This window comes from Tenrec ecaudatus, chromosome 15 (genome assembly GCF_050624435.1).
Source record: "Tenrec ecaudatus isolate mTenEca1 chromosome 15, mTenEca1.hap1, whole genome shotgun sequence".
NCBI lineage: Eukaryota > Metazoa > Chordata > Mammalia > Afrosoricida > Tenrecidae > Tenrec > Tenrec ecaudatus.
In genome coordinates, this window is record NC_134544.1 from 115,640,490 (window position 1) to 115,784,668 (window position 144,179).

Sequence of the window (144,179 nt, forward strand, 5' to 3'; positions counted from 1 at the left end):
TCAGACTCAAGATGTCCGAATCGGGACTTGAGGGAAGGAAGCTGAGGGGCAGGCTTCTTCCCCTCTACCTTCCCTAAAAGAGAATCAGCTTTTCTACAGATTCAGACCTTACAGTGGCGACTGTTTTGACATGCACATCCAGAAAGGCCCAGAAAAACACCATCCTTCCAGGGTGGTGTTCCCAAAGACTCCATGCAAGATGCTCTGCATTACATCTAACACGAAGGCAGTGTATATAACCTCTTCGGGCAGACATTTAAAACATGACCGCAAACAGTGTCGCCCTTTCACATTGACTTCCAGACTCAATTCCTTTGTCTCTGGTATGAGTCAGGGGAGTATGAGCCCACTTGTTTGGACTTGCCTTTCTCTCCATCGCTCATTGCTTCCCTCAGCTGCCTCAGCCACTGTCTGGTATCTTGCACAAAGGCGTAACTTGTCGCCCAGCTTTTCCCCCCCAGATGGCCACTCTAAATCCTGGCCTCCCACTCCTGTTGGCCTCTACCTTTCCCGAGTTGCACTGGTGACACCTGCGCACACTAAAACATCAACATACAAAAGTTTACCCAGCGTATCCTTGCTGCAGTGGGCGGGTGGTTGATAACACTTTTCTTCGACCCTACTCAGCATCCAACTGACCGGAAGAGATGTCCACCCTTGGGTGACTTAGAGCCTAGATTGATCAGGCAGAAGAACAACACCCTGAACTTGGGAGTCACCCACGACTGGTGCTCTCTGAGCGGACTAGGCAGGTCTGGCATCTCTGGGGACATGAGAACTGTCACCCATGGCTCCCGTCTTGGCAACGTGACACTGGCTCATTCTAAGTTCGCAGGTACTACAAATACGACCAGTCTGGCATTGGAGAAGCGTCTGTACACCAATAACTGCCCCCGAGTGGTCAAATGGGAAGTCTGGCTCCCTGACGTTAGTGCACTCAGTAGTGGACACACGGGACACTTCTCACCCCACAGGGAGAACTGCAAAGACCACATGGAGTACCACGGCCGGGACCCAGGAGGCCCCTCAGGCTGGAGAAGAAACCTCGGGCAGTAGTTAAGTACACAGCTCCACTCATGAGCCATTTTACACTCTCCTCTCCACCTTTACTCATTCAAAAGCTCTGAGAGGTCACCGTGTCTTCTAATATTAACACCTACAAGGACACAATTATAACCATTTTATTCATTTGTATATTGTGAAATTAAAAGTTTGAGTATTGATTGGTGTGCTGCTTTTGTTTTTACCTCCTGGGGGTTTTGAAAGGGACTGATGCAGAACTGCCTGTGATTGCTTGAGCTCACTATTCTTGGCAGTCCACTTTTCTACCTCAGAGCCTGTCTTTCGAGAGGCCACAGTTGGTTCCAGCAGCCTTGTTCTCTTCAGGAGTTCACTGCGTCTCATGTTCAGCTCACATCTTGTGACCTCATTCTATGCCTGCAAAAAGCAGAAGTCACATCTCAACTCGTCTGCAGTATGGCAAGTAGTGCACCGTTACCACCAATAACTGAAATGGAAAGAGATGCTCATCGAATCATTTTGCTTTTATTTCAGTGGCAATTACTCAGCCTAGAACCGGATTGCATTACATAATGTGATTCAGCAGTGAGGGTGCCTTATGGTATTGCCAATGGTAACGACAATTTCAACAGTGTGGAGAGCACAGAGATCCAACAGGGTGTTGGAGGGTGTTTGTTGGTTAAATACACAGGTTCCCAATCTTTTCAGGGGAAAACCAAACCAAACCAAAAACTCAGCAATGTAAAAAAATTAGCCTGTCAATGAAAAACTTTAGTACTTTCTATACTGGATGATAACGTATAATCCAAGACAAAGTATAGGTCTTTACTTTTGTAGCCCCCCTTGGATCCAGGGCTCACTTTGGGAAACACAGGTATTATTACAAGCAGCTCTTCTACAGCGTAAGAACTGGAATGTGCATCTTAAACTTTACAGGTTATCTAGACACCATAAGCCCGAATCCAGGTTTTTGGTCCCAAAATACAAATTATCATTATCACTGTTATAAAGGAAAAATAAGTCTTAATAGAGAATTTTAAGGCAATTTACAGAACTGAAGTTCTTGAAGGGCACATTATTATAGATTTTAATGTAATAGCAGAGAATACATACCTCAAAAATCAGTCTAAGTCACATCAGGCCACGCCCTCACATCTCTCCTTTCAGTTCTACCACCACTTTGACATAGATGCCTTCTGGGACCTCATTCTCTTTTAGCCATTGCCCCAACCCTGCCCACTTATTTAATCAGTGGTCTGTTTCCCTCGTGGGATTTGTTCTGAGCTAGAGTTCAAAAGGATCTCTTCTGGCTGCAAGCCCAGAAGCATAGGCAGGCTGAATAAGGAAAATTATGAATTATACACTTAGAAAAACAAATAAACAAACAAAAAAGAATTATATACTCAGATGGACCAAGGATTTTTCAGTCAGGTTTACAAATAGCAATCAATATTTACACACAGTGCTTTATTTAAAAGCACCTTCAGATTTTATCTAACTGCACTGCATATCAACTTGGTGGGAAGTAGGGCTCGTTTGACCAACGCTCATTTTAAAGATAACGAAATCAGGCTCGGGCATTTTCTTGCATCTTAGGGGCCTCAGAACCAAGCCCAAATCAGCAAGTCCACTTTGTCTTCAGATGATGGCCCGGTCATGGCTCTCACAGGCCCTAGGTCCACATCCCCTCCTAGGGGTCCCACAGCAGAGAATGGGGGTGCAGCACTCACTGGTCCTCTGCTGTGTGCAGAGCCAAACACATGCCCATGTGAGCACAGACTTAAAAAACAAAACCAAAAAACTACTAAATGATTTAAAGGACAAATATTTTATTTCATCCCCCCATTTTAGACTAATTCATTAATACAAGTCACAAATGCATTTATTTGCCAACATCTAGAAAACAATCAAAAGTGTATATATCTCTCCATGTAGATCTTATTAATAAAGTTTATTTGGACAAGTAAGAGAACCTGCGCCACAACAGCATGATTAAAGATTGTAGCACTCCCAAGAGTGGTCACGGACAGACACAGTGTGTGAAGGAAAAGCTGCACTTCAGAGCCAATCATGATCCAGTTTAAAACATCTGACATATATTATACGTGCTGATAAATTTCCTTTAGGTCATGACCAGCATGGGAAGAAGAACCAGGACAAAGATAGTCCCGTGTATGAATACAGCAATATGCTGTATTCAAGAGCTGAAACCAGGTTCCACTTTAGTGTTAGCATCAAGCCCTTAAGAGAAAAACCAAGAACAAAAACACCTCCTTTTCCCATTTACACGAGTAAAAAACCCTCCACGTGTAGGGCTGGGCTGGGCTGGGCAGCAGGCCACAGCCCCACCCACACAGGTCCTTGCCAAGGACAGCATTTAGAAGGAACCCTGCAGCGCTCTCTCACATCCTGGCTCCTCTGCTACGGGGCTGTTAGATGAAGCCAGGGAAAAGCCACGCCTTATCTCTGGGGAGCTCATCCCGACCATAATAAAAACGCTCTGCCAATTCAAGTTTCATTCAGTGAGGAAGACGGAAGGATTTAAGGCTTCGGTGATAATTAGAATCCTCTGAGAAATTATTTTCCTAAAGTCGAGATAATAGTGTTTGCCGTTCTTTCTCTTGACTCTTAAAAGCCCTGCTATCAGGTGTAGGCAACTTCCACCTGCAGTCACGTCTGGTAAGAGAGAAAGGTCTTTCCTCCTTTCCAAACAGCTGGCCCAGATCACACACGTCAGAAGCGTTTGCAGAAGTTCGGCTCTCTAGCAAGCAGGAGAGACACTGCGACTCCAGCTTCCTAGTACGTGGACGACGCTGTGCTCATGGCGTCTTCAGCAACTTTGGAGCCGGCAGGGAGGACACTTGCAAAGTACTTGACATCACTGTCACGGTCCATTTGAAGAGCCATGATGGTTTGCTCTACAGCTTCCTGGTGACAGCCGGCAGAGTTTAAGAAATAGTCTGCACACGAGAGGTTACAGATGACAAATAAAATGAGTTTAACATGTAATAGCTTTAACCAACACAAATACAAAAATTTCTGAGTTGTAAGACAAATTCTCTATAGGTAAAAACAAGCTATATGGATTAACATCAGTATTCCAAATTGATTTGAGTTAAATTCATTTAAAAAGCCCAAATATGAGTTAAAAGATCTCAATTATTTTTATGAGACATTAAATTCTATGATTTTCAAAGGGCAGTATTAAGCTATTAACTGTATGAAAGCATTTCACGTTTCTCGGGACTAACTGGTTGAGGAAAAGGAATAACACCTACCATACACATACACACAAAAGCAACATCTTCACCACTCATTCCACTGTAATTGCTATTAAATAAAATATACCTGATCCCCAAGGAAGAAAAGGAAACAACGTCCATTGATTCTTATTACTGAAGTCTACTACTTCAAAAAAGAGTAGCTGTAAAACACCTGGGGGTACTATTACATTACATAAACCACCTGAATTGTGAGCTCACAGACGGTAGCTAAGCAGACACTTTGGAGTATTTGATTTCTACTGGATAAACAAAAGGTGACCTGGAAGTGTAACTGATTAAATGCTTGACAACTAACCAAAAGGTTGGCAGTTCAAATCCACCAGCTGCCTCAAAGCACAGAGATGTGGCAGTCTGCTTCTGTAAAGACTAACAGCCTTGGAGACTGAATGGGGCGGTTATACTCTGTGCTGGGTTCCCGTGAGTTAGAACTGACCCAATGACAATGTCTATGACGAAAGAAGAAGAGGGGGGAAAGCAACACATTTCCCACCCGCAACAGCATGGGCCCGAACACATAGACCTCCTTCCAAAGGTCATGATTTTATTTGGTGATTTAAAAAAAACAAACCACTATTCATAAATACCTAAGTATGCATATATATTTATCTTAAAATATAGCCTTTGACCAGACTGAGCACACATTACTTCTACTCTGATATTTCTCTATGAATCTCCCCCTCCCCTCCACACACCTTTACTAAGAGTCACCTGCCTACCTTTTTCTAATAGATTTTGTCGCAATGTTTTTGCAAGCAATACTCTGACGTTTGGAACCCTGTCATTGGCCAAGGTGAGCAAATGTGGCATCAGATACATAGCAAACTGGTCCATGGGAAGACAATCATCTTCAATGACAGTCTAGTGGAGAGACACAGCAAAACAAAAACTGCTTTAGATTTCTTTGTAAACATGGCTTATAAAACTATAAAATACTAAAAAGAAGGTTTGAGTAACAATGTATGAGCTACAAATTATAGTTACTTGCTTTTTAAACCAGCCACTTGGTAACTCACACCACCACCGCCACCACCAACCACCGCCACCACCACCTCCGCCACCACCACCACCGCCGCGGCCGCCACACAGGTTTGAAACTGCGACCTGAAGGGCCGCCAGGGTTTTTAAAGTCATGGTCATAGACACTGAGCACCCTCTAGGGGGTGGCTACGGTTTGCTGCCAGCTTTACGAAGAGCTCGGCTGACTGAGAGGGGGAATAAGGGGGCAGATAGCTCAAGAGGAAGAACCAGACAGATACCCAACTTTGAGGGAACTCGTGATCCTATAAATAGCCAGATGCCAAAGTTCTGTTCCTTCAGGATAAGAAAGAAGGTGTGAGAGACAGGCAAGATGTGAAAGAAAAAACACAGTTCTAAGAGAAAAACTGGTCAAAGAAGGGTGAATCTAGTGCCCAACTCACCTGACATACAAAGACGAAGGCTTGCCGACCAGACCATTTGGGACATCGACCAAAATTTTCCACAAGTTCATTTATGAGGTCAATTCCAAATGTTGGGGGTGCTGACATGTATAGTTTCTTCACCATCTCACTAACCTACAAGTGTTAAAATGGTGAACTGAGAAATAGCCTCCATTCTATATTATAAAATAGTCTGCTGTTCTTCAGGTATAATACATACCAACTTATACGAAATCCAACGGACAGAAGACACTTTATCTGCACAGAGACTCAGAGCGATGGGTCTTAAGTAGTCATACACATCTCTTGGGCCGTATAGGTCTAGAAGTAAAATCAGCTGTCTAGAAAATGAATGATAAAAGCAAGAACAAAAAAGACAAAAAATTTGAAATAACCAGGTCTCTTATGCATAAAATTAATGCTATATGTCTTACTTTGGAGATGAGATTTAAATATTATACAAGTTCAAAGGCTATCTCTCCCCCTAATTCCATTTCTTCAAAAACTTTTTGAAGCCCCCTTAATATGTACAACTGGAACATGTAACACTTTTTCCTAATACCTGTGCTACAAGATTAGACATGAAAGAGGCTTTCGCTGTCCAGATTTTATGAATATGGTATACTTTTCTAACCAGCAGGAAGGATTAGACAAGTAAACCGATATACAAAGGAGCTTCAAAACCTCATGGAAAAATAAGAGATAACTTTTTGAAGCGCCTTTGTATGGCACTGTGAGAAATAAGCAACAAGGCTGGCCTATCATCAGCAACTAGAGAACAGTCAGGGAACAATAGCAGCGATGACAATTATTAGCTCAGGCATCTGGGGCATGGGATGAAATGTGAAGGCGGGAGGGGTGGGTCTCTGCTTCAGAGAGAGAAACCATTAGGCCATGCATGGGAAAGATTGTTAACCCCATAGTACTCAGACAAGACCAACTGAATATTGAGAAAACGTCCCAGCCCAGATCAAGTCCATAAAGTCCTCTTCAGACTCAAGAAATACATGCACTGCTGCCAAGTGAGGGAAGATCTCAGGCCAGTGGGTGGAAAGTATTGAAGATCCAGTGACAGTGGAAACATTTCAATGTTGGCAGGGGTCTCCACGTGGTTCCTTCAGCTCCAGGGCTCTAGCGTAGCTGCATGTGTCTTGTCAGCAGGAATGTCTCCCAGGGAGTGAGAGTGGGTCCCACCTCCAGCAAGCTATTTATCTCCTTATGCCTCCAAATGAGGTCATCAAGCTGCAACCTGATTGACAGGCTAGATTCCACCCCATTCACTCTTTAAGTCTCAACTTGACAACAGATTATGTAACTGCCACAGGGGCTTGTGAACTAGAGGATAAAATGCTTGCAGAGGGGCTGTGAGGTGCCTCCCACCTGCCTTTTGCTGATTTGTCTCTGGGCTTGACACCTGATTTTGCAAAATAGAAAAATAAAAGCCTCATCCTCACCAAAGTGAGTAGACTGGATTTCTTGAGGGTTTGTCAGTTAAAATCCCGTTGAGAACCCACTGGTAAGCTCACATGGGATAAGGCCATCTGCCCCAGTTCTTTCTCTCTCTCCCCTTCCGCCCCCATCTGAGTATGACCCAGATCAGGTTTACACCAATCTACCAGCTACCAAGAGGAACCAATATGGTGTCCGGGATTTCAATGATTCTCACAAATTAGGGGCTGTTCTGGGATATATTCTGCCTGTTTGCAGCAGCCGCTTTGGTGGAAAAGGAAAGAAGTCTCGCCTCAGTTTGGGCAGCCTGCTCCACGGGGCTGTTTGTCTCCCAGGGGGAGCCAGAAAAGCCCGAGGCCGTCAAAAGTTAGTAAGAGAGATGGCAACCAGGCAACTTTGTGCACGAGCCAGGGTGAGAAATGTGGACTGAAAGCACTATCCTAGTGATCGGGCATTTCTAGGCGTCAGTGGGTGTGACTGAAATGTATCTCGGATACAAATTGAGCGATAGTCATGATCTGATAGTACTGCCCTCCTGAGAGGGAAATGGACGGAGAGGGACAAAGCAAATCTCAGGGTGTGCAAGGAATCTCCAGCAGAGGAGGGATGAGTGCACAGGGAAGCTGGGCCACCAACTGGAACGAAGAGTCTTCACATCAAAGAACATGCTTGTCTCCTCAGAGCACTGGTATGATGTAAGTGGGCAGTATAGAAATTGGTTACTCACAATACGAGGGATGAAGGTACAAAAGGGCTAGCTTACAAACTTCATAGGTGGGGGAATATGTTCATAGGATTATAGTGTGGTGTTTACACAACTGCAATTGTTAAGCATAGAATATTTGTGTTTTGTTGCTTATAGAGTATTATGTTTAAATGAGGCTGGCACATGTTGAATTGTATGCATTTTAGTTTTATCCTGTTAGACACAAATATGATTTTACAATTGTCCTTGTTTTAAAAATTATATACGGCTAAAGAGTTGTGTGAAGGTGTCAAGTTCACAAGGGGTGGTCTGTGGTAGTTTTCATGTCAACTTGAAAACTAAGTGTAGGGGTGAAATCTAGCCTGTCAATCAGCTAACAGCCTGATGATGCCTCCTTGTGGGCCTGGACTTTTCCTGAGGATTCTGGTAACATCATCCCCCTTGGAGGCGGGACTCACTCACTCACTCTGCTTCACCTTCTTGTTGACAAGCCACATGGAGCCATGCTGAGAGCAGTCAAAGCCCTGGAGATGCATCCACCACCACTGGACCCACAAGACTTTCCAACCACCAGCCTGTGATCTTCTTTCATTTGGCCTTACTATATGTACTATGTGAGTCTGAAGAGAAATTTATAGACTAATATCAGACATATGGGCTCAGTGGACTTAGGGGCTTGATCTGGCCTAGGTTAGGATGTTTTCTCCATATCCAATTGCTCTTTGATATAAAGCTCCCTCTTACACATACGAGGGGGTATCCCCCCAAAAAACGGAAGTGCACCGGGTGGAGAGGAGCTGTAGTAGTATGCATTTTTCCTCGCAGACAAGCATCTAGCAACTCACTCTGAGTTAGTACACCCAGTGGAGTAGCCTGGGAAGGTTCTCCCTGGTCAGAGTGAACTTTTATGTATAAGCAGTTTCATTCAACCCTCGTTTTTTTGTAATGGCCAATTTAAGATGACGGTGTGCAGTTGTGAAATTTTATTTCCTGCTTGGGAAAAATGCCCCAGAAACTGATGCGATGTTGAACACAGCTTCCAAGTACAGTGCTATGTGAAAAACTCAAGTATACAAGTGGTTTTGTTTCAGAAAAGGTGAATTATTAGTTGATGACAAACCTCATTCTGGACATTTGTCAACTTCACGAAAGGAAGAAAATGTTGACTTGTAGTGCATCTGGAGTTTGTTCCACCAGGTCAGACTTTCATCAAGCTTTCTACTTAGAGCTTTTGAAAAGATTGCGTAATCGTATTCAATTTAAAAAACCTTGATTTGTGGGTGACTGGTTTTGCCACCACGACAATGCACTTGTTCATGCATCCATCTCAGTGATCCAGTTTTAGGCAAAATACAGCATGTCTCTCTTGCCCCATGCACCTTACTCACTTGACCTTGCTCTGTGCAACTTCTTTTTGTTTCCGTGAACAAAATGGAATATGAAAAGACAGTGATTTGAAGATGTAAAAAAGGTGAAGATAAAAACAAGGTAGGTGCTCTGTTGGCCACCCAAACAAATGAGTTTGAAAAATGTTTCTGAGAATAGAACTGTAGATTTGACAAATGTATTAACTGTAATAGAGAGTACTCAGAAGGCGATAAAGTTGTTTTGTAAAAAATAAAATACCTAACTTTGAGAAAAATTTGAGGGTTTGGGGGGTGCCCCCTCGTATGGGTGTCATTGGATTTGTTTCCCTAGTCTACACGGACTACCACACTGAGGTATGGGCTTAATAAAGAAATAGGAGAGAGCTGGAGAACACATTCTTGTGATCTGTAGAAAATAGTACCTTATCCTCACTGTGGGGAGAAAGGGCCTGTAGTCAGTTATGGAGGGTCTAGGGAGAGAGGGTCTCATAGAACTCTGTAGGTCCCCCTGTAATCCTCCAGTTCTCCCAGTTAAGAAAACTGATGGAATATATCGACTGGTCCAAGACCTGAAAGCCATAAATTAAATGGTCCATAACCATCATGCAGTAGCTCCCAACCCTTATACTCTCCTCAGGAAAATACCCCAAAGAGCCTAAGTAGCTGAAAGATGCGTTCTGGGCATTTCCCCCTGGATCCAGAGAGTAGAGAGCTCTTAATGTGCGAGTGGGAGAACCCTCAGACTCGATGCTTGCCCAGAGGGAAAAATGTATAATGCAAAAGCTCCACCCAACACAATTCCATTTGGGGTGGGTGTGGGTGGCACCATGTATAATCAGAGATGACACTGCTGCCAGACCAACTAGGTTCCCAAAAAAACCCAAACCAATTGCCATTGAGTCTATGCCGACTTATAACGACCCTACAGGACAGGGTAAAACTGCTCCTGTGAGTTTCTGACAGTCATTGCTCACAGGAGCAGAAACCCTCCTTTCTCCCGAGGAGCATCAGGTGTTTTCAAACCGCTGATTATACTGATTGCGGTCCAACAAATAACCTCTACACCACCAGGGATCCTTTAAAGTTTTAAAAATTATGTTAACTATTTTAAAATATTTTCCTGTAAGAGACAGATAAATAAGTGAACAATTTCAGCAGACTGAATTTCAGTAAAACCTCTTAAGAGTCTAATGAAAATGCTAACAAAGCTGAAAAACTTTGAGATTGAACACAGCAGAAGAAATTAGTAAACCTTAAAATTCTCCAAATCAAGTCAAATCATTACCATTCAATCAACTCCAACCCATAGCAACGCTCAAGACAGAAATGTCTCAGTTTCCAGGGCTGCCTTATGGAAGCTGACTGCCACGTCTTTCTCCCCTGCAGTGGTTGACAGGTTTGAACAATTACCAGTCAAGCACTTAACAGGTCAAGAGATCATGGCAAGTGCTGTAAAAACAATTATCAAATGATGGAACACACGTGAACTAGACTCCAAAAGGATAACAGTGAAAGAATCAGGTGATAGAAATGATTACAGGTTTTTAAAAAATCATTTTATTGGGGGCTGTGATAGTTAAGGTTTATTGTGCCAAGCTGGCTGATAAACATATGTGGGATTAATTGAAGGGGCAGAGAGATAAATGGATTGGTGAGCCTCGTCTGTCTGGTCTTGCTTTGTGATGGCCTTAGCTAGTTCCCTGCTTCAGCTGGCAAGGCTCACTTCCTGAAAGACATCTCTGAGGAGAAGCCACACGGCTATCCCTCATGCATCCCTGGGTACTGGAGAAGCCACGTGGAGACCCCTGCCAGTGCTAAGGTGCTTATATGCTCACTGATTCAGCTTTCCTCCTGTGTGAGTTTGAGGAGGACTTTGTAGATTGGTGTCGGACATATGGGCTGGTCTGACTCATGGGCTTGGACTGGACTAGGTTGGGATGCTTTCTTAATGTACACTTACCCTTTATATAAAACTCTTTCTTATAAAATATGAGTGTCTATGAATTTTGTTTCTCTAGTCTACCTAGGGGCTCTTACAGCTCTTATCGTAATCCATGCATACATACATTGTGTCAAGCACATCATTACAGGTTTTTTTTGTTAGAGGTTGGGAAAGCTGTGTAACTAAATGCAAGACATTGTACTGTTTGGAAAGACTATCAACCTCTAATTATATAACCAGCAAAAGTATCTTTTAAAAATGAAAGTGGATTATAGAATCCAGATCATATAAAGGACTCATATCTCAAAACCAAAAAGTCAAACAACAATTTTTAAATGGGCATAGTCCCTCATAGGGCCTCCACTCAAGTACGCCCTCAATGCAAGAACACTTTGTTCTATTAAACTGACATTCCATGATGCTCACCTTCACAACACAATCGCGGAAGACAAAGCGGTGCATAAGCAAATTTGGTGAAGAAAGCTGATGGTGCCCAGCTTTCAAAAGATATAGCACCTGGGGTCTTATAAAGGCTTGAAAGTAAACAAGCAGCCATCTAGCTCAGAAGCAACAGAGCCCACATGGAAGAAGCACACCAGCCTATGTGATCATGAGGTGTCAAATGGATCAGGTATCAGGCATCAAAGAATAAAATATCATATGAGGGGCAGTGTGGAGTGGGGACCCAAAGCCCATCTGTAGACAACTAGATATCCCCTTACAGAAGGGCCGCGGGGAGGAGACAAGCCAGTCAGGGTGCAGTGTAGCAACGATGAAACATACAACTTTCCTCTAGTTCTTAAATGCTTCCTTTTCCTCACTATCATGATCCCAATTCTACCTTACAAGTCCGGCTAGACCAGAGGATGTACATTGGTACAGACAGGAACTGGGATCACAGGCAATCCAGGACAGATGAACCCTTTAGGAACAGTGGCGAGTGTGGTGATATCGGGAGGGTAGAAGGAAGGTGGGGTAGAAAATGGGAACCAATTACAAGGATCTACATATAACACCCCCTGCCCCACCCAGTGACGGGCAATAGAAAAGTGGGTAAAGGGATACATCGGACAGTGTAAGACATGACAAAATAATACATTATAAATTAACAAGGGTTCATGATGGAGAGGGGAACGAGGAGGGAGGGGAAAAATGAGGAGCTAATACCAAGGGCGCAAGTAGAAAGCAAATGTTTGGGGAATGGTGAGGGCAATAAATGTACAAATGTGCTTGACATAATAGATGGCTGTATGGCTTGTGGTTAAGAGTTGTATGAGCCCCCAATAAAATGATTTTTTTTTAATGGGCAAAGTCCTTATAAAAAGTTCTCAAAAAATATATATATATACACATATCTATCTATCTATCCATCTATCTAAATGGCTAATAAGCACATGAAGATCTGCACAACACCATTAGTCACCAGGGAAGTGCACATCAAAACACCAGTTAAGAGATCGCCTTCATACTTGCTGGGATGGGTATAATTTACAACTAGAAAAAAAACCAAACAAGTGTTGTTAAAGATGTGGAGAAACTGCGATCCTCATTTATGGTTAGTAGGAATGTAAAATGGTGGAAAACAAGTTTTGGTCACTCAACAGATTAAACAGAATCACCATACAACCAAACCAAATAAAGTTCAATGCCATTGAACTGATTTGAATTCACAGCCAGGCTACTCAGAGTTTCCATCAAGACTGTATATCTTTACAGGAGCAGATAGACAGCTTCTCCTCTTCCCCAAGGAGCAGCTGGTGGGTTTGAACTCTCTCAACCAATGCCCACCCCAGGGATCACTAGGCGTCCGTAGACACGGAAACTCCAATCTGACAGAAGAGAAACCAGGGACTCAGAGACCCATGTTTACAGCAACATTTTTCCCAGTAGCCAAAATGTAAAAAATATCCCAGATATGGAGAAAATGTTGTATCCATACAATGGAATATTATTCAGTCATAAAACGAAATGAAATCATGGTATATGCTACAACATGGTTGAACCTTGAAAGCATTATGCTCAATAAAAGTAGCCAGACACTAAAGGCACATATTATAAGATTTCATATGTGACATATCCAGAATAGGTAAATCTACACATCAAAGGCCACATGTTGTATGATTTCATATATATGAACTATCCACAATAGGCAAATCAACATAGCGAAAGCATATTAGTTGTTGCCAGGGATTAAGGGCAAGGGTAAGAAGACTGACTGCTGCAGGGGGAAAGGTGCCCCCCCCCAACAGTTTTATTGGCATCAGTTCACAGATCATACACTTCAACAGTCCATTTACATCAAGAAGAGTTGCACAATCACACTTAGCTTTAGAACATTTTCTTTATTCTTTTATTAGCTCCCCATTTCCTTCCAACCTCCTGCGATACCCATGCAAAGAACCATCAGTGAAGTTACTCGCTCTACAGATTTACCTAACCTGAATTTCACATACAGAAAAACAATAAAAACAAGCAAACAAATTAACTTCCAATGCATGCTGTATTAATGAACTTTTTGAAGCCCTTTCCTATCTCTCTCTCTCTCTCACACACACACACACGATTGCCGGCAGATCAATTTTACAGAACACAAATCCCAAATGAGTAAAAATGAAATAAATACAAACCCTTCTAAAACATAATCTAGTACACTGTTGAAACTTACTCAGCCAGTTCAGCTCGAAAGCGCCAATTTCTACTATTATCTGTCACCAAAAACTCCTGAAGCTGATAAAGATATTCTCTTCTTTTGTCAACATGAAGAAGCTAAGTAATAAAATAAAAATATTACCACAGTTACATACATTTTCATTACACTGCTAGTAAGTAAAAGTAATATAGTCATTCTATTTGAAAAAAATGGAGAAATGGAGTACCTGTATCTCATGATCTAAAATTAGTACTAAATTAATTTCCCCTGAGTAATTCCTATTTACATTGAGTATAATCACCTTTTGAGATCTGTGTCTCTTGAGACTATTCATGATCTTCGCTGAACTCTACAACACATAGTTGTGCATATAGTTTTACTCTTCACTCACTACATTCTTCTAACATCTTGTTACCATCATGTTTTTTTAGTTGAGTTTTGGTGAAAATACACACAGCAATACATATGCCCATTCCTTTGCTTCCAGACATAAAAGCAACCACTTTCTTCATATTATGCCAACATTCTTATTTCTGTTTTAGTTTTTTCACTTCCATTCTTTAACCCTCTTGCTCCACAACCCTGCTCACCTATACTTTCAAATAGCTGTTGACCTTTTTGTCATAACAATATATACAGATAAACCCTGATAGGAGAAGAATGCAGATCAGAACTCAAATTCTTAAAAAGGTCCACACTTACTTAAGGACAGTCTAAGACTATTATGTTCAGGCACTGACACACAGACCAAAATTAGCCTTAGCGTGTGCTCATAAAGCATAGACTAGCAACCTGTAAATAATTTATTAATAAGTTATTTTAAAAGATCATTTCTAGGAGACCAAATGTTCCGAAGTTACTCTAAGACAAAACTGAAAAGGGAACAGGAAAACCAGAGGACTATGCACGGCACAACCAGAAAAAAAATTCATGAGGCTGACACACAGAGTACCACACAATAATCTGTACAGAAACTGGTAAACAGGAAACAGATTTAGTGTGTAAACTTTTGCTTTAAACACACAAAGAAAGATTTTTAAAATGAATTTATATTATGCCAAAGAATTTCATCATTCCATGAAGTCATGAACTCTGTGAAGAGATTATACTCTTTCACTGTTATGTAGGCGTAATAAATGATACTTTGCTAGGATATAGGTGTTCAATAAACGTTTGAGTGAAATACATAAATAAATTTTATTCTGAAAATTTTAAATTAGGTTTATGATCAATATGGGAGGAAAACCTAAAACCTAAATATCAAACCACATAAGGGAAATCACAAAAGGGAAAACGTCCAGTTTGCACTTCATGGAATATGCTGTAAAAGAGAAAGTACTGGAGAGAAACTTGAACATTGTTGTTGGAATCACTATTGGTGAAATAATTTTGAAAGTAATTTCATTTTATCATATAATTGAACAAATGAGTCAATATACGGATCTTGTTAGAAAGCAGGATCTTTAGAAAGCAGTAGTATTGCATTAGAGGTGAAGATACAGATACAAATTCAGTAATTTAAAACATTAAAGTCTCCCAACCCATCCATTATAAAGTCCTAAAACACCCAGTAGAAACGAGACTATTTAGTGCCCAAGGCTTGTTTTTTAAGTATTGTTCGCCGCTAAAAAATACCAGGGGTCCTTTTCAGGATAGAGAAGAGGATAGAGAATAGAGGATAGAGATTTCACTATGACATTTTAACACATTTTAACACATTTTAACAATGTGTGATCTGTTTTAGCACAACTTACTTCTTAGTAGGATTATAACTACTTGTGTAGTTCACAATTAAAGAATCCGTTTTAAGGCTGATAGTTAAGAAAGCCTAGTATGCCAAGATGAAGCAATATGCAAATAATCCGGGTTGTTCACCTCGGGTATCAGTGATTCCCATATGCATAGAATGAAGATAAGCGGTACCTTCTCAGATTCTTATAATAGCATATAAAGTCTCTAAGCTTAATGTGCATAATACTTTTTAGCATATATCATTCAGGAACTTGAAAAATAAAATGTTTGTAACTATTATTTACCATAAGGTTAAAAATGTCATTAGTGAACCTAATTTTACGTTAGGAGTCCTGGTGGTGTAGTGGCTATGCACTGGGCTGTGATCCGCATGATCGGAAGTTCAAAACCACCAGCAGCAACGGAGAAGGACTGTAAACGGTTACAATATCGAAGGCCCACAGGGGGTTGCTTTGAGCCAGCATACACTCTATGGCTGGGAGAATTTAAAGTTAAATTAAAATGACTCGAGCAAATGACCAGAATGAAACTATTTCTTCTTTGAAGTCATATCACAACGTTAACTCAGTTATAATTTCTTATGTTAAACACAAAAAGTTGCCATAGAATTTATTCCAATTCTACAGGACAGAGTAGACATGTCCTCTTAGAGTTTCCAAGGCTGTAATCTCTCTTCCACAGAGTGACTGATGGGTTCAGTAGAGTAGTGCCTCACCACTAGTTCTACCAGGACACCTTTTCTTACACAGAACTTAAGAGCCGAGTGCTTAACCACTGCTGCTACTAGGCTTCCTTATTTTCTTACACAGAACGTCAAAAGTCATGCTATCTAGGTGATAACTGAAAATAAACATGTCAGATTCAGTGTAGGATATTAGTGTGTTTTTAATGCAAGAACAAGTAAGTAAATTACCTTTAGAAAATCATGCAAATGTTTCAGGACACCTATTCTAACTTCGTCGAGGTCTTTTAAAAATCCATTAAAAATTGGAACTAGATCTGCAGCTGTCAGCTGATCTCCAAGAATAACTGCAAGCTCGTGGATAGAAAATGCTAAAGTTCTTCGAACTTTCCACTGGAGAAATAAAAATAACTACATTAGCAGTTTAAACACAGTGCATTTTAACCTTTAGACTATATATGAAAGTTTTTATTTAAATGATCATAAAAATCCAATCAGAATAGAATACTAGCAATATTAAACACTAAATTTCGAATGTCTATTCTGTATCAAAAACTGTGATAGAAAATTTTAAAGCCCTGCATAGTATGCATTTTATCTCCTCATTTATGAAAAAAAGTTTAGAAATTACTCTAATAATACAGCTTCTCTAGTTCTCTGAACAATTATATCCTCAACTTAGAATTGTTCCACACATACAGAAGACTAGCTAAAGCTATCCTCACTTTTATTTCCCTTCAGATTTCTGAAGTCTACCTTGCATTAAGAAATGATTAAGTCAAAGAACGAATAGAAAATTTCAAAAGACAGCTCAAGAAAGAAAAGTCAAAACAGTAAAATGGAATGTACAAAGACCTTGAATTAGAAAATCAAAAGGGGAAAAACATGATCAGCAATATCTTAAATGGAAAGAACCAGCGAAAAAAATCCAAGTCTTGAACTGCAATACTGAAAGATTCTACGGGTAGACTTGAACCATGCAAGAAGCATCCAAAAACGATGGAAAGAATACGCAGAGCACCAAAAGAGCTAATGTCAACCGACCATTTCAAGAGGTGGCATATAAAGAAGGACTGAGGTAAGAAGCTCAAGCTGCACTGAGAGCATTAGCCAAAAGCATGACTCCAGGACTAGATGAAATACCAACTGAAGTGTTTCAACCAGCTAATGAAGCACAGAAAGAACTCACTTGTGTATGCCAGGAAATTTGAAAGACAGCTACTTTGACTGTACGCATGCCAAAGAAAGGTGATCCAAAAGAATGCTCAAGTTACGGAACAATATCATTGATATCACATACAAGTAAAATGTTGCTGAAGATCCAACAATGGTCACAGCAGTTCACTGATAAGGAGCTGCCAGACATTCAGGCCAGATTCAGAAGACCCCGTGAAAGAAGGGCTATTATTGCTGATGTCGGATCATGGTAGAAAGCAGAGAATACCAGAAAGATGTTTGTATTTACTGACCCTGACAAGGTATTTGACTATGTAGGTCATAACAAATTATGGATAACCTTGAGAAGAATGAGATTTCCAGAACACCTCATTGTGTTCACTAGGACCCTGTCCGTGGATCCAGAGACAGCTGTGCTAACAGAACAAGCAGGTACCGCATGGTTGACGATCAGGAAGGAGTGTTTCAAGGGTTAAAGCCTCTCAACATACTTATTCTGTTTGTAGGAGGAGCAGATCAGCAGAGAAGCTGGCTCATATGAAGAAAAATGTGGCATCAAGATTCGAGGAAGGCTTATTGACAACCTGAGATATACAGAAAACAATGTAGCTTGCTGAAAGTGAATACACTTGAAGCACCTGCTATGAGATCGAGGATTGCAGCCTTCAGTATGGATTAAAACTCAATGCCAAGAAGATCAACATTCTCACAATTGGACCAATAGGTAACCACATGATGAATGGAGAATAGGTTGACCTTGTCAAGGGTTTTGTCTGTTTTGCATGCACAAGCAATTCAAATGACGCGTTACATTGGGTAAATTTGCTATGCTGACCCTCTGAAAGGGTCAACAAGCAAGGATGTCACTCTGAGGACTAAGGTGCGCCTGACCAGAGCCATGGTGCTTTCCATTGACTCTATGCATAAGAAAGCTGCACACTGACTAAGGAAGATCAAATACAAATTGATGTGGTTGCATTCTGGGGCTGGCAAATACTGAAAGTACCACGGACTGCCAAAAGGACAAACAAATCTGTCCTGGAGTAAGTAGAGTCCGAGTACTCCTGAGAATCAAGGATGGTGACACTTCCCATATTTTGGACACGCTATCAAGAGAGAACAGTTCCTGGAGAAGACGTCCTGCTCGGTTCAGTGGAGGGACAGAGAAAAAGAGAAAGGCGCTCAAGAAGATGAGTGACAGTGACAGCAGCAGTGGGCTCAAACCTAAGAACAATGCTGAGATGGAACAGGACCGGGCGGTTATTGTTGTGTTGTACACCTAGGCACTATGAGTCGGAACTGACTTGACAGCACCTAACAATAACCACCATGATAGAGCGTGAACTGAAATTCCAGAAAATGTTGGAAGCCCAAACCGGTATCTTCCATGTGGTATTCATTTATTGATAATTCTATAATTGCTTTACCTGCATATCCGATGCCAGGGTTTCGTAAGTCTCTCTCAGGCAGTGCCAGTTTTGTCGGCCAAGTGTTAGGGCTACACCAGGAAGACTATATGCACAGTGCTTAGCAATTTCAGTGTCAACAGTCTGTGCCCGAGAGGGATCAGTCATAGATAAATATTGATCTAATAACGCTTGAGGTACAACGTCCTAGTGAAGAGAAGACAATAATGCATTTTTAGCAGTTCAGATATGAATTAGGTAACCTAATTTGGAATTACATGGACTTAAGACAGAACTTCAAATACTAGCGGAAAAACAATCTTAAATTTTCAAGTACATATTAACTGAAAAGAAAAATATGCTAAAGACAATAAATGAATAACAATGAATAAGCTTTGAAAACAGAAGAAAGCTTAAAGGGAAATCAGAACTAATTGCTAAGTATAAAAGATATATTAAAAAAGAGAGAAACGATATATTTAAAATGAGACGAGCACCTTACCGTGTTTAATGGCATTTTAAAAATCTGATCTAATCTAGTAAATGCAGTAAAACAGCAATGCTAATGCATCATTAGCAAAATGCTAAAAAACAAAAAAATCCCTCTTTAGATGGAATTTAGTAGCTCACTATAAATATGCGTACATATAGCCATATGTGTACATTATGAGGAAAATAATATATATACGTAATTTGCTTATACATACCTAATACAGGTTTGAAAGGCTATGCAAAAGAAAACTGGTTGCTTCTGAGGAAGCAAAATGAATAGTTGAGGAGAGAAAAAATTCAATGTATGTCTTTATGTACTTTTTGAAATTTTGAATTATGTAAACTTATTTCCTATTTTTTAAATGATATAATTAAATTCAAAGAATAAGCTAGATCTGATATACTGACTTGGAAATATATCTACAAAGAAGAAGGGAAATTACTTTTTAGAATACTATAGATATTGATTCCATTGCATTGCTACTACATCTAGTAATATTATCTTCCCAAACAAAAAAGCATATATAAGCATGATTCATATAGGGCTGCTTATATTGGAATCATCAAACAGTAAGGAATTGTTCGAGTTGTTCCTCTTACAGTAGAATGCCATGCTGGTAGGAAGAACTGAGAGTATTTTTATATGTTAAGCTAAAAAGAGTTCCCAGATGTGAACAACGAAGAAAGGTAGAAATGATCATATTCAATAATTTTTATTAATGTGTGCACATTTTTGCTCCTTTTAAATCTCTGAAGTTGGAATCCAATTTCTAATAGATGGTACTTTACAGTAGCTTTGACTCATCTTTTCATATTTTATTCTCTGAAATAGAGCTGTAGTTCACAAATTTTGGCAATTTGGACATGACACCTCTATAACATCATTCTATTTGTCTTTGAATGATACATGTTTATACACACATAAAACATTTCTGAACAAATCCAAAAGAAACTCTAGTTACTTCTGAAGGAAGAATGGGATGGCAGAGGTGGGTCAGAAGTGACACAGTCTTATGGATCACTTTGATATGGCTTTTCTTGCCAAGGTCTTGTAACTCCCAACAAGTGATTGGGTGGGTCTATGCAAATAAGATGTTACTAATAATGCAAATAAGGTACATGACAACCATTGGTGTAGAATCATCCAAATAAAATTTATAGAACCCCACTAAAGGGATTGGCCAGTTTTGTCATCTTGCTAGGCTTAAAAGGAACGATCCTAGACATGGAAAAAGTTGACAAACCAAGAGCCAAGAAGCACATCCTTTGGACCAGAGTTTCTACACTGAGGACCTCCTAGAACTGGGAGACAGAAAGCTACGAGCTCCAGAAATGCCAAGAGACCGCAAGCAGCAGCAGCAGCACAATGTTAGCGCAAACGGAGCGGGGCGTCTTTGGATAAAAGCTTTGCTGGTGGAATGGGGTGCCTCTAGGCACTTATCGGGGGAGCTAAAGAGGTTTGTAATTCTTTCCCAGCAGGGCAGAGGCCAGGCTGGCCATAAAGGCCTGACGGGATGAGAGGCTGAATGTCAGGGACATGTCTGAGAAATTGTCCTGACCAAAGAACAGTATTCCCGAGTTTTTTCTGATTCAGAATGCTAACAGGTTACTTTCCTAACAGGTCCCATAACCGTGAGTAGTCTGTGAATTCTGCCTGGCCATTGCAACGGGTTACTGAACCAGCAGAGAAGTAGTGTGTGCCTTGTGAAGGATGGCATTGGTCTCAGAATGGGTTTAAAAAAAATTGAAAGGTTGAATAGGTCCTCTTGTTTCACATGAATCAGTCTTCAGCTGGTGAAGCTTCTCTTGATTCAGCAGACGCTGCTGCTGTACCACTACTTCAAGAACTTACTTACATATTAATTTTCTTATCGAACAGATAATACAGCATTTTTAATGTAAAAATCATACAAAGTACACAATTAGGTCAGAAATTGGCTTTAAAAGGGGTTTTACGTACACACACATACACAAACATTCTTTGAAACTTGCCTGCACTTTAGATTTCTTTTCCTCATCGGGGCTAAAACTACTATTGATGCTCAGGTCTGAATCAGTATGAATATAGTGAAGAGTACAGTCAATATTCTGTTAGAAAAAAAAACACAAAAAAATTCACTTAAAGATTTGTCCCTTCTGGAAGTTTTCTTTAAATAAAATTTAAATATATCTTAAGTTGTATTTGCTAAGATATTTAATTGCTTTGAGACCTTATGATATTATTTGCAGTTTTTCTTCCCTTAATCCAAACCAAATCCACTGCCATTGATTCCGTTTTTACTTATAAGGTCACTAAAAGAGCAGAACTGCTCCATAGGGCTTCTGAGGGTGTAAATCTTTATGGGAACAGACAACTTCATCTTTCCCCTGTGGAGCAAACAGTGCGTTCAAATTGCTGCCCTTCAGCTAGCAGCTCAATACTTCGTTCACAGAGCCAGCAGAGCTCATTTTTCTTGTCTGCTAATTCTATTTTTGGCTGTTAACACTGAATTTCACTAATATATTTTTAAATAGCCAAAAGGCAAGAACAAAACTAAACTCCAACCCAAATCAAAGCCTGTTAAAGTGCAGCTACATCCTAATAAGGCTGTCTCCGATGGTGATAAATGATCATCTGTAGATTGGTCTACAGATCCCTAGGAAAAGCAAGCGTCATCTAACAAACAACGGCATGAAGCTAGAAGAGCCCTTTCTTCATTCCCCACAGGTGGGTACACAGTCTTCCCTAAGCTTATCATTCACCCACTGTACTATGTGCTCACTTGATTCCAGCAAGTGGTGTGTCCTTCTTCCACTTACGTAAAGAAGGGATCCAAAGACTGACATCAAATGAGGCTATCGTAATGGGGATGCAGTAGCAAACCAGGACAGATGACAGGACAGCCACAAGTACATATCAAAGAGGACACTAGCGACAGTACCCACCCTCACACTCCAGAGTCCAGACAATGTCACTGGCACACCATGGCCTCAAGTCCCGATCTTCTGCTCAGAATACTGTGTTGCTTGCTGCAGTGAAATGGTCCGATCAGAAACAAAGCACCTCTCCAAAAAGAAAAGGGAAGAGTTAATGATTCTTGATAAAGGGCTTTGTTTCCAGTAAGACTATTTCACTGCAGTGAGCTACTACATTAACATTGAGGCTACTATGAAAGAACTGCTGACCTTTCCAAGGATTTAAAGGACACTAATGTCATAAAGACAGGATGTGGTGACAATTACTTTTATGCATTATGGAGAACTGAAAAATCAGCCACACATATACTAATATACACAAAATAACTAGAAAGTGCTTGGCTATCATTATTCCTCAACAACATACTTCTCTCTGAGTCAAACTGCTGTTGCCTGAGAAAACACGCTACAAAGGTTTTGTTTTTACCTCCACAGCATCGTTGATTAAAGGCACAGAATCATCTTGATTTATTTTAACATTTGGTAGCTCATTTACACCCAGTTCCTCTTGCAAGTCACCTCTCTTCTCTCTGTCCAGAGTGTCGTCATGAGCCTCCAGACAAGAGGCACGGAGCGCTGCAGACAGGACTTCCACTTGCGCTACAGTAAGCAAACAGTCAGCAAAGGAGACAATTCAGAAAGACTGCGTGCTGTCCTTCCTCCCCCATTTGAACGCTATGTGATCACTGATATGTGTACTTTTGGACACGGTAATAGAAAAGCTGAGAAAACAATTCTACCATGGAAAATGCTTAATTAGTCCTTCAGGAAAAAAAAAAAACTAATATATTTTCACCAGATTAAAAATGTTTATCCACTACTGCATATTATTTTGCGTTAGTATGAAAAGAGAAATGCTATCTAGTTTTGGAGGTATCTCCAGTTTAATAAAAGAAGTGAATTTCAGTACAAGTTAACTATGTTTTGGTAGTGCATGAATCAAACTTACAAGACTTACTTACTAAGCTATTTTAGCAGAAGAGCAGTCACATAAATCCTGCTGACATAAAATAAGGGCAATTACAAAGATTTTTGTTACAGTTACATTTAAACATCTTATATCCTTTTTCCAAGTGATTTTACTTCTTTCTCTTACTGAGGGAATTAGTAATTGGTACCAAAGGCAGAAATTCTGAATGAACACTGTCATGTTTGCCACAAAACCAAAGTGACAATTTATCAAGCTGTAGTTCTTAAATCTGGCAATCAACAGTGACTATTTAAAATCACATGTTCTTAGTAAAGGTGATTCAAAAATTAAGATTAAAACATTAGTCTTTGTCCCTCAGATAAATGAGAAATTTTGCAAAAGTTGGTACATATGGGGGCTGGAGGCACAGGGAATCCAGGGTGGACAATACCTTCAAGACCAAGGGTGTGAGGGGCGATGCTGGGAGAGTGGAGGGTGAGTGGGTTGGAAAGGGGGAACTGATTACAAGGATCCACATGTGACTTCCTCCCTGGGAGATGGACGGCAGAGAAGGGGGGTTAGGGAGACTCCGGATAGGGCAAGATATGACAAAATAACAATGTATAAATTACCAAGGGCGCATGAGGGAGGGGGGAGCAGGGGGGAGGGGGGGGGGAAAAGAGGACCTGATGCAAAGGGCTTAAGTGGAGAGCAAATGCTTTGAGAATGATTGGGGCAGGGAATGTGCAGATGTGCTTTATACAATTGATGTATGTATATGTATGGATTGTGATAAGAGTTGTACGAGTCCTAATAAAATGTAAAAAAAGAAAAGAAAAAAAAAGATGCAAAAAAAAGAGAAAGCTGTAACTAATTGTTTTTATCACTGTCATAAAATTTTCTATTAAAATTTCTTTAGTCTTTAAAAAAAAGTTATTTCTCAGCATCTACTTCAAGTAACAATCCACCTGGTTACTCAAAATGAGCATTTTAATTTCAAATTTATTTAATACAAGGATCTGTCAGGATGTTTGCACTCTATTCAAGAGGACATAAAAAAGATCACTGTATTCCACTGGCCAGTATTTTGTTCGGCATTTTTGCATCAATGTTCATTATGTGCGTGTTAATTTTGTCTGGGTTGCTCTTGTTGTATAGTAGTAACCAGAAAATTATCTGGCATATCTTTGATGTTCAATAAACATTGCTGAATGAGATAATCCATCAACAGATGATGTAAAAGATCACCATATGCACAAAACAAACGTTAGCAGGTATACAGTTGAATTTGAAATAGACTGGATTAAACTAGCCTCACACAGAGTTACATAAATGTAGGTCTTTTAAAAATGCTTTGCACTCAGCATACGTTTTGCTGATTTGTTCTACAACTATTTGAAACAGCTTATTTAATATTTCTGTTAATATTTAAATGCTTCAAAGGTCGCTGGGGATACAGTTTATGACTGGCTGGAACCCATCGGCAAAACTGAGAAAGAAAGGCCTGGAAATAAAGTATGTGCCAATAAAAGTGTTGGAGAAGAAAAATACCACAGTCAAGAAAAGGTCAGGGAAAACAATGAAAGCTGCCTGATGCGGTTCTACTTTGTGACAGAAGGGATTGCCAGGAGCCAGAACTGACTCCACAGCAATGATATGTCAGAGAACCATCAGGTAGGGCACTAAAATGATAGCTCTCAGAACTGGCTCAGAGCCTGATTGACAATTTTCCCTCCTGATAAAAATAGGAAAAGAAAAAAGAAAAGAAATTGAGTTATTATAGTTTGATCATCTTAAGAAAACTTAAGGAGATAAAGGTAAAACTTACTTGAATAAAAAGTCGAAACATGTAAAGACATGTTGACTATTTTTAACAACGAACATCCTGAGTTAGAGGTATAATTCTCTGTGCCTCAACACTCCTAATTGGGATTAGCAGAGTGGAAGGAATGGAAAAACACTTATAAAAACAAAATATTGATAAAGTATCTAATTTGTCAAACAAAACAAAAACCTCAGCATTTCCTATACCTCTAAGTTATCATAAAAAGCATTTTACTGGCTAAGAGTAAAATGTATTATACTGGCCAGCCCCACTATGAGACAAGACATCCCTCACTGACCCACAGCCCTACAGGGGACAACACTGGAGACACAGTGTGGGAATTGCACCCAATCGGATCCCCCCACACTGAGGCAAAACACTAAGGGCATGCAACAGAACAACAAGGGGAACAGAGCAACAAAGTTCCCAGGGACTACCTAAAAGAGACTTTGGGACCAGGGCTTGGCACCCCATCAGACTCAACCAGAAAATATGCCTAAAGGCCAACAAACAGTCCTTGAACTAACTACAAGCTTTTTTGTTGTTGTTTTTTGATTATTGGTTTTTTGTTGTTGTTTTCTTTTTCTTTTTTTTTTTTTTAGGGGAGAGCGCAAACGCAGTCCCCACTACCACAAATTATGCAGTCAAGTTTCCCACATTTCGGGAAATCGCTGGGGTCAGCATATCTGGAGTGCAATGGATGAGCCTCGCCCTGGGAAAACCACCTTCGTGATCCTGGTATCTCCCCTGCCAGGTTAAGTATTTTTGTTGTTTTCCTTTGTTGCTAAGTTTTGCTCCATCTTGTTTTTGTACATGCTATTATCTCCGCAGGTCTGTCTAAATTAAGATAAGCTGGATGAGCAATCTGGAGGAGAAAACAATGGGACTGACAGTTCTGGGAGGACATGGGAGAGGGGGAGGTGGGGTAAAAGGAAGTGGCGTTAACAAACCTAGGAACATGGGTACAAGTGACCCAAATCGGTGGTGAGAAGGGTGTAGGAGGCCTGGTAGGGTGTGACCAAGGGTAATGTAATCGAGAGGAATTACTGAAACCCAAATGAAGACTGAGCATGGTAGTGGGACAAGAGGAAAGTAAAAGGAAATAGAGGAAAGAACTAGGAGGCAAAGGGCATTTATAAAGGTCTAAATAAAGGCATGTACATATGTAAATATATTTATATATGAGGATGTGGAAATAGATCTATGTGCATATATTTATAGGTTTAGTATTAAGGTAGCAGGCAGAATACTTTTTTCTATTAAACTGGCAAACCATGAGGCACACTCGATCACTGAAGACAAAGTGGGTGCATAAGCAAATGTGGTGAAAAAAGCTGATGGAGCCTGGCTATCAAACAGAGTATCTAGGGTCTTAAAGATTTGAAGGTAATCAAGCGGCCATCTATCTGAGAGCAACAAAGCCCACATGAAAGAAGCACACCAGCCTGTGTGAACACAAGGTGCCAAAGGGATCAGTTATCAGGCATCAAAGAACAAAAAATCTTATCATTGTGAATGAGGGGGAGTGTGGAGTGGGGACCTAAAGCCCATCTGTAGGCCACTGGACATCCCCGTAGAGAAGGGTCGCGGGGAGGAGAAGAGCTTGTTAGGGTACAGTGTAGCAACGATGAAACATACAACTTTCCTCTAGTTCCTAAATGCTTCCTCCCCCCACACTATCACAATCCCAATTCTACCATATAAATCTGGCTAGATCAGAGGATGTACTCAGGTACAAACAGGAACTGGAAACACAGGGAATCCAGAATGGATGATCCCTTTAGGACCAGTGATGAGAGTGGTGATACCAGGAGGGTGGAGGGAGGGTGGGGTGGAAAGGGGGAACCGATTACAAGGATCTACATATAACCTCCTCCCTGGGGGGTGGAGAACAGAAAAGACATGACAAAATAATAATTTATAAATTATCAAGGATTCATGAGGAAAGGTGGCGCGGGGAGGGAGGGGGAAACGAGGAGCTGATGCCAGGGGCTTATGTGCTTTACACAATTGATGTACGTATGGATTCTGATAAGAGTTGCATGAGGCCCCAGTAAAATGATTTAAAAAAAATAAGAAGGGTAAATACACATGGATTAAATGCCTTTGACCATGGACCACGGAGATGCATAGCCTTGCTTACATGCAAAATGCATTGGAAAGATGATATCTGAAGATGCATTTAGGTTAAAAATTAGTACCCTATCATTTATTCTCCCTGTGATCCATTTAAAATTATTCTTGTTTTCACTATTTTCTGCTTTTTTTTTCTATTGAAATTTTTATCGGCTTTGCTTTACTTTGTTAGTCTTGTTAGGTTTTGTTTGTTTTTAAATGTTTTTCTATATACAAAATTCGGGAATGGGTAAATCTCTAAGCATCAGACAGTGTTGGAAAGAAAAGGTTCACAGCCCTTAAAACGTGTATTCTATAGAAAACAGACCTTTGTCGATTGTTTAGACAATAATCCTTCCTAAGAAATACTGCATTTGTTACTATTTTATTTGAAAAAGCGAATGAATCTCAGAGCAGAATGAGACAGTTCATAAATTTTAAATTGTAAAGGAAAGTTTTGGAGTGTGACGTGTGTATCAATAAGTCTGTACACCCGTTATGAAAGCAGTGACGGACGCATCATTTTAAATGACAGTTCCTAAAAATTGCATCCATTTTACTTGCATGTAAATTTAAGAACACATAATGACTAGTCATACGGGATTTTTAAAGAAGCATTTTTTCCCCAGGGGGGAGTTCAGAAAAAATAACACTGAATGTCAATTTTGGTCCAAAGAGCTTACCTTTAACATCTGGATCATCGATATGGGGCTCTAGATTTTCTATCATTTCTTCAAGTTCCTTTCTGGTGGCCATGGTAATATTTGGAGAACAGGGCACAGCAACTTCAGGAGTTTCTTTTGGTCTCTCTGGACTGAGTTTATCCCCAGACTCTTGTTCAAGCTCTGTGTCTATATCTATTTCAGGAAGAGGAGTCCTCCAGAAATGGAAGGAGTTGTATAATTCCTGGTCTGAGAGAGCAAAATCCTGTAAACTTGTGCCCACCTCTGGCCGCAGTAGAGATTTGAAGGTATCAGATTTTTTAGCATTCACGTTCCTAGCTCCATCCTGATGAGATTCTGGGGACAAGGTACAAAGTAAGGAGCTGTCCACTGGAATGTTCAGTGCACCTGGAGACCTCCGAGTGATTTCCACATGCTCTGCCAGTGTGTCTTCCAGCTGGATGCTGGAATTGCTGACACTCAGGTCTGAAAGCGGAGCCTCTGGCCGAGTCTGTGCATCCTCAGGGACATCTTCTCCATCACTGACTCTTTTGTTGTTTTATTTGAAAAACAAGCAAACAAACAAAACAACCGTGAAAGTAAAATTACCAAAAACAAACCCAAAAAGGTCATGAAAAATTCTATACACAGCGCTCAGACAAGGTAACTATTAAAATAAGAGCAGCCACAAACTGCATAGGGTTAGCTGCAGTACTTAAAATAGTTTCTTTTCCTCCAGCTGTACTGGGTTCAGAGATCTGCAAACATCTGTTACGTGTAAGTCTAGATCCTTAAAAGATTCAGGCATCATACACTTCACCCACTTCTCACTTATCCACTATATCATCACTGCCATCGCCTAAGCTCCGACTCCCGGAGGACAGGGCAGACCTGCTCTGTGGGTCTTCAAGACGGTAACTCTTTTATGGGAGCAGAAAGTCTCATCTTTCTCTCCTGGAGCGCCTGATGATTTCAAACTGCCGTCCCTGTTAGCAGCCTGTAGCATCACCACTCTGCCACGAGGGCGCCAACGTGCACAGGGACAGCAGGGCTGGGTGGTGACCGTGCAGTTTGCAAACAACATAAACCCGAAGATATGTGTTATTTATATAAAAATACAGTCATCGTGAAATCTAGCATTTATGTAATGATAAAACCTAGCGGCTATATAATAATGTCATCCTCCATTATGTAATCTGATATGTTTATCCTCCACTTTCACTATAATGTTGGTTTCTGCATAATAAATTAGTCTTGGAATTTAATCATGCAGATACATGAGGACTGGATGTAACTGGAAAAGATGACATTTACAAATCTAGAATTCTAAAATACCAAATATAAAGACAACTAACAAAACATAGCAAAAAGATAAATTATTACAAAACATTTTAAGATAAATATAATTTAAAATTATCTGACACTTTAATGACATTCAAGAACTGAGAATTGAAACCTGTTTTTTTGTGTTAGGAAAGGAAAAACTCTACCTAGGAGTAGTCGCGTTCCTTGTTCACTGTCCTCTTAAAGTCTCCTAAGAGTAAATAAAGGTTTTTTCCCCAATATACTTTCAGGTGCCAAGTTTTCCTAAAATAGACCAGAACTTAATTGATAAGGACTTCTGGTACATGTCGTAAATTACATTTCACTGACTACTGCCAGACATCATCAAAATTAAAGCAATACAATAAGATTTATTGGTTGTCTTTTTACTTCACTTAGCTCAAAGTTAAGAAGCGTTTACTGAACACACAAATAAAAGTGATGTTAAGGATTCAACAGTGAATGATGCAGACCTTGCTCTTCAGATTATGGATGAGTAGGGAAATGAATATATACGCAGATGATGGCTGAATAGCAGGCAAGTCTAGAAGTATACAAAGGGCACAGTGTACAGAGGAAGTAGATGGACATTGGGCCTCCACTCAAGCACTTAATCAATGTAAGAACACTTTGTTCTAATAAATTGGCATTCCAGGATGCACACCTTTCCGACACGATTGCTGAAGAAAAATGTGTGCATAAGCAAAAGAAGAAAGCTGACAGTGCCTGGAGTCTTAAAAGCTTGAAGATAAACAAGAGGCCATCTAGCTGAGAAGCATCAAAGCCCACATGGAAGAAGCACACCCCTGACCACGAGGTGTAGAAGAGACCAGTTATCAGACATCAAAGAGCTAAAAACCTTATCAGTGGGTGCCCACCTTCCTGACACCACCACTGAAAACAAACGTGTGCGTAAGCAAATGTGGTGAAGAAAGCTAATGGTGCTCAGCTATCAAAAGATATAGCATCTGGGGTCTTAAAGACTCAAAGATAAACAAGTGGCCATCTAGCTGAGTATCATCAAAGCCCACATGGAAGAAGCAAACGAGCCTGTCTGACCACAATGTGCAGAAGGGACCAGTTATCAGACATCAAAGAGCTAAAAACCGTATCACTGGATGCCCACCTCCCTGATAACAATCAATGAAGACAAATGTGTGCATAAGCAAAGGTGGTGAAGAAAGCTGATGGTGCCCGGCTATCAAAAGATATAGCATCTGGGGTCTTAAAGACTCAAAGATAAACAAGTGGCCATATAGCTCAGAAGCAACAAAGCCCACATGGAAGAAGCACACCAGCCTGTGTGACCATGAGATGTCGAAGGGATCAGGTATCAAGCACCAAGGAACAAAAAAATCATACCATTGAAAATGTGGGTTAGTGCAGAGTGGAGACTCAAAGCCTAATGGTAGCCAACTGGATACACCTTGCTGAGGGGTTGTGGGGAGGAGATGAACCAGGTCGAGTGCAGGGTAGCAACGATGAAACATAACTTTCCTCTAGTTCTTAATTACTTCTCCCCCCCGCCACACACACACAATCATGATCCCAATTCTACGTTGCAAATCTGGCTAGACCAGAGGATGTACATTGGTACAGATAGCAACTGGAAACATAGGGAATCCAGGGCAGATGACTACTCCAGAACCAGTGATGAGAGTGGTGATGCCTGGAGGGTAGAGAGAATGTAGGATAGAAAGAGGGGACTGATTACAGGAATCTACGTATAGCCTCCTCCCTGGAGGAGGGACAGCAGATAAGAGGGCAGGGGGAGACATCAGACAGTGTAATATATGACCAAATAATAATAACACATGAATGACGAAGGGTTCATGAGGTAGGAGGGAGTGGGGAGGGAGGGGGAAAATGAGCAGCAGATATTAAGGGCTCAAGTAGAAGGCAAATGTTTTGAGAATGATGATGGCAACAAAGGTACAAATGTACTTGACACAATGGACGTATGTATGGATTGTGATAAGAGTTGTACGAGCCCCAATAAAGTGATTTAAAGAAAAATGAATGAGAGGAATAATAAAAGGCTGTGGTGGAACTGACACTTGAATTGCATGGAAAAGAACCAGTCAACGAAGCTCAGAGGAAGAAGTATTTACAGAAGAAAATAACATGACCAAAAGCAAGAGAGAGAGAACAGGCGAAGTACCGGTAGATTCTGAAAATGGCAAGGCGTTTGCTATGATTGCAAGTATGCTAAGGAGGCAAGAATGAAAAATCTCACAGGAATCATGGTATTCTGAGTCAAATAACTCTGGAATTTGTCAGATGAGACACACACACACACACAGGAATTAAGGGAATTACATGATTCACTGTATTGTCCCTGAATGTCTACTTTGGAAGCAGTATATAAAATGGAACAAAGGGAAGATAAGCAGAAATCAGAAAATAGATTATGATACTGTTTTATGATAATTATAAACATGTCCAAAAGACAAAAATAAATAGCATTTGTTCACTAATAAAGGCATTATAAAGTTAACAATGGTGGGAGAATCCCAAAAGATTTTCAGGTTTATGAGAAAAGTTAAACAGATGATGATAGAAACAGCTCAAGACGATGAGACTGTTAATGAGCTAAGGTTCAGATAGGATGAATTAAGCATGTTAAATTCTAGACAGTGGTGATGCCTACGGAACACTGGTCAGACACCAGGGAAAGAGCTGGCAATCAATGACAGATCTGGTGGTCCATCACCTTAGAGAGGCATTTGTGGCATGGGGGGCCGAGCTGTGTGTGAAGCAAGACAAAAGAAGGGTGAACATGATAATTGCATAGAAGCAAAGAAGAAATTATTTTTCCTTTTAGAAAAGATTGACAGACAAGCATATTCTGAGGACGAGATGTTAGAAAGGAAGAAGGGGAAGCTATAAATATACAAATAAATATAAATATACAAATGTGCTTGACAAAATGGATGTGTGTATGGATAGTGATAGGAGTTGTACGAGCCCCCAATAAAATTATTTTTTTTAAATCAGTATTAAAAAAACCCTGAAATCGAAGTAAGGATGTAGGTAAATGTGTGTGGAAAACATGGAGAAAAATTAAACGTGGTTCTTTACATGGTCTTCCAGTTAAAGCAGGTGATGGCCAGTCCCAAAGCCCTCTTGGGCACAGTGTATACACACTGAACATGGGAGAAGGGAATACATGTTTTTCACAGGATTATTGTTTACTGACGTTATTTTCAAGAATATTTATTTAAAAATAGGTTATTAAAAAGATTTAGAAAACAGGTAAGCAATATATATATATGTGTGTGTGTGGCTGAAAATACAGTACACAATGATAGCACCGTAAATTGTTATTTCCTTTCCATTTTAAATATAAGACATACAATAGGCACTTATCATAAACTGGTATTACAATTGTGATCACAGTGGACTGTAAATTCTTGGATTGCTACTGCCAGCACTGATGCTGGATTAACATAAAACTCTGACGCCTATTAAGAACTTATTGCTCACTCACAAAATCAAAGGATTGGCTAAGATCTGGTAAGATAGTTTTCCTCTCCAAAAGAATGCCTTCAGGTAATGCTGCTACACAAATATGTCTTCTATTTGTATATGAGTTATCATATTTCCCAGTCATTTTTGCCTTATTAAAAGTATGCAATTTTCTTCTTTTACTATAAAGATCATTGGTGGGATCAATGGTGAAAGCTGAACAGTCTTAAATTACACAATGATAATGCATAAATGTCTACTTCCTAAATTTTGGTAATTGTACTGTGATTATATAAGAATGCTTATATTTTGAAGAAATGCACAGTGAATTATTTTTAAAAGGCAAAAAGACCTCATGCTTAAAACTTCTCAAAGAATTCACTTTTTAAAAAGTAGGATATGGTAAATATTATCAAGCAAACAGTTGAAAATCTAAATGATTCTGTATGCTATTTAAGTTTTTTTTCTCAAATTATTCAATCTAACTTTAAAATTTTACGTTCAATTGGGACAGCAGCTTGACAACATAAGAATTAATACATGTGGTTGGTGCCTGCACTGCCTGGTCATGGGCCACTCACTACCTGCTCAAATAATACCTAATGAACCAGAGTGGCCAAAATCTCTCTCTCTCTCTCTCTCTCTCTCTCTCTCTCTCTCTCTCTCTCTCTCTCACACACACACACACACACACACACACACACACTCACAAAACAAACCTACCAAGCTTGTTGACTAGATAAAGAAGAGTGGTCAATGTTACTCTTCAGGTCTGAAATGTATTCTCCCCCCTGGCTCAATTTCCATCCAAAGAGACGTACCTATAGAAGCAGTAACCCTAGGAAGGCATGCCCACTGGAGAACACTCAACCATTTGGAAGTCAGGGAAAGGAGGCAGTACTTGTCTAGGGACAGAGTTCGGATGGGCTGGGAGAGAGGAAGGCGTCTAGGAGGGGAATACAAAGTGGAGGTAGGAGGTGCTAGGGTTGCACTGTCAAATGCATGAAGTAGGATGTCTATAACTGCTGCATGGAAGACTGGTTTTTGTGGAATTTCAATGAATTCACAAAGGGTTAAAAAGAAGTTGGTTGCAGGGGAAGTTGGCAAGAGGTAAATTGGGTACACAGAAATGACTTCATATTCCTAGCCTAAAAATGGCCAAAGGATGACTGGAAAATAAATTAATTACACAAAGATAATAATGGTTGCAAGCAACTATTCAAAATGAAACAAAAGGTCTCTATTCACCTGGAAAACAGAGTAAGGAGAGTCAGAGTAGTGTGATATAGCCCATTAATACAGTCCTTCTAGCCTTGGCTTTCTAGCCACTGCCTCCAAACTTGTCTCTCTTTATCATACTGTGGTGGCCTGCGAGTTGCTGTGAGGCTGGAAGCTGTATCACTGGTACTTCAAATGTCAGCAGTCACCCAAAGTGAACAGCCTTCAGTGGAGCTTGCAGACTAACAGTCAGTGAGAAAGTCATTACCTCCCCACTTAGGAGGAAGGAGTTGCTAAGCCCTTATGCATGGCTTGGCTTTGAAACATGTGTTAGACACTAAAGATCTCATGAAAGGAAGCAGAACATTGTCAGAGGCAGTACTAGAGGCTGGGCCCCTGAGTCTGCGGACACTCAAAACGTGACTGAAGAGAGCGGTTTTCTTGGAGTGGAGGCGACCATGGAGTAAAGCATATTGTAATGGAGACGTCAGGATCTTCATTTGCTGATGGGGCACGACTCAAGGTAATGAGAAACTGTGGCAAAAAGGATCGGAACTTGGAATGAAGTAGCAATCTAGGAAATTTGGAAGTCGTCAAAAATGAAACGGATACATATCCTAGGCATTAATGAGCTGAAATGGACTGATACTGGCCACTTTGATTCGGGAAATCGTATGATTAACCATGCCAGGAATAACACCATCAAGAGGAATGGCACTGCTTTGTCAAAAGAGACAGTTCAAAATCAATGATGAAGTGCAACGCGTCTGTGATAGGATCATCTCTATCTACCTTCAAGGTAATCTAATCAATTCAACTGTTATTAATATTTATGCACCAAACACAAAAGCTAATGATGGACAAGTTGAAGATGTCTACCAATGACTTCAATCGGAAATTGATCAAACAAGCGATCAAGATGCACTGATAATTATTGGTGATTGGACTGCAAAAGCTGTTAACAAAGAGGAATGAACAGAAGTTGGGGAAAGATGGTCATGGTGACAGAAGTGAAGCTGAGAATCGCATGATAGAATTTCACAAGGCCAATGACTTATTCAAAGCAAATACCTTTTTCACAACACAAAAAGCTGCTATGACTACACACATGGACTTCTCCAAATGGAATACACAGAATGCAAACTGATTACATCTGTGGGAAGAGAAGATAGAGAAGCTCAAGATCAGCAGCTAAAACCAGGCTGACTGTGGAAGGGATTTTCAATTGCTCCTAGGTAAGTGCAGGAAAAAAGCTGCAGAAAATTAAAACAAATCCTTGAGACCCAAAATACAAATTTGAGTCTATCCCGCCCAGATTTAGAAACCTGCTCAAGAACACATCTGATCCACTCAACACTAATGACAGAAGCCCTGCTGAGCTGCGGGAGGACATCAAGAGCATCCAAGAAGAAAGCAAAAGGTCATTAAAAAGACAGGAAAGAAAGAAAAGTTCAAAGTGGATGTCAGAAGAGACTCTGAAACTTGCTCTTCATCACAGAGCAGTTAAGTCACATGGAAGAAATGACGGATGACTTCAAAGAACTGAACAAAAACTTTCAAAGGGCAGCTCCAGAAAATTCAAATATTGTAACAAAATGTGCAAAAACCTAGTTAGAAAACCAAAAAGGAAGAACATACTAAGCATATCTTAAACTCAACAAGGAAAAAAATTCAAGCCTCAAGTTCAATCTACTGAACTGTTATTACTAATATCACATGCAAGTAAAATTTTGCTGAAGGTTATCCAGTACCTGCAGCGGTACACTGACAGGGAGCTGCCCGAGGGCCAGGCTGGCTTCAGAACAGGGTCTCACTGCTGTTGTCAAAGGAATCTTGGCTCAAAGCAAAAACACAAGAAAGATGTTGTGTTTTACTGACTACAACCCGGCATTTGATGGTGTGGATCATTAACAAAGTATGGATCACCTTGAGAAGAATGGGGACTCCAGAACACTTCACTGGCTCATGCAGAACGTGTACATGGCTCAAGAGGCGGTTATGAGAACGGAACAATGGAATGCTGCAGGATCTTAAATCAGGAAAGGTGTGCCAGGGTTGTATCCTCTGACCATACTTATTCAGTCTGTACACTGAGCAATTAATCAGAGAAGCTGGCTAATATGAACAAGAATGCAGCATCGGGCTCGGAGGAAGGATGATGAACAACCTACAATCTGCAGATGCCACAACCTTGCATGCTGCGAGTGAGGACTTGAAGCGTTTAATGATGAAGATCAAGGATCGGCGCCTTCCTGTTGGATTACCACTCAATGTAAATTAGACCAAAATACTCACAACTGGACTAGTAGGAAACGTCAAGATAAATGGAGAACATTTTTCTGTATTTTTGTTTTGCTTTGTTTGTTCAGATTAGGGTGTATCTCAGAGGTGTTATGTCATTGGAGTTCACCCTTATAAAGCTGTTATATGTTTTTTTGTGTTTCAGTATGTGAAACCCAGCACTGCTGAAACTATGGGGACAGCAAGAAGAATAAGGGTGTTACTTTGGTGGGGGAGGGGCTTAGGGTGAAGGGGGAGATGATATCAAGGAGTCCAGGAAGAAAAAGAATGTGTGGAAACTGATTGTGGTAGCAATGTACAATTCTGCTTGACACGATTGAACTATGCAATGATATATGTATTAACTCCTAATTAATCATAAAATTAAAAAAATATTAATGGAGAAAAGGGTGAAGTTATCAAGGCTTTTGTCTTGCTTGGATCCACAATCAATGCACATGGAAGCAGCAGTCAAATCAAGTTGCATTAGGTAAATCAAGTTGCATTAGGTAAAAATTAAAAATTTTTAAAATTAAAAATCAAGTTGCATTAGGTAAATCTGCTGCACAAGCCCTCTTTAGAGTACTGAAAAGCAAAGATGTTATGTTGAGGACTAAGGCGTTCCTGACCCAAGCCATATTTATTTTCCATTGCCTCACACCATGTGAAAACTGGATGTTGAATAAGGAAGACTGGAAGAGAATCAATGCATTCGAATTGTGGTATGGGCAAAGAATATTGAAAGTACCATGAATTTCTAAAAAGACCAACCAATCTGTCTTGGAAGAAGTGTGGCTCCTTTCCTTAGACGCAAGGAGGACAAGGCCTCACCTTACATACACACTTTGGACATGTTGTCAAGAGAGATCAGTCCCTGGAAAAGTACATGTCGTGAATGGTAGAGTGGAGGGGCAGTGAGAAGACCAAGGCACTCAACAAGATGGATTAACACAGCGGCTGTCACAATGGGCTCAGGCACAGGAACTATTGTGAGGATGCCACAGGGCTGGGGACTACTTCATTCTATTGTACGTAGGGTTGCTATGGGTCAAAAGTTACTTGAAGGCACCTAACAATAACAACAACAACAGTCACTGCCTATGGCTGTAATTTCATTTTGTAGCAAGTTCACTGTTACAGGATTGAGGTGGGATATACCCTTCATAGATGTAACCTCATTAGCAGGTGTGACTTAAGTCACTTTCCTTTGTTTTCCCTGTGGGTATGTATGGTCCACTGAAACAGAAAACACACGGTCATCACCAACGCCATTCCTCCGTGAATAAGTGGCATCTCAGAAGGAGAACGATCCCAGGACCATTGTTAGTGGAACATGCTCAAGATCTTTGTCTGAACTGGAGAGACCAAGACCAGAGGCACCCGAGGTTATACAACGGACAGTACAGGATCCAGGACAAAGCCAGAGGCTGAGGCAAGGAGCAGTGATGAGACTGAGAATGTGTGGCAGAGTGAAAGATGGGCTTCCTTGTCCAAGGAGGCAGAAGCCAAGGGACCATGTGGCTGAGAGGTTTAAGACCAGAAAAAGAGTTGGCTGCTGGGTGAGATGAGGTGTGGACCAATGACTGTATCCTGTTTTCTGATATTGACTTGTGCCAACCTGTTAACTTCTCTAAGGAAGCCCCTCACTGTGAGCATTGTCTCTTAGGTTCTATATGGTCATTGCAATACATTACTGAACCCAGTGTAGATGTAGTGAGCTGTGGGAGGAACGGTTGGTGTCACAATAGTTAAAGAAAGATGGAGGGTGGAGGCATGTTTGACCTTTGCACCTCATGGCAATAAGGAAGTCAGACGGTCAGAATATGGTGCCTTCCCTGCTTCATGCCATTTTTGCAAAGAGGAAAAGGAACGCGTGGCTGACTGCAACCATGAATAACAGCTGCCTTTGTCATGAGACCAGAACTGTTGGTGTCCCACTACCATCAGTGACCACGTTGATCAGCTACTATAAAAAGGACCTTGATCAAAAGGAAGGAAATTCATGACACGATTTAAAATTCTCACTTCTGGAGCCATGTACATGAACCACTGAAACTACCATCCTGAGATCATCTTTAAACCTTAACCCAAAATATTCCCTAACGTCTTCTTAAGCCGCCAAATCCTTTAGCTTAACTAGTAGAGACCCGCTGTGCCTTGCATCATGCTCTTTTAGGAACTATCTATTTGAAATCCCATAGACAACAGCAACCTAAAAGTTCCGCTAAGATGTTTAGGAGGCAATGAACTTATGTCAACTGATGAGGACCAACTCAGAAAAGGAAGATAAGAATCGTTGCACATTAAGTGTAATCCATTTCTGTAAAGCATACAGGCAGAATCTGTTAAACTAGTATGTTTTACTATAGATATCAACGGCAAAATTAAAACAAGGAACAAAACACTGATTCTGGCTCCAAACAAAACCTTCCAGCGACAGCAGTACACTCTGATGCAGAGGAAAAGAAACAAATGGTACTCTAATCCAGTGATATGGACAGCAGTGGAGCGAAGGGTCTACGCTTTCAGGAAAGACTTCCTGCAGGTAGGCCAGAGTAGACATTCACTTTATTAAGTAAGGGTAGAGATGGAATAAAATGACTCTCGATGCAGAAAGTACCAAGTTGGGGGAACCAAAGGAACAGTACATTCAGAGAGCAATATAATATTCCATTTATCTAAATATGGGGGAAAACAGCCGATTTTATATAATTTAATATGCAAATTAAATCTAACTCTGCTTCTAGATTTAACAAAGAAACAGAAGCAGCCTTCTCCAGGTTGAGTGAAAAATAAATCTGCTACATAAGGTCAGAAGTTTATGATCAAGAAACGATTCAAGAGATTATTAAAATCTTAAAAACTCATTGCCATCAAACTGATTCCTCTTCATAAAGACCATACTAAATGCTTCCAAAATCTAATGAAATAAATAGTTGAACTATATTGCTAAAATTATGCTTCCTTCTTAAGATATAAAGTTGAGAAATTAGAATTCTTGGAAACTTGGAAAACAAATCAAGCTCTACCTTTTCAGCTATCTTATTTCTACTGGGTGCTCCATTTGTGCATAATGAACAAATTAGCCTGACATAATAGAAATATGCCACTTGAGACATAAACCTTTTAAAGTTAGTATTAATGGGGTTTACTCCTTATGTGCCCATGAATATGCATAGCACACATAAAAAAAACTAATATGCAATACACTGCATGGTTTGTAGGAACAGTATAATAGGTACCTTTTGAGCATAAAAAATACATAGTACTCTTTTTGAAAACAGGAAGTTAAATTATACGAAAGCTTTTAAAATATCTAATACCCTTCCTTACCTAGGAATTCTTAGCGCCCATCAAAGCATTACCACAATTCAGTAAAGTCTAGTGAGATAGTGAAAGCCCAGTATTATACATTTCATTTGTCATAAAGGTTTATCTAACTCCCAGAAGAACTGACATTTGTAGCAAAAGACAATTGCCTTAAAATAGCTCTTCCACTGATGTCCAGGCAGCTCCAGCAAACATTTTGGTACTTAGGCAAGCCTGTGCATTCATGCAAACTGCACAGCGGCTGCGGGGTTGCAAAGGCAGAGAGTAGCGGTTCCAACAACGCCCTATGGATGTCCAGCTAAAAGGCTACCTGGCACTTTACAGGGTCTACAGACCTCCATCCCATACAATTCTATGTTTTCATCTGCTAGATCACTCGGAGCCTTCAAAATAAGTTACATAACAAGCTTTGCCACACTTAACTATAGTTCAGAGATAAAAAGACAAAGTTTAATTATTATTATTACTTTACTTAAAATTTAAAAAGACATTTTTCCCCACCATCATTTTGTTAAACTCCTCAAAGAAGCTGTTTTCAAAAGAATTGATAAGACTTTGTTTTGGAACAAGGCAGGTTTAGAAGAATTTTTCTTCCTTTACAAAAACAGTGCCTCAGATTTGTTTGACTATTCATTCAGCAGGACGGTAGGAGAACTAGCAAAGAGGTAAAACAAGGCAGCAAAGAAAGGAAGAACTGCCCAATCATATCGCCAAGAAAGCAAACACTAAGTATCAAGACCTAGAGAAGAAAATTTCCATTAGCATCATGACACAGGAGGACACAAGTCACTATGACAACTCAAGTATTACCTTTAAAAAAAAGTACTAAATTAGTTCAAGTATATGACTATCAAAGTTGATATATAAGGGGGAAAGTAAAAAACAACTTGTACAAAACCAAAGAAACCTTTACTACACATAAGTGTATCAAAATGTGGAGTTATTATTTCTTGTCATCTCCTCTATGTCTATGCTCTTCTGAAGGATGTTTCCATATCTCTAACACTGTCCCCAAAGAATTCTATGTTCTTTGATTTATTTCTATCATTCCATCCTCATGGAACGCAGATCATGTTCCTTTTAAATGTTCTTTCAGTTTGGGGATAACAATAAAGTCTGCAAGGGCAAATTCAGAAATGTAGGATAAGGGCCTGGTTTTCCAACAAAATTCTCACAAGACGGTCCTTTGAACCGCCCTCAAAGAATGAGTAGGTCCATTATCGTGATGGAGTAACATTCCTTGGCACCGTTTTCCTGGCCATTTCCTCACCAATGTACTTTTCCATGTTTGCAAAAGTTCTTAAGTCCTTGTAATTGTCCTGTGCTCTCTTGGGGTGGGGTGGGGGTGGGAATCTATAAATATTAACCCTAGGGAATGCAAAAGATAGCCAGAATAACCTTCAGGGCTTACCTTTTTTTCTGCCTTGAATTTAACTGGCCCGGCAGATCCCCTTTGTAAACCACTCTTTTGATTGGAGTTTTTCTTTGAAGGCTGCCAAACATGGAGCCTGGTAGCGTAGTGGTTATGCATGGGGTTGCTAACTGCAAGACCATTACTTCAAAATCACCAGCTGCTCCTCAGAAAAAAGATGTGGCTTTCTACTCCCGTAACAGTTATAATCTCAAAAACTCAGAAGGGGCAGTTCTACCCTGTCCTATAGGTAGCTGAGTCAGCATATGACTCGATGGCAATGACTTGATAGCACTGTTTGGTTTTTGGTAATGAAAGAACTGTCTGTAACCACCAGAACTTGTTGGGTGACAGGGACACGTTCAAACATATTTTATTTGGAATAAACCTATGTATCCATAAATGGGGGAGGGGTGTTAAGGAAACCCCAGTGGCAATACTTTTTGACTACCAACATATTCCCCAAAATACACTAAAAATTTATATTTTCATGAATAAGCATACTACTCTGTTGCTCATCATTAAAATATTTTCCCCTCAATTATGAGGCTCAACACCTTTAATTAAACTAACAAGAAAGGGAAAATAGCAGAAATTGAGTATATACTAAAAGAAACAATTATTATTATTAAATTAGGTTTTATTCCTTAATTACAAAGAAATACTTCTACATTGTAAAGTTACTACTTTGTAAATTCTAAATATTAAACAGGTTGTTTACTTGCTAAATGACTTTTTAAATAAAGAGAACAAATAAGCATGTGACATACACCTTTCCACCTCATAGGTAACTAGTCTGATAGACATTAGCAACTAAATGCATTTAAATTTATATTATGAAAATAGTTACCAGTCTTTATATTCAAGAAAAATAATAAGCTCTACCCCCAAAGCATTTATTTATAAACAGAGGAAATGAACATTTCAGAAGTACTAAAATCTGAAAATGATGTTTTAAAAAGTCTACCTATTTATTCCTTCTATTGACAAGTTATCTTCTGAGCTTTTGCCTTCTTCTTTAAAATGCTGGCCGGAACTAGACGGATTAGCAAAGGTAGATATGAAAGGTCCCAGCGACTGAAAAGCTGCCTGGCGAACCTAGGAAGAAATAAAGCACACATGACTTACTTTCCTGTATTTAAGTATGCTTAAGAGAATAATAAACGTTTCTTTAAAAAAGAATCAGGACTACAAAGCATTTTCCAGCTAGGATTTAAAATTCTAAACTTAAAAAAAATCATTTTATTGGGGGTTTGTACAATTCTTATCACAATCCATATATCCATTCATTGTGTCAAGGATATTTGTACATTTGTTGCCATCCTCATTCTCAAAGCATTTGCTTTCTACTTGAGCCCTTGTTATTATCTCATTTTTCCCGTCTCTCCCGCACCCCCTCCTTCATGAGCCCTTGATAATTTATAAGTTATTATTTTATCATGTCTTACACTGTCCAAAATCTCCCTTCACGTACTGCTCTGTTGTCCATCCCCCAGGGAGGGAGATATATGCAGATCCTTGTAATCGGTCCCCCCTTTCTAACCCATCTTCTCCCCAACCTCCTGGTATTGCCACTCTCACCACTGGTCCTGAGGGGTTCATCTGTCCTGGATTCCCTGTGTTTCCAGTTCCTATCTGTACCAGTGTACATCCTCTGGTTCAGCCATATTTGTAAGGTAGAATTGGGATCATGATAGTGGGGGGTGGGGCAGGGAGGAAACGTTTAGGAACTAGAAGAAAGTTGTATGCTTCATCGTTGCTACACTGCACCCTGACTTGTCTCCTCCCCACGACCCTCTGCAAGGGGATGTCCAGTTGCTTAGAGAAAGGACTTAGGTCCCCATTCTGCACTTCCCCTCATTCACAATGGTAGGATTTTTTTGTTCTTTGATGCCTGATACCTGATCCTACTGACACCTCAAGATCAGACAGGCTAGTGTGCTTCTTCCACATGGGCTTTGTTGCTTCTGAGCTAAATGGATGCTTGTTTATCTTCAAGCCTTTAAGACCCCAGACGCTCTATCTATTGATAGCCAGGCACCATCAGCTTTCTTCACCACATTTGCTATGTGCATGCTTTGTCTTCAGTGATCATGTCGGGAAGGTGAGTATCATGGAATGCCAGGTTACTAGAACAAAATGTTCTTGCATTGAGGGAGTACTTGAGTAGAGGCCCAATGTCTATCTGCTACCTTCATACTAAACCTATAAATATATGCACCTAGATCTATTTCCCCGTCATCATATATAAATATATTTACGTATGTACATGCCTGTAATTGGACCTCTTTAAATGCCCTTTGCCTCCTAGTTCTTTCTTCTATTTCCTTTTACTTTTCTCTTGTCCCACTATCATGTTCAGACTTCATTTCGATTTCAGTAATTCCTCTCGGTTACATTGTCCTTTATCAAGCCCTACCAAGGCTCTTACACCCTTCTCAACACTGATTTTGGATCACTTGTTGTTCCCTTGTCCCTGGGTTTGTTAACACCACTTCCTTTCCCCTATGTCCCCTCAGAACTGTCAGTCCCGTTGTTTTCTCCTCCAGATTGTTTATCCTGCCTATCTTATCTAGCTAGACCTGGAGAAATTATAACATGCACAAAAACAAGAGAGAAAATAACAACTATTACCAAAAAAAAGAAAAGCCTGTAAACAGTTCGAGGTCTGTTTGTTGACCTTTAGGAGTGTTTTCCGGTCGAGTTTAATGGGGTGCCATACTCTGGCCCCAAAGTCTATTTTTGGTACACCATCAGGACTTCCTTGCTCTGCTCCCCTTGCTGTTCTGTTGCACGCCCTTAGTGTTTTGCTTCCATGTGGTGGGGTCAGATAGGGTGCACTTCCCACACTCTCTCCAGTGTTGTCACCTGTAGGGCTATGGGTCAGTGAAGGATGTCGTGTCTCGTAGTGGGGCCGGCCATATCGTCCTCTCTGTGGATTGGCTGCTCTGAGCGGGGATATCGTCCTCAAAGCCTGGTGGACTTGGACGTGCTCCACTCTCTCTTCCTCCCCCTTCATTTGCTCCTGTGTGCTCTGATCTGACGTGTCTCTCTCCCTGAGCTGCAGCTTCAGTGCTATCCTCTGAAGTAGATTCTTCAGGGGGAGAGGGGGCTGTCCATGTAGTTGGGATTGGGTCTAAACATATTTCCTTCCTCTTCTCCTACCCTTTTAAATCCTAATATGAATATTTAAACTATGAGATTCTGAGGATAAGATTATGTAAAACATTTTCATGAAACTAAAGAAATCCTGTTGTAGTGTTCATAAGAACAAAGAGAATGAAGAAAACCATATAAAGCAATAAACCAGTAAAATATAATACACTTATTATCTTCAGGAAGCAAAGACTTCAATTTCTTCACTATGAGGGAGCAAGGCAGATGTACTAGAATTACATATTCACCCACCAGATATTGAACAGCAGCTTAACATTATTTTTATAATTGGGACTTAAAATATCAGTGAAAGAGGTTTTTATGAGAAGAAATGCCAGGGATGGACACATTCTGAAAAGGGCAATTATGACAAAAGAAAAGCTACTATATTAATAAAACCATGACTTGGCTACATGTAATTCCTTTCAGGTGCTTCGTTATTTTTCTGGAAAATGGGTGCAGCAATAATTTTTTCCCAACTCTTAAAAAAAAGATTGCACGTGTAAAATTCTAAAAAAAACAAATATATAAAATATGTTCATTATTGCTTTTAGTTGAAGCAGATACAAAATTATGCAGCTGGCTAAAAAAAAAGGCTAGATTAGCTACATAATGGGGAGAAAGAATAGTAAGTGTGTTTGTGTGTGAATTTACAGCTTTTTTCTCTCCCATTATATTTAACAGCAGATCACTGGGTAGTACAAATGGTTTGCACTTGACTTAAAAGGTTGCAGGCTCTAACCCAACCAGCAGTGCCATGGAAGAATGGCTCAGGATCTGCACTGATAAAGGACACAGTCATAAAACACCCATTAAGCAGTCTACTTTGTAACACACAAGATTGCCATGAGTTGGGTTTTTTTAAAAATAGTTAACAAACATTACTTCCATAAAAACATGAAAGGGAGGGGGAAACAAGATGGCGACAAAAAAAAAACATGAAAGGTTACTTTAAAACATATACATGAATTTAGACTTCTCTGGATATTGTTATACCTTTAAACTTAGTACCCATTAAGGACAAAGAATATGAATTTATTCAAATCATTTGTTTATCCTTTTGTTGATTAGGATAAAATGAGTTTACTGGGGATGAGCGTGATCACTTTAGAATATCTGTTAAGATAATTAATCTATAGCCTAGATTTCACAATAGGAAAAGAGAAATCCAAATAAAATGACGTCCTCAATGTTACCCTACTGGTTATAAAGAGAAAAGACGAGAATGTAAATTTCTTTTCTCCCTAATACAACCTACAATTGAGTAATTTTCCAGTACTACAAAAGTTCATGGTGTGATAGGTTTTCTTGTGCCAACATGGCACCTGAAAAAAGATGTGCATGGAGTTTAGCCTGTCAATCAGGTTACAACTTGATGATCTCTTTGGGAGGCTCAACAGAGAAATGGCTCTTCAAAGTCAGGCCCTTCCTCTTTCTGAGTTAGCTGTCCTGCCTCAACACGCATGCTGTGCCACCTGTGGGGCAAGCCAACCCGTGTACCGTGGTAGACAACGTCACTGTGCCTAGCTGTTCCGCACTGGGGCACAGCCCCACCTTGCGGTGTCTACTGCTTGCTGGCAAACTCTGCTCATCTTGCTACCACTCAAGACACTCTCATCAGCCACTTCACATTGCTACACCATGAGGCTCCACCACGACCTGCTTCACTGTGCTATGGGCCTCTGATTGTCTTGACATCTCATCTTCCAACTCTCTGCTTCCTTGGCCCTGGGCTAGCAGCCAACTTGAGTCAGAAGGCCCTTCAGTAAATTAACTGTTCCATGAAAGTGAGCTAGAATGAGCTTTCTGTACAGCTGTGTGGACTAATTTGCTGTTGTAGTCCTTTCACTATTTAAACCTATTCTCTTACGTAGACATATAAAACCATAAGTGCCCTGGCTTTGTTTCTCTAGAGAACCCTGCCTAACACACCTGTCTTTAATTTGGACTCGTGCTATTTTTCATTTTTCCATATTTTCAAAATAAGATAAAGATTTTAAACATTGCTCTTTAAATCATAAAGGGAAAATCTACAAGTCATATAAAGAATGATTGTTTCAGTTATAAAATTAAATTTTAATTTAATGTGAAATTTTGAAAAGGGAGATTAGAGTAGATTAATCTCTGCTAAATAAGAGGCAGCTCAGAGGCCCTTAGGCTGTTACCGACTGTGTCCACTTAGTCCTTGCCCTAATGGCAGGATGTCAACCAGAGAGGTTTGGTTCATCTCCATTCATATTTCCAGAACCCTGACTTTGAAGTTTCTATCATAGGGGTGATGTCATTTGTAATAAAGCCTAAAGCCTGCAGAAAATGAAGCATATATAATCACACCATAGAGTTTTTGGTGGAAGGCAGTTGAGATAGGGCTCAAGATATAAAGGCTAACCTGTAGGCATGCTAGTTTTCACAAGAGAAATTGGGGTTGGGTTGGGTGGGGGAGACAGAAAGCTGAGAGAGATGCACTTTGGAGTCAGAATAAATATCAAACACAGACACCGAAAAATAGAAATGCTGGAAACCAGAAGTAACGAGACAATCTTGAAAGTATCAAGAGGTAAACCTTTCAGTACTTAGAAATGACCACCAACAAAATAAGAGCTTACTTCTCAGCAGTGACACTGAGGTTAGTGGGATAGCATAATCAAAATGCTCTAAGACGACAGTGAAGGAGTCGGAGCAAAGACCCAAAACCTGCTTGTAGACAAGAGGACATCCCCTGACAGAAGGGTCACAAGGAAGCGCCGAGTCAACCAGGGCGCAGTATAGCATCAAAAAACACACAATATTGCTCTGGTCCTTTGAGGCTTCCTCACCCCCCATGACTATCATGACCCCTCACTATCATGACCCGTCCTGCCTTTCAATTCTGGCAAGACCGGAGCATGTACACTGGGACAGATAGGAGCTCAGGACACATGGAATGCAGGTCAGATAAACCCCTCAGGGGCAGAAATGGGAGTAGCAATACCAGAAGAGTAGGGGGGAAGGTGGGGGAAAGAGGGGAGGGGAAACAAATTACACGGATTGATGCCTAACCCCCGCCCACCCCCAGGGGGTAAACAATAGAAACCAGGGTGAAGGGAGATAGCAGTTGGTGTAAGATATGAAAACAGTAAATAATTTATCAAGGGGTCACACGGGTGGGAGAGAGAAAAAAAAGAGGAGATTTCAAGGGCTTAAATAGAAAGTAAATGTTTAGAAAATGATGATAGTAACATACGTACAAATATGCCTGATATAATCGATGTATTGACTGCTAAAAGAGTTGTAAGCGCCCCAAAATGATTCTTTTTACAAAGAAAAACAGTGGGCCATGAGTCCTATATTCATCTAAGCCATCACTCAAAAATGAAGGCAAAAGAGACTTACCCGCCCCCCCCCCCAAAAAAAAGCAAGAGGTTGAGGTCTTTTAAAAAGCAAATGACTCCAGAGTTGTTCAAATCCACCCAGACAAAAAGGACACCAACAGTAGCTATGCAACTATAAAGACACTGTAAATGATGACGTTTTTTATTTCTTTCAACTGATTTAAGAAATGATACAATGTAATATTGCACATAATTATTGAGGATCGATAATTTACAGAAATACAAGGGGAATTATCCTATAATTCAATTTTTCCATGAACTTTTTCAAGCTCCCTTGCATGTTTTCACAAAGGAGGTAGGCAAGAACAAAGTTGTAATAAGCTAAAGAAATGGCCACAAATGGCAAAGCAAAAAGTATGTGTTGGTTCGCAATTTGTAACAACAGTAGGAATGTCACAAAATGCACGAGAATGACAAGGTTTTCTAATCCCATGAAGACTTACAGCCTTGGAAACGGGGGCAATTCTACCCTGTCCTGTATGGTCACCACCACGAGTTGGAATCATTTCCAACTCATTGGCAGTGCGTTTGAGCCACAAAAAGGGAGTACAAAGGAACTGCTACATAGGAATAACCTTTCTATATATATCACTAGAATTAAGCTGGTACAAATGTGAAACAAATTGGGTCATTAAAAGATGTATATAGCAAAACTTACAGTAAACACTATAGAGAAAACCCTTTAAAATACATATATGGAAAAAAGCATTAGAGAAATTACAATGCTACATTAAAATAGCCACTTAATGCAAATGAAAGCTATTATGGAGGGAAAGGAGAAAAAAAGCCATGAAGCATACAGAAAAAGTAAAATCTAAATGTAAATATTGCTGTATCAATTACAACATTAAATGTGAACAGATTAAACAACCCTGGCAAAATGCAGACTGTCAAACCAAACCCATTGCCACAGTTGAGTAAATTCCCCCACATGGTTCCCAAGGCTGTAATTCTTTATGGAAGCAGATTGCCACATCTTTCTCCCATAGTTCAAATTGATGACCTTTGGTTAGCAGTCAGCTGCTCTAACCACAACGCCAGGAAAGCTCCAATAGATAGCCAAACTGAAAGAAAATAAAACAAACAATACTGCTTAACTATATTTTCCTATAAGAGATATTTTCATATTGAAAAACACAAATAGAGTGAAAGTGAAAAGATTTATCACAAGAGCAACAACCAAAGGAAGGTTAAAGTTACTACACTAAGAAAAACATGATAGTTTTGAAATTTAAAGTTACTAGAGATAAAGGGAATTTTACAAAGATAAAAGTCAATCCATCAGGAAAGATGTAACAATTGTAAACATATATGAACCCAAAATACATAAATAAAATTTATAATAATAAAGAAATAGTAATAGTTGTCAACTTCAATGACCAATTTTCAATAATGGATTGAACAATTAGGCAGAATATCAACAAAGAAATAAAAATCCTGAACAACAATTAAAGCCAATTAGACCCAGCAGACAACTACAGAAGACTTCTGGCAGCAATAACAAAATATACATTCCTCTCAAGAACACATGGAATAGTCTCTAGGATAAATTACGTCTTAAATAATCAATAGGTCAAAATCAGAAAATATTAAAATGAATAATAGTTAGATACAACATACCAAAACTAAAGGATGCAGCTAAAGCAGAATGAAATTCATAACTGTAAATGCCTATATTAAGAAAAAAGAAAAATCTCAAATCAATAACCTAACCTTCCACCTTAAAACACCAGAGAGAGCAAATTAAACCTATAAGCAAGCAGGAGGAAAATAATAAAAATTACAGCACAAATTTATGAACTAAAGATTAGAAAAACAACTAGAAAACAAAACTAAATGCTGGATCTTTATAAGAACAAAATTTACATATGTCACCTAAAGATTGAACAAAACAAACAAGCAAACAAAAAGAAGAGAGGTGATTCAGGTTACTAGAACCAGAAAGGGATTATTATCAGTAGTTGGCAGATAAAAAAAGAACATTATAAAAATCTGTACAACAGATTAGGTAACTTAGGCAAAATGGAAAATTCAGAGAAAGACACAAACTACCAAAACTTATTCAAGAATGTTAATCTGACTAGACCTAAACAAGAAATCAGAAATGTATGTTTTTAATTAAGAAATTTAAAAAATTATCCCCAAAGAAAAGTCCCTCACAAGATGGCTTTACCCCTGAGTTCCACCAGGCAGCTACGGAATTCATAGCAATTCTTCACAAATTCTTTCACAACAAGTTTTAGAGAAAAGAACACTTCCCAATTTTGAGACAAATGTTACCCTGATATCAAAACCAGAAGAAAGAAACTGAGTGATCAGCATATAGGCCCTTTCTTTTTAATTCTGTTTTTAATTACTAAATATGTCACTAGAAAACTACCCAAAATTTCAAATCTGTGACAATTAAGTCGATTCTGAGTCTTAAGACACAGTAGCGGTGGGTTCAAACTACCAACCTTAAGCTGAGCACTTAATTCGCCACCTGGGCTCCTCTGACGAAACTGTAGACTGATTTTTTTTTATGAACATAGATGCAAAAATCCTCAATAACATGCTAGCAAATCCAGCCACATATTAAAATAAACAAACACCACAACCCAGCAGGATTTATTTATCCTAGGAATGCAAGACTAGCTTAACATCTGAAAAATAATTAATACACATAACTTACGGATAAAAAGGAATATGGTCTGTTACAAACATATGAATTGCTTATATACTAGTGTCTACTCCAATGAGTACCAATGAAAAACTATAAATTTTTTAATTGCTAAAAAAATCATGTTTCTTGAGGACAACGTAATCACATGGAGCAACTCATGCCCGGCCCCAATCGGCCACTGGCCCACTCCTTAGCAGTATGTTCTACAGAAGTTAACACTAAACCTAGTTTGGGGCCAGGGGCCAGCCTACCATGCCCATACAGAAGCAAACCAATAAGGAAAAAGAGCAAGGGACTAGACCCCAGGCTGGCACACCAATCCTTGAGGATGACAGCCCTGCACAGAGCTGCTAAGGCACAGAGAGGACTGTAGGGCCAACAACAGCTTGAGATATGATGCTCCCTCGCTGGAGCGTGCCAGGACAGAGGACAATCCTGGGGACACACAGCAGGGAGTAAGTCCAGTGTGACCACCTCTCCACAATGGGGCAAACCAAGAAGGGAATGTACAGGTTAGCAATGGGAGCAAAGCAAGGCCACAAAACCCTGAGAAGCACCCAAAATAGACCAGGGCTAGGAGGGGTAGATCCCAGAACCCCCCAGGACCATTGGGGAGATAGTCATAAAGGTCAGTGGACATACCTAGAATTATGTATGCTTTTTTGTTTTGGGTTGGTTTTTTTGGATAGGTTTTTTTTCTTTTTTCTCTCTGTATTCAATCTTTTGTTTTATTTTAGTTTAGTCTCTGTTCTTCTTGTTTTATCTACCAGCACAAGACAGTCATGGGAAGTAAGCCCTAGGAGAAAGCAATGGACCGACAGTTCTGGGGGACCAGGGGGAAGGAGGAGGCAGGAGAAAGGAGTGGTGATCAAACAACACCATAGACAGGGGAACAACAAGGGTTTTAAAAGCAACAATGAGGAGGATGTAGAGATTCCGGTGGTGCTGGAGCAACAGCAATCTAGCTGAGAGGAATTACTAAGGGGCAGAAGAAGGGCGAGAGTGGTGGTGGGGCAGGAGGAAGGTAAAAAGAAACTGAGGTAAGATGTAAGAAGCAAAGCTATGGATAGAGTTATAAACATAAGTGGGCACTTATGTAAATATATTTATCCATCAAAATAGAGATATTGACCTATTCACAGCTATTTATATGGTAATACACTGAGGAAGTAGACACACTTTGGGACTCTGCTCAAGCCCTACCTCAATACAAGAACACTTTGTTCTAGCAACCTGGCATCCTGTGATGCTCACCCTCCCAACATGATCACAGAAGACAAAATGTGTGCATAAGCAAATGTGGTGAAGAAAGCTGATGGTGCCAGCTATCAAAAGATATAGTGTCTGGGGTCTTAAAGGCTTGAAGTTAAACAAGCAGCCATCTAGCAGAGAAGCAATAAAGCCCACATGGAAGAAGCCCCCAGTCTGTGTGATCAACAGAATCAGGTAATAGGCACCAGAAGACCAAAAACCAAACCAAAAAAATCAATGTTGAGAACAAGGAGAGACGGGACACAGACCCCAAACCCATCTGTAGACAAGGGGGCATCCCCTCACAGAAGAGTCACAAGGAAGGGATGAGTCAACCAGGGCACAATATAGAACCGATGAATCACACATTATTCCTCTGGTTCCTTGAGGCTTCCTCATCCCCCACTATCAAGACCCCAGTCCTGCCTTTCATTTCTGGCTAGACTGGGACATGTACACAGGTACAGATAAGAGCTCACAACACACAGAATGCAGGTCAGATAAACCCTTCAGGAACAAAAATGGGAGTAGCGATACCAGGAGGGTAGGGGGAGAAAGGGGAAATTAATCTCAATGATTGATGCATAATTCCCCCCAACTCCAACCCAGGGAGATGGGACATGAACAACAGAAACATGGGTGGAGTTGGTGGGTTGGTGTAAGATATGAAACTAATAATTTATAATTTATCAAGGGGTCATATGGGTGGGAGGGAAATAAGAGGAGCTGATCCCAAGGGCTCAAATATAAAGTAAATGTTTAGAAAATGATGAAGGCAACATATGTATAAATATGCTTGATACAATTAATGTATTAAGTGTTGTAAGACTGTAAGAGGAGGCGAGCCAGTCAAGGTGCAATGTAGCAACGATGAAACATACAACTTTCTTCTAGTTCCTAAATGCTTCCTCCCCCCCACCCCCCCACTATCATGATCCCAATTCTACCTTACAAATATGGCTGAACCAGAGGATGTACACTGGTACAGATAGGAACTGCAAACACAAGATATCCAGGACAGATGATCCCTCAGGATAAGTGATGTGAGCAGCGATACCGGGAGGGTGAAGAGAGGGTGAGGTAGAAAGGGGGAACCGATTACAAGGATCTACATGTAATCTCCTCCCTGCGGGATAGACAACAGAAAAGTGGGTGAAGGGAGACATCAGTGTAAGATATGACAAAATAATAATTTATAAATTATCGAGGGTTCATGAAGGAGGGGGTAGCGGGAGGGAGGGGGAAAATGAGCTGATGCTAGGGGCTTAAGTGAAGAACAAATGTTTTGAGAATGTTGAGGGCAACAAATGTGCAAATGTGCTTTGCACAATTGATGTATGTATGCATTGTGATAAGAGTTGTATGAGCCCCCAATAAAATGACTAAAAAAAAAGACTGTAAGAGCCCCAAATAAAATGATTTAAAAAAATAAAATTAGAACAAAAATCATGTTTGCTTTAAGACAGACTCATATTATTTTATAAAAACAGCAATTAAACAAAACCCTACCCAACGCGAGGGATCACTGATCAAGTTAATAAAGAGTGCTGACAATTTAGTCCGTCGGGTTTCTTGACATGTTGCACACGAAACTGCCATGAAACATTCAGCACAAGCCTTTCGGACTCCCCACACATTATCAGAGCAAAGCTGGAAAAACCTGGGCAGCTGTATGAGAAAGACAAAACTGGTTTAAGGTTGTGAAAAGGTTCAGTAATTAATTTTATTTCACTATCTGCTTTCACATTTCAAAATATTAGATTTTCTTAACAAGTAGACCTGCTTAGTATTACAACTCAGCACTTTTATATAAATCATACTTAATTGAAAATACAATTAACTATGCAAAAAAAACTTCAACAAATATAACTTAAATTTAAACAAGGGCTTGGATTTGAATTTGTTTTGCTAACAGATGGTTTCAACAACTCTTCAAGTACATTCACTTGCACATCAACATCAAGAATATACAAACATATATCAATATATATGTATCATCATAACATTTTAAAATAGCCTACTGTAGATTTAACATATTACCAAAATACTGTAAGACTGCAATAAAATTTACTGATTCAATTAAATACATTAGAATTGATATGCTTCACAAATGAGAGAAGTTAAAGGATCACGTGGTTCTTACATCTACCTGCATTTTTAATAAGCTATTCTTATCAAGACAATTCAAGTACCCAGATAATAGAATTTCTAAATCCTAAACTTGAAGCCATATTACCTTTGTGGTTTACTTGCTTTGGATTATGTTAAAACAATTTGGGGGCAAATAAATCCATCTCAAACTTTATGTACTACTTTGTAACACACTCTTTTAGATGTACAGTACTTACCAGCATTTCCTCCGTAGCTTGTTGACCAACTACACTGCAAATGTCTCCAAAATTGGCAGCACAGACCTATCAATAAAAACATCACTGGCATTTCAAAAATATTAAACAAATCAACTTTTTAAAAAGTTTCTTAAAAATAAACTTTCAAATATCAATTCATTAACCACTGGAACCCTATGGTCTTAAACGGGAAAAAAAAGCCCGACTACAAAAAATACCTTTCGAACATGAAACATTCTGCAATCACAGCACATCTCACAAAACCTAGAGAGGATAAGGCGCTCAGTAATGTCCTTCCCAACCATGGGAGCCATTTTGCACATTATCTGAAATAAATACACAAGAACAAAAACACATTGGAAATATCTTCTAAGTAAGAGTTTCTTAGTTAAGTTTCTTAATTATATAGCATTTTAAAAAATATAAAATGATACAGCATCCGTATCTTGCTGCCTAATGATGTGCTACTACATTCACAGCAGCTCATTATATCCAAGCAGGAAACAGAAAATTAGATTTTAACATATACAACAAAATCAAGTAATAAATAACTAAATATACAGAAAATCCCAAATTTTTAATTTATAGTTTTGATCTATTATTTTGTTTATAATTATTATTTTTTAAATGCTTGTTTATCTGGGATTAGCACAACTGTTACTAAAAAGAGACTATAATAAAGACATTCCATCAGACAGTGTAAGACATGACAAAGTAATAATAATTTATAAATCATCAAGGGTTCATAGGCGAGCGGTGAGGGAAGAGAAAAAATGAGGAGCTGATACCAAGGGCTCAAGAAGAAAGCAAATGTTTGGGGAATGATGAGGGCAACAAATGTGCTTGACATACAATGAATGGATGTATGGATTGTGATAAGAGTTGTACGAGCCCCCAATAAAATGATTTAAAAAAACTACATTCAGGCAAGATGGCACCACCACAGTCCTGCACCCTTTCTCCCAGCTGCTGACCCGGGCCGGCTCCCAAGCGGTCTTTCAGCAAGGTCAAAGTTCTACATTCAGGAGCCGATAAATAGCAAAGCTGATTGGCTGAAAGTTGGGCTGACCTTGGGCACCACAGTCTTCCTGTGGGCCTATCTAATCAAGCAACATAATGAAGATGTTTTAGAGTATAAAAAAAGAAATGGGCTGAGTAAACTGTTGAAATACTGATAGTCTGCCCCATGTAGTGATTGCAGGAATTCTTCTGGATTCACTAATCTTATGGATGTAAATGAGAAACAAAAGTTAATTGTGCATGTGTATCTTAGCCTTTGTGGGTTGCTTCATTATGGGAAACAAATTAAAATACTTCCTTATTCTTCAAAAAAAAAAAAAGGCATTCAACTATTAGTGGTATCTTCCTATCTGAAGCAAAATAAAGGAAACCAAAGACTCAAAGAAGAAACTAGTTGATAGGGTTAATTACCCAACAAAACCACAGCTTTTTCAAGCCTTTAAGGTCCCTTCTAGCCCTACATTTCATTTTAAATTTAATGATCTATGGCTGCTTTAATACATATGTTTTAAATAAGATAACCCCTATTACCATTTAACAAGTAAATTTAGTCAAGATAAATCAAAAGCCAAACTCATTGCCAGCAAATTGATGCTAACTCATAACTCCCCTACAGTCCAAGGTAGTAAGTACTTACTGGCCCTGGGAGTGCCTGAGGCTGTAACTGCTGGCTGCAGTAGAAAGCCCCGTCTTGCGCCCACAGAGTAGACCTTGAGGGTCACAGCCCAACATGTAACCACTGTGCTACTAAGCCTAGAGTTTTATCTAAACGGGAAAATCACACGCTACTTACAGCAACAGCTTCTGTCTTCACATCGTCATTGCTATCTGGGGCAGTGAGTTCTACAAGGACGGGGCATACTCTGGTCTCCACATCAAATCGCTCAATTAGCTCCTGCTCCAGCAAAGCCAGCAAAGCTGCCTGACTGGTTTTTCTCACCTAGGGAAATCAGCATGAAATAATCACATATGAAACCTACCACTTGTTTCTTATAAATCTGACGATTCCTTATCTCCATTTCAAGAAGTTCCTAACTGCCCACTCCCACAACCAACATTGCTGGAGCATCAATTTTGACAGACAGCAATTTTATAAAACAGAAAGAAAGTGCCCCATGGTTTCCGAGGCTATAAAGCTTTACTGAAGCACAGGAAGAAAGTGCCCCATGGTTTCCGAGGCTATAAAGCTTTACTGAAGCACAGGAAGAAAGTGCCCCATGGTTTCCGAGGCTATAAAGCTTTACTAAGTCACATTTCTGTTGCTCAGTCACTCTTGAGTTCAAGCCACCACCCCTTTAAGTTTGCAACTGAGCACTTTAACCACCGTGCGGCAAGGGCTCTAATAACTACCAAAAGTACAAGCAAAGTGCTCTGGCTACTTTTTTCAACTACTGAAAATATAAAACTCAGCAAAATACATCCTTGTAAAAAATATCACATACAGTAAAAAAACATTACGTCAGATACAAATAAGGGCTCCGAAGCAGAGAGTAGTTTGTAGGTATCATCAGAAATGTCATCAGAAGAAAATTACTAGATTTGGAAGATTCTCAATGCATAATATATATAAAACAAAAATATTGTCAGTTTTTAAAAACAATGAAGTCAACGAGGAAATACACCAAACTGCAAATGAGATCACTTAGGCTACATACAGTACATTAACTTTTGAGAACATGTAAATGGAATAATTACCTGATTATTCTGATCTGCGAGATATCTAACCACAATAGGTAATAAGTATTTGGAAAAAGCATATGGGATTGAAGGTCGATTTTCTTGACAAAACAAAGCAATATGAGGCACCTGCTCCATCAGCTCCGCTCTCACAGTTGGTTCTATTAAAAAAAAAATTTTTCAGCAAATTCTTCTACAGTCTGAAAATCTTTGAGCTTGAGACTACTTAAGAAAGTTTTGGACTTTCACCCTAAGCTTACAAAAATGTTCTGAAACATTGCAAACCTTTTTATAATCATACACAAGTTAACTCCAAAAATTAAAAGAGAGTCTATCTTCACCCCAAGCTTCTACATTTATAGTATGCACGGAAGCCAAATCCACTGTCAAGAGTCTATTCTGACACAGTGACCAGAGTTTTATAAATCTTTATGGGAGTATATACCTTCAACTTTCTTCCCAGTGGCTGATGGGTCTAAACCAGCTTGCTTTGACAGTCTTGCTGTCAGCAGTTCAACGCTTACCTGACAGGGCCACCGGTATGCACTTCTCAAAAAACCAAACCCACTGCCAGTGAGTAGCTTCCAAGTCAGAACAACCCCACAGAACAAGATAGAGCTGCCTCTGTGTTTCCAAACTGTAACTCTTTATGGGAATACAACGTTTCCTCTTTCTCCCTTGGACTCAAAATGCTACTAGAGTCAAACTACTGACTCTGTGATTTGCAGCCCAAGACATAACCACTACACCATCCAGGCTCCAGCATGCACCAGGGATGCATTGATTTCTTGTGATGAATTTAACCACTCCCGAAATTATATCACACTGTGCTAGGGGTTAAACATTTTATCTGATACATCAATATTACAACATGTCAGCATGATAGTATAAACTTTCTACTTTAAGAATCTTCTAGACTCTAGGAACAGGAATGGGAGTAGTGATATCAGGAGGGTAGGGGAAAGGTGGGGAGAGGATGGGAGTAAGGGAAAACTGATCACAATGATCGACACATAACCACACAAAGAAACCATGGGGGAAGGGAGATAGTGAGTAGTGTAAGATAGCCTTTGACAAATAAGGTAAATTTAAGTTCTGATAACACTCCCTCCTTCTATTTGGATTTTATTATTTACAATACTTGGATCAGTTGATGCATTGGACATTTTTTAACAGAAAGAAATTGAATGAGGGAAGTTGCTATTGTTAGGTACCATAGAGTTGGTTCTTATTCATGTCAACTTTATGTCCAACAGAACAGAACACTGAGAGCACTCTGGACATACTTCTTCTAGGGCAAATCAATCAGTCCTTTTAGCAGTCCATGGTACTTACGATAATCTTCTCTAGCACCACATTCAAATGCATTGTTTCTTCTCTGATCTTCCATATTCAATGTCCAACTTTCACATGCATATAAGGCAATGGAAAATACTACGGCTTGGGTCAAGCACACCTCTAGTCCTTAAAGTAACATCCTGTTTTTCAAACTCTCAAGAGGTCTTGTGCAGCAGATTTACCTAACATAAGTCATTTTTTAATATTTTGACTGCCTCTTCCATGAACATTGACTGTGGATCCAAACAAGACAAAACCCTTGACAACATCAACCCTTTCTCCATTTATCAAGATATTACCGATTGGTTCAGTTGTAAGAATGTTGATCTTCTTGATATTGAGTTGTAATCTACACTGAAGGCTGAACTCCTTGATCTTCATCAGCAAGTGCTTCAAGTCATCATTTTCAGCAAGCAAAGTCGTCATCTGCATAACTCATGTTGCTAAGTCTTCCTCCAATCCTGATGCCACACTCTTCTTCATATAACGAGTTTTTCTGATGATTTGCTTAGCATATAGTGATTAAGTATCCCAAGAGGATCCAACCCTGACATACAATTTCCTGATTTTATTCTTTAATTGGGAGTTAATACATTTATCCTATCATTCCATAGTTCAATCACATCAAGTAGTATTTTACAATTGCTACCACATTCTTTCCCTTCCTAGATTCCTTGACATCGTCTCCCTTTTAGCCATACCACATCCTCCTAACCACCAAACTACTGTACCCCCACCCCCAAAAAACTTTATTTTACTTGCTGTCCCTATGCGTTCATCAATCCTGGGTTCGTTGACCAAAAAGACATAAAAACATAACCATGCAGTATGCCCGGTCTGTAAGCACAACTGCCTCTTGACTCGTGTATAAGTTTCACATGAGCACAATGAAGTATTCTGGACTTCCCATTCTTCTCAAAAGTTATCCACAATCACATGCCTTTGCATAGTCAATAAAACACTCGTTACCATCTTTCTGGAATCCTCTGCTTTCAATGAAGATAAATCTAACATTAGCAATGATATCCCTTATTCCATGTCTTCTTCTGAATCTGGCTTGAACCTCTGGCAGTTCTGTCAATGTACTGCTACAACTGCTGTTGGATTATCTTCAGCAAAATTTTACTTGCATGAGATATCAAGATATTGTTTTATAATTTGAGCATTCTGTTAGGTCACCTAACAGATCTCTTCAAGTCAGCTGACCATGTAGCTATCTTCCAAATTTCCTGGCAGTGAGTGCTTCAACAGCTTGTTGAAAGATTTCAATGGCTATTCCATCAATTCCTGGAGCCTTGCTTTGGGGAAATGCTTTCTGTGTAGCTTCAACTTCTTCCTTCAGCACCATTGGTTCTTACCCATAGGCTACCTACGGAAATGGTGGAATGTTGACTACGTTCGTTCTCTTTGCCATAGTCACTGTGTTCTTTTCATCTCCTTTAGATGCGTCATCATTCACCACTTTATCAACAGAATCTTTCAATATTTCAAGTTGAAACTTAAATTTTTTTGAGTTCTTTAAGATATGCTGAGTGTGTTCTTTACACATTTTGTTATAATATTTGGCTCTGTCTTAAGTTGCCCTTTGAGATTTTCTATTCAACTCTTTAACTTCATTATTTCTTCTTTCCATTTGTTTCAAATGCAAGTTTAAGAGTCTCTTCTGACATCCACTTACATCATTTCTTTCTTGTCTTTTTAATGACTGTGTTAGGCAGTGTTCTCTAAAGAAACAAAACCAGGAAACTTATGATTTTATATATGGATTTATACAGCAAGAAGAAATATAACAGCTAATTAGTCCACACAGCAGTACAGAGGCTCAGTTCAACTCACTTCCATGGAACAGTTAATAAACTGAAAGTCCTTCAACTCAAGAGGGCTGCCAGCTGAGTCTTCCCTTGGACGATGCAGGTAAAGTTCACCCATGGGCAGCAAATAGCAAGAAGGAGGGGGGGGATCACCAACAGTCAGCAGCTCAGGAGTTTAGTGAAGCAGGGCTGGATAGGATACTGAACTCAAGTAATTCAAGGCAACAAGATCCACCAGTCTCAAGCTCAAGAGATGTAGTGAAGCAGGTCTTGAAGGAGCCTCAAGCTCTAACAACAGCCACAGGTTGGCTTGTCCCACAGGTAATGTAGCTCACAAGTTGAGGCAGAGAACTAGCTAAAACAGCCACATGCTGATATGATTACCAGAGAGCAAGAGAGAAAGGGGTGGGTCTTGCAGTGCCATTTATCTCTTTGCCCTCCAATCAAACTGCAACCTGATTAATCTCACATGTTCCCATTGGCTTAGTTAGCACAACAAACATATCTATCACAATGACCTTTTGGTTTTTTTCATCAACGATGTTCTTAATGTCCTCCCATTGAATGTCTTTATTCAATGCTTCAAATCTGTTCTTGAAATATTCTCAAAATTCAGGTAGGATAGAATCAACGTTATACCAGGAAAAAGTACGATTAAAAATGATGTACTGAGAAATAAAACAGGAAAACTTTGTTCATTAAAATAAGAATTTACTATGTAAAATAAAATATGGACGAGAAATTTAAAGGTGAGTAATAAAATCAAGATAAAAGTTGAGAAAAGGTAAGGAAGAAGAAAGATTTTAAAGTTAAGTTCCTTATTAGGAGCCCTGGGAAACCACTCAATGGCACTGAATTGTTTGAGAGTTCAGTGGCGTAGAAGAATACCTGGGCTGCTGACCACAAGATCAGCAATTGGAATCTACTGTTCCTCTGCAAAAGCAAAATGAAGCTTTCTAGTCTCTAGACTTGCAGCCTCAAAAAAAACCAAAGGGGTAGTTCTACTCTGACCATCAAGTTGGAAGTGACTTGATGGGTAGTGGGTTGGGGTCAACCTCATAAAGGAATAACTTTAACTTCAGAATTGTATAATTTTTAATAGTGTTTATTTTCATTAAAGAACCCTCATGACAATTAGTTAAGCATTGCACCACTATGAACAAGGACAGCAGATGCTCCATAAAAGAAAAATTAGGCTGTCAGTGCCCATAAAAATTTAGTCTCAGACTGTACAAGTAATGAGTTGGAATCAATCCAAAGGGAATAGGTTTGGTTTGTTGTTCCTTTTTATCATACTTGAACAACATCACAATCAACCCTGCTTAGGTTGCTGTACTTCTATAAGCTACTAAGGTAGCTCTGGAATTTCTCCCTAGTGTAAGTTTCTATTGAACAACTTGTTATCACAATTATTAGTGTCTCCCATTTTCATCTTTCTCAAGTCAATCCATGCTGCTGCATCACTCTTCTACATTACAAAAATTACAAACGTGCCAGCATGCCACATTATAAGCCTTCAGAATCTAGCTCTCATCTACTTGATTTAAAAGTCTCGTTTTCCTAAATTGTACAGACTCAGTGGAATCCGCAAAGATGACCCAAAGGATCATGATCTTGGACTAATCAAATGTATGTTCTTTTCCCTTTTCATACTTTATCATCATTTTATTAAAATCAACTCATATTCTTTTAAACCAGCCCTAACCCACCTGGTCATAATTTATTGTTTATATGTTGGCTGCAGTCACTACATGATTACTTGTAGAAGAAAAAATGTTAATTCCATGACGGGAACTTTTATCTATTTCATTAATTGGGCTACCATATAATCAAGAACTTGTACAAAAGTATGTACAGTTGTCTGTGAGTGAATGAATGAATGCAAAGTGTAAATGTTAGTACTGACATTTATCATGACATTAACAACTTGAGAACACATAAAACTAAAATGTAAAAATTACACATAAAAATCACATATAAAAGAAACTAAAATACCAGATACTTAATTCTCATTAATATAAATATGATTTTGCCCTAGAAGGTCATCAATGCCTCTAGTAGGAAAGAAATAATCTTGGTAAGGTACAAAAGAGCCATAAAGTTAAGTTAAATTATTATATTTTTGATAAGTAAAAAATAACTATAAATAAAATTCATACCTGAGGAAACTCTCTTAAAACTATTTAAGAACAAACATACATCAGTAATTACATGTATATAAGAAAACCAAGACACGGTTAGTATTAAATTTACAAATGTTCTCTGTAGCCTATGAAAAATCAAACTCACAGCCATTGAGTCAATGCCAACTCAGAGCGACCCCACAGAACAGGGTAGAACTGCTCCTATGGGTTTCGGAGACTGTAACTCTTTAAAGGAGTAGAAAAGCTTTGTCTTTCTTGAAGCAGCTCGTTTCAAAATGCTGAACCTTGTCTGTGGTTAGCTGTCCAACATACAACTATCACATCAACAGGAATCCTTAAAAATATTATAAGGTTTATATAAATTGTAAACATAATCCTATAGATGGAACTGCTTAGGGCCCTCTCTGCATTCGCCATCATTGCATGTGTTTCATGAATCTGAAGAGCAATTTATAGAGTGGTATCGGACATATGGGCTAATATCGGACTTATAAACTTGATCTGAACTGGGATGGGATGTTTTCTCAATATTTAATTGCTCTTATACAGAGAGCTCTTTCCTATGCACATGTGTCTCACGAATTTGTTTCTCTAGTCTACCCAGACTAGTACATTATGTTACGGAGAAAGGCGTAATAGGGAAACAAATCGTGACAATAGAGTGGATGTTTATTTGACTTCTACATCATGGTCCTGTTTCTTCTTGGGCTAGCCAGAGGTCAGATACTGCAGGTTAGTGGGTTGCTTTCTGGAAAGAATATGGGAAGTGTTATTATTTTGCTTGGTTGTAGTCTTTGGTTATTCCTCTGTGACATGACAAAAATGAATGTTCTTTATGTATATTTTGAGCTCAGGGGTAGAGTTCGCCCCTTGAATTTCTGAGACCATGCTGGTTGGAGAAAATGGCTGACAGAAGATCAAACTGGTTGACAGAAAGTCTGGATCTGTCTTGATGCTCTCAGTGGCCTACTCCTATATTTTTTTATCAATAGAAGAGTTTTAATAATGATTTAAATAAGCTAAATAAGGATTGAACATGACTGTTTTAAGAACTGAAATTAGTACCCAATTCTACTTTGTTTATACTGATTTCTTCTACTTATTATTGTTGATATAAATGATTACTGGGAAGTAGAAACTAGTTTGTAAGCCCACTTGCTGTGAGTCATTAATTTGATATTTAGATGGGTTTAGGACTCACCTGCAAAAGCAGCTCTGAAAAGATAAGCCCCACCCAGTACTTTGGAGAACTCGGGATGTTTGTTTTCAAAGAGTCTTGCCAAAGAGGCTATTGTTGACAGTTTAAAGAAAAAAAAGGAAAGTTTTGGCTTTTTGAAGTTTGAACTCTAGTGGTTTTTGTCTGAAGCTGGAAGAAATCTGGACTCTGGAAGAAACTCTCCGCTCTAGGACTAAACTGTTAAATGGAACCTGTGGACAGGCTGAAATGCCTGGATCCATTTGTTGAGTGGAAGTAAAAGAAATGCAGCAATAAATATATGGGTTGAGTCTGGACCTTGACACTCATGGACCTGGTTTACAAGGAACTAGCGGAGAAGATGAGAGTGGGTTGGCTGGTTTGAAGTTCATGACTTAGCACAAGAGGGTTAAACGGCGAGGGTCTAAGGGCGAGGCAACTAATGGACACCCTGGTGAGGCTAAGTAGGCAGCCCACTTTGAGTTGACCAGAACCCGACCAGATGGAGAGAAGATTTTTAGCCAGTGAACAGGTGCATATTGCTACTGACTTTATGGATGGTCTGTCCTGATTTGACTTTCCTATGGATGCAGATTTGAAGTTTTAACTGGAATGAAGATTCTTCACATCAAAGGACATGATTGTCTCCTCAGAGCACTGGGTTGATGTAAGTTGGCAGTATGGAAATTGGATATCCAAAATTGGGGGGATAGAGGCATGGAATGGTTGGCTTACAAACTTTCATAGGTGGGGGACTATATTAATAGATTATAGGATTAAGGTGTAGGTGTTACTTAACTGCAATTGTTAGGCACAGGATATTTTTGTGTTGTTCACTTATAGAATGTTATTTTTAAGTGAGGGTGGCACATATTAAATTGTATGCATTTAGTTTTATCCTGTTAGGTACAGATATGATTTTATTATTGTTTGTTTGAAAATTATATATGGCTAAAGAGCTGTGTGAAAGTTTCAAATTGACAGTGTAGTCTGTAGTAGTTACATATTCTGGTGTCATTTTGAGGATTAAGAGTGAAGGGGTGGAGTTTATCCTGTCAATCAGGATATAGCCAATGAGGTCTCTGTGTGGGCATGGCCTTTATCATGAGGATTCTGGGAAGTCCTGTATTCCTCCTTGGAGGCGTAAGTCACTCTCTGTCAGCTCACTCCTGTGAGAGGGCCCTGTGGAGAAGACACATGGAGAGAGGCTGATGAAGCCAGACCTCTGGAGCCAGAGGAGCCATGTGGAAAGCCCTGCCAGCACTGAAATGCTTACAACGTCACTGGATCCACAAGACTTCCCACCTACTGGCCCATGATCTTCCTGCAATCGGCATCATTGCATGTGTTTCATGAGACACATGGGCTAACATCGGACTTATGGACTTGATCTGGACTGGGATGGGATGTTTTCTCAATATTCAATTGCTCTTGTCTATAAAGCTCTTTCCTATGTACATGTGTCTCTATGACTTGTTTCTCTAGTCTACCCAGACTAACACACTTACCAAAGGTCTGCACATCTAAAAGATTTGTCAAATTTGACATGTCAAAAAAATTTTGTCAGATTGAAACTTTAATAGTTTTAATAGGCATAACATTTTAACTATATTTTTGTTTAAAATTCGGTGAATTGTGTTATAAAGCAGATAATCAGTTTTATATCCAATAATTTATACATTTTGTTTCATCTCATTCACTGCATTCCGACAAAAGAACATCACTTCCTTCTTGTGTTTCCTATCTGCATTCCTCTTTCTACCCTAACCTTTCTAAGTTTTGTCCTTCAGTAAAGGCTGTCCTTTTTATCTTAAATGGTCAATTATTGTAGGGTGTGCATACCTCACATTGTTACTGTTCCCCTTTTGACTGTCTACTGTTTTGCTAAAAGCTGAGCCAAAGGAGATATGTGCAGTTCCAAACCAGAGGTGAATCAAGGCCAGAGTCTCATGTTTACTAGTCCATATCTCATCAGCAAGCCTGATCTTTTTTTTAACTATTTAAGCCTCAACTTAAGTTTACCTTTTTCCTTTATTAAAATAATATTTTATTGTGCTTGCAGTGAAGGTGTAAAAAGAAGTTTGGGTCCCCATTTCACAGTTTCTACACAAATTGTTCAGCGGTATTGGTTGCATTCTTCACAGTGGATGAACATTTTCAACACTTCTGATAGCTGTTCTGCTTCCATTCATATACTTTCCCTGTATTCCTACCTTACGGTCTCATCTTTATTTTAACATAACTGTTGAGTGAGATCATTTTAATTTTGATTATTTAAATTTTGAAACAGCAACAATAACCTAAAAATGTATGTCTGTGTCTAGGTATATGTGCATCGTGCAGACCAGTATGTATATGTTGGTAGTGGTGGTGGTGAGTTGCCATTGAATTGGTTCACTCCTGTAGCAGCCTTATGCACAATGGAGCCAAACCAATGTCTGGTCCTGCGCCACCCTCACAATTGTTCCCATGCCTGAGCCAATAGTTGCAGCCACCAGGGGCTGGTCTCGCCTGACATGTCCAAAATATGTAAGATGGAAGACTTTCTATTCTTGCCTCTAAGAAACACTCTGGCTATACTTCGTCCACAGTCGATCAGTTTGTAATTTTAGCAGTCCATTTTATTTTCAATATTCTTCTCCAGAACAATTCAATACATCAACTTTTCTTCAGTCTTCCTTCCTTCCTTCCTTCCTTCCTTCCTTCCTTCCTTCCTTCCTTCCTTCCTTCCTTCCAACTTTCACATGCATGAGGCCATTGAAAATACTATGGCTTGGCCAGGCACATTTTAGTCTTCAAAGTAACAACCTTGCTTTTCAATATTCTAAAGAGGTTTTGCAAGGCAGATTTACCTAATCCAACTTTTATTTTACTTTTCTCTTTTCCTTTTTTTGGTTTTTAATATTGTTTACTAGATAGTAACAAATACAGACTTACGTAGTCCACAATATGTAACAAATCCACTGAGTGACTCAGAGCCCATGTCTTGCAGTTATTTCACAAGGAATTTTACTACAAGTTTTCACAAGTCCTGGTTCAATCGTTTCATAATAAAGTAGATTGGCAAATAAAATTTATTAACTATTTGTTTCTAACATGGCTTATAACCATGTGTCCATTATATATATATATATATGACAGTCTCTAAAAATTATTTTAAATAGCAATGTTCCTTCCAAAGGAGGGAAAACAAAATGCAATTGTTTTAATAAACAGCAAAGTTTACTGTCTTGGAAAGACTTCACATAGTGGCCAGGTGTAGTACCTGCACAAAATCAAGCTGTTTTGAATTTTCATACTACAAGCAACTGAACCTAAATGTCTAGATGTACATACATTCTTTACTGTACTATATTTCAACTAATACTGCAAAAATGATAATAGTTTTTAAAGTTGCTAATAACAACTTTCTGTATCCTGCAGCAAGATACCTTAAATTACAAGACAATCTTAGGAGGTAAGACTGAATATCTGTTATAGAAATATCCTATTCTTTCCCAACTCACACCTGACCCTAGCCTTTCAAAACCAGAAGCAGCTCTCCTCTGTGAAAAATGCAAAAATTGTGAGAAAAAAAATGTATTTGGCATATCCCTTGGCCCAGTGTCTGGCCATTCTGTCATGTTCTGCTCTCTTGGTCATATACTGAGTGGCAATACTTTGACCAAAGGGCAAGCAGGCTTACAGTCTGTAAGAAATGAATAGAGAGAAAGGAGGACCTAAGAAATGGTTAGTGGGGCAGGGAATGTATGGATGTGCTTTATACAACTGATATATGTATATGTATGGATGGTGATGAGTTGTGTGAGTCCCTAATAAAATGTAAAAAAAAGAAAAGAGGAGAAAAAATGATTAGGGCAAAGACTGTACAGATGTGCTTTATACAATTGATGTATGTATATGTATGAACTGTGATAAGAATTGTATGAGCCCCAATAAATTGTTAAAAAAAAAACAAACAAAAAAAAGAAATGGTTAGTGGTGGACTCCAACTATCTTTCAGTATGTCCAAGCCAATAACTCGATTGCTAACACCGTGATAGAGTCTTGTCTGAAATGTTACTTTGGGAGGCTTGAAGAGATCTTCTGGAATAAATGTGATGTCAAGAAGGAATGCACCCCGCTCATAATCAGATCCTGGAGGCCCTGGAATGGCTCATCTACATTGATAGATGTTATCTCCTTTGGGACCAGCACTACACTTAGGTGGAGGGTCTAAAGTCCTTCTAATTCTTCTTGGCGCTGGTGGCGAGGAGTTTGGAGTTTTTACTCATGCTGAATTTACTTTCTCTCTTCTTGAGGATGTTTCTTTCTCGGCTGGTTGGTTGGAGGAAAAAGATGAAGAGGAGCTGGTGCTGGCCCTTGATTCATCATCTAACATAGCAAACCCCTACCCCACTCCATCAATGGACCCTCTCTTAGTGTCTGGCTCCTCCATGCCACCTCAGTGACTGCTGTTGCAGCTGTGGCCGGGCCTAATCTCTCATGTCTCGCTCACTCTCTGGGAGAGAAGTAGATGTCCAACAATAGTAACTATTAAACAGGTGATCGGTTTTTATTTTTCCAGTATTTTTATTGCTATATAATTCAAATAACATATGGTTCCATAGTTCAAGCATATTTAAAAAGAGTTGTATACATATCATCACAGTCAGTTCTCTGAATTCTCCCCTCCTATATTATTTGCTCTTCCTTTTCCTCCAGCCTTCAGTCATCCATTTTCCCAATAGCCATTACACCGATTACTGGCCTTTACAAATCTGCCCCTCCTGTGCTTCATACACTGGGAAACATATAAAACAAAGAAACAGAATTTATGGACTAGTATCGGATATATGAGCTAATATTGGACTTATGGACTTGTCTGGGCTGGACTGGCCCGTTTTCTCCACATATAATTGTTCTTTAATATAAAGCTCTCTCTTAGACACACAAGTGTCTCTGGATTTGTTTCTCTAGTCAGCCCAGACTAACACAATAATCCGTCTACCATAATCAAGTTTACAATAGTCTATCTGATAGCAAGCTTATTTATATCTCTCAACTGTGGTCAGAGGGGATCCACCAGAGGCTTAATCCATGTAGGTTCCTACAGGTTGATTTTGAGCTCCACTGTCATCCAGACCTTTCTGAAACACGATTTAGGCTCTGAAACTTTTCCCTCCTTAGTACTGAGATTTTGTTATTCATCCTCCATGGATTGCACAGGCTGGGGTGCTTCTTCCATGTGGATTTAGTTGTTGCCTCACTTAGATGGCTGCTTGTTTGAAAACAAGCCTGTCAAATCCTAGACACTATTCTTTTTGACTGCGTGGCACCATATTCAGCACACTTTACTCTAGCACCCATAGCTTCAGTGATCTGTTCTTGCATTGGAGACAGAATTAAGTGAGAGCCTAGCAAGTCCATTCACTTGTCTTCAGATTATATACAACTCTGGTTCACTTTAAAGAACATTATCAATCAGCCCCCGGGGATAAGGCAATTTTAATGACAGAATCATTACTATATCTAATGGCATAGACATTTTAATACACTGTTGAGAAAAAGCAACTATGCAAGTATAGCCCAGCTCCTAACCACAACCCAGGAGTTGTTGATTTCTACCGATTGAACTCTGTTTACATTGGTCATGGGGGTTTCTGTCAGGCCTTTTGATCTCTTAACTGCTGCTTCCATGAGCACTGATTGTGGATTCAAGCAAGACAAAATTCTTGACAACTTCAACGTTTTCTCCATTTGTCATGATGTTCCCTAATGGTCGAACTGTGAGGATATTTGTCTTCTTTCTGTTGGGTTGTAATCCATATTGAAGGCTGCAATACTTGGTCTTCATTAGTGCTTCAAGTCACCACTTTCAGCAGGCAAGGTTGTTTCAGCCTTCCTCTGATCCCAATGCCGCACTCTTCTTCCTATAGCCAGCTGCTCTGATGATTGTGCAGCATACCGCTAGAATAAGCATGGTGAGAGGATACAACTCTAACGCACACCTGTCCTGATTTTAAACAATGTGAGCACAACTGCCTCTTGATACATGCACAAGTTCTTCAGGAGCACAATCAAGTGTTCTGGAATTCCAATTCATGTCAAGGTTATCCAGAGTTTAGTATGGTCCACACAGTCAAATGCCTTCGCAGAGTCAATAAAACACAGCTAACATCTTCCTGGTATTCTGTACACTCCGCCAAGATACATCTGACATCAGCAATGATTTCCCTTGTTCCATGTCACCTTCTGAATCTGGCCTGAACCTCTGGCAGCTCCCTGTCAATTTGCTGCTGGAACTATTGAATGATCTTAAGCAAAATTTTATTTGCATGTGATATCAATGATATTGTTCTAAAATATGAGCATTCATTCTACTGGGTTCTTTCTTTGGAATGGGTACAAATATATCAGTCAGTATGCCTAGTAGCTGTCTTCCAAATTGTTTGGTAAAGATGAGTAAATGCCTAATTTGGAGAGTAGATGAGGGGTCCTAAAAGCTTGGAAGCAAGAGTAAGTACTGTGATGCATTGTGGGAATTGCAATGACTGAGAAGCAAAATGCGTATACCGATGAATGTAAAACTGATGATCTTCTCTGTAAACTTTCACCAAATTCACAGTAAAAAGTTTTAAAAGAAAAACAGCAAATAAGCATGTGAGCAAAAAAATTATGATAAAATTATTTATCGATTAATCCAGACCAAGAGAGACAAAATAGTAACTCCCAAGAACAAAGTTTAATAGAACTAGTGGTTTAGACCAGTGTTTGCTAAAGTGGGTGATATTGTCCCCTGGGGAACACTAGAAAGATCCAGGGAGCCTACAAAGCAGATATCTATACTTTATCCTGGATTATGAACTATAGCACAAAAGTTTTTAACTGCCAGAGGATACTGAATAATGATTGTGGTTGTTTTTTTTTCTGCTAAGGGGGCAAAAAGGCCTGTATTTCATTTTGGGAAACAATGGTTTATATCAATCACAACCATTGCAGTTACCAAAAGGCTAATTTTTCTTGCACGCATTTATGTGGCATTAATTACTGAGGTTAGATGGTGCAGCGTTTCCTTCCCCATTCAGTGTTTCCTTCCCCATCACCAAAAACAGTTGAGTGTCTGTATGACACCAAAAGGGCAGTGTGTGCCCAGAAACAAAGCTCAGAAGGCAAAAAGGAGCAGGAAAGGACAAGTGAGAATGGGGAATACAGGGGGAAAGGGGAAAGAGTGCCATTACACTGAGGATTTGTAACCTATGTCTTTTCATTCACTGACTGACACTGAGGTTGCTTTCATTGTTTGGCTACTGTGATTAATGATATGATGCACACAGGTATCCATGCCTGTCTATGTTGGTTCTATTAGATCCCTAGGCTAAATATTTGGGGGTAGACTTACTGGTTCATATGGCACCTAGTTTTATGAGAAACCACCGGACTATTGTCCACAATGGCTTCACTATTTTCCAGTCTCATCAGCCATTTCTCTACATCCCTCCAAAACTTATACTTTTCCTAACTTAAAACATTTTTTTAGCCAACCTAGAAGTAAAATGTTATTTCATTATGGTTTTGATCTGTATTTTTCTGACTGAGATGAGTTGTCATCTTGTGTGTCAGTTGGTCAGTTATACATATCCTCTCTTTGGTGAAGTGTCTGTTCATGCTCTCTGCCCTGTTTCTTTATTGGAACTTCTCTCTTTAAGCACATTCTAGCCTATCTTCTCCTAGCAGATAAGTTGGCTTTAATTTTGTAAAACAGATGATGAACATTTTTGACCAGGGAGATAGTTTATAAAAAGAATTGTATTACCTAGAAATTTTATAGTTATCTACATCTCTTTTAATTTACTCTAATATTAAAAAGGTTTTAATAATCAAAACATATTAACTAACATACATGATACAAAACAAAAATCTTAGATTATTTGTTTTTAATAAGAAATTTCTAAAATTATTCTAAATAGACCTATTGAAAAAAATTGAGACTTACAGGTTTTTTCATGTTGTTACCGAAAGGTTTGATATTTATTTTAAAAACCTTTCAAAGAAATATTAATATTTCTCATAACATTAACATTTGCATGTTTTTAGACAAATTTGGTAACAGTAATCAAGTGGTAAAAAGTAGGATATACTGTATATACTGGTGTATTAGCCAAGTTTTTCAGCACATTTTTTATGCAGTTTTTGTGGTAAAATTAGGTGCCTCGGCTGATATTCAGGTCGGCTTATACTCAAGTATATACGGTATTTACTTTCTCTACATAAACATATACCTGAATCATCAGCTAATCTGCTAATTCTCTCCAAGACAGCAATACAATCTCTTTCATCATCGCTGACTTCCCTCAAGGTATCCAGCAAACTTCGGGCCACCATTTGTCTATATAAAAAAAGAAAATTAGAAAACATTCAGTAGCAATAATAACTAACATTTATAACTTTTAAAGATAGAACAATTTATTAAATTATACATATAATGTCCTAAGTGGTAAATGTTAGTATTGATTTTATTTTAATAAAATGAGATTGAATATCTACAAAAATTTTTTTACCCATCTTCATGTTAGCAAATTTCTAAATTCAACAGAAATTCATTTCAAACAATTATCACTAGACTTTACCTTAATATTTAAAATATACACACTCTTCCTTATAAAAATGTATCTTTATAAATATTTACTAATATGAGTTATGCCTAAAATAAAATATTTTGAGTAAATACTTTATTTCCCAGAAAACTCTGATATAGGTGGTCTGAGGACCATAGTTGAAAGAACACTACTTTAGGAATAGTGTTAGCTGTTGGTCACTGTTGTAATCCAATCCCCTTGTACATCACTTGGCACTTACATAATAGTTAAGAGTGACTGCCTCCTAAATAGGCAATAAATACAAATACCAAAATATGCTAAATGGCATAAAACTAATAGTTTCCCACCACCACTATGAAAAAGTAAAGTGTAATATGCTTATGAAAATCAAGGAGCAGAAAGTATAAAATAGGCCATGTCTGTAGCTATTAATTAAGCTTGGAGACTCAAATTGTACATGTTAATAATATCTACTCAAATTGGATAGTTTTATTTTTCCTTATTCATATTAATATAAAAAATTATCCTTCTACTTCTCCATCAAGAAATGATGCACACACCTGTTAAATATGTTCTCACTTGCAGCATACTTGTCCAATCTTCCCAGTGGTGTCAACATTTCATCTTGTGAGACAAAGTCCAGGGCTGAAGGTATAATAATCACATCAGACTCTGAGCTGTAGTCATCCACACCAACTATCAGAAACATCAGAAATACTCCTTACAACACTTTGAAGCTAAAATGTACCCCCTGCCCTCTGAAGTTAAACTGCCCAAGACATTTCTAAAGTGGTGCAGAGAGTCACGAGCGAATCGATTTAGATGTTACAGACAACTGAAGGGTGCTCCCTCTCCGTTTTCTACAGATATTCTCTAGTTGCTCCTAGAAGCAGAGGGGTCAGAATCTATAGAAACTCAGCATGGGAAAAAAAGTAATTCGAGATGTACAACTTACTTTCAATCAGAGCACTAGTAACATATGTATCAATAAATAAAATCCTACAGGGATATAGTTCATATGTCTTATCTAGGGGCCAAGTACTAGGTTGCATGCTGAGAAACAATAAAAACACTAAGTTCTCTGTTTCAAAGAACTACTATTCTATTGCAAAACAAAACAAAGTATTTTAAGATGATCATTGTAAAAGAAGGTAGGTACAAACTGCAATGCCAAATATGCATTCAAGGTATAGGAATAGGAAGGAAAATCAATAAATAGCAAAACCTAAATAGAAAGTGATGGCCTCAAAGGAATGTCCACACAAAGAGAACTTGAAAGCATGATTAAATAGCATCAGCATCTACTGGAGCTCTGGTGACATAGTGGGTTACAAGTTGGGCTGCTAACCTCAAGGTTTGAAACTTGAAACTACCAAGCACTCCTTCAGTGAAAGATGCTCCTCTAAAGATTAACAGCAGTATAAATGCAAGGGGGAAGTTTTACCTTGTCTGACAGGGTCACTCAGCGTCAAAATCAACTCTATAGCAATGAACTTACTACTATCAAGACTCAAGGAAAAATGGTTCTCAGTGAATTTGGTATTATCATGTCACACTTTCTCACCTACTGCAACAAGGCCAATTTTCAGTAGTATGGAAGCAGAGAAGCCACACTAGAATGACTGAAGAAACACTGCTGTGTCAACTCGATTCTGACTTTTGGTGACTCTGAAAGACAGGGTAAAACTGTCCCCATGGGTTTCTGAGACTATAACTGTTCTACAATAGTAGAAAGCCTTCTCTCTCTCCTCTCTCCCTCTCTCTGTGTTGGAGCAGCTGGTGGTTTTGAATTGTTGACCTGTTGTGGTTAGCATCCCAATGTGTAACCGTTACACCACCAGAGCTCCTTGAAGAGGGCATGCAAAATATAAGGAAGTGAAAACAAAGGGTGTACAACATATGTCCTAAAACTATGGCTAAAACCCCCCAAAAACCAGAGTGTTCTTTCAAAGCTATGTGTTTGTTTTTTTAACAACAACAAAAAGAACACCCTTATCATCTTCAAAGTACTCTCCATTTCACTTAATGCATTCGTCAAATCTGCAATTCCATTCTTGGAAAAACTTTCAAACTCATCTGTCTGGATGGCTGGCAGCACCTCCCTCGTTTGTTTGTTTTTCTTCATTATCAAATCACTGTACTTTCATGCCCTCTCTATTCACAGGGACAAAAAGAAGTCTCACAGAGCAAGGTCAGGTGAGTAAGGTGCATGGGGCAAGAGAGCCATGCTGTTTTTGCCAAAAAGTTGGCTGTGTGAGCAGGTGCACTGTCCTGGTGGCAAACCCAGTCCCCCATCTGCCTCTTTGGTTGCACACTGTTAAGCAATCTTTACAGAACCTCTAAATAGAAAGCTTGAGCAACAATCTGATCTGGTGGAACAAACTCCAAATGCACTATCCCCCTTGTATCACATCCAGTTTTTTGGAGTATCCCCTCATACATTATTAACCGGGAATATAAAGCAAAAAAAAAAAAAGTGTTTTTAAATTGTATTTCTAGAGATTTAAAAAGATAAAAAATTTTAAACATGTTCTGATGTTGAAATAGTCAACACATTGATTATGTAGGAGGAAGATCATACAATTAATGAAAAAAATATGAGGCTGGAAAAGATGGATTCTAGAGCTAAACTAAGGTAGATGGATCATATTTAAATAAACGCTCTTTAATCTCTCAGGGGCTTTCTCAAATCCGAGAGCTTTCAAAAATATTACTTTCTTATTTGGATTTACTGAGACTTTCTATCTTATATCCTCTTAAATGCTTCATTCTCCCTTATTATTTCTTTTAACAATAGGGTAGAGGTTCCACAAGAGTAAAGAATTTTGCCTTGTTCAAGACTTTCTTCCCCAAACATTTTCTGATAAACAGAGGCACTTAAGCGTTTTGAAATTAATCTATTGATCACCCACAACTGGTGCTTTTATCTTTGTGCTAGCTTTGTTTAGATGCACAAGAAAACTTCCCAAATGCTGCCATATAAATAAAAAAATCCATAATTTCCAAAACCAACTCCCAATTATACAGCTTTTAGAATAAGCCTTTAAAAATGCCCACATCTTAACACATTGCTGACGGATCCTGAGTTTACTCATGTTTCGCGCGCCATCTATTACAGACAGAATACGAGATAACTCGTGATTTCTATACGCTGTCTTCAGATGCCATATGCTTGGATATATTTTAACTACATCGTCTGTTTAGGTGTTTACATCAGTAGTGAATGTATCAAACTTGATGGTCTTCATGTTCTTTTTATTTAGCATTTTAGTGCATTTTGGTTAAATCAGATAGTTACTATTTGTTTGAATTGTTTTGCAAGGAGCTGTGTGTTATCATGATCAAACCTCAGTGAAATGTTAAGCATCCCCAAAATCGCTCAAGTGGTCTCCCGTTACAGAAAGACATGAGGAAATTCTTAGCCCTAATTCTTCTAATTTTTCAAAGCAATATGGATTGTTGATTATTTTTACAAGTTTATAATTTCATGAAGAATATAGTTCATAAAAGTAATAATGTTTAGATCTGTCTGAATAGGACAGGCTGGATGAACTATCTGGAGGAAAAACAACGGGACCGACAGTTCCGGGGGGACTTGGGGTGGGGGGGTAGGGGGGGTAAGGAAGTGGTGTTAACAAACCCAGGGACAAGGGGAAAACATGGGACCCCAAATGGTAGAGAAGGGGGAGTGGCAGGCTTGGTGGGAAATGATCAAGGGTAAGGTTGCTTAAAGAGGTACACTCTAGCCCAGGTGGCGACGAAGCATGGGAGTAAGGCAGGAGGAAAGTCAAGGGTAGTAGGGCAGGAGGAAAGTCAAGGAAAGAGCTAGGAGTCAAAGGGCATTTATGGAGGTCTAGAAAAAGACATATACATGCAAATATATATAGGAGGATGGGGAAATAGATCTATGTGTCTATATTTATAGGTCAAGTATTAAGGTGGCGAAAGGACCTTGGGCCTCTACTCAAACACTCCCTCAATGCATGAATACCTTCTTTTATTAAATTGGAACTCTATGTTGCTCACTCTCCCGACACAACAGCTGGAGCCAAAGTGGGTGAACAAGTAAATGTGGGAAGAAAGCTGATGGTGCCCGGCTATCAAAAGAGATAGTGACTGGGGTCTTAAAGGCTTGAAGATAAACAAGCGGCCATCTAGCTCAGAAGCAACAAAGTCCACATGGAAGAACACACCAGCCTGTGTGATCAAGTGGTCCCGAAGGGATCAGTTACCAGGCATCAAAGAACAAAAAATCGTATCATTGAGTGCACACCTCCATGATAGGATCGCTGAAGACAAATGGGTGCATAAGCAAATGTGGTGAAGAAAGCTGATGGTGCCCGGCTATCAAAAGAGATAGTGTCTGGGGTCTTAAAGGCTTGAAGGTGAACAAGCGACCATCTAACTCAGAAGCAAAAAAGCCCACATGGAAGAAGCACACCGGCCAGTGCGATCACGAGGTGCCAAGGGACCAGGTATAAGGCATCATGCAAAAAAAAAAAAACAACGATATAAATGTGTGTATGTATGTGTATATGTGTGTATATGTATATATGTATATATATACCGTATTAAATAAAGGGGGAAGTGCAGAGTGGAGACCCAAGGCCCAAGTGTCGGCCAATGGAGATCCCCTCATAGAGGGGTTTAGGAGAGGAGATGGGTTAATTAGTGTGCGAGGTAGTACCGATGAAGAACACAGCTTTCCCCCAGATCCTGGATGCTTCCTCTCCCCAACTACCATGATCCGAATTCTACCTTGCAGGCCTGGATAGGACAGAGGCTGTACACTGGTACATATGAGGGCTGGAGGTACAGGGAATCCAGGGTGGATGATACCTTCAGGACCAAGGGTGTGAGGGACGATGCTGGGAGAGTGGAGGGTGAGTGGGTTGGAAAGGGGGAACTGATTACAAGGATCTACATGTGACCTCTTCCCTGGCAGAGGGACAGCAGAGAAGGGGGGAAGGGAGACTCCGGATAGGGCAAGATATGACAAAATAACGATGTATAAATTACCAAGGGCACATGAGGGAGGGGGGGAAAGGGGAGGGAGGGGAAAAAAAAAAGAGGACCTGATGCAAGGGGCTTAAGTGGAGAGCAAATGCCTTGAGAATGATTGGGGCAGGGAATGTATGGATGTGCTTTATACAAATGATGTATGTATATGTATGGATTGTGATAAGAGTTGTCTGAGTCCCTAATAAAATGTAAAAAAAAGAAAAGAGGAGAAAAAATGATTAGGGCAAAGACTGTACAGATGTGCTTTATACAATTGATGTATGTATATGTATATGTATGAACTGTGATAAGAATTGTATGAGCCCCAATAAATTGTTAAAAAAATGTTCCGCATACATTACAAAATATTGTTTCATAATGTAAATGTTTTATATTCAAAAACTGCACGTTATAAATAAATATGATAAAAAATTGATGAGATGTAAATTCATTTATGGTTTAATGCAAAAAAAAGCCCTAATAGCCGAAAAAATACCCGCTACTTGGGTAAGTTGGTAAAAAAAATCCAGTCTTTAATGTGTTAAGTGAATATAACAGGATCATCTGGTAGAACTACTTTGAATGTGATTAGAAAACTATTTTGTTACACTCAGCTTAAAACTGTAAGAAAGAGACTACTAATTACACTTTATGCTTTTTAGTCTACTAGGCCCTATAGAATCACAGACCAGAATCAACTTGAAAGCAGTGTTTAGTTTTAGTTTAGTTTTTGTTTGCATCATGAATTGTCTCCCAAAATACATGTCAAATTGGCTAGTCCACAATTTCCAGTATTGTGTGCTTGTCTAGGATTCATACTTTTCATTTTATGAAAAATAAGAGAGGTACGCAGAGAGAGAAGGATCTAACTCATACCAAGAAAAAAGACTGGGGATGCAGTATGTCATTTGGACCAAGGGTCCTGGCTCCGAGAAATTCCAAGACCCATGAAAGACTGATACCAAGATTCATGGAGATCTCTTAAGGAATGCCAGGCTCAAAGATATTGAGTAGAGCCAAGGACTTTCTCCTAGAGCTGGTGCACTAAATCTAGCCTCTAAATTGTGAAGAAATCATTTTTGTTGTTAACGCCATCCTGGTATTTCCATAAAGACTACAGTATAGATAACTAAAACAGAATTTTGTGCTTTACGAGTGAAGTGTTTTTCTAGATACCTAAAACATGAAAGTTTGGGAACTGAGTAATGGCTAGAAAAATTTTAAGTCACCAAAATTTAATAATCACTTAAAGATAATTTGATTGGGTAACTGCTGCACAAGACCTCTTCTGTGTTGAAAAGCAAGGATGTTACTTTGAGAACTAAACATGCCTGACCCAAACCATGGTATTTCCAATAGCCTCATATCCATGTACAAATTGGACAATGAATAAGGAGTATCAAAGAAGAATTGATGTATTTGAATTATGGTGCTGCAGAAGAATATTAAATACCATCAACTGCCAAAAGAACAAACCCTTGGAAGAATAGCCAGAAAGCTCCTTGGAGGCAAGGTTGGTGAGGCTTTGTCCCATGTACTTTAGACATGTTGTCAGGAAGAGACCAGTCTGTGGGAAGGCCACAAGTCTTGACAATACTCGGGCAACAAAAAAAGGAAAATCTTCAACACAATGGATTGTCACAGTGGCTGCAACAACGAGCTCCAACATAAGAGCAATTGTGAGGACGGCACAAGAAAAGGCAGAGTTTCACTCTGTTGCACACTGGATCACTATCAGTCGAAATCGACTTGGCAACACCTAACAAACAACAACAAAGGCAGTTCTGGTGAGTGCTCAGAAAAGTGGAAAGCTAAAGGCTGTACACTGGTACATATGAGGGCTGGAGGCACAGGGAATCCAGGGTGGATGATACCTTCAGGACCAAGGGTGTGAGGGACGATGCTGGGAGAGTGTAGGGTGAGTGGGTTGGAAATGGGGAACTGATTACAGGGATCCACATGTGACCTCCTCCCTGGGAGAGGGACGGCAGAGAAGGGGGGGAAGGGAGACTCCGGATAGGGCAAGATATGACAAAATAACTATGTATAAATTACAAAGGGCACATGAGGGAGGGGGTAGCGGGGAGGGAGGGGGAAAAAAAGAGGACCTGATGCAAAGGGCTTAAGTGGAGAGCAAATGCTTTGAGAATGATTGGAGCAGGGAATGTGCAGATGTGCTTTATACAATTGATGTATGTATATGTATGGATTGTGATAAGAGTTGTATGAGTCCCTAATAAAATGTAAAAAAAGAAAGAAAATGATAAGGGCAAAGAATGTACAGATGTGCTTTATACAATTGATGTATGTATATGTATGGACTGTGATAAGAGTTGTATGAGCCCCTAATAAAACGTTTAAAAAAAAATCTCTAGTCTCTAAAAATAGAATGTAGCTAAAATTTGGTCTTAATGTACATCTGGTGGAGCTTTAAAAGATCATGGTGAACATGTAATGGACAATGGAAGAAGGGCAATATGTTTTAAGCAGTGGAAAAAACCTTGACTAAATACTTCAAATGTTTGTGAAAAGTAAAACTTAAGTGATAAACTTGGTTATATAACTGAGATGTCTATGTAAAATCTTATAAGGACCACATAGCTTCTCCTTCCTGCTTATAAGAAAATGTAAGAGAAGATAAATGAACTGTAAACAAAACTTAAAGATTTAGAAAACCATGTTGTACAAACTAAGAATGTGTCCAAGAATGGATATAGTCAATCATTAAAGCCCTTCTAGCCATAATCTCCTGTGTGAAACATTATAAATTCGAGCTTCTGTGCCTGTGTTATAATCCCATTTTGGAAGCAGTTCTCTGCTATGCTAACAGACAAGATTAAGTCTGCACCTTAGTAGAGGATGTGAGAAAAATAAGTTATCACCCTTTGTCTCTCATCAGTAGTGTTGTCTGCTGAAGGAGAGAAACTCTACTTCGAAGTCATTCTTCTGGGTGTAAGAGCCACCCCAAGTGTAGAAACACATATAAAAGCCCCAAGACAATCCAAAAAACAGCCACTAGTGAAAGCACATTTTAGATCTCTGTCTGAAGTGACAGAGGCTGAGACCAGAAGCACCAGAGACTGAGGCACTGAGGCCATGGGACAGATCAAAGAAGCTGGGCTGAAATCAGAGCCAAGTCAAGACCACAGATAGAAAAAAGTAGCAGCACCGAGACTCAGAGAGCAGACGAGGCAAAGTGACAGGCAGGCTAACTGACCCACAGAGGTAGAAACCAACAGACCAATGTGACAGAGAGGCAGAGGACCAAAGAGAGAGACTTGGCTGCTGGGTGAGAAGAGACGTGCTGTGGACCAGTGACTACCGTATACGCGAGTATTAGCCCACCCAAGTATCAGTGGAGACACCTAATTTTACCACAAAACTACATTAAAAATGTGCTGAAACACTCAGCTTCCACACGAGTATATATGGTATATACCAATGAATTTGTCCTCATTGTTTACTTATCCTTTGTAGTAACTTGTTAATTTTCCTAATAAACCCCTTAATTTTGAGTGTTGTCTGTTAGGTTCTTTGTGATTCCTACAATAAATTACTGAACCCAGCCGCGAAGTACATTATCATAAGAGGAACGGATGGTGTCAGAATAGGTAAAGAAAGATTGAGGCACTTTGGGAAGATGGCAACTGAGTAACACATACCAGAGGGACTCTGCAGAAATCAGTGCAGGAGAGCTACTAAGAGGGAAATTCCACACTGCTGGATCACAGGACAAGCATCATAAAGATAAGTAGGTACACATCCACAAGGCTTGCAGGCTGGGGGCTTTCGGCTTACCACAGTGGAGGCTGGCTAGGGCTTGATCAACCAGAGGCAGGGCCATTTAGAGCACAGGCATTATCTCACGACAGCCACGGCTTAACGCAGCTCCAGGGCAGGGATCTGGGATCAGCTATATTGTCACTTTTGTTTCCCTCTCTTCTATCTATACCCCTACAGTCTCAACAGGCTTACTTTCTGTTTTTTCCTCATCTTTGTCTCTTTCCTGTTCCCTCATACACCACTGCTGACCTCCAGACCACTCCCCTTAGTCTAAGGCATTTACACCTGCCCCGGACCCAGTTAGGTGAACTCCACCCTGTGCAGTAAAGCACAATGCAGGGGAAAGCATGGCCGAACTCCACCAGGGGATACTCTGCCCAACTTCTTACCAGGGAATTCCTGCCTGTGTGGCTGGGGGAGCTCCTATCTGTCCTCTATGGGCCCACGTTACTGAGGGAACTTCCTCCCACCTACTCTAGTGTCTCACATGGCTGAAGGCAGCTCGGCCAACACTTGCTAACGTTCCAAGCTGCTGCCGGAAACTCTGCCCAACCTCTGCAGTGATCTAACTGGCCAGGGCAATTCTGCCCACCATTCGCTGTGTTCTACACTAAATCAGGCAACCCACCAACCTCTTAGGGAACCTCCTCTTGAGAGTGAAGCCACCGGAGGATGAAGTGCTAAGCTAACTCCATAGTTAAATTAGCTGTAGGCAGTTTGAAGAAGCATTCCTACGAGTCTCCCAGACAGAACAAGTGCTCTTCAACTCTCTAGAAAATGGCACCTGGCTCCTCTAAAACAACACAATGCAAACAGCAATCAGCCGCAAAGATCTCAACGAAAAAAGAAAAAAAAAAACAGGAGAAACATGTCCTTAAAAGAAGATGTCCTTAACCTAATGACATGCATAGAAGCAGATATTGATCTGTCACAGAAAGAAATTTTCAGAATGCAGCTTGGAGTCATACAGGATATGAGGGAAACAATACAGAAAAAGGATGAAATGATAGAGGAGATAAAGTCCATACACCAAAGGGAAATACAAGAACTTAGGGAGGAGATAACAAAAACCAGTAAGACTCACGGACCTCAAGAATCGACTGGAGGAAGCAGAGAACCGCACCAGTGACTCAGAGGACAGCCAAGCAGACTTTGCCAAATGTGAACAAAAATCTAATAAGGTCATCAGAGAAGCTGAAGAAAACTTAAGAGCTATATCTGATTATATGAAGGGGAACAGCATCAGAATAATTGGATTACCGGAGGAAGACACAATAAAGAAGTCATCTGCAAAAATTGTGAGACAATTCTTGGAGGTAAACTTCCCCAGCTTAATGAATGAAAACCAAGCACCCATTCAGGAGGCTGAAAGAACACCAGCTAGACTAAAAAACAAGAAGACGTCACACCAAGTCACATAATAGGTAAGCTATCCAACTTTGTGGAAAAGGAGAAAATCGAGAACAGCTAAGGAAAAACAAGCAATCATACATAAAGGTTCCAAAAGAAGAATATGCTCAGACCTATCAGCAGAAACTATGAAGAGGAGAGAATGGAGTAACATTCCAAAAATTGAAGGAAAACAACGTGAACCCAAGAATACTCTACCCAAACAAATTATCGATCAAGATAAATGGAGAAGTAAGAGTCTTCCCAAACAAGGAAAATCTCAAAGAATACGTTAGAAGAAACCGAGCCCTACAAAAGATCCTTGCTGACCCAGACGGGCAAGGTTTTGGCACACCATCAGACTTGACCAGAAAACACTCCTAAAGGCCAACAAACAGTCCTTGAACTAACTACAAGCTTTTCTCTTTTGTTGTGTTCTTGTTTTGTCATTGGCGTTTTTGTTGTTGTAGTTGTTGTTTTATTTTGTTGCTTGGTTTTGGTCTGTCTTGTTTTTGTGCATGCTATTGTATCCGCAGGTCTAAGTAAGATAGGCTGCATAAAAATCTGGAGAAGAAAACAACGGGACTGACAGTTCCGGGGGACATGGGAGAGGGGGGTGTAGGGGGGAAAGGGAGTGGTGTTAACAAACCCAGGGACAAAGGAATAAGTGATCCAAATCGGTTGTGAGGAGGGTGTAGGAGGTCTGGTAGGGCGTTATCAAGGGTAATGTAACCAAGAAGAATTACTGTAACCCAAATGAAGGCTGAGCATGATGGTGGGACAAGAAAGTAAAAGGAAAAAAAGAAAAGAACTAGGAGGCAGAGGGCATTTATAGTGGCCTAAATAAAGGCATGTGCATATGTAAATATATTTATATGCGGATGGGGAAATAGATTTATGTGTATATATTTATAGTTTTAGTATTAAGGTAGCAGACGGACATTGGGCTTCCACTGAAGTACTCCCTCAATACAACAATACTTTGTTCTATTAAACTGGCATTCCATGATGCTCACCTTCCCGACACGATCACTGAAGACAAAGTGGGTGCATAAGCAAATATGAGGAAAGCTGATGATCATGAGGTGCCAAAGAAATCAGCTATCAAGCATCAAAGAACAAAAAATCATGTCATTGTGTACTCACCTCCCCAATACAATTGCTGAAGACAAATGGTTGCATAAGCAAATGTGATAAAGAAAGCTGATGGTGCCCAGCTACCAAAAGATATAGCCTCTACGGTCTTAAAGACTTGAAGGTAAACAAGTGCCCATCTAGCTCAGAAGCAACAAAGCCCACATGGAAGAAGCACACCAGCCTGTGTGATCATGAGGTGGCGAAGGGATGAGGTTATCAGGCATCAAAGAAAAAAAATCATATCATTGTGAATGAGGGGGAGTGCGGAGTGGGGACTAAAAGCCCATCTGTAGAAAACTGGACATTCCCTTATTGAAGGGTTGTGGGGAGGAGACAAGCCAGTTTCCTGTAGCAGTGTAGCAATAATGAAACATACAACTTTCCTCTAGTTCCTACATGCTTCCTTGCCACTATCATGATCCCAATTTTACCTTACAAATCTGGCTAAACCAGAGGATGCACACTGGTACAGATAGGAACTGGAGACACAGGGAATCCTGGACGGATGATCCCTTCAGGACTAGTGCTGAGAGTGGCGATACCAGGTGGAGGGAGGGTCGATTACGGAGGGGGAAGCGATTACACGGATGTACATATAACCTCCTCCCTGGGGAAAAGACAACAGAAAAGTGGGTAAAGGGAGACATCGGACAGTGTAAGATATGACAAAATAATAATTTATAAATTATCAAGTGTTCATGAGTGTGCGGGGAACGGGGAGGGAGGAGTAAATGGGGAGCTGATGCCAGGGGCTTACGTGAAGAGCAAATGCTTTGAGAATGAGGGTTATGTATGTACAAATGTGCTTTATACAATTGATGTATGGATGGATTGTGATATGAGTTGGGTGAGTCCCCCCCCCCCCGAAAAAAAAAGAAAGATTGATGTTGGAGACATGCCAACCTCTGCCTCATGGAAGCCAAGAGTGGTGACTGATGTATCCAAGTACTCCACAGAAAACCCATCAGCTTAGACTGGGGTGGATAGACAAAGTAGAGAACCTGCCTGCCTCTTTGAATTCTAAAGGCTAGAAATGGAGGCTTCTTGGAGGTTGTTGTCCTCCAAGAAAAGATGAGAAAAGCACCATTCCTGGGAGCAGCTCGGACATGAGAATATTTTATGCTGCTTAGGTCTTGAAGGGTGGGACCACACCTTCCTGGGTTACCAAAAAAATCAGAATTTCTGTAAGTTCTAGAATTTAGGGTGGCCATTAAGGTGTACTGGGTGGATAAGACCACTGCCCAACACAGAGGAGGTGGAGATGTCATGTCTAGTGAGCACAACTAGACCTGCCTGGTCTGCGGCTGGGGTCACCACTCAGATGAACTAGGCGGATGGCCAGCCAAAGTTACAGGAGTAGTCACCATCCCCGTGGGCCGGGAAGGCAAGGCTGAAGCCTAGGGCTGAGAGGCCTCCATTGAGAATCAAAACAACATGGCCAACACTGAAAATCTAGAGGGCAGGGCCACTGCATAGATGGTCTCAGTTAATAAATGAGGGTTCTTTTTTTTTAAGGTACATTGTTCTGCTGAGTTTTGGAACACCTTGGTGTCCATTGCCTCTTTGCTTCCTCCAGTTTCACATTTGTCATGGAAATGTCTAACATAATTTTATCTATTTCACCACTGTAATCTGGAAACTAATTTGTGATCTACATTTCACAGGCTCACAGATGAAGAGAAATTCTGCCTTAAGACGGTATATGTCTAATCCAGGGGTCATCAAACTTTTCAAACAGGGGGGTGGACTATAGTTTTTTAAAAAACTATGAACAAATTCCTATGCACACTGCACATATCTTATTTTGAAGTAAAAAAACAAACGGGGCAAAAACACCCGGCGGGCCAGATAAATGTCCTCGGCAGGCCGCATGTGGCCCACAGGCCGTAGTTTGAGGACGCCTGGTCTAAACTCTCACCAACATTTGATTTGATGTTTTACATGTAGCAAGGACATGAATTTGGGAAGGTAAAGGGAGAAATACAATGTATGGCGCGCGCATGTGAATTTAGCAAGGCCAAAATTCCCAGTATTGTGGGATCTTGAATCTCACTTTTTGTTGGCAAGAGATAAATGGAGAGGCATACTTTCTATGACCAAGAACATAGAGCCTGGAGAAGAGTGTGGCCTTTGGACCTAGGGACTCGGCAGCAAGAATCTCCTCCACCCCAGGGAAGATCAATGCCAAGAAACAAAGATCTCTAAGAAACAGTGGGACCACAGACAGTGCCGTGAATTCAGACATCTAGCCTCAACTGTGAGAAAATAAACTTTTCTGCTCTTTAAAGTCATCAGTATTTAGCATTTCTTAGACCAGCACTAAATATCTAAGATGCATGCAAAATAAAACTAATTTGTGTATATAAAACACACTTCAATTTGCAATGAAGATGAATAGGGGCCAAACTCACCTTCATGCTTATATAATGAAGAGACAAAATATATTCAAATATATTGTTCAGACATTAGCCAAAAGGCAATACAAAACACTGACCCATGAAAGAAGTAAAATAACTGAGATAAGTCCAATGATTGTCCCATTTTATTGTCTGAAAAGAATTTTTAAGGCCACAGCAACAGGGGGAATCCCCTCTAAAGCCCAGCCAAGTCCCTGAATTGAAGATACAAAATTAGAATCTAGGGAGGCCATTCTTAACTGTGATTAAGATTTTGTAGTGGTCAGTTGGACAGGTGAATACAGTTCTTAACTTAGCCTTATTTTGGTGCAAGAAAGGCGCCCTGGTGGCAGTGATTACAAAGTGGGCTGTGATCCACAGTTTGAAACCACCAACAGGAGAAAGACAGGGCTTTATACTCCCACAGAGTTATCTTCTCGAAAACTCAAACACAATTCCACCCTGTCCTACGTCGGCATTACCTTGAAGGCAGTGTTTGGTTATAGTGCAAGAAGGGGGAAATGAGGTTTCTACTCTCAGAGTTACGGTCTTGGAAACCCACAGGAGCAATTCTATCCTGTCTTATAGGGTTGCTATGAATTGGAACCAACACAATGGCAATAAGTTTAGTGTGGGTTAGTGCAAGAAGAGGTCTGAAGCCTTCTCAATGACTGAAGAGCTGTTAATGAAGCCAGGGGGCTAGGGCCCCAGTAGTACAGTGGGTTGCACATTGGACAGCTAATGATATAGTTGGTAGCTCAAATCCAGCAGCTACTTGGAAGATGAAGCTATCTACTCCTGTAAAGATGTGCAGCCCCAGAAGCCCACACGGCAGCTCCACCTTGTCCTATAAGGTTGCTATAATTCTGAACTGACTTGGTGGCAGTGAGTTTGCTCCAGTTTTTTTTCAGTGCAGTAAGGTGAAGAGGCTAAAGAATATATGGCGAGTAGGTGTTAGTTCAATTATTTCAAAGTGAGACCAAAATTTACATAACATTAAAGCAGGACTTCAAAGACCTTTGAATATGTGTGACTTTCTACATCCCTGACAATAATAAAACCTACAACAGGCTCCTGAAAGGCCTCATTACACCTCTCTCAAGTCTCTCATTCCAAGCCTTCACCTATAATGTCTGCCATGTGAGTTAATTATAACAAATCACTGAACAGCCTATTCCCATTGTTGGCTATGACATACTTAAGGCCTGCATTAAAGGTAGATTAGGAGCTATCTCTAAAATGTTTACAACCTGGGGAATGTCTGCAGGATATAAAGACACTGAAGAACAATGAACAATACTCCATATGTCTAAGAAACCAGAGAAAACCAGGGCTGTTTAAGAAAACATATCTAGGAGGCAAAAGAAAAGACCCGAATTGAACTTCTAGAGATGATCAAAAAGAAGTGCCGCAAGTACTGACTGTGAGGTTACAAATAAATTTTAGCAGGCATGTAAATCAATACAGAAGTCACAGACCATCAGCTAACAGTAGGAAGACTTCAAATGTCCTCTTAATTAGAATCCCCGAAGGAAGGGGACATGAAAAATGTTTGAAGACATTGTTGTGTGGCATCAAGTTAATTCTGATTCAGAAGAAAATTTAAACAAGTCCACAAAGAAGAGTCAGTCTCAGAAACCCACAAGGGCAGTCCTACCCTGCCATATAGGGCTGCGAAAAGCAGGAACTGACTTGATGGCAGTGGACTTGGAGTTTGAAGTAGTGTTAAAGGGGAATCTGAAGAGGAGAACAGATTATCAGCTTTTTTCTGCTTTGTAGGCTAGTATTAAAAGTTATGCGGGGAATAAAAGGTACTGATCAAGTATGAAGCTATGAGTCAAATAGTTCTATGGAACACTACACTGCTGTACCACCAAGACTCCTTACAGGAAGATGAAAGGATGAAAGTGTTGAAAAAATAGACTGTAACAAATATTTTTACAAATCGGGTCGTTTCCAAATCTTATCTTCTGCAAAAAACAAAAATGTTAGCACATTTTAAAAATTTTGAATTCTTGGTATATAACTTAGTAGTAGTTAAAACATAAGTGGCACTGTTATCAAAATAAAAAGCTCTGGTAGGGTAGTGGACTGCATGTTGGGCTGCTAACCACAAGGTTGGTGGTTCGAAATCATCAACTGCTCTTCATGAGAAAAAAATGAGGCTTTCTACTCTCATAAAGATTTAGTCTTAGAAACCTATAGGAGCAGTTATAATTCTGTCTTACAGCAACAGAATGAGCGTTGAGTTATGAAAATCCTTTCCGTTGCCACTGACTTTATATCAACAAAGTATGTTAGTGATAGAGCACTATTGATTGCTTACTAGTTAAAATTATGTACACAAAATAAACTATCCTAAGGTTCAAACCTTTAGTACCTATATGACCTTGAAAAGTAGCCCCAGTGGTACAGTGGCTAAATACTCAGCTAATTTAAGATTTGAGTCCACTAGCCACATCATGGGAGTTGGATTTTTTTCCTTTTAATTTTTAATTACATTTTGCGCAAACTGCTTTCATTAACTGAATTTGGGGGGGATGACATTAATTGTACCCCACAATGTAGCAGACCTCTTACACTTTTCCCGTATTTACTTTTTGTTCTTTATTAATTCTTCCTGCCTTAAGAGCAAAGTCCCAGAGCAAATGCTGCCTTTTTAAATTTTGTATGGTTGATCATTCTACAGAGTGCACACTAGTGTGGTATCAGTTTACCGTATACGTGTACTGTTTGGCTGAAAACTGAGCCATGGGAGTGAGTGACTAAGGGTCACAGTCTCGGGGAGTCAATCTTTTTTATAATTTTGTGTTTCATTCCACATTTTTCTCCCTGTTATCCAGGACCTTCTACTGTGATCCCCTTCAGATCCCAGGGAACATCTAGTTCTTAAAGCCACTGAGGCTGGGGTTCATATGGCGTATTGCTTGAACTCATTATTTTCAAGTGCATTTGACTGTCTTTACCCTTCTTGGTTCTGGGCAGGGAGAGGCCAATAACTGCACCTTAGATGGTGACTGACAAATCTTTCAAAATCCAGTCAGTGAAGTATGATAGAGAACATCATACTTTATCACAAAAGGTTAAATATTGAATGAAACCACTGTTATACAAAAAGAAAAAAATCAAGATGTAGGTTTTTATAAGAAAAAAAACAAACTTCTGTGGGAAACTGAGGGCCTGCAAGAAGTGTACGTGGCCTGCTCCCAGCACTTGTGACCACAGGGCGTGGCACACCAGCCCCAGAGGTGAGGCATGCCTCCACAGCCCAAAATACGGGAAAAGCACTGCAATGTCCACATTCCAGGAAGGATGTTTCTCCCTGTCACAACTACGTCCTATAAATGTCAATATAAATCTGTCTCCTACAGATGCCTGGCTCCTCATATACATAGTCAAATGAAGCATCCCCTCCCTTTGCCCCTATTCTTAAGGAGAAATTCTCATCTTCTGTCTCTTGCATACCTGGTACCCCTTTAGAGGATTTGGCATCGTCAAGATGAACACATGGCCCATTTTAATGTGCATGGATAACAAGAGGCCTGCATGCCTCAAGTATTGTGAAACCTTATTGCTGAATAAACTCCGGACTCTTCTCCCTCTTCTCCCCTGCTTCCCAGAATGAAGTGTGTCCCCTGCACCCTGCTGTCTTCTTTGTCTTCTATAATTGCGCATGTTTGACTGTGGGCTTCAATAGTTATCAAGGATAAGAGAGGGAAGATGAAGCAGTCAGCTAGAAGGTAGACAAGTGTTAACATAAGTGCCAGAGAAGGTAGTATTCTACAAGAGGGAGAAAGTTGGGGATGAGGAGAAGAGGGGGTGATAATAGGGGGTTGTATTACCATATATACTTGTGTATAAGTCAAGTTTTTCAGCACAAAAAATGTGCTGAAAAACTGGGGTTCGGCTTATACACGGGTCAGTGGTACCCCAGCGAGGTGTAACATCTCGTGGGTGATTGCCGTTCCTCTGCTGTTCATTCAAAACCCCGCTGACACTTTAGGGTTTACAACATCTAACCAATCAGAGCCGACCTATGATGTGGACGGCTCCAATTCACAGAAGCACCCGTAGTGATTCACTTATGCCGGCAGCTGAACTGGTAAGGATGTGTCTGTGGCTGCGCTCCGTCTCTCCCCTCTGTCTCTGTGTTAATTCACATCCTGCATTTCCCACCCTAGGCTTATACTCGAGTCAACCAGTTGCTCTGGTTTCCCAGGTAATAATTAGGTGCCTCGGCTTATACTCGGGTGGGCTTATATGCAAACCCCTCATTCACCCATTAGCATTTAAGTGTAATTTTTAAAAAAAACATTAAATTTAAGAGAGTTAAGGAATGGATTTGTGGAAGGGGAACAATGTGATCTTATAGTTGAAAAGATATATGCTAAAGTACTTCTGAAGAATAGAGGTTTTTTTTAACTTCCTTAGCCAAAATCTCATCTTCTTGAACATTACACTAGGTTTACTTTCAAATCCAAGTTTTGTTTGTTTGTTTAAAAAAAGCAAAACTAGACTCCAAATTAATTTTAGGGACTTCTCATATAACTGATGACAAAAAGTCTTTACCATCAAGAGAAAAAATTACGTGACTCATATGTATAGATTCATAAGAGTAAGTAAAAAGAGCATTGCTGCTATGGTTCCAGACTGTACATGCAAACAGGACATATCTGGACATGTCTCTGTGGGAACCGGATGGGTGCAAATTCTCTTAGGAACACGCCGAGTGTCACAGTGTCGGTAGAGATCTGCTGAGCCAGCTAATTTAAGGCAGAGAGGGCAACTCAAAAGGTTGTGGTGACTACTTTCTTGGGCATTTCAAAGGGGCAATCTTTATCGATTTTTCTCGAAAGATAAGCATACACTCTCAGGGCTAATTAAGAAGTTTTTGCAAAAATAGAAAACTAGGCCAGTAAAGTTATGCTGAGGGTCTTTTCCCCCCTCATGATAATGTTCCTGCTCACTCTTCAGAGATAGAAAGGGCTCGCTATCCTATGATAATGTCCTTGGGAAACCTTATCCCATTCACCCTACAACCCTGAATATTGCCCCTTCAGGCTTTTTCGTTCCCAAACTCAGAAACATTGACGTGAACAATTAGAGGATGTCCAGAGTGCTGCTGTGACACAATGTAAACAAAAGAGTATAGGATCACTTCAGGAAAAGGCTAATCAGGGCCCTGAGTCAATTCTGGCTCATCGCAACCCTGCAGGACAAAAACTGCCCCTGTGTGATCCTGGGGCTGCAAACCTTTACAGGAGCAGAAAACCTTGTCCTTCTCCCCAAATGTTCGAGTAGGTTCAAACTGCTGACCTTGTGGCTAGCAGCCCAATGAGTAACCCACTACCACCGGTGCGCCCCCAGAAAGGGTCAGAAAAAGGGAACACCACCCGCAACAGTGTCTGCACCAAGATGGTGGATGTTGCTTCGAATTTGGTACTTTTGTTCATAAAAGTTTTCATGACATGAAAAAAAATAATAATTTATAAATTAGCAAGGGTTCATGAGGGAGGAGGGATGGGGAAATATTATATTAAGGGTTCAAGTAGAAAATGTTTTGAAAATGATGATGGAAACTTATATACAAATGTGCTTGATACAATGGATGGATGGATGTATAGACTGTGGTAAAAGCTGTTAACAGACCCCAATAAAATGATTTTTAAAAACTTTTTTCATGACTATGTAGTAATACTTTGATTTATCCTCTTATAGATATCCACATATATGAAAGATACATGGCAAATGTAGAAGAGAAGAAACAGTAATTCTTTGTTTAGATAACAGGATAAGGCAAAAATAACAAAGCAGAAATAAAGCAAAAGAGGCAGATAGAAACTTAACCTCGCAACGGTTAGATTCTATTCACAGACAGGAACAAACACAAACTGTGCATGTATGGTTTTCTAGTTTTGCTTTGGGGACATACATCTATCTGTAAGCCCAGATAGCTGTCGTGCACATTTACAAAGGGTTTCCTCATTTTCCTTTCCTTAAAAGCCTAAAAGGGCACGGACACATCATTAATTCACCCTACAACACATGTTGATCCCATTAAAACCATTCTGAAAGCCCTCTATTTTAAGAAACCAATTATATTACTTCTAAGTAATGACTTCTCCTGTGCAAGCATGTTGGCAGCAATCAAAATGTGCTACCAAGTTGCATGATTCACTCTCCCAAATCTTCCTCAAGCTCAAGGGCCCCTTCTTTAGGGTTTGAAACGATGGCCTGGGTGCTAGTGGACACAGTCCCTATTTCACTCCTCACATCCCAGTTGGCAGAGACTCTTAAGAAACTTGTTATGAATAGGTTTACCAAAATAGCTGAAGGGCCGAGAGTGTCTTTGAAAGTATACTCTAGGCCAGGAGTCAGCAAACTTTTGAGAGAGAAGAGCCAATCCTGTCCCTCACAGCAATTTAAAAATTATTTGAGTCATAGATATATGTTTAGGAAGAAATGAAATCACCATTATCTAAGTAATATCCTTTAAATTAAACTATGAGTTTCATTTTCAATTTTACTTCAGGGTCACATGTACGTACCAAAAGAGCTGCATATGGCTCAAGGGCTACAGTCTAGACCTAGGCCTAGACCTACACCAGGGGTTCCCAAACTTGTTTGTTCTACTGCCCCCCTAAGAAAAACAATTACTCAGTGTCCCTGGCAATTGAAAACATTTATACTATAGACCTTAAATCAGAGTAAAGTACTGGTGTCTGGTGTTGCAGAGCCCCTGGATTGTTCTAGTCTAGGAGTTAGGCTGCTGTAATGAGTAACTGTGAATAGAAGCTACTGTAAACTCGCTATATAATCATTCTTTTCAAATATTCTCCAATGCGTTTCTTTGATAAAAATTCTTAAATAAACCTCAATAAATTTTACTAGCCGGTCTGTCTACTGAAGACAGTCTGGATGAACAATCTGGAGGAGAAAACAACAAGACCGACAGTTCCGAGGGACATAGGAGAGGGGGGGGCGAGGGGAGGTGTTAACAAACCCAGGGACAGGGAAGAGCAAATGATGTAAATCGGTGGGAAGATGTAGGAGGCCTGGTAGGGCGTTATCAAGGGTAATGTAACCAAGAGGAATTACTGAAACCCAAATGAAGGCTGAGCATGATAGTGGGACAAAAGGAAAGTAAAAGGAAACAGAGGAAAGAACTAGGCGGCAAAGGGCATTTATAGAGGCCTAAATAAAGGCATGTACATATGTAAATACATTTATATATGAGGATGGGAAAATAGATTTATGTGCATATATTTATAGGTTTAGTATTAAGGTAGCAGGTGGACATTGGGCCTCCACTCAAATACTCCCTCAATGAAAGAATGCTTTGTTCTATTAAACTGGCATTCCATGATGCTCACCTTCCCAACAGGATTGCTGAAGACAAAGTGGGTGCATAAGCAAATGTGGTGATGAAAGCTGATGGAGCTCAGTTATCAAAAGATATAGCATCTGGGGTCTTAAAGACTTGAAGGTAAACAAGCAGCCATCTAGCTGAGAAGCAACAAAGCTCACATGGAAGAAGCACATTCAGCCTATGTGATCACAAGGTACTGAAAGTGTCAGTTATCAGGCATCAAAGAACAAAAAAATCTTATCATTGTGCGCTCACCTCCCAGACACGATGGCTGAAGACAAATGGGTGCATAAGCAAATGTGGTGAAGAAAGCTGATGGTGCCCAGCTATCAAGAGATATAGTGTCTGGGGTCTTAAAGGCTTGAAGGTAAACAAGCAGCCATCTAGCTGAGAAGCAACAAAGCCCACATGGAAGAAGCACATCAGCCTGTGCGATCACAAGGTATCGAAGGGATCAGGTATCAGGCATCATCAGAACAAAAAATCCTATCACTGAGAATGAAGGGGGTGGTTCGGAGTAGGGACCCAAAGCCCATTTGTAGGCTACTGGACATCCCCTTACAGAAGGGTTGCAACATACCAACTTTCCTCTAGTTCCCAAATGCTTCCTCCTCCCCCACTATCATGATCCCAATTCTACCTTACAAATCTGGCTAGACCTGAGGATGTACACTGGTACAGATAGGAACTGGAAACACAGGGAATCCAGGATGGATGATCCCATCAGGACGAGTGCTGAGAGTGGCGATACTGGGAGGGTGGGGTAGAGAGGGGAAACCGATAATAAGGATCTACATATAACGTCCTACCTGGGGGACGGACAAAACAGTGGGTGAAGGGAGACGTCAGACAGTGTAAGATATGACAAAATAATAATTTTTAAATTATCAACGGTTCATGAGGGAGGTGGGCGGAGCAAGGGAGGGGGGAGAAAGAGGATTGATACCAGGGCTTACATAGACAGCAAATGTTTTGAGAATGATGAGGATAATGAATGTACAAACGTGTTTCATACAATTGATGTATGTATTGACTGTGTTAAGAGTTGTATGAGTCCCCAATAAAATTTTTTAAAGGAATAAAAAGAGCTCACACCCGTGCCTAGCACACTGTAAAAATAAAAAATGAATTTTACTAGCATAACTTAAGCATAACTTAATAAAGCTTATTCTACTTCCATTTTAGGTATCAAGCAGCTTAAATGTAAATCAATATTGTGACTTTTGAAAACTGACAATAGACAGATTTAAAATGTCTGTAATTATTTATTATCGCCCATCATTTAAAGAATAGAAGCAATCATAAAAATCAAACAGGTTGATCCAAATCTGAAATCACATTAAGGTACCTATTCAAATGGAGTCACTGATTTACTTTCTCCTAAATTCAAAATATGTTTCATGATACAGTCCCCATGATTGCAAACAAGTTCCTCAATCCATTTTTAATCTTTGTCTTGGTGTATAGTATATCGTATACCTTTCTTTGAATAATAAAAAAAAATTTTTAATCACTCCCAGTTATATTAACACATCTTTAACATAGCTCTACAGTTCTGATAATATTGCTTTGATGCATGTCACCAAGTAGTGCTCATGTTTTATTAACCATTGCATGTACGCAAGTCCATTTCTGAAAAGAGTACGCGCTGTTGTGATGAAAAAAGAACTTTTCGGCACAACTTTCCTGACCTTATTCTCAAGGAAGTTTTCAATTTTCTTAAAACTTTTCCTAATACACCACCGTGATTGTCCTGTGCCCTTCAAGAAATTCTCTTCAGATTACTGCCCCCTGCAATGCCCCACAGCGGTAACTGTAACCTCCTGCAATCCCCCACAATGTCCACCGTAACCTCCTGAGTCGCCTTCTCTACACCTTGAATTTAACTGGCCCAGGAGGCCCTCAAAAGTCACGGTCTTGATTGGACTTTGCTCTCTGGATAAGCTCTTGGGTCTGGTTGTACCATAAAATCATCTTTATTAGGTTCTGTCTTGCCTAAAAGACTGTTGGAAATATCAGCTTTTGGAGTTTTGGGAACCCGTAGAGCCTAAAGCTGGCAGAGATCAAGATGTTCCCTTAAAATGAAAATGGTGAACTATGTGAGATCTCAACTTCTGCAGTGATCACATCAAGGGTAACTCAATGACCATCTAGCACTAGTTTCTGAACTGCAGCCACTGCTACTTCATTCACTGAGACTGCTAATCTTCACTTTCTTGATTCATCGCGGAGGTGTCCCCAGCCTTCTTTAAAGTCCTTCTCAAAACAAAAAACCCATTGTCATGAAGTCAACGCCAACTCACAGTGATTCTACAAGACAGGCAGAATTGCCCCACTGGGTTTCCGAGATGGTAACTTTTTACATGGTAGAAAGTCCTATCTTTCCCCCAAGTTGTGGCTGGTAGTTTTGAACTGCTGACCCTGCAGTTAGCTGCCCAAGGTTAAAACCCACTGTACTACTGGGGCTCCTCTTAAAAACTATTGTTTCACAAGGGATCACATTTCCTAAAACTTTTTGTAAGGCTTGATTTGGGAAGCTATTCATTTGGATTTTGTTAAACCGTGTTTCCCCCATAGCACAAAAATATCCCCTACTCATTTATTACTGAGGGAACCTGCCTGCAGCCATCCAGTGATCTCGGGGACATGTCTAAACCTGCTTTGTTTGAAATACTCCTATGCGTGTACTAGCTGGAATCCTGGAAGCAATACTTGTGATTGACTCACATATTTACAAAGTCCTAAACCTCAATACCAGAAGTTCCTCCATAGAGATAGCACGATCAGCCACATCTCTAATTTTAATATTGCAACTTATCTGAAAAGCAATACTGTTATTAGTCATAAACTCATGGCAACCCAATGCACAATGGGGCAGGCCTATCATGACCCATAGGGTCATCAACTGATATTCAAAAATACACCCTGATGCCTTCCTTCCTAAGCTTTCTTCGCTGGAAGCTCTGCAGAAACTCGCTCATATATAACACCCAAGCTGCTGGTGACAAATGACAAAGGAGTAGGAAGGTGTTCTGACAGGTATCAGTCCAAGGTCTCCCCTGTCCACTGACAAGGAAGTTAAAAATTCTACCAATGAACTGCCGCCTGTCTAAAATTAATAGCTACCTTAAATATTTTAATATACTAAGTAGCAAAATGGCCTAGAGTAAAACAAAGTGGATTATAAAAGCTGACCTTCAGAGAATGAGCACTCCCCACTTTAAGAGAATTATTAAAAACAACCCAAACTTAGTAAAAGATTCACTTGGATTTTATTTACATTAATTTTTTAAGAGAATCTTCCTAAATTTGAAATGCCCCTTACTGTACTTAATAGCAGTAGGAGCACTTGTGGTGCTATAGGGTAGATATTTGGACTGCTAGTAGCAAAGTCCACGGTTCAAATCCATGAGCTGTTCCTTAGGAGAAAGATGAGGCAGGCTGTCCCTATAAAGATTTATAGTCATGGAAACCCTATAGACTTTCAATGAGTGGGAACAGACCTTGGTGTTATGGGCTTCAAGTTGGGCTGCTAACCTCAAGGTCAGCAGTTCAAATCCACCAGCAGCTCCTCAGAAGATAAACATTTTTCTCCCGTAAAGATTTACAGACTTGGAAACCCAGAGGGGCAGTTCTTTACTCTCCTCTAGCACTGCTATGAATTGACTCCAATGCAGTAGAGTCGGTTTATGAGTTGTAATGGATGGCAGGTTTAATTGGCTTGGTCCTTACATAACCAGAAATTAATTAAACAAAGGGAACTATAACAGACAAGACTAAAGATTAACTACACAGTACTTTTAAAACACAATCTGAAGCTGCATCCACCTCTGAATTACTACCATGCTTAACCACAGTAAATCTCAGCATTAGTCAGGCTTTCCTCTGGAAAGACCACAACTTCTTCACTGGTTATCCCTTGGATGCAAGGCAATTTCTTAACCATCTGATGGATCCCGGGATATAAACCTAACGTATTTTACATATACCTCACTCTTTAAAATCTTTTACAAAACCTTACTTACTTTTATTGTTCCCTATTGTGGACATAAGCATAAATAAAAATTATTTAAAGTTAATTGTATCTTGTGACTTCTTCCAATAAATTTTCACTTCAGTCTTTTCTCTCAGTGGGACAAATCATCCCATGGTTAGTGGGTGACAAATTGAAAATCTCCTGACTAGACATCAAAAGAAATGTTTAACTTTCTGCCATTATTTGGAAACAACGTCAAAACGGTTTTAAAATAAAAGTACCGATTTCTTGAAAGTTAAATTTCTCAAAAAGGAGCTGCAGTTTTAATATAAGGAGGCATGGGTGACTGCTGAAGACATGGATTCAAAGACATATGTTTTCTATATCTAGGAAGAGTGGTAGGATTCAGACCGGATACCTAATGTTTTGTTGAGTTTGGCCAATCAGTAGTAAAAGTAGCACTTGTAATTAGGGCTCTCTCCTAAAGCGGGCGGCCAGACAGCCGCCCAAGTGGAAATCACAAATACACATTCCTTACTCTTTTTGAACTTGTACGTCGCTGACTGTTCTTATTTAAGTATTAACTCTTCAGCATCTTTTTTTTTTAATACATAAAACGGTCATTAGGGAAGCGAACCGGTTGGTAAAGTAGTAATTCCTCAAAGACCTCCTGACCTTTTCTGTACGCCACCAATCACTCGGGGATCAGGGAAATCGAAGCGTTGCTGAGCGCTCGAGCGAAACTACAGGTAGGGCATTGCCACCTAATCAAAAATGAGGACAGCGATAGGCGTCCCCCCGCTGGCTTGGCCGCGTTAACCCCGGAGAGCACGTCCGCGCGAACACCTCCCTCCCTTTCCAGCGCTTCCTGGCCCTTCCCCTGCCCGCGGGGTGGGGCTAGCGAACGGCACCCGAGGGGAAGCCACGACGCCCCAAGTTCCGCTTCAAAGGACGGCTCCCCAAGTTTCTCCTTCGCGAGCAGGCGGCCCGGAACGGCCCGCCCACAGTCGCCGGCGGAGTGGGCAGCGAGGCGAGGGCCGCCCGCGGGCGCGCGGCCGAGGGAGCGCCCACTTCCTAACGGCAGGGCCCGGCCTGTCCCCCCGCCCGCCGGGCCGCACTCACGTCCGTCCGCGTCCTCCGGCAGGTCCTCCTGGAGCAGCGAGAGATCTGCGCGGGAGGGAGACAAGGGAGGCCCGGTCAGCGCCCGCGGGGCGTGCGCAAGCGCGTCCATCCCGCGCCCACCCTCCCGCCGCCGCAGGACCCTCGCCCGGCGCGGGGCCGAAACGGGCGGCGGCGGCGGCGGCGAAGGTCCGGACCGGGCGAGGCTCGGGCTGGGGCCGCCGCCGCCGCCGCCGCCCGAGCGCAGGGGCACGTACCCGCCATCTTGTGGTCGCCCCCTCCTCCTCGGTCTCCCGGGGATCCCGGGCTACATGGACGCGGCACGGGCTGGGGAGCAGCCGAGCGGGCACGCGCGGGCGGCGGCGGGAGGAGGCGGGGCCGGGGCGCGCGCACGCGCACGCGCGCGGCGGGCGCCGAGGCCGAACCGGCGACGCAGTCTCCCGACGGCCGGGAAGGGCGGCGCACGCCAGCGTCCCTCCGCCCCGCCCTCCCGGCCCGACCCGGCCCGGCCCGGCGCGCTCACTGCCTCGGCCCGGCCCGGACGCCGCTGCTGCCGCGGGAGCGCGCGAGTGTGGCCCGCGGGGCCCGGCGGCCAGGGTCAGAGTGGACGGGGCCACCGCCCTGGGGCCACGCTTTGTTGGGTCACCAGCCTCGCCCGCCGCGCTCACCACTGGCGCGGGGTCTCCGCCGGCGCTGCCGCTGCCGCTGCCGCCTGGTGCGGTCGGGCCCAGTCGGGCCGCAGGCCACCGGGCGCGGGACAGGTACTCCGAGTGGCAGAGCCCCCCCAGCCCTCAAACACGGGCCGCTTCCATCTCGGGGAGCACCGTGTTCCGCCTGGTGTGCTGATTCTGAGCGGATAAAAGCGGGTTCAGATTCTCATTGAGTGCTTAGGAGGTGTTGGATCTATTCCGTTGCCTCTGGGGAATATTGGTAGTAAGTGAAGGATGTGAAACAGCACAGCGCCCATCTCTAGGAGGTGCTCAATGAAGGGTATCTATTGTTAGCTATTTTTAAAAGTCGAGGATTTGGGGATAGCACCCGAGGTCTTCAGCTAAAACCTGAATCACAGTTTTTGTATTTTCCACGTTAAGTGATTACTCGCAAGTGCAACTCACGCACTCCCATTGAGTCCAAACCATGGAGTCCATTTGGACTCGTCGACCCTGTAAGACAAAGTAGAACTGCCCCTCTGGGGTTCCAACACTTAATTTTTTTCTAATCATTTTATTGGGGGCTCATACAACTCTTATCCCAATCCATACATCCATCCATTGTGTCAAGCACATTGGTACACTTGTTGCCATCATCATTCTCAAACCATTTTCTTTCTGCTTGAGCCCTTGCTGTCAGCTCCTCATTTAACCCCTCGCTCATGAAGCCTTGATAATTTATGAATTATTATTATTTTGTCATATCTTACACTGTCGAAAACAATTTTACCGGCACACACCGCCCCCACCCCCACCAGTCTAATGGCTGGTGACTTCAAACTACTGACCTTTTAATTCGCTCAACAAAGTCCACTATTCCACCAGAGGCCCTCCCAAGTGTAAAGGGGGGAGTAAGCCCAAAGGTTACAGCTGAATCCTCCTACTCCAGACCCTCATTGCCTTCTTGTTGATGCTGACTCACAGTGAGCCTACAGGCCAGAGCAGAACTGGCCCTTGAATTAGGCGACTGCAACTTTCAGGAGTAGAAGTCTGGTCTTTCTCCCCAGTAGAGACACTGGTGGTTTGGAACTGCCGACCTTTCAGACTGGCAGCCCAATGTGTAAACACCTTGCTCCAGGGTGCCTCCTACTCCACTCAAGACCTCCAACACGGTTTACAAAACACTAGCCTCTGCCCCTTGGAAAGGAGATTAAGAATAATCAGTGGGTTTCTTTTTATATTAACCTGGGACAACAACAAAGTAATGGCATTGAATGTCATTGAGGAATTCCCCCTGGTGGCTGTTCCCCTCCAGAGGATTCTGGCAACCATGTGTGTGTCAGAATAAAACTGTGCTACTTGTGGTTGTCTTGCAAGTAGATCACCAGGTGTACTTCTGGGTACACTGAAATCTCCAAACTTTTGATTAACGAAATGTGTTCACCATTTTACCAGACAGGATCTCCAACTGAAAATCATCGTCTCAGAGATTTATTCATTTGTACAACATAATAGGTTCTACATTAACACAAAAGAAAAACTGGTGCTGTCAAATCTTCTGCATATTTATATTTTAATTATTCTCAGATATTACCGATACAACATATTTTACATAAACCAAACCAAACTCACTGCTGTCAAGTTAATTCCAACTCTTAGTGACCCAACAGGTCAAGGTAGAAATGCTCCTGTGTGTTTTCAAGGCTATAACTTTGTGCAAGAGCAGAAAGCCTCATAGTTCTTCTCCCAAGGAGTAGCAGATGTTTTGAACTGCTGGACTTGAGCTTAGCAGCACAGCAAACAACCACTGTGCCACCAGTGTTCCTGAACACTGCATACTGTGTATCAAGAGTGTACTAAAATCCAGACTAGACTATCTCCAAGTAATCAGAAATGTGTGTTTAATATTCTCCAATATTAAATCATTAATACCCAAGGCCAGATTTTCATGTATTTCTCTCCTTTTCTTGTAGAATACGTGATTTCAGCTAATGCCTATTCAAAATGGCAAGACTTAGAAAGGCACAGACTCTCAACAGAAACAATTGATTCAAACCATGAGAGGCCCTGTCCTATTACACTGTTTGCTTTGTGGATAACTGTAACTTTAGCAATTCTAGGTAGAAGAAAGAAAAAAATTTTTTAATAATTTTAAAAAAAGAAAATGTTGTGTTTCATACGAGGAACAATATAAAGTCTACTAAGCATGTTTCACTTATTGAGAATACAAAGACAAATTGACAGCATACTCAGAAAAGTCACATTTATGCTTCTCAGTGATGGTGATAAAATAGAGATTATGTACCAGCTGCTAGCCTCGGATAAGTAATAACTGTCTTGAAAACTAACCTGGAATGAAATTTTTTGTCACTATTCTAGAAAAGATAGGAAAGGTGGTAGAGAGCTCTGTAATTATCTCCACATTGTTCGAGAGTTTTACATTTCATTATCATTTGCCTTTTACTGGGTTCCCTAGAGTAGCAAAACGAATGCTTATTTCTATGTATATACATACTGTGTTAGTCTGGGTAGACTAGAGAAACAAATTCATAGACACTTGTGTATAGGAAAGAGCTATATAAAGAATAATTATACATTAAGAAAACATCCCAGTACAGATCAAGTCCATAAGTCCAATATTAGCCCATACATCCAATACTAGCCCTTAAATTCCTCTTCAGACTCACACAGCCATGCAGTAATGCCAAGTGCAGGAAGATCACAGGCCAGTGGGTAAAAAGTCTTGTGGATCCAGTGGCAGTAGAAGCATCTCAGGGGTCTTCACATGGCTCCTCCATCTCCCAGGCTTCTGGCTGCATCAGCATAGCTCCATCAGGCTTGTTGTCAGTAATATCCTGCAAGGAGTGAGTGTGTGTCCTGCTTCCAGTGAACTGTTTATCTCCTTAGCGCCTCCAAATGAGGTCATCAAGCTGCATCCTGATCAAAAGGCTAAATGCTACTCCTTCACTCTTACATCTCAAATTGACAACAGATTATGTAACTACCACACATACAAAGATTTATCTCAGCAGAATGGCTCACAGAGTTATAGAGTCTGTCATATTCTAAGTTTGTGGGTCATATGTCATGTTGAAGCCTTCTCCTGATTTGTGTGAAAGCAGGGACTGACAGCCCCCAGATTGGCACCTCGGATGGCTGGCTACTGGTTTCAGAGGTGAATGAATCCTAGATGGACAGTTAAGAGAGTAGGCTGCGTACTCAGAATCAGCAGAAGCTAAGGACTCCCAGAATCAGCTGGCAATATGGCAGGCTCAAGTCCAAAGAACCAGAGGTCAGATGATGAGCTAGATTAGATGCAGGATCCAGATTCAGCAAAACAACAACAAAGCTTTACCTAAATATCCCACTATATTGGAAGCTGGATACACTGCTGAGGAAATTCCATTTCAGTTGCTTGACTGCTTATTGTAGATATCATGCAGGCAATTGCATACTATCCATTCCCATCATGGGGCATCACTACATCATAACTGCCCAAACACTGAATCATAGCTCAATCAAGTCACACAACCTTAACCACCACATCCCCTTAATAGCATTACATATTACAACAGTATTCTTTAAGCCAGTGGTTCTCACCTTTTCTAATGTCATGACCCTTTAATACAGTTCCTCGTGTGTGGTGACCCCCAACCACAAAATTATTTTTCTTACTACTTCATAACTGTAATTTTGCTACTGTTATGAATCGGGCGACCCCTGTGAAAGGGTCTTTCAATCCCAAAAGGGGTCGTGACCCAGAGGTTGAAAACTGCTGCTTTAAGTAGTATGGTTCTTGAAAATTTCTATGGAATATCCCAATACGCTGTGGTTCAGAAGTACATATTTTTTTAACATTTAATTTTTTCCCATCCTCCGTTCCTTTCTGAAAGGCATGTTTCAAACCAGTATTAACTTTATAAACTAACACTTTTCTTCATATAAAAATTATATGTTAACACATAATAGAAATCATTGTTCTATGAACTTGTGCCCCAATTTCTCATAAAATGTGCCCGATGGAGCCCAGAAGCTGAGTGTGGTCAGTGGTCAGACCACGACACAAAGTTGGAATTCTTGCCCTGCTCTGCTGCCCATAAAATCTGTAGAGCGAGAAAGGGCCACAGAGACAGGTGGTTTGTTTTTGAAAAGTATCCAATTGTCTATGAAGCTTCAATATTGGTGGGATAGCGGTTACACATTGGGCTGCTAACTTCAAGGTCAGCTGTTTGAAACCACCAGCCATGCCATGGGCGAAAGGGCTCTTTACTCCCATCAAGAGTTGCAGTCTTGGAAGACACGGGCAGTTCGACCTTGTCCTGTAGAGTTGCTGTGAGCTGGCACCAACTCCATGGCGGTGAGTTTGCGTCCAGGTGATGAAAGATTTACAAGCAGCCGTGGAAACTGGTGTTTTGGGCTCTTCCATCACAAACAAACACAATAAGTAATCACGGAGAAACTGTTCACTAAACATACCTGACACTGCTTGATGTGATCCCACTTATTAATTTTGGTATCAGCTTTTGAACTGTTCACTTTTTCTTCAGAGTGATTATTCCTGAGTTTGAAAGTGTGTAAACTGCAGCTCTATCAGTTATTGCTGTAAGTAATTTTTTAAAAGAATAAGTCAACACCCTCAGAAAGGGAACACAGACGATATGGATGTTATAGCAAAGTGTGGTGAAGAAATTAGATGGAGCCTGGCAATCAAATAAAATAATGTCTGGGGTCTTCAGGACCAGTGGTGAGAGTGCCATACCGGGAGGGTGGAGGGAGGGTGGAGGGAGGGTGGGGTGGAAAGGGGGAACTGATTAGAAGGGTCTACATATAACCTCCTCCCTAGGGGACGGACAACAGAAAAGTGGGTGAAGGGAGACGTCTGACAATGCAAGATATGACAAAATAATTTATAAATTATCAAGGGTTCATGAAGAAATGAGGAGCAGGGAGGGAGGGGAAAAATGAGCTGATCCCAGGGACTTAAGTGGAGAGCAAATGTTTTGAGAATGATGAGGGCAATGAATGTACAGATGTGCTTTATACAATTGATGTATGTATGGACTGTGATAAGAGTTGTATGAGTCCCTCATAAAATGATTTATTTTTAAATAGCATCTGGGGTATTAAAGGCTTGTTTCCAAACAAGCAGCCATCTAAGTGAAATGTCAATTAAGTCCACATGGAAGAAGCAGACCAACATCAGTAACTGAAGGAATGTAAATCATATAATCCAAGACCAAAGGAGGGAATAGTATCAGAGGCTAAATTGTGAGATTCTGGTTTTCAGTAGACTATAAATGACAGTGGGAGCCAATAGGAAATAAGCCTCCAGCAATTTCCCTCCATCTATAATAGAGGAATGGAAAGAATCTGGTTACCAGAGTGCATTGGAAAGATGACTATAGGAGATCAAAATGCTAACCCTGACTTGAACAGTTGATCCCCCCCCTCTGATGCACGTTGGCCCTGATCTGGTTTTCAATATTTTCTGTGGGTTTTTTGGTCTTTTGGGTGTTTATCTCAGATGTAGTTTGTCATTGAGGGTGACATTCTTGAATTTTTGTTTGAAGTTTTTCGGTATATGAATCCAGTAGTGATGGATCTATAGAGACAGCAAGTAGAATAAGGGTTTCAGGAGAGGACAGTGGGAGGGGAGGGGCGTAAAAGGGAGCTGATGTCAAGAAATTCAAGAAGGAAGAGAATGTTTGCTTTGAATCTGATTGTGGTAGCAATTGTACAATACTGCTTGATGTGGCTGAACTATGGAATGATACATGTATATGAGCTCTCAATAAAATGATTTTGGGAAAATTAAATGAAGGAACCATTTATAAGGAATATTTCGTACACAAATTTGCTTGCAAAGACATTTTAGACTAATTCACACATCAATGCATTCATTAATAAATAACTAAATTAAATTTTGTTTTATTTAAAAATACATATTTTATAAATGGTTGAACTACTAAAAGTGTGTCAATCTGAAATGGAGAAATACTCATATTTATGAGTGTGTTCAAAATAAAATTTGAAGTTTATATTCATTCAACTTGGTGTTTGGGATCCAGGTTGATGAGCTGTCTACAAGGGTAATTACTGGCGTGAAATTTTTCTTGTCTCTCCTCTCTATGCTGCTTTAGTACATACATCTAAAAGCTCCACGTCAAGATGTCACTCTAGAGTGCTGACTTACGAGCTCCAATAGTTTGGTTTTGTATTTTAAATACATTGAATCTCTTTTCATCCTCATCAGCTAATTGTACATTTTCTCACACTCCCCTAACCAGCAGAAGTAGTTTTAAAATAGCTTCAAAACCAACATCCATCCAGAGTTCTCTTTATGCAAGCTGTTTCCTTTATGAGGTGGAGCCGATCCTCAGAGTGAGCCGTGCACCTGGCCAGCAGCCTGTTACCTGGTAGCCAGCCACAACTGCAGAGTTTTTAGTATCTGCTTGTTCTGAACCTAACAGTACACTGTCAGAACCACTGTCAAGGTGTCAGACCACTATTGTCCATGGAGAATAAAAGAAAATAATCTGTGTTTTATGCAGTACTCAGTGCTTTTTAAAGTGTTCCAGGTTAGTAGGCCAAAAGGATTCTCCCTTAAGGAATTTTGTAGTTATTCCAGCAGACTTACAGAATCTAGGCATTTTAATTTCATTAGGAATAATTGAGATGTATAAACTGAGCAATATATGAATTAAAATGGGAATGTAATTTTTTATGCCTTTCTCTTCAAATTCAGGAAATCAACCAAATGCATAACCACCGTGCTACCAGGACTCTGGGCTAGCAAATGGGAGACTGAGAACTCCTACCTGGGAACCTGGAACTAAATAATGGTGGTGGTGGTGATTGTGTATCCTGGAATTCAGCCGAAATTATTTCCATTGGAATTCTACGTCTTTGTAACTATGTGGCAAAGTTATTTGTGTCCTTCAACCTTGATGCTTGTGTTAGTCTGGGTAGACTAGAGAAACAAATCCATGGACACACATAGGTGTGTCAGAAAGAGGTTTATATACAAGAGCTATTGTACATTAAGAAAACATGCCAACCTGGTCCAGTCCAAGGCCATAAGTCTGATATTAGCCCATATGAGTCTTCTTTAGACTCACGAAACACATGCAATGAAGCCAAATGCAGGACAATCACAAGCTAGTGGGTAGAAAGTCTTTGGGTCCAGTGGTGTTGTAAGCATCTCAGCCCTGGCAGGAGCCTCTGTGGCTTCTCCAGGTTCAGAGGTCTGGTTGCATTTATGTGGCTTGTCTGGTTCAGGGTGCTAAGATAGTTCCATGTATCTTGTCAGCTACAATGTCTCCCAGGGAGTAAAGTAGTGAGATAGAGTCTCTCCTGCCTCCAAGGAGGAAATACCGGATTGCCCAGAATTCTCAAGAGAAGGCCATGCCCACACAGAGGCCTCATTGGCTATGATCTGATTGACAGGCTAGACTCCACCCCTACATTCTTAATCCTCAAATTCACAAACGATTATATATCTACCGCAATCCTTCATTTAGTAAGAAAAATGTTACCACATACAGTTCACACCCAAAATAGCTAATAAATTTTTTAATGAATTGACCTGAGGTTGGGGGTGAAAATGTACAAGAAGGTCTTGTACAGCATTCTTCACAAGAATGGGATGCTGAGGGGAGTCTAAGGATAACTATAACTTTCAATGCACAAAGTGAAACAAAAGAAACGATTTATGTATTTATTCAAAAAGTTCCAAGTCTTCTTCCATCGGTGCAACAAGAGCAGTTCTTGTAGAAACTCCCACATGTTCACTAGTAGCACAGGCAAAAGGAAGAAAAGGTGATCATGAGGGGGAAAGGAAACTAAATCTGAGGGCAGGAACAAGAAAGCTAACATATATGGATTACTTATAGAACTTATTTTATATTTAATCTTTTTAATCAAGAAGTCATTTAAAGGGTTAGTTTAGCAAAAATTAAAAAGGCTGAGAGTTTTTATTTTAAGATCTGCAAATGCCAGTGTAGATTTCCAATTTGTCACTTCTATAAACAGCTTCTAAAATAGGAAAGCAGAGAAATAAATTTTCTTCCATTTCAGATGTACCTCATGATCATTTGAAAAGCATGGTGGTTACTGTAGCCCAGAATTAAGGAGGCTTGGGGTGACCATGATAAAAAGTGATTTTACATATATATTCCGACAACTTCAAGGCTCTAAACACTTAGAACAAATATTTTTTAAAAGAATAATTTGACTCAATACTATTGCTTTTCACTTTCAATATAATGAACAAACTAAAGACAATATTGTTAGTTTAAAACAAAACAAACAAAAATATTTACTCAGTCTTCCCCAATGGTAATGTGCTACCTTTTAAAATGTTTTTTTGAGACTTAGTGCCTGGAACCAGGTTATGCATTTTCACATACTTTTTCATTTAATCCTAAATCCTCTCTGTGAATTTAATTTTCACATTACCACTTTAAAAATAAAGAAAGAAAAGTTTAATTAGCTTAAGTCAGATAGCAACTTATTGCTGTCAAATTGATTGAACTCATAATGACCCTAAAAAACAGAGCAGAAATGCTCAAGACTGACTGCCACATTTTTCTCTCCTTGAGACTCTTGGTTAGCACCTAAAAGCTTATCCATTGTGCCACGAAGACTCCTAGATGGTAAATATGAGACTCAGAATTCCACTTTTCCATCAAAATGCCCCTTAGTCGACTTCTCTGCTGTCCAGGGCACCATTTTCCTTCTACATTAATGGCCTTGATACCATATTTAAACGCCCGAGGACATTGCTATGAATTAGGCACAGTAACACTGATTCTCATGCATGGCACCTGCATGCTCACAGAATAGAACTGAGATAGTTTATTGTGCCAGCCTGGCCAATACACACAAGTGGGATTAATTGAAGGGCGGAGAGATAAATGGCTCCGTGAACCACGCCTTTCTTGTCTCTCACTCTTTGATCATCGGACAAGTGTGTGGCTGCCTTGCTTGTTCTGTGCCTCAATTTAGAGGGTACACTACCTGTGGGACGCCTAGCCTGTGGACTGTGTCCCTGTAAGTTGAGGTCCCTTTAAGACCACGTGATTGGAATTTACATCTTTTGAGCTGGGGGACTGACTGTCGGTGACCTGCCTTGCTGTTTGCTGCCTGTGCTGGGATAGCCTAGCGCTCTCTACAGAGGACTACCTGCCAGTCCTCAAGACTTGAAGAACTGCTAGTGTCTCACAACTCTCTCATGAGAGTGAGTTGCACTGAGCTATTTGTACTGCTTTATAATTTAACTGTTCATTTCTTGTATAATATATCTATCTATCTATCTGTATATAATTTAACAGTTCATTTCTTGTGATATATATGTGTATATATATAGAAAATTATCAGCAATCTGGTTTTATCTCTCTAGAGAACCCTGTCTAATACAAGAACTGTACTCGATAGGGTTCTCAGGAACATGACCTTTCAGAAACACATTGCCAGGCCTGTCTTCTAAGTCAGGTGCATTAAAATCATCAACTTTTCACCTAGAAATTGAACAATTATGTTTCCAGAACCCCAAACTAAGGAGCCAAATCCATTGCTATAGGATAGAATAGAACTGCCACATAACGTTTCTAAATCTGTTTTAGTTTTAACTTATTATTTGGGTGACAACTTGCAGAGGGAATTGGTTTTCCATTCAACAATTCTTTTTTTAGAAATCGTTTTATTAGGGGCTCATACAACTCTTATCATAATACATACATACATCAATTGTGTAAAGCACATTTGTACACTCATTGCCTATATAACTCTCAAAACATTTGCTCTCCACCTAAACCCCTGGCATCAGTTCCTCATTTTCCCCTCCCTCCCTCATTCAACAACTCATACACATTTTATTTTGTGACATTGAATCCTACAATGTTGTTCATCCCTACAATGTTACTTTTCTCACTTCTTCCCAGTGTTTCTATTTCCACTCTTCCTTTTTGTTTGCTTAATCATTACTTTTCCTTCTTTTTCTCTCTCTTTCCTTTTTTGCCTTCTGAGCTTTATCCCTCGAAATCTCATATGGCCCAGGTTAGCAGTTCAAACTCAACAGATGCTTTGCTGGAGGACAATAAACCTTTCTGTTCCCACCTAGAAAAGCCACAGGGGCAGTGCTCCCCTGTCCTATAGGCTCAATGAGTCAGAATAATCTGATGACAGTGAGTGAGCAACTTTCTAATTAGGTTTTTTTTCATTTATTTTGGCCAATGATCTTTCTTGCATGATATTTTGCTCATATCAATCTTAGGAAAAGCTAAACAAATGCCTCTTCTTAAACTTCGACCAAATGTGCTTTGTCGTTTTACCCGCAGTTGACTATCATTTCACTTTCTGTTTAAAGTCAAACTATCCGTGTAGACAAACTCAAACTTATGCCAGCTCACCTATTCCTCAAACTATGTTCCTGGGTTTTATGATTTTTGTTTTGTTTTTGTGGAGAGTGGGCTTCTACATCTTTGTAATATATATTCTTTTTCTAATTCTGCCTATCATAAAATATACCTGGAAATTTCAGGAATTAAAGAAACATTTTAAACACCCAAAATGGTAAAATTCCAAAATTATACTCAAGGACATTAGGGTATCATGGTCTCCTTTTTTAAAAAGTCCTCAAAAGTCTACAGAGAATTAAAAAAATCTATTTCCTGAGGTATAAGTCACATCAAAAACCCACTGCTGGATTCAGGGGAATATGGCTACCAGATAATAAGCATGAGAAGATCTACTCAACAACTACCTGAGGAGTTCCACAAAGAAGGCTATCCTGCTCTTCCGGGCAGCTAAAATTCAACTCCAAAGTGAAGTAGGCCTAAGTTTCTTAGAGTGAGAGAGCAGCAACTCCTGCTATCAGACTCCTCTTTACCATTGATGAACACCACAAGCTGCTTCTATGAACCCCACTCCTCCCTTGGACAACCAATTTTTCTCAGCCCTTGAGAGAACCCACCAGGCCAAATTGCTTCATTGAGAGCCACTTGGGGCTCTGGTGGGTAGCACATTGAGGCAGACATCCCCAGTACCTGAGCTGAACTTGCCGCCATTTTTACCCTTCCTCTTTTCCTTCTTTATTCTCCAACCCCAACCAACAGGTGCCCCACATGCACCACACAATAACTCTATAAAAGGACAGGGATCCCTACCCACAGGCAGTCTTTTTTCCCTTCAGTTTTTGTACTTTTATTCTGTTATAATCCTTTTATTCGTTTTTCTTGTTTTCTTCTACTTCTTCTTACAGTGAAACCACACCCTCCTGAGAATACAGGCAGGCTGGTAGATTCCGGCACACACAACCAAGTGCTTATACACACCCCCACCACCACTACCAAGTACACAGACACACCCGCATTCACACACGACAGCAACAGAACTTCAGCTCACTGTCCCCAAGCCACACTCGATGATTTTGGGTCTTGTCCCTCCTTTTCTGTAACATTCACCCATTATTTCCTTCTACCCTCTTTTTCCTCTTGAAATGTATTTCCATTAAACTTATTAATTCTGATTATCCCTCTTAAAAATAAATTTCCCCATTATTTTTACAAATCTGTTGTCCTGTCCAGATAGCCATTTATTATTACTATAATTACTTTTATTTTAGTCCCTCTCTCCTCCCCCTGTGCCACAAGGCTGAGGAAACAGTCAACAACAGTACAGCCCCAATCTCAAGAGAGAGAGAGAGAGAAACCAAAAAGCACCCAACACAATGAAGTAGTCTGAAGAAGATGCCCTATAACTACCAGAAACAGAATTCAGAAGAATGATATTTAGGTCCTTTCAAGAGATGTGGGGGGAAATCAGGGAAGAAATTAAAAAATTAGTCATTAAACCAAAAGGGAATCCCAGAATATAAGCAATGTGATCACAGAATTAGGCAGCCTATAAAAGACTTGAAGAATAGAGGAAAAGGAAAATCACTCTAACTACAATCAATACGAGAAGAAATAAACAACAACAAAAAGCAATGGAATCAGAAGAATGTGTGAGACTGATGTGAGACATTATAAAGAAAAACAACCCATGTCTCATCGGGATCCTAGAGTCAGAAGAAGCAAATATCTACAGAGAAAATAGTACAAGAAATCATGGAAGAAAATTTCCCAAAATTTACACACAAAAAAAGGAAAAAAGAAACAGAGAACTCCAAGTAAAAGATCCGAAAAGAAAGCCATCATGACATATAGTAATCAAACTTTCCAGTTTCCAAGAAAAGGAGAGAATCATAAGGACACCTAGAGGAAAACCATTATGGATAAACCATTATGGATAAGGAAAGGAAAACCATTATGGATAAGCATGGTCTTCTTAGCAGAAACTAGGCAGATAAGAAGCCAGTGGAGTGGCATATACAAAATTCTGAAAGCAAAAACCTGCCAAACAAGAATCCTGTATCCATTAAAATGTCCCTCCAATATGAGGGAAAATAAAAGTATTTCCAGACAAATAAAAGTATTTCAAAATAAATTTGAAAACCAAGGGGAGCATTACAAAAAAATATTAACTGGATCACTATGGAAAGAGAATCAACAACAGCAGTAGTCAAATCTAAGAGCACTATCAGGACAATGTCCAAAAATCCATACGAGGAAAGCAGCATTCAAAACAATATAGATATAAAAGAGGAGCAAAATATTGATGCAACCACTAAAAAGATGGTGGTGGAAGAAAACAAACACAAATACAGCAACAAACTCATTATCATAACGACCCTGAATGTCAGTGCATCAAATTCACCAATCAAAGGACAGACAGTAGCAGACTGAACTAGAAAACAAGGCCCATCTCTATGCTGCCTACAAGAAACATATCTTAAATTCAAGAATGAAAATGGATTAAAATAGCAAAAAGAAAAATGACCAAGGTAATGACAGTCATAAAAAACAAGAGTGGCAATATTAATCTCTGACAAAATAGACTTCAAGGACACTAACATAAGGAGAGATAAGAGTGGACAACATAAGGATTACATGAGCTATACACTAGAAGCATAGAACCTTAATAAACATATACACATCAATGAAAGACCCTCAAAGTACATCAGTCAAATGGTCACAGAGCTGAAAACAGAAATAAACCCTGTGTCAATAAGAATAGAACATGTCAAGACAATGCTGTCAAGGAAAGACAGATCATCAGGAAAAAATAAAACAAGAACAAAACAACATAATTAATCAGCTGAACCTCCTAGATCCTTGGATCTCAACCTTTCTAATGCCACAACCTTTTAATACATTTCCTCATGTGGTGGTGACCCCCAACCATACAATTATTTTCATTGCTACTTCATAACTTCAATTTTGCTTTTGTTATTAATCAGGTGACCCCTGTGAAAGGGTCATTCAGCCCCCAAAGGGGTCGTGATCCACAGGTCTAGAACCACTGTCTTAGATAGAACTCTACCAAACAAGAGCATAGTACACATTCTTCCCCAGTGCACATGGTACATAAAGTAGAATATATTAAATGTTAAGCCACAATGCAGCATGAACAAAATTAAAAAATATTGATCCCTTACAGTCCATTTCCTAAGGTCACAATGCTATAAAACTGGAAATCAATAATAGAACAAGACCATAAAGGCAAACACATGAAGACTGAACAACTTAAAAAACAACGCATAGAAAAAAATCAAGGATGAAATGTTAAAGTTCCTCAAAACAAATGAGAATAATAACACATCATGCACAAAGCTATGGGACACAGCAAAAGCTGTATAGGGCACATTTGCACAGGTTTTAAAAAGAGAAGAAATCCATTGGAAAGAGACACCCTCTTCAAAAAATGGTGCTGGGATAATTGGATCTCCATTTGTGGAAGAATGTAACAGGACCCCTAGGATGCCCCATGCACAAAAACAAACTAAGATGGATTAGAGACCTAAACTTAAATCCCAGGGCGATAGGATCATCAATGAGAAAATCTGAACAAACTTAAGGGCCCTTTTGCCTGGCATACATTGACTCCTAAGCACAAGAAAGGTTTCACATACAGTGGAAGACAAATAGATGACTGGGACCTAGTAAAAGTAAAACACGTATGCATATCAAAAGACTTCATCAATCAAAAGAGTAAAATGATAACCCATGATTGGGGAAAAATTTTTTTAGCAATGATGCAGTGGACAAGGGACCAATTACTAAAATCTATAGTATAATGAGAAATCACCGTACACACATAACAATAACCCAATAAAAAAGCAAAAAACAAAGAGAACATCAAATCTTAGAGAAGGTGCGGATAAATTGGAACTCTTCAATTCTGCTGGTGGGCTTGTAAATAAGCACGACCACTGTGGAAAGCTAAATGATTCTCCCTAAAACTACTGGGAGTATAAATACAATAGGACTCAGCAATAACTCTGTTAGACATATACCCAAAGAAATAATAAATAGAGCGTGAACAGGTGTTTACTCTCCATGTTCACTGTGGCACAGTCCATAATAGCAAGAAACTAGAAACAGTCCAATACCCATCAGTAGAATAGAGAAACCATAATACAGACGATGGAATACCATGCATCCCTGAAAAACAGCAACGAAACCACGAAATATGACATGAATAGACTTGGAAGCCATATGCTGATTGAAGTTAGTCAACCACAAAAGGACAAATATTGTATGAGTCTACTATTACAAGCATAAACACCAAGACTAAAGCATGCTTCTGTGCTCATGTCATGTAACAATCAGGTCCTGCCTCCCAAGCAATGAGGTAGAAAGCCTAACTAATGCCCATGAATCATATATCACCCCCTTTATATGTACATCCTAAAAACCTCACCTCAGGTGGGGGTCAATTTATCAAGATGTGGGATAGAAAGAAAACAATTCCGTTATTGCTATGCAACACAGTGCTAAGTTTATTCCAAAATCAATAGACACTTCTGTAAGAGTAATAAGCAAACTTTATTAAAAATCAAGATGGGAGCAGAGGGGCATGTATGTATTGGAGAAGGCAATTGCATTTCTATTGGTGGTTAAGGTAGGAGAAACAGCCTCCCATGGGGAAAAAAACTCAACAATACTTATATTGAATCCAAAAGGAGAATATCCCCAATACTATGTTCCCAATTAGACACTTTTGACCTGGTTTCTACCCTTCCCTTGTTGGCCCGTGCAGTGTGCTATAGACTACTGGAAATTCGGACTCTTCTTTCGAAGCACACAACATCCTTCATAGGCCACACCAGAGGATTTTGATGTTGAAAACCCCACTAATTGAAGTGGGCTTTCCATCAAACTCATCTCTAGCAGATTTTAGGAACCTAAATACTCCTTTGAACTTAAGGTTGTGTGAGAAAAAGCAGGTGATTGTTATCCTAAGGTTGTGGAATTGGCACATGCCTTGCTTTGAGGGTGCGCAGTGAATGTTGCCTCAGGGCTACCTTATATTTACTATTTTAATGCACTCCTTGCTTTTTTATGACTTGTAGCAATCTGGTAGGCATGGTTCTGCCTCTGTGAATGGGTATTATTTGAAACTTTTGCCCCATCACTGTTACAGTTTTTTTTGTGCCAACATGGCACCTGTAAGAATATAGGGGTAGAGTCTAGCCTGTCAATCAGGTCACAGACGGATAGTGCCTCCTTGTGGATGTGACCTTCTCATAAGAAGGGTCCTGGGAACCCACCACCACCACCACCCCGCCTCTGCCTTCTCCTTCCTGTTGACAAGCCATGCTGAGACCTGTGCCAGTCCTGTGATGCTTCCCCCATCATCAGATTCACAAGACTTTTCACCAGCCGACCTGTGATCTTCCTGAATTTTGCATCATTGCTTGTGACTGTGTGAGTCTGGGGAGGGATCTATGGACTAGTAACAGACTTATGGACTTGATCTGGACTGGGCTGGGGTGTTTTCCTGATATATAACTACTTTTTGATATAGAGCTCTTTATTATACATATATGAGTGTTTCTGGATTTGTTTCTCTAGTCAACCGGCCTAACACAGTCACTACCCATTGTTTGTGTAAATAGTGTCTAGTCACTGAACAGTTTAATTAGTCAACAATTCATGTAGTAGTCTGAAGCTGACCTATACCTCTAATTTCCCTTCTCTACAGTATTTTAAATTATATACCATTGGCTAAGGTTATGACATTATCAATAGAATTACTTTACGCTCCAGGGGGATAATTTATAATGTTCTCTTTCATAAAAAGATAATAATATCTCTAAAGTTAACCAGAGACATATAAATATATTTTGTCTATTAAATAAACATATGAATAGATTTGGGGCTCATATTTAATTCTAGCCCCAATCTAAAAACAATTAGTTCTTATGACATGGCCCTGCTTGATGTATGCCTTCATGAAGTGATCACTGAAGATATGGATGCTAAAGGAACTTTTAGTGAAGAAACCAGATGGTACCCAGTCACCAGAAAGAATAGGGTCTGGTGTCTTAAAGGTTTGCTTTCAAACAACCAGCTATCAAGAGAGTGGGGCATCAGCAGAATCCACAAGTAAGAAGCACACTAGCCTGTGTGATCCAAGGATTATAAATAATTAAATCCAAATCCAAAGTGGGGAATAAGAAGAGAGTCTAAAGTGTGAACAGTCAGTTGCAGCAGGCTATGAATAACAGTGGACATTTGCAAGCCCCACCACCCCACCCCAAACATGGATTCAGCTTCTAGTGAATTCTCTCAGAACATAATCCATGGAGATGAAGAGCCTTGCTATCAGACAGAGAGTATTGTAAAGTTGCTTATGGCAGGTGTAGTTCAGTTAGTATGTAATACTTTATCATTTCAGCTCCCTTATGACCTATTCTAAAGTTATTTCCCACCACTCCTCTGTCAGTTCGCTGGACTGTGGTGGCTTGTGTGATGCTGGAAGCTATGTTACTGATATTTCAATGCGAGCAGGGTCATTCAGAGTGAACAGATTTCAGCAGACCCTGCGAAGTAAGAACAGAAGACTAGGAAGAAGAGCTTGGCTGTCCAGTTTAGAGGAAGTAGCTGCTGAAACCTTATGCATAGAATGGACACATTGCCAGAGATAGTGCCAGAGGATGGGCCTCTCGGGTCTGAAGGCATTTTCATTGTGATTGAGGAAGAGCTGCATTCTTAAAGTAGAGCAGAGCATGCTGCCTTGAATGGAGTAACATTTGCTGATGGGGCACTACTCAAAATGAGAAGAAACAGCTGAAAACATCAATTAACAATCAGAACTTGGAATGGATGAAAAAGGAATCTAGGAAAATTGGAAGTGTTTGGAAATGAAATCGAATGCATAAAAATTGACATCCTAGGCATTAATGAGCTCAAACGAACTGGTAATGGCCAGTTTGAACTAGACAGTCATATGGTTTACTATGATGAGAATGATACAATCAACAAGAATGGGGTTGCATTCTTCATCAAATATGAACATGTCAAGATCTATCTTGAAATACAATGTTGTCTGTGATAGGATAATATTTGTCTGCATTAAAGGAAATCCAATCAATACAACTGTTATTCAAATTTGCGCATCAACCACCAAAGCTAGTGATGAAAAATTGAAGAATTCCATCAACATCTTCAGTTCTGAAATTGCTTAAACATGCAATCGATTTGCACTGATAATTATTGACGATTGGAATGCAAAAGTTGGAAACAAAAAGGAAGGGACAGTTGAAAAATAAAGTCCTGGTGATAGAAAGGAAGCTTGTTCATAGCAAATATCTTTTTGTTCATAGCAAATATCCTTTCTCAGCCACACATATTGCAACTGTACACATGACTTTCTCCAGGTGGAATACAGTGAAATAAAATGGATTACATGTGTGGGAAGAGATGATGTAGAAGTTCACTATCAATAGCTTAAAACCAGGTCAAATTTTGACTGTGGAGCAGATCATAAATTGCTCTTCAGATTAAAGCTAAAGTAAATTAAGACAGGTCCAAGAGAGCCACAATACAACCTTGAGTACATCACACCTCAACTTAGAACAGATCTCAAGAATGAATGTGCTATATTGAACTACATTTAGAATATTAACTGAAGACCTGATGAGGTGTGGGAGGACATAAAGAACATCATTCATGAAGAAAACAATAGTCATTAAAAAGACAACAAAGGGGAAAAAAAGATCAAATTGGATGTCAGAAGAGACTGCAATTTGCTCTTAACTGGAGAGGAGCTAAAGCAAAGGGGAGAAATGATCAAGTCAAAGAGCTAAATAGAACATTTCAAAGGACAGCACTAGAAAAAGTAAAGTATTATTGTGAAATGTGCACAACCCTGGCATTAGAATACCAAAAAGGAAGAACATGGGAGTGAATAATCAGAGAAACTGGATTGTAGGAAGAAAAACGTAGCATCAGTATTGTAGGAAGGCTGATTAACAGCCTGTGATATACAGATGAAACAAGCTTGCCTGCCGAAAGTGAGGAGGACTTGAAGCACTAATGAAGATCAAAGATGGCAGCTTTCAGTGCAGATTATGACTCAATGTAAGGAGGACCAACATCCTCACAACTGAGTCAGCAGGTAACACCATGACAAAAGTGGGGAAAGACTGATTTTATCACAGATTTCCTCTTGCTTGGATCCACAGTCAATGCTAGTGGAAGCAGTAGTCAAGAGTGCAAATGACGAGTTGCCTTGGGTCAATCTGTTGCAAAAGACCTCTTTAGAGTGTTGAAAAGCAGGGAGGTTAATTTATGGCATAAGATGCACCTGACCCAAGCACCGGTGTTTTCAATGGCTTCATAAGGCTGTGAAAGTTGGACATTGAAGAAGAAAGACCAATGAAGAATTGATGTGTTTGAGTTGTGCTCATAAAGAATATTGGAACTACCACGAAGTGCCACAAGAATGACCATATCTGTCTTGGAAGAAGTATGAACCAAGAGCTGCATACGGTGAAGATGGGAAAATTTCATCTCATGTACAGGATTTGTTGTCAGGAGAAACCAGTCCCTGGAGAAGGACATCATGCTTGGTTAATGGATGAGTAGCAAAATAAAGAGGAAGGCCCTCAAGACGATGGGTTGACACAGTGATGACGATGGACTCAAATATGGTAACAACGTTGAGAAAGGCACAGGAGTGGGCAGTGTTGTGTTCTGTTATGCATAGTGTTCCTATGGGTTGGAATTGACTCAGTGGTACCAAACAACAACAAATAAAGTCGTTTCAGTTTTAAATATTTTCTGCTTTCTTTTTTTCCCTTTTATCTAGTCATAGCTGTCAATTTTGATTGTCTGCTTCCTGTTTATGTTTTGTGTTTTTGTGTATATGAAATCCAAGATAGGTAGACCTATAGAGACAGTGAATGGATTGATAATTGCCTAGAGGCATGGCAAGGTGGGATGGGAGGAAATGTGGGGTCAACAAGAATGAGTATGAGAAAAAAAAAAGAATTCTGAAATTGGTAGTTGTGATGATTGCACAAGTCTAAACATGATTGAGTAATTAACTTGTATGATATGGGATGTATATACCAATAAATCTATTTTTAATGAACCACTGGCATGAAGTCAATTCTGACACTTAGCAACCTTACATAGTGTTTCTGAGCCTGCACGCGTTTACAGGAGCAGACATCCTCATTTCCCTCACATATATGACATCCTATATATAAATCACACACATCCAAAGTATGTGAAATTCAGTGCTTTTAGTATAGTCACAGAGGTGTGTAGCTGTCACCACAATCTAATTTGAGAACAGTTTCATCATTAAAAACAAACACACTCATATTCCTACCTCCAGAATCCCCAGCTCTAGGTAACATCTAATCTACTTTCTATTTATGGATTTTCCTATTGTGGACATATTATAGGTGAGCGAAAGACAGGGCTTTCTACTTCTGTAGAAAAGTACAATCTCAGAAACTCACAATGACAGTTCTCCCCTGTCCCATAGGGTTTCATTGACTTGATGGCAGTGAATTTGGTTTGTTTGTTTTTTAGACATTTTATATAAATGAAATCATACAATATATGGTGTTTTGTAACTTCTTTATTTTACGTAGCATGATGTTTTCCAAGTTCATTCATTTTGAAGCATGTACCAGTACTTCAAGGAGATCTAATTTTTGCACAGTAGTAAGAAAGTAGTAGTTCAAACTCACCAACTACTCCATAGGAGAAAGATATGAAAGTCTGTTTCTCTATAAATTACAGCCTTGAAAACTCTATAAGGTAGTTCTACTCTATTCTACAGTATCACTGTGATTCAGAATCAACTTGACAACAGAAGTTCTAGATCAGGACTTCATTACTTTTTAATTGGTGAATAATATTCCACCATCTAGACATGCCATATTTTCCCAAATTTTGTTTCTATCATTAATGCCATATTTCCCAATATCTGCCTCTTCTTTTTGTTTCCAACTTTTCTTTTCAAGTACCAATAATTATCAATACATATTGATTTGCATGTTTGGACAATTTCAGACTGAAGAAATTAGTAGAATTCTTAAATTTCTTCATCACTAATCTTCAGTGGTTTGTGAGTAAATCATAGTAGTGGTATAAACTAGACTTCCATATATATCCTATCACAGACAGAATTATACATCAAGATAGATCTTGAAATGTTCTTTTTGATGATGAATGTGATGTCATTGTTCTAGAATTTGTCAATTCCACCATAGTAAACCATATGAGAGACAGACTCAAAGTGACCCATAATAGTCCATGTCAGTTCACTAAGGTCTAGATGTCAATCTTTATGTGTGCCATTGTTAGGTAGCTTAGCCTAGGGAATTGGGAAGTCCATTTACGCATTCCCAGGAGAGCCAACAAAGGACAAAGCTGGATTTTCCCGCGGGTGGGCTCGGATGGGCGTTACACCTGGAGCAGCCCACCTGGGCCGGGTGATTGCAATCCACCCAATGGGATTGACCTGGGGTCGTTCACCACACCACCCCCAGGAACCCTTGAAAAGGCAGGAACCTGAAGGGAGAGGGTCTCTTGGGCTCTTGGGCTCTTGGTCTTGTCTTGCTTGGGCGGTCTGGTGGTCTTCGTGGGAGGAGAGAGATCCTTGCGTGTCCCGGAGCAGTCTCTGCCAGGCCGCATGGTCAGAGGAATCCTATGGGTGCCGCGTAAAACCTGATGCTTCTTTGAACTTTCATTAAATTCACTTGGATCACGAGCCCGGCTTCGGCGTGAAATCTTTCTCGCGTGGAGCCAAGGACCAAGGCTGAGATTTAGGCTGGAGAGAGAAACCTAACACCATTTCATTTTGATGACTTCCAAGTTTCCTACATTCATATTTCATCTATTCCGCATTACAATGAGTAGTGACTGTTCTCAGTTATTATTATTTTAATTCATGCCCCATCAGCAAATGGAGGTCCCAAAGCTTTGCTCCATTAATGTCATGGTTGACTCTGCTTTGAGGAGGTAGCTATTTATCAGTTGTAATTTGAGCACCTTTGACCAGAGAGAAGCTTTCAGTGGCTAGTTTCCTCAGAAGTGGACACGCTATTTTTCTTCTTGGTCTCAAAGCACTACTAAAACCCGTTCACATTGGGTGACTGCTGGCATTTTCAGTCCTGCTGACACAGCTTCCAGCATCACAGAAATACACAAGCCATCACAGTATAACAAAATGACACGGTAAGTAGTGGGTAAGAATAGAACACATAGGGAAAACAACTGTAACAAAAAAACTTCAAGTGTGTGGGAAACAGAAAGATTTCTCCCAAGTTGTCTCCCCCAAATATATCCCAAACTTAGCTGCTTGCTACACATGGCAAATGACTATATACTTGGTCAACAGAAGTAGGTCAGGGGTTATTCTTCCTAAGGATTATCAGTCATCTAGCACAATCAGACTGTATAGTCTGTCCCACCCTAAGTAGGGCCCACTCCCTTCTGATAAGGACAGTAGTAGATTGTTTCCCTGCAGAAGAGCCCAGGAGGTCAATCCTACTCAAGGGTGACCAAGGTTAGGCCGCCATCATGAATCTTGGGTCCACCCTTCTTGTCACATGTATTCCCCTAGTTCCTCCCCTTCCTATAGTGTGTATACCCCTAGTACATCCCCTTCCTGTTATGTTTATGCCCAGGGTATATCCCCATCCTATTGCTTGTATTACCTGTTGTATAGCCCCTTTCTGTGACATGCGTAGTTACCTGTAATCATGCCCCCTAAGTAGATACAAGTCTACGTTAGTAATAAATTGCGCTCTCTCCTGCTCTCAGCCTGTGCTGTGCGCAGACCTGGCTGTTGAGAACATGGCCACCCAGGAGGTGAGCATGCCACCATGAAATGTGTCTGACTTCTTAATTTTACTCTCTCCTATATCTCATTCTCTATTACTTTATTATAATCTTTATATATCTCAATCGTACAATTGCACTTACTGAACCCGTGATTAGTTGTGGGAGCTGGCTTCCCATACACCAGTGCTCTGAGAGAAAGAGACAGAGGGCACTCTGGTAATACATGGATGGATCAGAACCTTAAACAACTAAGGTTCGAGTTCATGTGTGCATGGGTTTATTTTGAACAAAATGCATGTTGGCGTGTACCTGTGATCAATAGCTAACTGCACACAAGTTCTCTCAGTAATTCACTTGTCTTGTTTTTGTTAGGATGCCATCAAAAAGAAAAGGCCCAAGAAAAGCAGTGACTTCTGAGGGGATCTACTGGCTAGTTAAAAACAAGACAGAGAAGTCATGGTTATAATGACCCTCCCCTTTCCCAAGAGACAACTTGAATGCTTTTCTCAAAGTACACAGAACAATCATGGAGCTTATTATGAAGTTGTGTGAGGAAGATAGAAAACTGCCTTAGTGAGAAAAAGATTAGGAAAACTGTTCCAAGGAATTTTTTCTATTATGACAATTTTTTGAGGACAGGAATGCTGTCCTATGAGAATTTAATTTGAAAAGTATAGTCTATCTGCCCTATATCCCTGATCTTGTACCTTAACCTTTGTCTTTGTTCCCAAAACTCAAAGAAATTTAAAACGGAAATAATCTGGGTCCTTTGAGGATGTCAGACGTGCTATTTTGATGTGATCTAAATCAAAGAACACAAAATTTGGGGGGAAATGATTAGAAAACTGTCCTCAGAACTGTGTCAACTTAAATGTGGAGAAACAATAGCTTTACATTCTGATATTTTTGTCTAGTAACAGTTTCTATAATTTTGTAGCAATAATTTTTTACTTATCCTCCTACTTGTGGGAGTTCCCTCATACTTGTCAATCATATTCCACAAACGGTAAGGCAACAGTGCTGGAAAAGTGTGGGGGGATCTACTCTTAAGAATACTGATCACCTACTAGCAAGTATTAGCTTGTTGTATGTACTTTATGTGAAGGGAGTGGAATTTGATGGAGAGGGTTCAGGACTTACTCCTGTTCTAGGCAGGATGTGGGATTTATGACCATGATGTATCAAAGGTGACTCATATCGTCACAATCTATTTGTTGATACCCCCGGACCCAAACCAAATCTCATCACAATCTATTTGTTGATACCTCCAGACCCAAACCAAACTCATCACTATTTGTTTCATTCCAGTAACAGAACAGAGCACATGGACATGCACAAACATGAATAAGGAGTTTCCAATAGAGCATTCTAACACCTACACAAAATCTCAAGTGATAGGATTCCTTATTATTCTATCATAGTAATATATACATATTTGGTCAAATGATCTTTTGACCAAAATGCAAGCTCCATTCTCATTTTTAAAAACCTTGTACTTAGACTATGGGTGAAAATTAAATACACAGTTATTGATATTAACATAGTGTGTTAGTCTGGGTTGCCTAGAGAAACAAATCCAGAGGGGACTTCCAGCACGATGGCCACTGAGTAACATATACCAGAGGGACTCAGCAGAAATCAGCACAGGAGAATCACTAAGAGGGAAATTCCACACTGCTGGATCCCATGAGGAGCATCATACAGATAAGTAGGCACAGATCCACTAGGTTTTGAGGATCTGGGGGCTTTTGGCTTACCACGCTGGAGGCTGGTTAGGGTTTGACCTTAGCCACGCCACTGTCTCAGCTGGAGCTGGAACCATTTGGAACCAGCATAGGGCTTTATCTCAACACAGCCACAGCTTGCCACCTGAGGGCAGAGTTTAAACCCCTCCAGCCCCACCATTAGGGATCAGGGCTCAGCTATATTGTTATTTATATTGCTATTTTTTGTTTCCCTCTCTTTTTTCTTTCTGCCAGGGTCTCTGCGGACTCATTTTTTTTCTCATCCCGATAACCTCACATGCCACTGCTGAACTCCAGGCCACTCCACTTACCCTAGGGCATTTACACATGCCCTCCACTCAGCTGGCAGAGTTCCTATCCACCTTCCTCCGGGTGATATCCTGCCCACCTTCTGCCACCCACTCACCCACCTTCTACAGCACTTAACACGCCACTGCAGAAATACCGCCCACCTGCCTCTGCAGGAAATCCCACCCAACTGCCTACCCTCTGCAGTACTTAACACACGGCTAGGGAAATTATGTCCACCTTCTTCCAGGGGAGGTCCTACCTGCATTGTTGGGGAAGCTCCTATGTGTCCTCTGTAGTCCCACATGACTGAGAGAACTTCCGCCTACCTATGGTAGTGACTCACACAGCCAGAGGCAATTCAGACAACATTATCCAGAGCTCCTCTGCCCAACCTCCACGGCGATATAGCTGACAAGAGCAATTCTGCCCACCATCTGCAGTGCTCTATACCAAAACAGGCACACCCACCTGCCTTCTGTGGCCCCCCCTTTTGCAACAGGCACCCCCACATGCCCTTGGTGGTGCCCCAATGCTGCCATAGACCCACCATTGTGGCTTCTTGTGAGATCACCCAGTGCAGCACCATCCTCACAGGTCCACAACCACCAAACCAGCATCACCTGAGAGGACCATCCAACTTGCCCTCCAAATAACAGAACACTGTTTGACTAGGGAAACAGTTAAGCTACAGGAGGATAAAGTGGTAGGCCAATCCCATCGTGCAATTAGCTGCAGGTCGTTCAAAGAAGCTTTCCTATGAGTCTCCAAGAAAGAGCCCAATAGTCTTTGACTCTGGAAAATGGCACCTGGATCCTATAAAACAATGGAACTCAAACAGCAATCAACCCCAATGACCTGAATGAAAAAAAACAGGAGAAACAAAAGACAATGTCAGAAGATGTCCTGAACCTAACAACATGCAGAGAAGAAGCAGAAATTACTCTGCCACAGAAAGAAAATTTCAGAATGCTGCTTGATGTCATACAGGATATGAAGGAAACAATTCAGGAAAAGCATGAAATGATAGAGGAGATAAAGATCACACACCCAAAAGAAATATAAGAACTTAGGGAGGAGATAACAAAAGCCATTAGTAGACTTACAGACTTTGCCAACCAACTGGAGGAGGCAGAGAACTGCACCAGTGACCTAGAGGACAGCCAAGCAGACTTTTAAAAATGTGAACTAAAGTTTAATAAGATCATCAGAGAAGCTGAAGAAACCTAAGCACTATGTCTGATGCTATGGAGAGGGGCAGAATAGGAATAATTGGATTACCAGACAAAGACACAACAAAGAAGCTAATAGTGAGAGAATTCTTGGAGGAAAACTTACACGGCTTAATGAATGAAAACCAGGCAACTATTCAGGAGACTGAAAGAACACCAGCTAGACTAAATCCTCCAAAAAGTCACCAAGGCATATAATAGGTAAACTATCCAACATTGAAGAGAAACTCATGAGAGCAGCTAGGGAAAAACAAGCAATCAGATATAAAGGTTCCCAAATAAGAATATGCTCAGACCTATCAACAGAAACTATGAAGAAGAGGAGCAAGTGGAGTAACAAATTCCAAAAATTGAAGAAAAACAACACAAACCCAAGAATACTCTATCCAGCCAAATTATCTATCAAGATAGATGGAGAAGTAAGAGTCTTCCCAGACAAGGAAAAACTCATAGAATATGTTAGAAGAAACTCAGCCCTATAAAGGATCCTTGCCAACCCAGTATGGGCAGAAGAACAGCACTCACCACAAATAAAAGACCGCCACATAGAACAACCCCACCCAGAAGGCAACAAAGAAAAAACAGCCCCCAAGAGAGCATTGGCTTAAGGGTGGAAAGAAGTCAAGAATGAAGCACACACACACACACACAAACACATCACTCTGATAAGAAAGGGAGGTAGGAAAACAGCCAACACAAAAGATATAAGATGACATCACAAAGTCCACAGATGGCTGTAATAACCCTGAATATCAATGGATTGGACTCAGGCATTTAAAGGATGAGGCTAGCAGACAGGTTTAAAAAACACAACCCATCAATCTGCTGCCTCCAGGAGATACATCTTAAAGCTACAGATAAAAAATAGGCTGAGAATCAAAGGCTGGAGAAAAACATATCAAGGAAATAGCATTTCAGAAAATCAGGGGTTGAGATCCTAATCTAGATAAACTTGACCTCAAAGTGCAAATCATAAAAAGAGATATTAAGGGACAATATATAATGTTCAAGGATTCTGTAGACAAAGAACTATTATGCATTTTACACATATATTCCTTGAAATGAGAGAACCGCTGAATACGTCAACCAAACACTCCAAGATGAAAAAATAAATCGCAGTCTCAACAATCATAGTAGGTGACTTCAATACACTGCTCTCTGTAAAAGAGAGATCCCAGGGAAAGAAACTCAACAAGGACGCTACAGAGTTAAACATTACAATTAGACAATTTGACTTGAGAGATATTCACACAGCTCTCCACCTGTATTAGACAGGGTTCTCTAGAGAGACAAACCAGATTGCTAGTAATTATATATAAATATATTTATAAAGATAGATATATAATTCAAGAAATGAACAGTTAAATTATGTACAGATAGATAATACAAGAAATAAACAGTTAAATTATATAGCAGTGAGACACTAGCAGTCCTTTAAGGCTTGAGAACCGCCAGTTGCCAGTCCCCTTCTGTAGAGAGAGCTGGGCTATATATATCCAGGCAGCAAACAGCAAGGCCGGTCCCCAACTGTCATCAACTGTCGGTCCCAAGCTCCAGAGATGAACATTCCAATCGTGTGAGCTTAAAGGGACCTCAACTTACAGCGACACAGTCCACAGGCTAGGCATCCCACAGGTAGTGTACCCCTTTAAACTGAGGCACAGAACAACCAAGGTGAGGCTCACTGAGCCATTTATCCCTCTGCCCTTCAGTTAATCCTACTTGTGTTTATTGGCCAGGCTGGCACAATAAACTATAGCCATCCACCCCTTGCCAACCTGGCACCTGTACACAATTCTTTACCCATACATACTTATATAATTTCCAGATATTAATGAAATCACACTTATACTTATCATCAACCATCTATCATACATATAAATGAAAACACACTGAGTCAAATTATATCTGATATAACATAATTGAACAAAGGAAATATATGCAATAATTACATACAAAGAAAATACATTGACACCACCCAAATACAAAAAATTCACATTCTTTTCAAGCCCTCCTGGCACACATTTGAAGATAGACCACATGTTGGGGCATAAGTTGAATCTGCATAAATTTAAGCATTGATATCATACACCTACCTCTCTCTTTCTGACCACTATGCCATAAGGCTGAAAACCAACAAATGGAAGATGAAGAAAACTAGGGCAAACAATTGGAGAATAAATAACTCTCGATTGCAAAAGGAGTGTGTGCTGGACCAGATGAGATGAAATTAGGAAATTTCTAGAAACCAATGAGAATGAGAACACAGTGTACCAAAGGCAGTTATCAGGGAAAGTTTCATAGCAATACATGCACACATGAAAAAGGAAGAGACTTATGATTGATATGCTGGCTCAAAATGCATAGCAACCACAGCAGAGTCAGTAGGACAATCCTACCAATAGCAAAATAAAAGAAATAATAAAAATCAGGGCTGGGATTCAGGAGAGGGAAGATAAGAAAAGTATGGAAAAAATGAATGTTACTAAAAGTTGGTTCTTTGAATGGCTAAACAGAATCAACAGACTGCTGGCAAACCTAAACAAAGAAAGAAGGGAACAAATTTCAATAGCAAGAATGAGGGATGAAAGAGGGGACATTATAACAGACCCTAAGGAAAGCAAAAGGATAATTACACAGTACTATGAAGACATGGGAAAATTTTTGGAAACACAGCCCCTCCGTAGACTATGCTCGATGGACGTCAAGAATCTCAACAGACCCATAGCTATAGAAGAAATTGACAAGGTTATCAAGGGACAGCCAACGAAAAAATCCCCTGGAACAGATGGCTTCTACCAAGCATTCAGGGAAGAACTGACGCCAGTCCTACACAAACTCTTCCAGAACATAGAAAACAAGCATAAACTCCCGACCTACTTCTATGAAACTAATATAACTCTGATACCAAAACTAGGCAAGGATCCCACAAAAACCGAGAACTACAGACCAATATCCCTGATGAACATTGATGCCCAAATCCTTAAGAAAATACTGACCCATAGAATACAAAAGTATATAAAACAGATAATTCACCATTACCAAGTGTGATTCATATCAGGGATACATGGATAGTTCATCATATGAAAGACCATTAATATCATTCATCACATTGACATGAAAAATATAAGAACCACATGATAATATCGATAGATATGCAAAAAGCATTTGACGACATCCAGCACCAATTCCTGTTTAAGACACTCAAAAAGATAGGAATGGAAGGAAAATTCCTCAATTTAATACAAGCTATATACGGAAAACCAACAGTCAACATGGTAGTCAATGGAGATAAGACAAAAACAATCCCATGGCAAAATGGGACCAAACAAGGATGCCCCTTGTCTCCACTCCTTTTTAATATCATACTGGAGGTATTAGCTCACAGCATAAGGCAAAAAAGACATCAAAGTATTCTCCTGGGGAAAGAAGTGGTGAAACTGTCGTTATAAAAATCCCAAAAGGTTCACAAGGGGAGTAAAGGAAGTGATATAAGAATATGGCAGAGTGGTAGGATACAAGATCAATGAACAGAAGTCTATCAGACTGCTGTACATATTGGAAAAAAACACAGAAGAGGGGATTAAAATGGTGGTACACTTCACAATAGCCAGGCACAAATTGATATACCTAGGGATATACCTGACTAAAAATACGAAAGATTTGTGTGAGGAAAACTACAGAATGCTATTACAAGAAACCTACAATGACCTCAACAAATGGAACAATATCCCATGCTCATGGATTGGAAGACTCAATATAGTAAAGATGTCAGTTCTGCACAAGAGACTATGTTAGTTTAATGTAATCCCAGTACAATTGCCCTCATCTTTTTTCAAAGAAATTGAAAAACTGATTACCAACTTCATATGGAAGGGGAAGAAGCTCAGAATTAGCAGAGAACTCCTCAAGAAAAAGGACACAGTGGGAGGGCTTGCTTTACCTGACTTTGGCACATATTATACAGCCACCGTGATCAAAACTGCATGGTATTGGTATAGTGAAAGATACTCACACCAATGAAAAAGAACGGAAAATCCAGAAATTAAAGCATCATCATACCAGACAACTGATCTTTGATAAGACCCCAAAATAACTCCAATGGGAAGCCGATGCCCTCTTCAACAAATGGTGCTGGAAAAAAATGGATATCTACCTGCAGAAAAATGAAACAAGGCCCTTACTTCACTAATGCACAGGAATAAACACAAGGTGGATCACAGACCTCAAGGTAAAACCCCAAACTATTAGGGCCATTGGTGAGGGAATTGGGACAAACCTGAGAACTTTGATGCAGGGAAAACATAAACTATTAGAAATAGGCAAGGACACAAATACAGATGAGTCACAAATTGACAAGTGGGATATACTGAAGATTAAACACTTGTGTACATAGAAAGAATTCACTAAGAGAGTAATAAGAGTGTCCATGGACTGGAAAAACATATTTAGCAATGACACATCAGACAAAGGCCTTATTACTAAAATCTACAATACTCTGCTAGCTTCCCAAAATAAAAAAACTAATTGCCCACTGAAGAGGTGTGCAAAAGACCTGAAAAGGTGTTTCACAAGGGCAGAAACCCAAATGGCCAATAAACATATGAGAAAATGTTCCTAATATTTAGCCATAAGAGAAACTTAAATTAAAGCAACAATGAGATACCACCTAACACCCTCAAAGTTAGCCCAGTTCAAATAATCAGAAAGCAACAAATGTTGGAGGGGCTGTGGTGAGATAGGAACTCTCACCCACTGCTGGAGGACCTGTAGGTATGTAGAGCCACTATGGAAATCAATCTGGCGATATCTAAAACAGATGGAAATTGAGCTACCATATGACCCAGCAATGTTCATCGTGGCACAGTTCACAATTGCAAGGAGTGGGAAACAACCGAAATTCCCATCAACAGATGAATGGATTAAAAACTGGTATGTACATATGATGGAGTACTACATATCCCTAAAAAGCATTGATGCACGTATGAAGCACATCACCACATGGGAAGAATTGGAGGAAATTATGCTAAGCAAGGTAACCCAAACACAAAAGGACAAGTACAACATGAGTCCGCAGAGGTATGCTTAAAAATGCAAAAGGAGTATAGGGTAGAAGCTACTGTATACATACATTCCTTGGGTGAGGTCCAGGTAGTATGTCAGGGGCCAGACCAAATCCACAAATACATGTGATAGTGAACTAAAAAGGATGGGGGTGGCGGGAAAGAAAGAAAAAGATATGGGTAGTGGGAGAACAGGGCACTAACCCACTGAGATAATTAAAGTTTATTTTGCCAACTTGGCCAAAAAACACATGTGGGATTAATTTAAGGGTGGAGCGATAAATGGCTCGGCAAGCCTCATCTTTCTAGTTCTCTGGACTCTTGCTGCTTGAGCCCTTGGTATCAGTTCCTCTTTTATCCCTCCCTCCCCCTACCTTTGCTAAGTTATAAATTATTCTTGTAGTCATATCTTAAATCTGTCACCCACGTTTCTTTGTTCATCCCACTGTGTGTGTGTGTTGGGGAGTGGTAGTTATGTCAACCCTTGCATTCTGTTGCCCCTTTCTCCTTCTTTCCCCTCCCACCTCCCACCTATCCTCATGGTTTCGCTACTCCCAGTACAGTTTATCTGTCCTGGATTCTGTATGTCAAGGGCTCTTATGTGTTCCAGTGTACATGCTCCAGTCTATCCAGGTTTATAAGGTAGAACTGGAATCATGATAGTGTCTGTGTGTGTGAGTATTAAAGAACTACAGGAATATTGTGTGTTTTGTCGGTGCTATACCCTGGCTAACTCATCCCGTCCTTGTGACCCTTCTGGGAGGGGATATCCAAGTGTCTACAGATGGGCTTTGGCTCTCCACTCTGACCCACCTTGTTGGCATTGATATGATTGTTTGTTTTAGGTCTTCTGATGCCTGATATCTGATCCTTGTCAATACCTTGTGAGCACACAGGTTGGTATGCTTCTCCATGTGGGATTTGTTGCTTCCCTGATAGATGGGTGCTTGTTTGACTTTAAACCTTTAAGACCCCAGACACTATCTGATAGTGTCTGTGTGTGTGAGCATTAAAGAACTACAGGAATATTGTGTGTTTTGTCGGTGCTATATCCTGGCTAACTCATCCCGTCCTTGTGACCCTTCTGGGAGGGGATATCCAAGTGTCTACAGATGGGCTTTGGCTCTCCACTCTGACCCACCTTGTTGGCATTGATATGATTGTTTGTTTTAGGTCTTCAAATGCCTGATATCTGATCCTTGTCAATACCTTGTGAGCACACAGGTTGGTATGCTTCTCCATGTGGGATTTGTTGCTTCCCTGATAGATGGGTGCTTGTTTGACTTTAAACCTTTAAGACCCCAGATACTATCTAATATCTTGCTGGGCACCATCAGCTTTCTTTACAACGTATGCTTATGCACCTATTTTGTCTCCAGTGATTGTGTCAGGAAGGTGAGCATCACAGAATGCCGGATTATTAGAACAAAGTGTTCTTGCATTGAAGGAGTACTTGAGTAGAGGCCCAATGTCCCTCTGCTTCCTTAATACTTAGCATATAAATATATGTATATAAGCTTATATCCCTATCATTATATATTAACATATTTACATATGTACACACCTCTATAAATGTCTTTTATCTCTTAGTTCTTTCCTCTATTTCCTTTCACTTTCCTCCTGTCCCACTGTCATGGTTGACCTTCATTTGACTCTTAGGAATTCCTCTTGGCTATTGAGTTAGTTTATTGTGCCAACCTGCCTAATAAACACATGTGGGGTTAATTGAAGGGCAGAGGGATAAATGGCTCGATGAGCCTCACCTTTCTAGTTCTTGGGTGTCTTGCTTTGTGATGGTCCCACCAGGGTACAGCTGCCTTAGCAGTTCCCTACTTCAGCTTGCAAGGCTAACTTCCCGCAAGATACCCCCAAGGAGAAGCCACATGAACCTACCCCGAGTAGTGAGATGCTTACACAATTCACTGATCCAGCTTTCCTCCTGAAGTTGGCATCATTGTGTGTGCTTTGTGAGATGGAGGAGGACTTTGTGGATTGGTGTTGGACATATGGGTTAATGTGTTAATGTTGGACTTGTGGGTTTGAGCAACACTGGGTTGGGGTGTTTTCTTGATGTGCACTTACCCTTTATATAAAACTCTCACTTATACATGAGTTTCTGTGGATTTGTTTCTCTAAAGTTCCCAGACTAACACAGCTACATTGCCTGTGATCGAACCCCACCAGTCATTCTATGTCCTCCTCACCATTGATTTTAGATTTCTTGTTATGCTCTTGTCCCTCGGTTTGTTGGCTCTCCCCTACCTTTCCTCCCCTTCCCCCTCTTGCCTGTGCTCACCTGGAATCATTGATCCCATTGTTTTCTCCTTGGGATTGTTTATCTTGCTTATGTTATATAGATAGACATGAAAAAGAAGAAGAAAATGAAGGGGAAAAAAGGACCTATAAATAGTTCCAGGTCTGTCTGATCAAGTTGATGAGGTGCCAAGTCCCGCCCTCAGAATCTGAAGTCTATTTCCAGGGTTCTTCAAGGACTTTGTTGCTTTGCACCCCTTGCTGCTCTGTTGTGCTTCATTCGTATTTTTCCCCTAGGGGGTCAGACTGGGCACAATTCCTGCACTGTGTTTACAGTGCTGACCCCTGCAGTGCTGTGGGTCAGTGAGGAGACATCATGTTTTGTGGTGGGGCCAGTCCTTCAGTCCTTTCTGTGCCTTGACTGCTAGCAGAAATGCTGTCCTGGGATTGGAATGTGGTTCACTCTCTCTTTCCCTCTTAGTTTGCTCCCATGTGGGTTGGGCAGCCTGCCACTCTCCCTGGGCTGTATCTTCAGGGCTGTCCTCTGTAGCCTAATCTAATGGGGAGGGGCAGAGCCCACACATCTCTCTGTTAGTTCGCTGCTTCAGGCTGGTATGTTGCACTCAAGGCTTGACTTACCAGGTTGAGGTCTGGTCCTTTTCTCAACTTCCTATGGAGACATAAACAATATCCTCCCTGTGGGTGAGTTAGTGCACTGTTCCCCCACTGTCCACGGCCTCTTTTTAACCCTTTCCTCTCCTTTTTAGTTGGCTGCCATATGCATACCGAGGTTGGGTCTGACTCCTACCAGAGTGCCTGGGCCTCACCCAGGGATTTCTGCAATAAGTGGCTTTTCCCCTGTTCCCCTTAGGCTTTTTAAGTTTACCTCAGTGGACTCATGTTGAACTTGTCCCTTTGTGCTTGACTTACTTTGCTTAGAATAATTTCCTCCAATCCTTCCCAAGTAACAATGTGCTTCATGTGTTCATCACTGCTTTTTAGAGATGCATAGTACTCCATTTTATATATGTACCAGAGTTCTTTAATCCATTCGTCCATTGATGGAAATTTATTTTACAACTCTTTGTGATTGTGAACGGTGTTGCGATGAACCTTGAAGCACAAATGTCTGACTGTGGTCTGTTTCTTACCTCTTCTGGGTATATACCCAGTAGCAGGATTTCTGGGCCATATGGTAACTTGATTTCCATTTGTTTTTGATATCACCAAATCAATTTCCATAATAGCTGCACATACCTACAGATACACCAGCAGTGGATGAGAATACTTATCTCACCACAACCCCACCAAAACTTAATTGCTTTCTGATTTTTTTAATTGGGCTATCTTTGAGAGTGTTAAGTGGTATCGCATAGTTGTTTTAATTTGCACTTTCCTTATGGCTAACGATCAGAAACCTTTCCTCATCTCTTTATTGGCCATTGGATTTCTGCCCTTTGGAAACTTTTGTTCAGGTCCTTTGCCCACCTCTTAATGGGATATATATATATATATATATATATATATATATATATATATATATATATATATATTCGTATGCTAGCAGAGTATTATCGATTTTAATAATAAGACCTTTGTCTGATGTGTCATTGCTAAAGATATTTTCCCAGTCCATGGGCTCTCCTATGACTCTCTTGGAGAAGTCTTTTGATGTACACAGGTGTTTTATCTTCAGTATATCCCACTGGTCAATTTGTGCTTCCTCAGAATTTGTGTACTTCCCTATTTCCAATAGCCTATGTATTCCCTGTGCCAAAGACCTCAGGTTTGTCCCAATTCTCTCATTGATGACCCTAAACATTTGGAGTTTTACCTCGAGGTCTGCGATCCACCTTGAGTTTATTCCTGTGCATTTAGTGAGGTAAGGGTCTTACTTCATTTTTCTGAAGGTAGCTATTCATTTTTTCTAGTACCACTTGTTGAAGAAGGATCTGCTTTCCATTTGATATATTTTGGGCCCCTATCAAAGATCAGTTGTCTGTATGTTGATGATTTCATTTCTGGGTTTTCAGTTCTATTCCATTGACCTGAATATCTGCCATTAAATAAGTACCAGGCTGTTTTGACCACCATACCTGTATAATAGGTCCTAAAGTCAGGTAAAGCAAGCCCTCTAACTTTGTCTTTCTTCTTGAGGAGTTCTTTGCTAATTCTTGGCTTCTTTCCTTCCCATATGAAGTTGGTAGTCAGTTTCTCCAATTCTTTGAAGAAAGAAGTTGGTATTTGAATCAGGATAGCACTGTGTTAGTCCAGGTTGACTAGAGAAACAAATTCATAGAGACACTCTTATATGTGTAAGATGGAGCTTTATATACAAGAGCAATTGTGTAAGAGAAAACATTTCAGCCCAGTCTAGATCAAGTCCATAAATCTGATATTAGTGATGTGACCAATACCAATTTATAAAGCCCTCTTCAGACTCACAAATCACGTGCAATGACACTGAGTGCAGGAAGATCACAGGCCAGTAGGTGGGAATTCTTGGGAATCTAGTGGCATTGGAAGCATCTCAGTGCTGGCAGGGGTCTCCACATGGCCTCTCTGGCTCCAGAGGTCTGGCTCTATCAGCTTCTCTCCATGTGTCTTTTCCACAGGGGTGTCCCACAGGGAGTGAGTTGAGAGAGTGTCTCCTGCCTGCAAGTAGAAAAATCCCAGAGCTCCCAGAATCCTCAGGAGAAGGCCATGCCCACACATAGACCTCATTGTCTATGACTCAATTGACAGGTCAAACTCCATCCCTTCACTCTTAATTCTCAAATCGACACCAGATTATGTAATTAACAAAAGTATTAAACTTATATAGTACCTTGGGTAGGAGTTACATCTTAACTACATTACATCTTCTGATCCATGAGCATGGGAAATACTTCCATTTGTGAATGTCACTCTTGGTTTCTCGTAATAGTATTCTGTAGTTTTCATCACACAAATCTTTTGGTTTTTGCTTAGGTATATCCCTAGATATTTCAATTTGTGTTTGGCCATTGTGGTGGGTACTGCCTTTTTGATCTCCTCTTCTGTGGTCTCATCCAATGTACATAGCAGTCTGATAGACTTCTATTTGTTGATTTTTATGTCCTACCACTCTGCCATATTCCTCTATTGCTTCCAGCACTCCTCTTGTGGAACTTTTGGGATTTTCCACATATAAAATCATATCATCTGTGAATACCAATAGTTTCACCTCTTCCTTCCCCAAGCAAATACCTTTAATGTCTTTCCTTTGCCTTATGCTGTTAGGGAGGACCCCCAGTATGATGTTAAATAAAAGTGGGGACAAGGGGAAACCTTGTCTGGTTCCCTTTTTCAGTGAGAGTGTTTTAGTCTTTTCTCCATTGACTAACACATTGACTGTTGGTTTTTCATACATAGCTTGTGTTACATTGAGGAATATTCCTTCCATTCCTATCTATTGGAATGTATTAAACAGGAAGGGCTGTTGGATGTTGTCAAATGCTTTTCTGCATCTACCAACATTATGTGGTTTTTATTCTTGTGAAAATGATGCTAATGGACTTTCAGATGTTGAACTATCCTTGAATCCCTAGAATGAATCCCACTTGGTCTTGGTGAATTACTAATTTTATATACTTAAAAAAATCATTTTATTAGGGGCTCATACAATTGTATCACAATCCATACATACATCAGTTGTATAAAGCACATTTGTACATTTATTGCCCTCATCATTTTCAAAAGTATTTTGTTAAGGATTTTTGCATTTATGTTCACTAGCAATATTGGTCTGTGGTTCTCAATTCTTGTAGAATCCTTGCTTATGCTAGGTGTAAGTGTTATTCGGGCTTCATAGAAAGAGTTTGGATGTTTGCTATCTTTTTCTATACTCTGGAAGAGTTGGTGAAAGATTGGTGTCAGTTCTTCCCTGAATGCTTGATAGAATTCTCCTGTGAAGCCGTCTGGTCTAGGGGATGTCTTTGTTGATAGTCCCTTGATACCCTTGTCTATTTCTTCTATTTCTATGCATCTGTTGAACATCTTGACATACATCTGGGATAATATAGGGAGGAATTGTTTTTCCAAGTATTAATCCATGTCTTTCAAGTTGTTGCATTCATTGGAGTACAGGCCTTCATAGTACTGTGTAATTATCCTCTTAATTTAATTGGGGTCCATTGTAATGTCCCCTTTTTCATCCCTTATCCTGGCTATTGAAATTTGTTCCTTCTTTAGTGGGATGCCAACAAACTCAAGGACAAGGAAACAAAAAGTGATTTAAAATCAATGGTGAGGAGGGTGTAGGAAGCCAGGTAGGGCTTGATCAAGTGTAATGTAGCTAAGAGGTATTACTGAAATCCAAATGAAGGTCAAACATGATAGTGGGACAGGAGGAAAGTAAAAGGAAATAGAGGAAAGAACTAGGAGTCAAAGGACATTTATAGAGGTCTAAATAAAGGCATGCATATGTAAGTATATTTATATATAACAATAAGTAAATAGATCTATGTACTAAGAGATTCATGTGCTAAGTATTAAGGTAGCAGAAAGACATTGGACTTTTACTCAAGTACTCCCTCAATGCAAGAAAACTTGGTTCTAATAACCTGGCATTCTGTGATGCTCACCATCCTGACACAATCACTGAAGACAAAAGTAGGTGCATAATCTAACATGGTAGAAAGCTGATAGTATCCGCCTATCAAAAGAAATAGCATCTGGGGTATTAAAGGCTTGAAGATAAACAAGTGACCATCTAACTGAGAAGCAACAAAGTCCACATGGAAGAAGCACACCAGCCTGTGTGATCACGAGGTGTCGATGGGATCAGGTATCAGGCATCTAAGACCCAGAACAAAAATTCATATCAATGTGAATGAGGGGGAGGCAGAGACCCAAAATCCATCTGTAGATAATTGGACATCCCTCACAAAAGGGTCCCAGTAAGAGACAAGCCAGTCAGGGTGCAGTATACCACTGATGAAACATACAATTTTCCTCTAGTTCTTTAATGCTCCCCCCCCCCCACTATTATGACCTCAATTCTACTTTACAAATCCAGCTAGACAAGAGCATGTACACTGCTACAGATAAGAGCTGGAAACACAGGGAATCCAGGACTGATAAACTCCTCGGGACAAATAATGAGAATAGCGATATCAGGAGAATAAGGGGAAGGTGGGGAGAAAGTAGGAACTGATCACAATGATCAACATATAACTCCCTCCCAGGGGGACAAACAACAGAAAAGTGGGTGAAGGGAGACAGCAGTTGGTGTAAGACATGAAAAAAAAGTATAAGTTATCAAGGGTTCATGTAGGAGGGAGGGTGGTAGAGGGGTGGAATTGAGCTGATACCAAGGGCTCAAGTGGAAAGAAAATATTTTGAAAATGATGATGGAAACATGGACAAATGTGCTTGACACAATGGATGTATTTGGGAATTGTGATGAGAGCTGTAAGATCTCCCAATAAAATGATTTTTTTAAAAAGAAAGAAATTTGTTCCTTCCTTTCTTCCATTAGGCTTGCCAACAGTCTGTCAGTTATGTTCATCTTTTTAAAAAACAAAACAGCTTTTAGCTGCATTGATTTTTTAAATTATTTTCTTGTTTTCCCTCTACTGTATCTCAGTGCTGATTTTCTTTATTTCTTTTCTTTTGATATTAGTAAAGATTGTCCTGTTGACTCTATTCTAATTGATGGAGATTTTGTGCCAGCAGACCAATCATACGTCTCTCTTTTTTTCATGCATGCACTTACTGTTATCAAACTTCCTCTGATTACTGCTTTTGCTGTGTCCCAAAGGTTTACATATATAATATTCTCCTTGTTGGTTTCTAAAAACTTCCTAAATTTGTGTTCTGATCTGGGTCAGTACCCACTCATTTTGTAGTAGAGAGTTATTTCATCCTCCAATTGTTTGCCTTTGTTTTCTTAATCTTCCTTTTGTTGATTTCCAGCCTTATGGTATAGTGGTCTGAGCGGGAAGTCTGAGTGACCTCTATGTGCTTGAATTTACATAGTCTCAACTGTGTCCCCACATGTGGTCTAGCTTCAAGTATGTACCATGTGGGCTTGAAAAGATTGTGAATTTTTTCCTTTGGGAGACAGTTCTGAAAATGTGAATCAGGTCAAGTCGCCTAATTATAGAGTTTAATTCTATAGCTTCCTTGTTAAGCTTCTTTTCCCATGATTTATCTTTCTCAAAGAGTGGTGTATTCAAGTCACCTGTTATGATTGTTGAGGCTTTGATTTCTTTTTTCATCTTTGGTAGCATTGATTGATGAATTTCTCAGGTCTCTTTTGGGACACGTATATACTTCTTATGTTTACTGATTCTTGGTCTACTGTTCCCTTGAGCATTATATAGTGCCCCTGCTTATCTCTTGTAGTTTGCACCTTGAGATCAATTTTCTGAGATTAGGATCGTAACCCCTGTTTTTTTGAGTTGCCATTTGCTAGGTATATTTTTCTCCAGCCTTTGATTCTTAGACTGTTATTTTCTGCAAGCTTGTAGTCAGCAGATTGATGAGTTGTGTTTTCTAACCCAGTCTGCTCGTCTCTTGTCTTTTAATTGGTGAGCTCAGTCCATTAATATTCAGAGTTATTATATCGAAGTGTAGACTCTGTGATGTCATCTCATACCTTTGCGTTTGGTGTTTTCCTACCTCCCTCCTTATCAGTGCAGTGTGTGTGTGTGTGTGTGTGTGTGTGTGTGTGCTGAAGGGGGGTTAATTCTTTATTTCTTTTCACCATTGAACCAATGCTAGCTTAGGGGCTGTTTTCAATGTGTTGACCTCTGGGTGGAGTTGCTCTATGTGTTGATCTCTTATTTGTGTTTGGTAAGTGTGTTCTTCTGCCCATACTGGGTTGGTAAGAATTTTTTGTAGAGCTGGGTTTCTTTCAACATATTATTTGAATTTTTTTCTCATCCAGAAAGACTCTTATTTCTCCATCTATCTTGATAGATAATTTGGCTGGGTAGAAGAGTATTCTTGGGTTTGCATTATTTTATTTCAACTCTTGGAATATGTTACATCACTCTATCCTCTTCTTCATAGTGTCTCCTGATAGGTCAGAACATATTCTTATTTGAGTACCTTTATAGGTGACTACTTCCCCCCACCCCCCCCGTTTGCTGCTCTCATGATTTTCTCCTTTTCCTCAAAGTTGGATAGTTCAACTATTATATGCCTTGGTGAATTCTTCTTTGGATTTAGTCTAGTTATTTTTTTTCAGGCCTCCTGAATGGTTTCCTGATTTTCATTCATTAAGCTTGGGAAGTTTTCCTCTAAGCATTTCCTCTCTATTTTTGCCATTGACTTCTTTGCTGTGTTTTGTTTCAGTAGTCCAATTATTCTAATGTTCCTCTTCATAACATCAGATATTGTTCTCAGGGTTTCTTCAGCTTCTCTGATTATCTTGTTTGACTGTCTTTTCCATTTGGTGAAGTCTGCCTGGGTATCCTTGAGGTCACTGGTATGATTTCTGCTTTGTCAAGACTGTTGATGAAGTCTGTGAGTTTCTTATTTGCTTTTGTTACTTTGTCTCTCAATTCTTGTATTTCCCTTTGGAGTGTGGCCTTTATCTCCTCTAACCTTTTATCCTTTTTCTGTATTGCTTCCCTTGTATTCTGTATGACTCCAAGCAGCGTTCTGATAATTTATTTCTGTGGCAGATCAACATCTGCTTCTTCTATAAATGTCATTCGGTTCAGGCCTTCCTCCAACATTTCCTTTTGTTTCTCCTGATTTTTTGTTGAGGTTGACCCAGTTTGCTGTCTGCGTGTCATTTTGGAGGAGCTCACTGCCATTTCCCCAGGAGTGAAAGAGCCCTGTGAAATCTCTTTGGGAGGCTGGTAGGAATGCTTCTGTGGACTGTCTATAGTCAATTGCCCTTCAGGGTCATACTAAAGCTTTTTCCCTCTGGGGTTTCCCTCTCACCCTAGCCTATTCTGTTGTTTGGAGGGTAGGTGGGATGGCCCTGTGAGGGAACACTGGCCATATGGTTGTAGGATAAGAGGGTGGTGTTGTGTAGGCCTATCGAGTGAGGAGTTGTAACACCTTGTTGGAGAGTATTCTAGGGAGGCCTCTGGGGATGGATTGAGGAGGGCATTAGTCATCAGCCCATGATGCTGGTCCAGGGAGGGCTAATGGTATAGCTGAAGGTCCAGAGACAGCCTGGTGCGAGTGCTGTGAGGCCTGGGGCTGCCCCTGGGAGTGAACTGGTTCTGACCATTATTAACAGTCTTTCAAAGACTCTTTGTTATGTCCCAAACTGATAGAATCAATTTTTGGGGGGCCTGAGCTTTGGCTTTCAGCTCCTATTGGCTTAAATCTTGTTATGTTAAACCTCTGTAGGCTGTGTTTAGGGGATCTGCTATCTTCATGCTTTGTTATGTTACAACTATGTTAATAGACCAGGTTTCTGGTGGCTTACATTCAAAGTTACATAAAGGAACACAGCCTGGGATTGAAAGCATTAAAAAAATTATATATAAAATGGGCTTGTAGGGTGCCCTAGTATCAGGTCCGTGCTGAGCTGTTCTCCAGGGAAGGAGAACCAGATTAGCCATGTGGGTTTGGGGCCCTCTGAGTCTGAATTTCCCTGGATTCCCTCCTGCGTTACCCTCAGCTCCCTTTTGCATAGTCCCACAGACTGTTCTCTGTGATCTATGCTCTACCACAAGTAAATATCCTAGGGGCTCTCCAATTGCAGCAAATTAGTGTCTAATTATCTGTTGTTACCTATACTGGCAAAGGGGGGAGTTAAGATGAGGGCTAAAGGGGATGGCCAATTCAGTCTCTCTGTTTCTGGCTGGGGAGAGGAGATACAAAGCTTGCGAATGCAGGAGTAGGAGGGTTGCAAAGAGGAGACCTCAGGTGTGAGCCCTTGTGGCTAGTTTTCAGAAGCTCTCCACAAGCCTGAGAACATGACGATCTTAACACAGAAATCTAGAGAAACTACTGCATGTTGACTGTTGGGCTCAAGAAGGAGTGGCAGATGCTGTCCTGGTGGACCTGGCAAGGGATTAGCAAAGCCCGTTCCAGATGTGGTGAACTTTGAGCATTTCAGTGAACTCTTGAATCAATCCATGGATGAAAATCTCAGGGAGAGTTCTGAACCATAGACCCCAGCACACGTAAACTCTATTTCTTGCACCCTGCCTTCCAGTATTGGCATCCTTACTTCTTAATTTTCTGATCCAACAGCAGAAGCACTGGGTGGGTGATTCTATCTGGATGTTATCTTGGAGCCTCTATTCAGATTCTTCAGGTTTTTAATCCATGGGAAGGACCATGAGCAGAAGTCTAGGACCCGCAATTTTCTTTGGAGCAAAGAGTAAGAATTTGCTGCTGGTCTAGTCAGACATTCACTTGGCCACACCTCCCTTGAAGAGTATCTTGGCTATGTAGTCTCCAACTAGGTAGTCATGTGCCCTGTTTATTCCTATTAATGTGGAAGAAGGGGTGATTGATTACTATAGGTCTTCACCACAGGACCCTAATTACCAGTCTGCCAGGAAAGATCTATACAGCAGCACAAATGGATCTCCAAGTTTAGATTACATGTATACTTATTACTAATCTGTAGTAGCAGTTGCATATGTTTTCACAAGGTTTAAGTAACCACATGTGAACTGATGATTACCTTTCTTATTGAATACTCTTTCCCTGTCAACAATTATGAATTTGAAAATTTGATTCTGTAGGAAGTAACTATGGGGTTGGGAGAGAGACATATATCAACTATACTTAGAAGTAGAATCTTTCACGAACCATAGTGCTACGGGGGACAACACTGGAGACACAGTGCAGGAATTGTGTCCAATCACACGGGTGAAACATTAAGGGCATGCAACAGAGCAGCAAGGGAAGCCAAGCGATGAAATCCATGTGGAATAATAAAATAGACTTTAGAGGCAGAGTGTGGCACTCCATCAAACTCGACAGGAAAACACTCCTAAATGTAATAAAATAGACCTGGAACTATGTATAGGCTTTTCCTTTGTTGTCATTGGCTTTCTTTTCATTGTTGTTATTTTGTTTTTATTTTTTGTTGTTGTTTTGTCTTCCTTTGGTGTTTTGATTGGCTTTCCCTGATTTTTGTGCTTATTAATGTCCCTGCATGTCTATCTAGATACGACAGGCAGGCTAAACAATTTGGAGATGAAAACAACAGGACCAATGGCTCAGGGGGACACAGGAGAAGGGGAGGTTGGAGAAAGGAAGGGGGTTTCAACCAAACCAGGAAAAGGGAACAGCAAGTGAACTAAAATCAATGGATAGAAGGGTGTAGGATGCCTAGTGGGCTTATTCAAGGGCAATATAACAGTGAGGAATTACTAAACCTGAATGAAGGCTGGACATGATAGTGGAACAAGAGGAAAGAACTAGGAGGCAAAGGACATTTATAGAGGTCTAAATACAGGCATGTACATATGTAAATATATTTTATATAACAATAGGGAAATAGATGTTTGTACTTATATCTATATGTTAAGAATGAAGGTCGCAGATGGACATTAGGCTTCGACTCAAGTGCTCCCTTAACACAAGGACACTTTGTTCGAATAATCCAGAATTCTGTATGCTCACCTTCCCGACATGATCGCTGAAGACAAAGTGGGTGCATAAGCAAATGCGGTGAAGAAGGCTGATGGTGTCCGGCTATCAAAATATATAGCATCTGGGATCTTAAAGGCTTAAACAACTGGCCATGTAACTGAGAAACAACAAAGCCCACATGGAAGAAACACAACAGCCTGTGTGATCATGAAGCATCTAAGACCAAGAAAATAATCATACCAATGTGAATGGGGATGGGGAGGGGCACGGAGTGGAGACTCAAAGTCCATCTGCAGACAATTAGACAAGAGAGGAGCCAGTCAGGGTGCAGTGTAGCACCAATGAAACATGCAATTTTCCTCTAATTCTTTAATGCTTCCTCCCCCACACTATGATGACCTCAATTTTACTTTAAAAATTGTACACTGCTACAGATAAGAGCCCACACACAGGGACTCCAGGATAGATTAACCCCTCAGGACCAACAATGAGAATAAAGAAACCAAGAAGATAAGGGGCAGGTGGGGGCAGAAAGGAGTAATCAATCACAATGATCTACATATAACCCCCTCCCAGGGGATGAACAACAGAAGAGTGGGTGAAGAGAGACAGAGGACGATGTAAGATATGAAAATAATTATCTATAATTTATCAAGGGTTCATGAGGTAGGGAGGGAGAGAGAGGGGGCGGGGAAATGAGGAGCTGATACCAAGGGCTCAGCTTTGAAAATGATGGTGGCAACATATGTACAAATGTTCTTGACACAATAGATGAATATATGGATTGTGATAAGAGATGTAAGAGCCCCAATAAAAGTATTTAATAATAAAAAAAGAAGCAGAATCTTTGATATGGTGAAAATAAAAACATTGAGCTGTTCCCCACAGATTAGTAAATAAGCACAGGTAAGTCCATGCTTACCTTGATTTTCAGGTAATTTGACACTGCTGGGCAGTGAGGCTGGGCCATCTATCCTGACCAAAATGTATGCACTGGGAGATTAGAAAGCCACTCATTCTAGTGCCCCGAGCTCTGTACCATGTGGATTTTAATGACGAGTTGTCTGAAACTCTGTGAAGCATGAGAACACCCTTCAGGTAGAAAAGAATGGGAGTAGGGAAGTTTCTCCCCATTCTGCCCATCTGTAGTGAGAGACTACTTCAGAGTGGTTAAGAGCAGAAAAGGTGTTCACTCGCTTGGAAAACTCTAAGGAGAAATTTCCAACTGTTCTGTCCATTTGACTTCCTTTTTCTCCACTCATGACTAATCCAGGAGGAGCACAGGTCTTAAAATACCTAGGGAACTGGGGAAACCACCCTGGCTGGATTGTGCAGCTTCTCATCGGATTACAAGGGCTCTTGAGACCTCATCTGAACTTGGTGTGTGACCTTCAGTAAAACGGTTTGAAAATTCTAGTTTGGAGAAAGTTATAAATTGGTTTCTCATGCACACTGATAAGGGGGAGGAAAGCACATAGATGAAAATAGTATCATTGGCAAAGACACTGCAGAGAGATATGAATAAAAACTTCTGGGTTGGCAAACAGTTCTATTGGCAATTTATCCATATATCATACATTTTCATAGTTCAATCATATCAATAGGAGTTGGGTGGGGGGAGAAACAGGATAAAGGGTACCTGATAGCAAAGAGTTCAAGGAGAAAGAAAATGTTTTAAAAATGATGGTGGCAGCAATTGTACAATATGCTTGATCTAATTGAATTATGGATTTTTATAATATCTCTAAGGGCTCCTAATGATTTTTTAAAAGACATTTCAAAATCAATCTTAAAACAAAGTGCTGTCTGTGACAGAATTATTTCTACCCACCTCAAAGAAATCTAATCAATGTAACAATATTTTTCGAATTTATAGACCAACTACAAAAGCTATTGATGAATTTAAAGAATTCCATTTACCTTCTCAGTCTGAAACTGATCAAACATACAATCAAGATGCAATGATAATTATTGATGACTGGAATGAAAAAGTTGGAAATAAGAGGAACGAAGAGTAGTTGCAAAATATGGTCTTGGGGAAAGAAACAAAGCTGGAGATCGCATGATAGAATTTTGCAAAACCAACGACTTGTTCATAGAAAATGCTTTTTCCAACCACACGTGGGCTTCTCCAGATGGAATGCCCCAAAATCCAGTGACGACACCTGTGGGTATAGAAGATGGAGGAGCTCAATATAAGCAGCTAATCTCAGGGGAGGGGCTGACAGTGGAACAGACCATTTTTGCTCCTCTGTATGTTCATGTTGAAGCTGAAAAAAATTAAAACAAGTTCATGAGACCCAAACTACGATTTTGAGTCTATCCCACCTGAATTTCGAGGCTGTTTGAAGAACAGATTTGATGCATTTAACACCAATGGCAGAAGACCTCATGAACTGTGGGTGGACATCAAGAACAGAGTCAGAGAAAGCCTCTGGCAGATCCCTTCCAGTCACTGGCAAGGGGCCTGAGCAGCTTTACTATCAGAAAAAGATCATTGTAAACTTGATGCTGGTGTATTGAACCATGGCATAGTATGACAGCTGGTCAGTTGACCTTCCCTTTTGACCCAACATGAATTTGTTCTAGACTCAAGTATTCGTGCTTGTTCCACAACAGAAATATTTTCCCTGTGTTTTTTAATATT

At 40.1% G+C, this 144,179-nt stretch overlaps 1 protein-coding gene and 1 non-coding gene across 3 annotated transcripts; both read right to left on the bottom strand.

Moving 5' to 3' along the window:
• Positions 1-2,829: 2,829 nt before the first annotated feature.
• PPP4R1 (protein phosphatase 4 regulatory subunit 1) lies at positions 2,830-97,999 on the bottom strand. Of its 2 annotated transcripts, none has more exons than XM_075533211.1 (20): positions 97,821-97,999; positions 97,567-97,611; positions 71,954-72,038; positions 71,076-71,182; positions 56,345-56,487; positions 55,443-55,589; positions 53,848-53,955; positions 53,630-53,695; positions 52,791-52,949; positions 41,809-41,939; positions 27,833-28,359; positions 22,727-22,899; positions 21,337-21,432; positions 18,874-19,059; positions 16,502-16,663; positions 13,852-13,952; positions 5,943-6,063; positions 5,723-5,857; positions 5,021-5,162; positions 2,830-3,980 (listed from the first exon to the last, which is right to left on the bottom strand). In XM_075533211.1, exons 1-20 carry the CDS (start codon positions 97,825-97,827, stop codon positions 3,817-3,819), a joined length of 2,805 nt encoding a protein of 934 aa, XP_075389326.1. In that variant the 5' UTR covers positions 97,828-97,999; the 3' UTR covers positions 2,830-3,816. The 2 variants fall into 2 exon arrangements, with proteins under 2 accessions (XP_075389326.1, XP_075389325.1); XM_075533210.1 differs by having other exon boundaries at positions 71,954-72,089.
• LOC142428189 (U1 spliceosomal RNA) lies at positions 25,634-25,797 on the bottom strand. The gene has a single exon (XR_012780160.1). It is a non-coding gene; the product is annotated as a U1 spliceosomal RNA (small nuclear RNA).
• Positions 98,000-144,179: the final 46,180 nt, after the last annotated feature.

Excerpts from the sequence above, each read along its gene's own strand:
- PPP4R1 (XM_075533210.1), bottom strand. Across the intron at positions 53,956-55,442 it reads TGAAGACAGAAGCTGTTGCT|ATAATGTGCAAAATGGCTCC; the intron begins GTAAGTAGCGTG and ends TATTTATTTCAG. Across the intron at positions 41,940-52,790 it reads TCAGTGATCCCTCGCGTTGG|GTTCGCCAGGCAGCTTTTCA; the intron begins GTAGGGTTTTGT and ends ATTTCTTCCTAG.